This window comes from Dendrobates tinctorius, unplaced genomic scaffold (assembly GCF_039654945.1).
Source record: "Dendrobates tinctorius isolate UK_male_01 unplaced genomic scaffold, ASM3965494v1 ptg000304l, whole genome shotgun sequence".
Taxonomy (NCBI): Eukaryota; Metazoa; Chordata; class Amphibia; order Anura; family Dendrobatidae; genus Dendrobates; species Dendrobates tinctorius.
In genome coordinates this window covers 1,811,996-1,942,500 of record NW_027361971.1, presented here as the reverse complement: position 1 = coordinate 1,942,500, position 130,505 = coordinate 1,811,996, and the positions used below count along the sequence as shown (strand labels likewise).

Here is a 130,505-nt window from a genome sequence, read left to right as displayed (position 1 = left end):
AACAGTTGTTGTAGAGATGTGTCTGCTGCTAGAACTCTGTTGTGTGGCACTGACCTGGTCTCTAATCTGAGCTGCTGTTAACCTGCGATTTCTGAGGCTTGTGACTCGGATGAACTTATCCTCCGCAGCAGAGGTGACTCTTGGTCTTCCTTTCCTGGGGCGGTCCTCATGTGAGCCAGTTTCTTTGTAGCGCTTGATGGTTTTTGTCACTGTACTTGGGGACTCTTTCAAAGTTTACCCAATTTTTCAGACTGACTGACCTTCATTTCTTATAAAGTAATGATGGCCACTCGTTTTTCTTTGCTTAGCTGCTTTTTTCAAGCCATAATACAAATTCTAACAGTCTGTTCAGTAGGACTGTCAGCTGTGTATCCACCAGACTTCTGCACAACACAACTGATGGTCCCAACCCCATTTAGAAGGCAAGAACTCCCACTTATTAAACCTGACAGGGCACACCTGTGAAGTGAAAACCATTTCCGGTGACTACCTCTTGAAGCTCATCAAGAGAATGCCAAGAGTGTGCAAAGCAGTAATCAAAGCAAAAGGTGGCTACTTTGAAGAACCTAGAATATAAGACATATTTTCAGTTGTTTCACACTTTTTTGTTAATTCTATAATTCCACGTGTGTCAATTCATAGTTTTGATGCCTTCAGAGTGAATCTACAATTTTCATAGTCATGAAAATAAAGAAAACTCTTTGAATGAGAAGGTGTGTCCAAACTTTTGGTCTGTACTGTATGTGTGTCACTGACATATATATACAGTATATACATATATATATATATGTCAGTGACACACACATATATATATATATTTATATATATATATATATATATATATTTTAACAGTGCCTTGCGAAAGTATTCGGCCCCCTGAAACGTTTCAACCTTTTCCCACATTAATATGCTTCGAACATAAAGATAACAAATATAAATTTTAGGTGAAGAATCAACAACAAGTGGGACACAATTGTGAAGTTGATCGAAATTTATTGGTTACCGTATATACTCGAGTATAAGTCGACCCGAGTATAAGTCGACCCCCCTAATTTTGCCACAAAAAAACTGGGAAAACTTATTGACTCGTGTATAAGCCGAGGGTGCACAGTGAGTGGCATCAGTTATCTGCATAGTATGTGGCCCCAGTTATGATGCACAGTGAGTGGCCCCAGTTATGATGCACTGTGAGTGGCTCCAGTTATCTGCACAGTGAGTGGCCCCAGTTATCTGCACAGTATGTGGCCCCAGTTATCTGCACAGTGAGTGGCCCCAGTTATCTGCACAGTATGTGGCCCCAGTTATGATGCACAGTGAGTGGCCCCAGTTATCTGCACAGTGAGTGGCCCCAGTTATCTGCACAGTGAGTGGCCCCAGTTATGATGCACAGTGAGTGGCCCCAGTTATGATGCACAGTATGTGGCCCCAGTTATGATGCACAGTGAGTGGCCCCAGTTATGATGCACAGTGTGTGGCCCCACCATGTTTCTGCTGCCGCTGCCTCTCTTACAGAAAAACCCAAAAACCTGTATACTCCCCTCAGTCGCTGCCCCCTGCTCATCGGCGTTGCGCTCTGCAGTGACTGTGCAGGCAGAGAGCGATAGTGCTCTCTGACCTGAATGTCACTGCAGAGGATGCAAGACAGCAGAGCGCAGGGACAGGTGAATATGCCTCCCAACTCCCCCCTTCATACTCACCGGGTCCTGGCGCCTGTCTCTGCAGCTCCTCTGCTTGTTCCATGTTGTCGGCGCTGCACTCTTCCTGGTTCAGCGGTCACGAGGTACCCGCTCATTAAATATGCACATATTTAATGAGTGGGTTCCATTTGACAGCTGAAGCAGGAAGAGAGCAGCGCCGACAACATGGAACAAGCAGTGGAGCTGCAGGGAAGGGTGAGTATAATCTGACACCCCAACTCCCCCTCCCCCGCCGATCCCCCCCCGGTATATGACTCGTGTATAAGTCGAGAGGGGGACTTTCAGCCCAAAAAAATGGGCTGAAAATCTCGACTTATACACGAGTATATACGGTATTTTAAATTTTTGAGGAAATTCAAAAACTGAAAAGTGGGGCGTGCAATATTATTTGGCCCCTTTACTTTCAGTTCAGCAAACTCACTCCAGAAGTTCATTGTGGATCTCTGAATGATCCAATGTTGTCCTAAATGACTAATGATAATAAATATAATCCACCTGTGTGTAATCAAGTCTCCGTATAAATGCACCTGCTCTGTGATAGTCTCAGGGTTCTGTTTGAAGCACAGAGAGCATCATGAAGACCAAGGAACACAACAGGCAGGTCCGTGATACTGTTGTGGAGAAGTTTAAAGCCGGATTTGGATAAAAAATGATTACCAAAACTTTAAACATCCCAAGGAGCACTGTGCAAGCGATCATATTGAAATGGAAGGAGTATCATACCACTGCGAGTCTTACCGAGACCCGGCCATCCCTCTAAACTTTCATCTCAAACAAGGAGAAGACTGATTAGAGATGCAGCCAAGAGGCCCATGATCATTCTGGATGAAGATCTGATGATCTGAAGATCTGCAGAGATCTACAGCTGAGGTGGGACAGTCTGTCCACAGGACAACAATCAATCGTACAGTGCACAAATCTGGCCTTTATGGAAGAGTGGCAAGAAGAAAGCCATTTCTCAAAGATATCCATAAAAAGTGTCATTTAAAGTTTGCAACAAGCCTCCTGGGAGACCCACAAAACATGTGGAAGAAGGTTCTTTGGTCAGATGAAACCAAAATCGAACTTTTTGGCAACAATGCCAAATGATATGTTTGGCATAAAGGCAATACAGCTCATCACCCTGAACACACCATCCCCACTTTCAAACATGGTGGTATCAGCATCATGGTTTGGGCCTGCTTTTCTTCAGCAGGGACTGGGAAGATGGTTAAAATTGATGGGAAGATGGATGGAGCCAAATACAGGACCATTCTTGAAGAAAACCTGATGGAGTCTGCAAAAGACCGGAGACTGGGACGGAGATTTGTCTTCCAAAAAGAAAATGATCCCAAACATAAAGCTAAATCTACAATGGAATGGTTCACAAAAAAGCGTATCCAGGTGTTAGAATGGCCAAGTCAAAGTCCAGACCTGAATCCAATCGAGAATCTGTGGTAAGAGCTGAAAACTGCTGTTCACAAATGATCTCCATCAAACCTCACTGATCTCAAGCTGTTTGCCAAGGAAGAATGGGCAAGAATTTCAGTCTCTCGATGTACAAAACTGATAGAGACATACCCCAAGCGACTTGCAGCTGTAATCGCAGCAAAAGTTGGCGCAACAAAGTATTAAGTTAAAGGGGCCAAATAATATTGCACGCCCCACTTTTCAGTATTTTAATTTCCACAAAAATTTAAAATAACCAATAAATTTCATTGAACTTCACAGTTGTGTCCCACTTGATGTTGATTCTTCACCAAAAATTTACATTTGATATCTTTATATTTGAAGCATGATATGTGGGAATAGGTTGAAAAGTTCCAGGGGGCGAATACTTTCACAAGTTACTACATATTGTGGTGTAGTGACCACTGTGTCCACTAGGGGGCACTGTGTGGATATCCCAGGAGAGTGGATGAATGGCAGAATACTGAATGACCATTATGTATCTCAAGGTAGGTGGCCTTGAGATGGAGACTTATATGTGTGTTGATCAGCAGTGATACTGCTGAGGTGCTGGTTCAATGTGTCAGGGACTAGTTACCTACAAACCCACCCAGGGGGTGTGCTTAAGAACGCTAGTATAAAGTGTGTATGAGTGGTTCAAGGACCTGTGATGATGTCATAGCCATGTGACCCGGTGGGCGTGGCTATGGACCATATAAGGTGGCCAGGGTAGGTCACATGAGGTAAGTGCAGGGACGTGGTTGGTCCGTTTTGAAAGGCCCTGTCTGGGAGAGATGGGGCTGTCTTCCTGACAGCAAGGAATGCTGTGTTGAATGGATGCACGTGCCTGATGATTCCCTGGAGGGAATGGACGTCTGCAGCGTGATGAAGGAACTATGAGGAAACCCTGACATGGGTGAGATAAATGAGGCTGAAGAGCCTGTTTATGCATAACTTGTGTGACCACAGGGATTACAGAACTGAGCTCTGTCATGGACGCTATGCTGATGTTATGAAGTTTATGTTGCTGCTTTGAGTTTATGATGCTAAATAAACCGCATGGACTATGATTGTTTATGGAAAACCCATGCCGGATCTGGTTTTGTGGCTGCTAAGTGAGTATCCCCTACCCGAATAACAGCACTACCTTACAATTGGTGGAAAATGCTATGGGCAGTGTTGTAGCCTTGTTGCTAGGAGCAACGGAAGAGGACTGCAAAGTTTTGGTTGCTAAGGGCAACGGTTTCCAAAAGCACAAGGTGCAGTGCTGGCAGCGCTGAGCCAGGAGAGCTGGTCAGTGGAAAAGACTTACAGGACACCTCTGTGGTAGAGGAGTCCGAGAACCTGCGCGGCCAGCAGGTGACGGTCGTGAAAGCCGTGTGAAATGCTGACCGGGGTCAGTAAGAAAGAGACTGGTGATTGCTAGGGTGCCTCTGCGATTAAGAGGTACCCGAGGACCTGTGTGGCCGACACAGGTAACGGACAGGTGTTCGTGTTGTACTGACCTGGGTCAGTGGGAAAGACTGTACCTGGAGGGTTCAGTGAGCAAGGTCCTGGAGGGTCAGTGTTGGGAGGTTCTGGGAGAAGAATCGGATCCCTGGAGCACGTGATATGACCTTGGACCTGGTGAGGCGTGAGTGTTGGGCAGTCTCTGGCTGAGACGGATGTCCTGAAGAGCACCCGCCGAGCCCCTGGACCTGGTGAGGCCAGTGTGATGGGAGACCCTGGAAGGCGGGTCGGCTCCCTGAATAGCACCTGGTGCGCCCTGTGTGTTGGACGGTCTCAGGCGGAGATGGAACATCCTGAATAGCACACAGACAGGACACGTGAGTTGTGTGGTGTGTTTTTTTTTTCTTTTCTCAACTCAGCCTCCGGTGGCTCAGTGGGAGTCAAGAAGGTGACAAGCGGCTTCCTGTAACTTGGCCGAGTTTCGAAGGGGACAAGCGGCTTCCGGTAACTCGGCGGGGTTACGAAGGTGACACCAGCAGCTGTGTGTGAAAGGCAGCCGGTGGTGTCGAAGATCGGTGAATGCAGGAACCTGGTTGGTCTGTTTTGGAAGGCCCCATCTGGGAGAGATGGGGACTGTCTTCCTGACAGCAAGGAATGCTGTGTTGAATGGCTGCACGGGTCTGATGATTCCCTGGAGGGAATGGACCTCTGCAGCGCGATGAAAGAACTATGAGGAGACCCTGACGTGGGTGAGATAACTGAGGCTGAAGAGCCTGTTTATGCATAACCTGTGTGACCACAGGGATTACAGAGCTGAAATCTGTCATGGACGCTATGCTGATGTTCTGAAGTTTATGTTGCTGCTGTGGACTATGATTGTTTATGGAAAACCCATGCCGGATCTGGTTTTGTGGCTGCTAAGCGAGTATCCCCTACCCGAATAACAGCGCTACCTTACAATATATATATATATATATATATATATATATATACACCTATTCTATGTGTATACATGTATTCTACCTTTTATATTATATCATGTCAGTCTGATTTTACTGTATAGCCGCATATTAATTGCTGGTTTTTCAAAGGACACTGGTGTGTAAAAATCAGACAGCACTCGCATGGTGCGAGTGCTGTCCGATTTTTTTCTCGCACCCATTGACCTGCCTTGGCGAGTCTCATCCGAGATAAGCAGCAATACGCAACATGCTCCGATTTCAGCTGAGAAAAAACTCACAAATGAGATGTCACCTATTGAATAACATTGGTCCTAGTGCAATCCGTTTTTTTTTAATGGATTACACTCGTCCGTATTTCTCGCAAGTGAGTATGAGCCCTAAAGTTCAGTATTATTATAATAACTATTAATTAAATACTGTGCAAAATTTCTAGGCAGGTGAGGAAAAAAATGCTACAAAATTAGAATTGTTAATAGTTTATTCTGTATCAATTAACAAAATGCAAAGTGAATGCGCAAATGAGAAATCTTTATCAAATCTCTATTTTGGGTGTGCCCACGGTTTGCCTCAAACTCTTCTTGCACACAGCTTTGAAGGAACTCAGCAGGGAGGTTGCTCCAAATATCTTGGGAGAATGAACCACAAATGTTTTGTGGAGGTAGGCTTGCACAAATCTTTCAATCTCTTCATTTAATTCCAGACTGACTCAATAATATTAAGACCAGCATTATATGTGTGGGGTTATAAAATTACTTTCAGGACTCTTTAATGTTCTTTATGCTGAAGATAAGTCTTAACCTCTTCACCCCCAGGCGATTTTTCATTTTTCGTTTTTAACTCGTCTTCTTCTAAGAGCCATAACTTTTTAAGTTTTCCAGCCATATAGCCATAGAAGGGCTTGATTTTTTGAGGGACGAGTGGTATTTTTTTGTTGCACCAATCATTCTGCCATATATTGTAATGGAAAACAGGAAAAAAAATACTTTTTTGGAATTTTTGTTTACCATGTTTAATATACGCAAACAACAACAAGGATAATAGAATTACCCGGTATAGATGCGTGGTCTAAGTGAGTATTCATTGAATAAAAATATATATCCTATCAAAAAAGTGATGACATAGCAGTCAGGTGACCCTGTGCCTAACACTAGGAGGTGCCCTAGCTAGCCCTACTCCCCAGTATACTTCTGAAGGTGAAGATGCTGGTGCCTCCAACTGTGCATTATCTCCTGACTTAGCCCTCCGTCTGGTCTCTTCCCCAACCCAGGGAAGAGAGGCACTACTGTGCACCTTAGTACACCAACCCATCAAACAAGGCAACACAAACAAAGGTTAACAGAAAACTCCAGGCATACAAAATATTCACTCACATATAACAAAGGAATGCATCAGGGTATGGAGGTAGGGGAATAGACCAACATAGAGAAGGATAGGGAATTACCACATATACAATCCAAGCAGCAGTTATTGATAACTCCTTCTTATATGTACTCCTCTCCCACCGTGCAGAAAATGCTAACTCTGACAAGGATTTGTAACAGAGCCCAGATTATAAAGGGGAAAGGAATGGCTAACCGAGCTCAGCTGTGAGCACAAGGATTTCCAACAAGGCCGATTAACCTCTGTTCAGCCGGAAGGAATCAACACATTTAAAATGAAGGAGAAGTGCTTCTTTTCAGTGCCAGAGTAGGAGCAATCAGATGCTGCGATCTTCTGGCTCCACACTGTCACGGTAACCCTGAAACAATGACACTCACTACTGGCATATCAGTAAAACGTAACTTTATTCAGTCATAGGAGGGCAAATAGAGACAACAATTGAACCAGCAACAGTTGTTTTTCTTCATCTGTTCCACTTCATCTGGCTCTCATGTCATTACTAACACTCCCTCCCTTATTTTACAGAATACTTTGTCCACAATTTTAAACTTTATTAATACCAACATCAAAAACATAGCAAATAGGAGGCATTAAAAAAAATACAATAAAAACATGAGTTACTAGTAGTAATGGGCGAGTAGCATCGTTGTTCGGGTCTCCCCAAGCATGCTCTGGTGATCTCCAAGTATTTTGGCATGCTCGGAGATTTAGTTTTTGTAGTCTCAGCTGCATGATTTGCAACTTGTAGACAGGCTGAATACATGTGGGAATTCCTTAACAAACAGGCATTCCACACATGTATTCAAGCTGTCTAGCAGTCGTAAATCATGCAGCTGAGACGGCAAAAACGAAATCTCCAAGCATGCCAAAATACTCGGAGACCACCCGAGCATGCTCGAACAATGAGTATACTTGCTCATCACTAGTCACTAGTAAATACTGTTTTATAGAAAAGGGCTTTAATCATTGTGATCATTTATCCCTATCGGTCTCAAACCTTCTATTTTTTCAATAAATATATTTATTTTTATGTTTTTATCCTGGGTTTTGTCTGTTCAGTGGCCAGTGTGAACATGCGCTTATATGCTTCATGCACACCAACTTATATTCCAGTTCATCTCTTCAGTTATTTCTTTTCTAAGTAACATTTTATGTCCATCACCACCTTCTTTAGGTAGTTTCTGAAAATGTAAATCAATTGATGCTGGTATAGCATGAAAGAAAAGTTTTTCTGTATTTGTCAGCAACGAGGACACTATTAATCATGTCTAAATCGCTAACTCTTTTTGAGGAAATGCAGCCCTTAACTTGCAAATAACCCCCACAATAATTCACTTTTGACCCACAGACACTCATTAATGTACCATTCTCTGGCCATTTGCCTAACAAGTGGCCTTTTTCTATGTTGAAAGTATGGAATGTGAAGACAACATTTCCATGAAAGCAACTTTTGTCCATTTTTTTCCAAATAGTAAATGATTGTAGCTGGGTCCTATTTGTAGCTGCCAGTTCTGAGTTGATGGCACTGCTGGACATCTTCAGATTTTGAAAGAAATTAAACATCATGTGTCTTTCATCTGCTGACCTAAGATTCCTTGGCTGACCACTGCAACTTACAACCTTCAACACTGCCCAGTTCTTTTTGCATCTTAAAAATAGCTTGATCAGAATTTCTTGAAACTCCAGTCTGCTTTAAAATCTTTGTCTGGTAAAAACCATGCTGATGCGGTAAAACTACCTTATGTCTTATTGGTGTACTCAGTTTTTCCATGGTCCATGAGATATGACATGAATATGTCCAAAACAAGCTCACTTTTTAGCAGTTTGCTGTTTTTTACCCAGTATTAAGGGTCCTAAACAGCTGTTTCAGTTAACAACTGATTTAACCTACAAATATAACTGACGAACATTATCACCTGCTTAATATAATTGGTGACACAAACATCAGACTATAGTCCTATAAAATCCATGAATTTATGCAAGTGACAAGAGAATTGATGCTGCTTTGAAGGCAAAGAGTGGCCATACCGAATATTGATTTAGATCTCTCTTTTGTTCTTTCACTTTCCATTTTGTTAAATGAAAATAATAAACTATTAACCCTTCGCTTTTTTTAAAAGCATTCATTCTTTGCAGCGTCTTTCCACACCTGCCTAAATCATCAGTATTATACTGTATGTCACTTTTTATAAAAACACTGACTTAAAAGCTAATTGGAAAATAAATTGTGTTGTGAAGTCTACAATTAAGTCCTTGTTAGTGACAAAAAAGAGTAAGCTCATAACAGCAAGCAGACATGTTAAGAGGACCTTATTGCATGAGAATAACTCTGGCAGCACAGCTAAGGGCAGAAGACAAGGAGGAGTCCCAGGGAAGTTATAAGTGAAGGTTGTAATTGGCAGGAGACGGGGGAAAATTTCCACTTTCATCCCAAGTCTCAGCTTCCATAAACAACTCATAGGAACACAGGGAAAGGAGCTCATCAGAAAGGAAAGAGAGAGCGTGACAGAGGAAAAGGAAAAAAAGATTGCAGCCAAATAAAGGGGGAAGAATTTTCTTTTTACTAAGAAAAAAATAGTGTGAAATTAAGTTGAGGGTGTAGAGAGAAGAGATTTCTTGGTGACCTGAGAAAGTCACATCAGTTTGTTGGACTCACATGCTCTACTGTATGCTATTAAAAAAATACAGTATAAAGCAGTGTTCAGATGTAAACTTTGCAAGGTACCGGAAGAATCGACTTGCCACACAACCTTAAGGATACTGGACTAAAGTTACAGAAAGAGCTTATAAGGTAAATGCATTACTATGTATTACATTTTAATTGTGTATTATGTCAGACCCCAAACCATTAATTGTTCAAGAATTCAGGACTGAAAGCTTACTTATTCTTAAAATCACAAAATCAGAATTTGTTTCCTAATTGTAATAAACCATAAAAATTGCTTAGGATTTTAAATATTGCATATCATAATATGTTGTAAATCTATTATATTTAAACGTAAATGCTTGCTTTCATGTTCGTTCATCTACTCAAACTGCAATGTATATTTTACATTTGTCTCCCTTACTACGGTATATGCCCCTTCTTTTAACATCCATACGTATTTTGATTCCACTGATCCTGATCTGATAACTCAAATTATACTTGCTTTCAGTATATGGCTTCCAGTATAAACAATGTCAAGTCTTGTTACATTTTGAAAAATTGCTTTCTGTGTCAAGTAATGATTTTTACTTTTTCTCCCTAAGGTGACCACAATGAAGTTCATTGCCATTATTCTTTTGTTCTCCCTCTTTGAGGTCTCATGGTCACAATATTATGAATATGATTCGCATTGGTGGATTTCTTATTTGCACAGTCAACAGTACAGCTATGGTCCCTCTTATGATTATGATCCAGATCCCCCAAGGACATCTGGCAGTGACTGTCCTCAGGAGTGTGAGTGCCCCCCAAGTTTTCCCACTGCTTTATATTGTGATGGACGCAATCTGAAATATTTGCCCTATGTTCCATCTCGTGTTAAATATGCCTATTTTCAGAACAATCAGATTACTGCTATTCCAGATGGTGCTTTTGACAATGCCACTGGACTAGTGTGGCTGGCTCTGCATGGGAACCAGATTTTGAGTGATAAAGTTGGCAGAAAGATTTTCTCCAAACTTCGAGGTTTGGAAAGACTTTATATGCAAAACAACAATTTGACCCGCATTCCTAGTGGCCTTCCTCGCTCACTCCGTGAATTACACCTATCCTCAAATCAGATAAACCGAGTTCCCACTAATGCACTGGAAGGGTTGGAAAACCTAACTGCTCTATATCTTCATGAAAACCAGATTCAAGAAGTGGGAAACTCACTGAAAGGTCTGAAGTCTTTGGTGCACTTGGACCTTAGCAACAATCAGCTCCGTAAACTACCAGATTCCCTTCCAGATTCTCTGGTGCAGATGTATTTAGAATACAATCAAATGAGCTCTGTGCCAAATGATTATTTCAAAGCTTACCCAAAACTACAATATGTTAGGATATCACATAACCAACTTACCAGTGATGGGTTGCCCGGAACCACATTCAATATGAGCAGCCTCGTGGAACTAGACCTCTCTTATAACCAACTTCATCGTATACCACCAGTTAACACCAACTTGCAGCACCTGTACTTACAAGGGAACCAGATTGCAGGTAAGAATAATTGTCCATGTAGATGGATGCACTCTAACAATGCTTACTTGTTGGCTATTGCTTTGCTTGTTTGGTAACGCCAGGGTCCTTACAATTTTAGATCTTCAGCTAACTTGAAATGTTTTATATTCTATGACATGACCTATGATTCCAAAAATTTGTTCTTTATTCAAGTTCTCCATCAGATGATTGTTTAAAACTTAAAGAGGTTGTCCAACCCCGAAATCCATTTTTTTTCTAATCTGTGCTGTATTATAATACCTGTATAAAACACCCCTATACATTTTGTTTATTGCTTCTACCTTTTGTTCCTCTTGAATTTCACTTCATTCCATGCAGGTAGCCCCAATGCCAGCCTCAGTGTCAGGAATGCCCTCTGCTCACCCCCGTCACATGTCCCACACATCACATCCTCAGTGGTGACAGAACCGTCACATGTCCCTCACATCACATTCACACTGGTGACAGAAACGTCACATGTCCCCCACATCTAATCCACATTGGTGATCGAGCCATCACATGTCCCTCACATCACATTCACACTGGTGACAGAAACGTCACATGTCCCCCACATCACATCCACACTGGTGACAGAACCATCACGTGTCCCCAACATCACCTCTGACGTAGGAATACTGTGAAGTGAAAAGTCTATAGTCATGTGTGTGCAAGAATGTAAATGTATGTGTGTTTATCTACATACATATCTCCTAAAAACCTCCTAATACACCTCAGCTGCTGCAGAACTTCATAATTCTTTCTTCAGCTGTTGCAAAACCTCACAATTCTCACATTAGCTACTGTAAGGGTGTGTGCACATGCTGCGGATTCTGCTGCGGTTCCGCAGCGGATTTGGCCGCTGCGGGTTCGCAGCAGTTTTTGCTGCAGTGTATAGTACCGTTATTCCCTATGGGAATACAAAACCGCAGTGCAGACGGTGCGGATTTTTACGCGCGGTTTTCCTGCGGTTTTGAAACCGCAGAAAGAATTGACATCTCAATTCTTTCTGCGGATTCCGCTGCGGTTTGCCATCTCCTCCATTGTGGAGATGAAAAACCGCAGGGCAAAACTGCAGATCAATCCGCAGGTAAAACCGCAGGTCTTTTGACCTGCAGATTTAACTGCGGATTTTACAAAATCCACACGGCCAAATCCGCACCCCAATCCGCAGCGTGTGCACGTACCCTTAAGCTTCATAATGCACACCTCAGCTGCTGCAGGACCTCATAATACACCTCAGCCGCTGCAGAACCACCTGATAATACACTTCAGCTGCTGCAGAACCTCATAATACACCTCAGCTGCTACAGAACCTCAAAAAACACAAATCAGCTGTTGCAGAACATCATAATACATACCTTAGTTGCGGTAGAACAACATATTACCCTCCTCAGCTGCTGCAGAACCTCATAATACACACTTCAGCTACTGCAGAACCTAATAATTCACACTCAGCTACTGTAGAACCTCAAAATACACCTCAGCTTCTGCAGAACATCATAATATGCACCTCAGCTACTGCATAACCTAACAGTCCACACCTCAGCTACTGCAGAACCTCATGATACACATTCAGCTGCAACAGAACCTCATTAAACATCTTAGCTGTTTTTGTTGCTTGAAATTGATGGATTTGGTTTTATTTCCACATTAAGCCATTACATAGTGATCTGGAGATAGCAGTATATAATGTATGACTATGAGGCTTCCAAATTTCTTTTTCCACACAGTAAGGAACCTGATAGCTGATATCTCCTGCCCGAGATCCTGGGAAGAATGAATCAAACATTATAGCCTCTATAACTGCAGCAGTGTATGTTTTACTATGAGGCTGCCGTGTTTCCGATAAAACATACATTTAACATTTGTCCAGCGACTACCATGACTAGCTCGAGTCCGATCCCCTGTGTCTTCTCTCTGCTTTGATTTCCTAGAATGTCAGGTGCTCGCCTGTGTTTATAATTCTGAGAGAAGCAGAGGGAGTGTCAGTCTTCATATTGTCACAAGTATACAAATCGCATGCGAGCGATCACGTGATGGCTAGAGGTGAGAGACTTTGCCTTTTTTCGGGTCGAGTCGGGTTTCATGAAACCCGACTCACAAAAATCCGGTCGAACGAAATCGGCCGATTATTGTGAAAAGTCGAAGGCCGACTGAAACACGAAACCAAGTGCAAGTCAATGGGGAAGCAAAGTCGGCAGGAAGTGGAGGACAGGAAACACACCTACAGTGCCCTTTTGAATGCCAAAAACATCAATTCTGATTACTGAAGCTTTTCAACCTTAATTTACTTCATAATACTAGTTACACACTGAAAAATGGGGGTTATTTGGCTAAATTTGTGGGGGGGTAGGGCTGGCTCCAGGTTTTTATGTGCCCTGGGCCAAAGAGCGCCCCTTTAACACATACCACAACTCATGATGCTCCGATACCGCAGAGAAATAGTGGCATAGTACAATGAAAAATACTTCACTTTTTACATCTCATGACTGATATCCATTTTTAATAGCTCCAAAAACGGACAGTATATTACTCCATACAGTATTATGGCCACCGCATAGTGCACTATACAGAGTAATGAGGCCCATCTATTTCTCCATACAGAATCATTGGTCCCATATAATGTTTGAAACAGTATATGATGAGCTCCACATAATGCTACAGTATATGTTGGTCCCCATGGATGAAGCTCCACTGTGTTATGGGCCCAAATAATGCTCCATATATAATGGGCCCCATTTCTAATGCTCCAGTGTATAATGGGCCCTGTAAAAGCTGCTCCAGTGTCTGATGTCCACCTTTGGAATGCTCCAGTGTATGGTGGGCCCCATATGTCATTCTCCAGAGTATAGTGCTCCCCAAAAATTGCTGTCCCAACATTGAAAACAATTAAATAAGTCTCCTCGCTAAGGAATCCCTGTACTAGTCTGGACTCCTTGTCGTCCCCATCGTCTATCTCACTGCACTTGGCTGTTTAGGCAGAGGGCGTACAGACGTGATGTCAATGCGCTTTCTGATCAGACTATCACTGTCAGTAAACACGGAAGATATCATGGCGGTGGAGCAGGGAGAGGTAAGTATTTCAACTTTTCAAGTGCTGTGATCCTGAGCAAGCAGGGGGGGCCCACTCTTTGGCGACGGCAGTGGCACAGTAATAGTACGGTGGTGTGTGGCGGTGTGTCTGACAGCGGGTGGGGTTGGGCCCTCCAGGTGGGCCCTCCCTCCCACCAGCAGAGACACTTTTGCGTACTATGAGGGGCCCTGTGCCAGAGCCGTCGCCCATGAGTATGCTCCCCCCACCAGCTCAAGGAACCTGAACTTTCATCTGCACCTTCCTCTTTGTCACCGTGTAAGGTGGTATAGTATGCGGGAAGGGGAACCTGAGTTTCCTCTGGGTAAGATTCTGGCTGTGTAGAGTGTGAGGGGAATGCAGTGGTCTGGGTCAATGTACCAGCAGAATCATTTAGCAGTGGCTGGGCATCAGTGCACTTGTGGCGTCCCCAGGAGTACGGTCACCACAGTGGCATTACCTTCCTCCTAGGGAGTGTGATGTCATGCTTTGGAGCAACGAAGGATCTCTCTAGCAGTCAAACCAACACACAACACATTTCCCACTCCACGCCAGCAGGGAGACCTCTGAACATGACTGCTGAGGAGCTGCTCTCTGTGGTCGGGAGGAGGTAAGTTAGGCCATTCTGTGCAGGGAAGGGGAAGTGTGTGGACGTGAGAAGTGGAGCTGGAGGATGATCAGAGTTAAGGCTCACTCCTAGCTGGAGCACATGGTCCGGATTCCTGTCTCCGAGTTTGTAGGGACACTGACGTTCCTGCAGCAGAATCCGGAGGAAGTAGCAGCTGTAAATGCTCTGTACCCAACTGAGGCTCGGAGGCCCCAGCATCGACATGTGTGAGACAGAAGGAAAAGGCTACGGCTGCCAACCATGCGAGAAAGTTCCAAAAGAGAGTCAACAGGGGGAACTTCATTGAACTCAGCACTGCGAGTACCTCAGATAAGCGCTAGAACGGAGGCCACACTACCTATCTGCAGAGAGAAATCCAAATTGGCTTCCAGGCTTACCAACTCCTTCTCCATCTGTACTCTGGGTCCTGGACAGCACCTACCAAGCACAGGTAAAGGAACTGCACGACTGTGTCTATCATCTTTCTCCTGCCCCTGGCACACGGCTCAGCTACATCCTGCACTGCACACCATCTCCCAACTCTTTCATCTGCCCTGCGACTACGGCCCTACCTGTGCAGGTCTTCTACATCTTAGCTGCACCACAACATCTGTCCCACAGAAGCGACACTGCAGCGCTGGTCAATCTAATCAAAAATCAGAGGTGGCGTCACGTATCATTCACCTATAAACGTAATTCACCCCTTTCCATGGACGCCCAGGGCCACGGAACGGGTCACCACCACCGTGACACATCCCTGTGAGATTCCGGCCCAGTACCGATTAACCCCACTGCCCTGGCTGGCCACCCACACTCCATGTCAGATTCATCTTGGACTGGGGAATTCACGATTTGACTTGATAACCCAGGCATGGTATGATAGAAAGAGCTACATGGACTAATGTGAAGTGTGGCCTGCTGCCTCATTCAGTTTGGGTGGGGGTGCAGGACACAAGGAAAGGGGTTCTTCCTGACTAGGAGCCAGCACTTGACCACTCAGTGCTTGCATTTTTTGAAACTTCAGAAGAGGCGGGCATATTTGATGGAGTCTGTTTCGGCAATGTAAGCCAAAACCAGTTGCTCATGCTCCGCCTTTAAAAGAGGTTAACCTACTCCCAGAAAAGGTATCATTCCAGGCGTTCCGGAGCCAGACCATGACGCAGGCTCAACACCTCCTGCCTTAGCTGCTATTGTGCTTTTGCCACTACCAGCAGATGCACCACCACCATCATCACCAGCTGGACCCCCGTGCCCATGTCCGCGGCCTCTTCCACCAAACTTCAAAATTTTGCACAAAATAGACACAATATAACATCAGATATATGGCACTGTATCAGAAATGTACAGCTCTATTCAGTCAAAGGATAATTGTCAATCTCCATATATATTGCATCAGTCACACAGAGACGCTCACAGGCTCAGCATGGATTAGACAAGAATATAAAAAGTAGACAAAGTGTACAGTATCATCAGATAGCAGGTATATATAGCATAATTTAAACATTAACAATGTACGTCTATATATCAGGAGTAGTGTTGAGCCACCACGCTAGTGTTTTGATTCGTCACACAGGAGGCAAGTTCGTCGAATGTTCGTCGAACCCCATTGAAAACAATGGCAGGCAAACACAAACACATACAAACACATAGAAAACAATTACAAAACACCTTAAAAGGTGTCCCAAAGCAGAGAAAATGCTCAGAAGACAAAAATTACATATGGAAAAGGGCAACTACATTTAGAAAAGAGTTGGAGGAGTAAAAGGAGGAGGTGGAGGAGACACAGATATAGTCTTGTCATTCCCTTATGAAGTCAAGAAAGGCTGGAATAAAAATGTAAAATACCAACCAAAAAAAAAAAATTCTGAAATCGAACACGATCATATACCGTCGGACTTCCCACCAATAAATTATGCCAACTGGCAATTGGGCGGCGTTATTCCCACGAACCTCCAAACAGCGTCCATGAAGGCAAAGTGTTTGCTTTCCAGGGGCAGTATGATTGCAAAGCTGAACCTTAAAGGAATGTCCAAAAGGGCACCACCAGGATTGGAGCCTGCGGCTTAATTGAACTCCACCCGGGAAACCACAACCATGCCACTTCAAGAAAAGATGCACATATTGAAAGCTTTGTCAATTGTGTGTGTGGTGTGGTATGTCCGTTTGTAGTTGTGCTAGCAATTTGTCAGCTTTATTCCATTAACGAACGAGACTCCGGCATGCCCCCGCGGTACGCGTCAAGCTTACTTGAGGGATACGCGAGGCTCTGGCACTATCATGGTCTATCATGGCGTTACATGTCCGGGGCTGCATGCGCGCTACACTGAAAGGACCAGCTTTTGTCGCTTACAGGTGCAGATAACCAGCAGAACACCGTTAGTTATGGGGATCTGTGATTCCAATTATTCCCAGCGAACGATGATTTCCCAGTAAGTCCAGGTCAACCGCAATTCCTGAATTAGGCCTAACCGGCATTCCTGAAAAGATGCAAAAAATTACATGTCCAAACCACAGTTGCTGTAGCTTGCTTAACAGCTCGGCAGCCACTCTCAGGCCCAGTATGGATTCAACAAGATTCTAGAAAGTTGATAAAGGGTACAGTTTCACCGGGTAACACGTGTACATGTAGCATAGTTAACACATTAAAAACCTATGTCTATATATCAGGAGGCAGGCTCAGATGGTCTCAGGCCCAGTATGGATTAGACGTGATTGGACAAAGGTGAGAAAGGGTACCGTATCACTGGATAACAGGTATGTATAGCATAGTTTACACATTAAAAACGTAGGTCTATATAACAGGAGGCGGGCTCAGACGGTCTCAGGCCCAGTATGGATTAGACGTGATTGGACAAAGGTGAGAAAAGGTAATGTATCACCGGATTACAGGTATGTATAGCATAGTTTACACATTAAAAACCTATGTCTATAGATCAGGAGGCAGGCTCAGATGGTCTCAGGCCCAGTATGGATTTGACCAGCTTGTACAAAGTTGAGAAAGGGTACATTATCACTGGATAGCAGGTATATATAGCATAGTTTAAATATTTAAAATCTCCATGTTCTCAGTATGGATTAGACAACAATCTAAAAAGTAGAAAAAAGGAAATGTATTTGAAGGGAACACCAGTATACAATTTTGGTGGTATTTTTAAATCTTCATATATATTTCTGTCTCAGTAAGACAGTCCAGACTCTCCGCAATAGGAAATGAGATGCATACAATTACTGACATAAATTCTACTGATTGCAGAAATCTAGGAATTCCTATTCACGGGATAAACTTCCGTCACAATTCTCAGAGGCGATGCAGACCCTCAATTAATTAGTGTGTGGAGACAGCGAAAACCTTTCTTTGTGAAGAAAGTGTTGCTGTATCGCAGTACCGTTGATCCCATCGCCATTACTCATATCCACATAATTTTGATCACAGGGAAAGATGTAAACATGGTGCTCACTGCCTATCATGCTCTGTCACGTAACTTTGGAGTGCAAAAGACAGAAGCCACAGGCCGTAGGCGATTCATTTGGATTGGCATGAGAGGGCACATTTAAAAACATGCGCTGGAATGTCACACGTCTGTGGGTAGGAAAACTGTGAAAGCTGATGAGAAACCACCACTGCAACTCATTGTGAGTCGATGTCCATAAGAAATGGAAGCCATTGATCATCTGAAGCTAGATCCCGGCCAGCGGGATAGGGCATAGCTACGTCTTAACCATCATCTTCTATCAGTTCCCCAAATTTGTAGTGGCAGTCCCAGTGAAGGATTTGACAGCCCAGACTACACAGCAGAGGAGAAGGGAGTGGTGAACATTGCAAATGCTGGGGCCCTGCCCAAGCAAGAGGGGCCCACTCGTGGGCGTTGGTACTGGCACTGGGCCCCTCATAGTACGGCGGTGTGTCTGACGGCGGGTGTGCACCCCCACCATCAGAGACACTTGATTGCACTATGAGGGACCCTGTGCCAGTGCCCGCGTCCAAGAGTCGGCCCACCCACCTGTCCAGGGCAACGGCACTAGCACGGTTGCGTGCGCTAGGTGGTGACCCCGGCCATGGGGGGGAGGCAGCCCAGTTAGGGAGGTTTACAAAATGGCATATGTTGATGTGGGACATTCACCTGCTGCTAAAGGCAAATTTGGTCAAGTCCCAGGAAGAGGCGGACCAAAGAAAGCCATTTTTCTGTCAACCTATGTGTCATCAGGGTAAGGTGTGACAAAATCCTTGGAAATCCATGCATGGTTCATTTAATGAAGGTTAGATCATCCACATTTTGGGTCGACAGACGGGTCCTTTTTTCTGTCAGGATTGATCCAGCAGCACTGTAGACTAGAGTTGAGCGAAACGGGTCGAAAAATTTCAAAAGTCGCCGACTTTTGGCAAAGTCGGGTTTCATGAAACGAAACCCGACCCTAGGATGAGGTCGGCCACGAGGTCGGCGACTTACGCGCCAAAGTCGCATTTCAAAAGTTTGTTTTGCGCTCTTTTTCAGCCAATCAGGATCCACGGACACTGTGGGCAACGTGATGACATAGGCACGGGTCACCACCATCTTTCAGAAGGGCATGCAAGTGATTGGCTTGCTTTGGTGGGCGTCACAGGGGGTATAAAAGGGCGTGCACGCTGACCGCCATCTTACTTCTGACGATCTTAGCATAGGTGTCATGATCCAGTGTTGGATCTGGCGGTATTAAAAGCACAAAGTGAACCTTTTTTACTTTGGTTGAGTTCAAAGGTGTTTTGACTGTCCCCGGTGGTGGTTAGCGGTATCGCACCTTAGGTTTAGGTTAATGTTCACTTAATTAGGGATCAGGTGTGACTCCCTATAAAGGTGTGCTTAGGGGGTTCACTCACGTCTGGTGATATTTCTTTCTGAGTTGTTGGAGAGCCTGGTGGAAGGATGGAGCGGGATAGGAGTCCTGCGCAGTCAGCCATAGAGGATGAGTGCCAGCTAATGGTGTCTGCAGGAAGGACTGGCATGGCTTGGTGGAGTCGCAGTTTATGGTGTCGGCGGGAAGTGTGGGCATGGCTTAGAGGAGTGGCGACTAGGAAGAGAGTTGCACTCAGCATGTTCGACTTGGTTGCTGAGAACTGGACTCGAGCATGCTTGGATTCTTGGCAGAGGCTGGACTCATCTTGGGACTCTGTGTACTGGACTGCTGCAAGTGGTGATGGACTCTGCTCCCAGGCTGCACGATGGTGACGGATCCAGTTATGTGATGGATCAGGGTGGAGGAGAAGATGCACATAGGTGGTGGGCTCTGTTGCTAGGAGCGCACGCAACAGAGCAAAGATAAGTGGTGTTTCCCCTGTATTGTCTCTTTCCTCATGTGTGTTATTAGTGCAGTGGTGGGATTAGTTTCCGCACCGACCTATTCCCTAGTGAGGGTTTAGGTTCAGGGCGAGCTAGGGCGTTGAGGTACGCGTGCGGCGCCCGGTGCGAAACCGGCATAGGGAACGTTAGGAGTGCAGGGACACTGGCTCAGGGGAGCTCAGGAGGTCTCCAATTCCCTTTTCCCTATTGCAGGGCCCCCCATTGTTAAAGTTACCCAGGTTCCCCCCTTTATTATTTAAATGCGCCTTACTGGAGGCGGTGTTTCCAGATATTGTATGTATAACGTGTAATACCTAAATTCGCCAGGTGGAGGCGGCGTATCCACCTGCACGTTTTTATTATTTAAATGCGCCCCACTGGAGGCGGTGTATCCAGGGTCACGTGTGTTATGGGTTCGCCTTGCGGTAACATCTGCGTCCCGACACACGTGATCATGACAATAGGGAGAGGTTGCTGCTGATTCTGTAGGGAGAGCGTTAGGCAGGGAAGAAGAAAAAAAAAACTGCTTCTGCTGCTAGCGATTGTGCCTGTACAACACACCAGTCACTGTGTGTGCAGTGCAAGGGGAGGCTATATAGTGGTGTATCAGTGGTGTTGGTTGTTGGGCTGCCTTCTAAGGCTTCCTGACAGCTGCATTGCTGTTTACCCACTGCTCTGCAAACTGCTTTTTTAAAAGCAATCCCAATTTTTTTTTTTTTGTCCTGCTGAGGTACTGAGCTGCAAACTGCTTTTTTAAAAGCAATCCCAATTTTTTTTTTTTTTGTCCTGCTGAGGTACTGAGCGTGCATTTTTTCACACCATACAGCGGTGTACGCTCCTCACACAGTACCGTGTAACGGCTGTTATCACAGCCACAGTGAAGCTATCTGTGTCACTCTGTGAGAATAAGTCGAGGACATGTTCCGTTCTTACAGACCTGCACTCTAGGGAGATTCCTACTCTGCCCAATTCTACATACACCTTGTAGTTTGTGATACACTAGCCAATTTCTGCCTGTGACATAGCGCTGTGATATTCAGTGGGCCTCACACAATCCAAAAGTGTCCAGTGTCCACAAGTGTCTGCAGAAATTCAAAATCTCACTTATCCTCTAGTCACTTTGGTCACAGCTGTGCCATCGAGCCTGTGACATAGCGCTCAGATATTCAGTGGGCCTCACACAATCCAAAAGTGTCCAGTGTCCACAAGTGTCTGCAGAAATTCAAAATCTCCCTTATCCTCTAGTCACTTTGGTCACAGCTGTGCCATCGAGCCTGTGACATAGCGCTCAGATATTCAGTGGGCCTCACACAATCCAAAAGTGTCCAGTGTCCACAAGTGTCTGCAGAAATTCAAAATCTCACTTATCCTCTAGTCACTTTGGTCACAGCTGTGCTATCGAGCCTGTGACATAGCGCTCAGATATTCAGTGGGCCTCACACAATCCAAAAGTGTCCAGTGTCCACTAGTGTGAGCAGAAATTCAAAATCTCACTTATCCTCTAGTCACTTTGGTCACAGCTGTGCCATCGAGCCTGTGACATAGCGCTCAGATATTCAGTGGGCCTCACACAATCCAAAAGTGTCCAGTGTCCACAAGTGTCTGCAGAAATTCAAAATCTCCCTTATCCTCTAGTCACTTTGGTCACAGCTGTGCCATCGAGCCTGTGACATAGCGCTCAGATATTCAGTGGGCCTCACACAATCCAAAAGTGTCCAGTGTCCACTAGTGTGAGCAGAAATTCAAAATCTCACTTATCCTCTAGTCACTTTGGTCACAGCTCTGCCATCGAGCCTGTGACATAGCGCTCAGATATTCAGTGGGCCTCACACAATCCAAAAGTGTCCAGTGTCCACAAGTGTCTGCAGAAATTCAAAATCTCACTTATCCTCTAGTCACTTTGGTCACAGCTGTGCCATCGAGCCTGTGACATAGCGCTCAGATATTCAGTGGGCCTCACACAATCCAAAAGTGTCCAGTGTCCACAAGTGTCTGCAGAAATTCAAAATCTCCCTTATCCTCTAGTCACTTTGGTCACAGCTGTGCCATCGAGCCTGTGACATAGCGCTCAGATATTCAGTGGGCCTCACACAATCCAAAAGTGTCCAGTGACCACTAGTGTGAGCAGAAATTCAAAATCTCCCCTGTCCTATAGACACCTTGTACCTTGTTTTACATTACTATATAGTTTGTTGGATTTTGTCTACATTTCTACCAAAAAATGAGGAAGGCTGGTGGAAGAGGCCGTGGAATTGGGCGGGGGTTGGCAGCTGGTAATGATGGTGTTGGTGGTGGATCTGATGGTAGTGGCAAGAGCAAAATAGGACCGAATGCAGGAGGTGTTGAGCCTGCGTCATCGTGTGGCTCCATAAGGCTTCGAAGGCAAAACCCTCTGTTTCTCATCCCCAGAGGAGCGGGGTCTCAAAGAAAAAAAAAGCTTACAGCCCTCCTTAAATGCCCTGAACTCATCCTTGTTACCAGAAAATATATCTGGCACTTTAACCGGGGATTCAGGTGGGATTAAAATGACATCTCTATTCCCCACCTGCTGGAAGCCTGCGGAAAGTACCCCCTGAACTGAGTCCTCAACCCGCCGTTGGGACTGGGCCAGAGCTTGGTGTTCCAAACAAAGCTTCTGCAGTGACTGAGTCAAGCTTTTCACCTGCTCAGATAAAGCACACATTGGGTCCATGCTGCAGAAGTGAGGAGAGAAAAAAAAATTGTAGGCCAGTTATAATGTCAGAGACACCGCACTGAACTTGCTCACTGAGCCAGTGCACGTGTCCTGAGTAAAGCGAACAGTGCTCAAAGCTACCTGTGGAAGGGGCAGCAACCGAATAGATGCGTACTTCAGAGCTGCAGGACCTGAAGCACGTGACTGCTGGGGGCGTGGCCTAAACTCCACAGAGCTAGGAGCTGCAAGACAATTCCTAGCAGAGTAACTGCGAGACAAAGTTACCAAGGGGAATAGACAGTGAGAATAGTCAGGACGTAGCCAATGAGTCACACACAGAGATAGCTGTAGGGTACCAAAGGGGGCGAGCAGAGAGTAGTCAGGTCACATGCAATGAGTCATACACAGATAGTTGCAAGGTACAAGAGGGGCGAGCAGAGAGTAGTCAGGTCACATGCAATGAGTCATACACAGATAATAACGCAGTACAAAATCAACAGGCAAACTCACAACGGGAAACAGAATCGGGTCAGAACCATATAAACAAGCTATAGCAACAAACAGGCACACGGGGGTCAGCACACTAGGCCAATGGCAAAAGTATAACTGGCAGGGATTGAAGCTACCCAGGGGTTTATGAAGCTCTCCCAGAACCAAAAAGAGGCCACAATCATTAACCCCAAGTGTGCAGGTCAAAACCTGCGCAGAGCTCCAGACATTAACCCCCGGTGTGCAGCTCAAAAATCCCGCACTGGGATCATGACAGTACCCCCCTCTCAACGGGGGGCCTCCGGACCCCCAGGCTTCCCCGGGTACTTGGCATGGAACGCCTGAACCAGGCGATCTGCATGTACCGAGCGAGCAGGGACCCATGAGCACTCTTCTGGTCCATATCCCTTCCAGTGGACCAGGTACTGCAAAGAGCGGCGCACCCACTGAGAGTCCACAATATGTCCGACCTCATACTCCAATTGACCCTCCACCAGCACTGGAGGAACAACAGTCTCAGAGTTCTCTTTGACAGATCCTGCTGGTTTCAATAGAGACTTATGGAACACATTAGATATTTTTAAGGAGGCGGGGAGACGCAACCTATATGCCACTGGGTTGACTATCTCCATAATCTCGTACGGACCAATGAACTTTGGTCCCAACTTAACTGATGGTACCTTTAAGTTGATGTTACGCGTGGAGAGCCAAACCTTCTCTCCCATCTGAAACATGTCTCCCGAGGCTCTCTTTTTGTCCGCAAAATATTTGTATCTCCCCTGGGCTCGAGAGATATTACGCTGGACCTCAGCCCAGAGGTCTTTTAACCGTTGAACGGACCCCTCTGCTCCTGGACAACCGGAATCCACCCGAGAAAACTCCCCAAAATGCGGATTAAAGCCATAGTTAATCAGGAATGGCGACATGTTGGTGGACTGACTCACCTGGTTGTTAAAAGCGAATTCAGCCAACGGTAAAGCATCACACCAATCCTCCTGTCTGGCGGAGGTCAGACACGTGAGAATTTGTTCCAGGGATTGATTGGTGCGTTCTGTCTGACCATTACTCTCCGGGTGATATGCCGACGAGAAGGAGAGTGAGATGCCCAATTTCATACAGAACGCCCTCCAAAATTTGGCCACAAACTGCACACCTCTGTCAGACACAACATTCAGGGGTACCCCATGCAATCGGACCACATGCTGCACAAACAATCTTGACAACGTTTCTGCTGAAGGTAATGCTGCCAAGGGAATGAAATGGGCCTGTTTAGAAAACCTATCCACCACCACCCAGATCACGGTATTGCCCCTGGAAGGTGGAAGGCCGGTAATAAAATCCATGGAAAGATGAGTCCATGGCCTATCAGGAACCGGTAAAGGTATGAGTTCCCCAGCCGGTCGGTTATGCGAGCTTTTGGAACGGGCACATATGCCACAAGCAGAAACAAATTCCTTGACATCGGACCTTAATGAAGGCCACCGAAAACCCCTGGCTACTGCCTCTCTAGTGGCCGTGATACCTGGATGAGCACTCAGCCTAGAATCATGAAACTCCTGCAGAAGTCTAGGCCGCAATGAATCTGGAACAAACAGTTTATCGCTTGGCCTGGTTGCCGGAGCTAGGGCCTGAGCCCTTAGGATTTCTTGTTCCAACTCAGTTGAGACCCCCGCCACTACCACCCCTGGGGGAAGAATGGAGGACGGCGGCTCAGGGGGAGACACTGGATCAAAACTTCTGGACAGGGCATCCGCTTTAACATTTTTGGACCCCGGTCGAAAAGTAATTGAGAACTGAAATCGTGAAAAAAAAAGTGACCAACGGGCCTGTCTAGGAGTAAGCCTCTTAGCAGATTCAAGGTATGCCAAATTTTTGTGATCCGTGACAACCGTGATAGGGTGAGCCGCCCCTTCCAAAAAGTGCCTCCATTCCTCAAACGCCAGCTTGACCGCAAGAAGTTCTCTATTGCGTACATCATAGTTTTTCTCAGCTGAAGAGAACTTCTTGGAGAAGAAGGCACAGGGTTTGAGATTGGTAAGGGTGGCCGGACCCTGGGACAGCACAGCCCCCACCCCCACTTCAGAAGCATCCACCTCCACAATGAATGGTTTGGACGGGTCAGGTTGCACCAACACCGGGGCAGACATAAAACATTTCTTAATCGCTGAGAAGGATTCCTTAGCGAGTACAGACCAATTTTTTACATCAGCTCCCTTCTGGGTAAGATCCGTGAGTGGTTTCACCACTTGTGAGAAACCTTTAATGAATCTCCGGTAATAGTTCGCAAATCCTAAGAAGCGCTGGAGCCCCTTGAGATCTCGAGGCTGAACCCAGTCAGCGATCGCCAGCACCTTCTTAGGATCCATACGAAACCCCTCACAGGACACAATCAACCCCAAAAAAGACAGCTCCTGTACAAAAAACGAACATTTTTCCAATTTGGCGAACAATTGGTTCTCCCTGAGTCTCTGGAGAACTGTCTTTAGATGTTGCAAGTGAGATTGACTGTCCGGGGAATACACCAAAATATCATCCAAATAAATAATAACAAAACGGCCTATCAGATCAGAAAACACAACATTGATGAAATTTTGGAAAATAGCGGATGCATTAGTTAACCCAAATGGCATTACCAGGTTCTCAAAGAGTCCTTCTGATGTGAGGAATGCCGTTTTCCACTCGTCCCCTTCCCGAACCCTTATCAGATTGTAGGCCCCCCGCAGATCTAACTTGGAGAACCATTGGGCCCCAGCTAACTGGTTACATAAGTCTGGGATGAGGGGAAGCGGGTAAGAGTTCCTAACCGTTATCTTGTTCAGTTCCCGAAAGTCGAGGCACGGCCGCAAACCACCATCTTTTTTCTTCACAAAGAAGAACCCTGCTGCCACAGGTGACACAGAAGGCCTGATATGCCCTTTGCGGAGACTCTCAGCTATGTACTCCTTCATGGCTTGGCGCTCAGGCCCAGACAAATTGAACAATCGAGCGTTAGGTAACTTGGCTCCGGGTACTAAATCAATGGCACAATCATAGGGTCTATGTGGTGGCAGCGCCTCAGCCTCACTTTCGGAAAACACGTCTTCGAAATCTTTCAGGTACTCCGGAATACCTTCCAAATCGACAGACGACACAGACACGGATTTAACAGCGTTAACAAGATGTCCCCGGTTACCACATTTATTATTGCATCCCCATTGAGTGATTTCCCCTGTAACCCAATCAATGGTAGGATTATGGCGTTGAAGCCAAGGCATCCCCAGTACCAGACCTGCAGGCAAGTTATCTAGCACCAGACAACTTAGTTTCTCCACATGAGTGGAACCCACTTTTAGAGAAAAAAGTTCAGACCTGCAACAGATACCGTCTTGGTTAAGAGGAGATGAGTCAATTGCCACAAGTTTAACAGGATCATGAAGCCTGACTGTCCCTATCTTATTAAGAGTCATAACCTTGGTATCAATCAGGTTCACAGTCGAACCGCAGTCAATAAAAGCAGTAGTCTGAACAGGACCATAACCAAGTTCCAGTTCCACCTGCAGCACCATTTTTGCACATGAGGAAAATTGTACCTGAAGGTCTGGGTAGCCTCCTCGATTACTACCCAGACCTAGTCGTTTCCCGCCATCTTGGAGGATGACGGACAGGAGGGGCAGTCCTTCTTCCAATGTCCAGATTTCCCACAATAGAAGCACAACTGCTTTTCACAGCGGCGTCTTCTTTCCTTTCCCTCACAGGTGACAGCGCTCACCTCCATAGCCATAGGAAGAGACTGGGTCTCATCTCCACTGAAGAATAAGGGCGATTCCCGTTGCATAATGCCTCTAGCCCGCAGCCTGCGATCCATGCGAACCGCTTGGACCATGGCATCCTCCAGGGAGTCAGGCGGAGGATGGAGTGCCAAAGCATCCTTCAGACGTTCACACAGGCCTCTGTGGAACAGCCCCCGAAGGGCGGCATCACTCCAGGAAATCTCCGCTGCCCAACGTCTGAATTCAGTACAGAACCATTCAGCCGAGTGCTCCCCCTGACAGACACTCATTACTTTGTCCTCAGCCAACCGCACTCTATCAGGCTCATCATAAATAAGCCCTAAGGCTTCAAAAAATGCATCCACAGACATTCTCTCAGGGGCAGAAGAGGAAAGCGAGAACGCCCAGGCTTGTGGGGACCCCCTAAGCAGGGACATCACCACGCCCACCCTCTGTTTCTCATCCCCAGAGGAGCGGGGTCTCAAAGAAAAAAAAAAGCTTACAGCCCTCCTTAAATGCCCTGAACTCATCCTTGTTACCAGAAAATATATCTGGCACTTTAACCGGGGATTCAGGTGGGATTAAAATGACATCTCTATTCCCCACCTGCTGGAAGCCTGCGGAAAGTACCCCCTGAACTGAGTCCTCAACCCGCCGTTGGGACTGGGCCAGAGCTTGGTGTTCCAAACAAAGCTTCTGCAGTGACTGAGTCAAGCTTTTCACCTGCTCAGATAAAGCACACATTGGGTCCATGCTGCAGAAGTGAGGAGAGAAAAAAAAATTGTAGGCCAGTTATAATGTCAGAGACACCGCACTGAACTTGCTCACTGAGCCAGTGCACGTGTCCTGAGTAAAGCGAACAGTGCTCAAAGCTACCTGTGGAGCGGGCAGCAACCGAATAGATGCGTACTTCAGAGCTGCAGGACCTGAAGCACGTGACTGCTGGGGGCGTGGCCTAAACTCCACAGAGCTAGGAGCTGCAAGACAATTCCTAGCAGAGTAACTGCGAGACAAAGTTACCAAGGGGAATAGACAGTGAGAATAGTCAGGACGTAGCCACTGAGTCACACACAGAGATAGCTGCAAGGTACAAGAGGGGCGAGCAGAGAGTAGTCAGGTCACATGCAATGAGTCATACACAGATAATAACGCAGTACAAAATCAACAGGCAAACTCACAACGGGAAACAGAATCGGGTCAGAACCATATAAACTAGCTATAGCAACAAACAGACACACGGGGGTCAGTACACTCGGCCAAAGGCAAAAGTATAACTGGCAGGGATTGAAGCTACCCAGGGGTTTATGAAGCTCTCCCAGAACTAAAAGAGGCCACAATCATTAACCCCAAGTGTGCAGCTCAAAAATCCCACACTGGGATCATGACACTGACCCTGATGAGACTCAGGTGCCCCTTCCCGCACACTATACCACCATACACGGTGACACAGAGGAAGGTGCACATGACATTGAAGAGGAGGTGATGGATGACCCAGTTGTTGACCCAGATTGGCATCCATTGGGGGAAGAGGGTGCTGCTTCCAATAGCTCAGATGAGGAGCATCCACAGCAGACATCGACATCGCAACAGCTGTTATCTGGCAGGCCCGGAGCACTCCAAAGACAGGTTCCAAAAATCAAAAGAGTTGCTGGACAGCTTGTCCAGAGGGTCAAAACATCACAGCGTGCTAGGCCGCAAAATGTCTGCCAAAGTAGGAAGAGTGCAGTGTGGCACTTTTTTGAACAAAATCCTCATGATCAGGCCAAGGTTATCTGTAAGAAGTGCGCAAAGACCTTTAGCCGAGGGAAAAATCTGAAAAATTTGAATACCAGTTGCATGCTTAGACATTTAACCAGCATGCACTTGCAAGCGTGGACACAACACCAAACCTCAAGTGCCACATGTGCAACTGATCACAACGAAGGTAGTCAGCAACGCTACATTGTTTCCCCCACTGTAAGCCCACCGGTTAGCACAGCAGCAAATGTTGAGGTGTCGTTGCAAGGCCACAGCAGTCAGGGAATCCCACTGTTATATCAACGAAAGACTGATTCTAGGCCATCAGAAAGAACACCAACTCCATCACCATCATCAACCCTCTCTCAGTCCGCCCTGTCCACCGCTACTTCCACCATATGCAGCTCTCAAGTCCAGCTCACCCTCCCAGACACTATGAGTAGGTCAAGAAAGTACTCAGTCTCTCATCCGCGTACACTGGGTTTGAACGCCCACATTGCCAAACTAATCTCGTTTGAGATGATGCCCTTTCGGTTGGTGGAAAGCGCAGCTTTCCGCGAACTCATGGCCTATGCAGTACCACGCTATGACCTACCCAGTCGCCACTTCTCTCGCAAAGCCATCCCAGCCCTCCACCATCATGTGAAAGACCGCATTGTCCATGCACTCAAGCAGTCAGTGAGCGGAAAGGTGCACCTCACAACTGATGCATGGTCCAGCCGGCATGGCCAGGGCCGTTACGTGTCCATCACTGCGCACTGGGTTAATGTGGTGGATGCAGGGTCCACAGGGGACAGCGGTGGTGGGACAGTGCTGCCTAGCCCACGGTATAGGAAACAGTTGGCTGTAGGCGTTCGACCCTCCTCCTCCTCCTCCTCCAGAAGCGAAAGCTCATCCACAGAGCGCAGTCGTATGAGCACTCCATCTGCAGCTGCCACTGTTGCACACGAGGTGTCCCCCTATCGAGCAGCTAGTGGAAAGCGTCAGCAGGCTGTGTTGCAGATGATGTGTTTGGGCGACAGACACACTGCCGAGGTGCTGGCCGAGTACTTGAAGCGACAAACTGAGTCATGGCTGGGCAGTGTACATCTTGAGGCAGGCAAGGTAGTTAGTGATAACGGCCGTAATTTTGTGGCAGCCATAGCCCTTTCAAAACTCAGCCACATACCTTGCTTGGCTCACACCTTGAACCTGGTGGTGCAGTGCTTCCTCAAAAATTATCCGGAGTTAACAGCCCTGCTCCAGAAGGTGCGAAGACTGTGCGCGCACATCCGCCGGTCGCCTGTACACTCCGTTCGTATGCAGAAGCTGCAGCGATTGCTCCACCTTCCCAACCACCGCCTCATTATCGACATTGCAACAAGGTGGAACTCCACCCTGCACATGGTGGAGCGGCTGTGCGAGCAGAGGCAAGCCATAATGCATTTGTGGGAGGATACACGGCCAGGCACTTTGAGAGCAGACATGGAGTTGACAGGTGTGCAGTGGTCGAAGCTGAAAGACCTCTGTAAAGTCCTTCAGTGTTTTGAGGAATGCACACGGCTGGTAAGCGCAGACGACGCCATCCTAAGCATGAGCATCCCACTTATGTGTCTGCTCATGCAAACTTTGACGCACCATAAGGAGCAGGCTTCTGCAGCCAATGATGATGAGGAGGAGGGAATCCTTGATGACATTCAGCCATTGTCTGCTCAGGGACCTCTCCTGGACGAGGTGGAGGAAGAGGAGGAGGAGGATGATGGGGATGATTACTTAGGGGAGGAGGATGCATCTCGTGGGGCAAGTAAAAATGTTGGCGTGGCAAGGTCTTGTACAGGGTTGGTGCGTGACTGGAGGGATGTGGATTTGCCAGAAAGTGCTCCTCCAACCAGGACTCGCAGTGCATCATTGACACCGGGAACATTGGCCCACATGTCAGATTATGCCTTGCAGATCCTAAAAAGGGACCCACGCATTGCCAAAATGATGAACGATGACGACTACTGGTTGGCCAGCATCCTGGATCCACGCTATAAAGGCAAATTACAAAACATCATGCCACAGGAGAACCTTGACCTAATATTGGCTAATAAACAAGCAACTCTGGTAAATCGGTTGCTTGAGGCATTCCCAGCACACAGCAGCGGTGATGGTTCTCACACGAGCCGTACGGGCCGGTGTCAGCTTGGCAGAGGTGTTCGTGGTGCACACAGCAGAAGTGGCGTTGGAGACAGGGGTTTCATGACAATGTTGTGGACTGATTTTTCAAGTACCGCTCACACAACTGGTAATACTGCATCGATGGAAAGTGACAGGAGACAGCAGTTGTCAACTATGGTTACAAACTACTTTTCCTCCCATATCGATGTTCTCCCACACAGGTCATTCCCCTTTGACTATTGGGCCGCTAAACTGGACACCTGGCCTGAATTGGCACAATATGCCTTACAGGAGCTCGCTTGCCCAGCTGCAAGTGTGCTATCGGAAAGAGTCTTCAGTGCAGCTGGATCAATCCTGACAGAAAAAAGGACCCGTCTGTCAACCCAAAATGTGGATGATCTAACCTTCATTAAAATGAACCACGCATGGGTTTCCAAGGATTTTGTCCCACCTTCCCCTGATGACACATAGGGTGACAGAAAAATGGCTTGCTTTGGTCCACCTCTTCCTGGGACTTGACCTATTTCACCTTTTGCATCAGCTGAATGTCCAACATCAACATATGCCACTTTCTAAAACTCCCTAACTGTGCTGCCCCCCCATGGCCGGGGTCACCACATAGCGCACGACACTGTGCGAGTGCCGTTGCCCTGGACAGGTGGGTAGGCCGACTCTTGGGCGCGGGCACTGACACAGGGTCCCTCATAGTGCAATCAAGTGTCTCTGACGGTGGTGGTGCACACCCGCCGTCAGACACACCACCGTACTATGAGGGGCCCAGTGCCAGTACCGACGCCCACGAGTGGGCCCCCCTTGCTTGGGCAGGGCCCCAGCATTTGCAATCTTTACCTCTCCCTGCTCCTCCGCTGTGTAGTCTGGGCCGTCAAATCCATACTGTGCCTGACACCGTCTGAGCCTGCCTCCTGATGTATAGACATATATTTTGAATGTGTACGCTATCCATACATGTTATCTGGGGATACGGTACCCTTTCTAACCTTTGTGCAATCACGTACAATCCATACTGGGCCTAACACCGTCTGAGCCTGCCTCCTGATGTATAGACATATATTTTGAATGTGTACGCTATCCATACATGTTATCTGGGGATACGGTACCCTTTCTCACCTTTGTGCAATCAAGTGTAATCCATACTGGGCGTGAGAACGGCTGGCGAGCTGTTAAGCAAGCTACAGCACCTGTGGTTTGCACACGTAAGTTTTTCATTTTTTCAGGAATGATGGTTAGGCCTAGTTCCAGAACTGCGGTTGACCTGCACTTACTGGGAAATCATTGTTCGCGGGTAATAATTGTAATCAGTGATCCCCATCACTAACGTTGTTCAGCGGGTTATCTGCACCTGTAAGCGACAAACGCTGGCCTTTTCAGTGTAGCGCACATGCAGCCACGGACATGTAAGGGCATGACACACCAGTTATTGGCCAATCTCATGTGCCAGAGCCTCACGTGTCCCTCTAGTAAGCCGGACTCGGACCGCGGGGCATGACGGAGTCTCGTTCGTTAACGGAATTAAGCTTGCAATGTGTGCATCTGTTCTGTAGCTGGCATGGTTGAGGTTTCCCAGGTGGAGTCGAATTTAACCGTAGGCTCCACTCCTGGTGGTGCCCTTCTGGACATTCCTTTAAGGTTCAGCTTTGCAACCATACTGCCCACGTAAAACAAACACTTTGCCTTCATGTACGCTGTTTGGAGGGTCATGACTCGTGGGAATAACGCCGCCCAATCAGTTAACCTGCTAGAGAGATCGTTCGTTGCTCCCAAGCATGACATCACACTCCCTAGGAAGAAGGTAATGCCACTGTGGCGACCGTACTCCTGGGGGCGACACAAGTGCACTGATGCCCAGCCACTGCTCGATGAATCTGCTGGTACATTGACCCAGACCACTACATTCCCCTCGCATGCTACACGACCTGAATCTGACCCTGATGAAACTCAGGTTACCCTTCCCATATACAGTTCCATCTTACACGGTGACAAAGAGGAAGCTGCAGATGAAAGTGCAGGTTCGGCCCACCCACCATCAGACACACCACCGTACTATCAGGGGCCCTGTGCCAGTGCCGTCGCCAACGAGTGGGCCCCCCCTGCTTGCTCAGGATCACAGCACTTGCAAAGTTGAAATACTATGCAGTGAGATGGAAGATGGGGACGACGAGGAGTCCAGACAAGTACAGGGATTCCCTAGCGAGGAGACTTATTTGATTGTTTTCAATGTTGGGACAGCAATTTTTGGGGAGCACTATACTCTGGAGAATGATAGATGGGGCCCACCATACACTGGAACATTCCAAAGGTGGACATCAGACACTGGAGCAGCATTTACAGGGCCCATTATACACTAGAGCATTAGAAATGGGGCCCATTATGTTTGGAGCATTATTTGGGCCCATAAGACAGTGGAGCTTCATCCATGGGGACCAACATATACTGTAGCATTATGTGGAGCTCATCATATACTGTTTCAAACATCATATGGGACCAATGATTCTGTATGGAGAAATAGATGGGCCTCGTCATGAGATGTAAAAAGTGAAGTATTTTTCATTGTACTATACCGCTATTTCTCTGCCGTATCGGAGCATGATGAGTTGTGGTATGTGTTAAAGGGGCGCTCTTTCGACCAGGGCACATGAAAACCTGGAGCCAGCCCTCCCCCCCCCCCACAGTCTGTAGCCAAATAACCCCCATTTTTCAGTGCGTAACTTGTATTATGAAGTTAATTAAGGTTGACAAGCTTAAGTAAGAAGAATTGATGCTTTTGGCATTCAAATGGGCACTGTTGGTGTGTTTCCTGTCCTCCTCTCACTGCCGACTTTTATTCCCCATTGACTTACATTGGGTTTCGTGTTTCGGGACGACCCCGACTTTTCCCTATAATCGGACGATCTTGCTCGACCCGACTTTTGGAAAAGTCGCGTTTCACGAAACGAAGAGCGACCCTAAAAAACCAAAAGTCGCTCAACTCTACTGTAGACGCTTTCCGATAGCACACTTGCAGGTGGGCAAGCGAGCTCCTGTAAGGCATATTGTGCTAATTCAGGCCAGGTGTCCAGTTTAGCTGCCCAATAGTGAAATGGGAATGACCTGTGAGGGAGAACATCGATATGGGAGGAAAAGTAGTTTATAACCATAGTTGACAAGTGCTGTCTCCTGTCACTTTCAATTGATGAAGTATTACCAGTCGTGTGAGCGGGACTTGAAAAATCAGTCCACAACATGGTCATGAAACCCCTGTTTCCAGCGCCACTTCTGATGTGTGCACCACCAACACCTCTTCCAAGTTGGCCCCGGCCCCTACGGCTCGTGTGACAACCATCACCGCTGCTGTGTGCTAGGAATGCCTCAACCAACCGGTTTACCAGAGTTGCTTGTTAGCCAAAATTAGGTCAAGGTTCTCCTGTGGCATGATGTTTTGGAATTTGCCTTTATAGTGTGGATCCGGGATGCTAGCCAACCAGTAGTCATCATCGTTCATCATTTTGGCAATGCGGGGGTCCCTTTTTAGGATCTGCAAGGCATAATCTGACATGTGGGCCAATGTTCCCGGTGTCAATGATGCACTGCGAGTGCTGGGTGGAGGAGCACTTTCTGGCAAATCCATATTACTCCAGTCACGCACAAACCCAGTACCAGACCTTGCCACGCCAACATTTTCTCTTGCCCCACGAGAAGCATCCTCCTCCCCTAAATAATCATCCCCATCATCATCCTCCTCCTCCTCTTCTTCCTCCACCTCGTCCACGACAGTTCCCTGAACAGACAATGGCTGACTGTCATCAAGGCTTCCCTCCTCCTCTTCCTCATCATCCTCAGCTGCAGACTCCTGCTCCTTGTTGTGCGTCAAAGTTTGCATGAGCAGATGCATAAGTGGGATGCTCATGCTTATGATGGCGTCGTCTGCGCTTACCAGACGTGTGCATTCCTCAAAACATTGAAGGTCTTTTCAGAGGTCTTTAGGTCTTTCGGCTTCGACCATTGCACACTTGTCAACTCCATGTCTGCCCTCAAAGTGCCTGCCCGTGTATTCTCCCACAAATGCATTACGGCCTGCCTCTGTTCGCACAGCCGCTCAACCATATGCAGGGTGGAGTTCCACCTTGTTGCAACGTCCATAATTAGGTGGTGCTTGGGAAGGTGGAGCAATCGCTGCAGCTTCTTCATACGACTGGAGTGTACTGGCGACCGGCGGATGTGTGAGCACAGTCTTCGAACCTTATGGAGCAGGCCTGTTAACTCCGGATAATTAGTGAGGAAGCACTGCACCACCAGGTTCAAGGTGTCTGAGTTTTGAAAGGGCTATGGCTGCCTCAAATTTCCAGCCGTTATCACTAACTACCTTGCCTCACTCAAGATGTAGACTGCCCAGCAATGACTCAGTTTGTCGCTGAAAGTAGTTGGCCAGTACCTCCGCCGTGTGTCTGACGCCCAAGCACATCATCTGCAACACAGCCTGCTGACGCTTTCCACTAGCTGATCGATAGTGGGACACATCGTGTGCACCACTGTCAGCTGCGGATGCAGTGCTCTTGCGACTGCACTCTGTGGACGAGCTTTTGCTTCTGGAGGAGGAGGAGGAGGGTCGAACGCCTACAGCCAACTGTTTCCTGTACCGTGGGCTAGGCAGCACTGTGCCATCACAGCTGTCCCCTGTGGACCCTGCATCAACCACATTAACCCAGTGCGCAGTGATGGACACGTAACGGCTTTGGCCATGCCTACTGGACCATGCATCAGTTGTGAGGTGCACCTTTCCACTCACTGATTGCTTGAGTGCATGGACAATGCGGTCTTTCACATGAAGTTGGAGGGCTGGGATGGCTTTGCGAGAAAAGAAGTGGCAATTGGGTAGGTCATAGCGTGGTACTGCGTAGACCATGAGTTCGCGGAAAGCTGCGCTTTCAACCAACCGATAGGGCATCATCTCTAACTAGATTAGTTTGGCAATGTGGGCGTTCAAACCCAGTGTACGCGGATGAGGGGATCAGTACTTTCTTGTCCTACTCATAGTCTCTGGTAGGGTGAGCTGGACTTGAGAGCTGCATATGGTGGAACTAGCGGTGGACATGGCGGACTGAGAGAGGGTTGATGATGGTGATGGAGTTGGTGTTCTTTCTGATGGCCTAGATTCAGTCTTTCGTTGCAATAACAGTGTGATTCCCTGACTGATTTGCCCTTGCGACGACAACTCAACATTTGCTGCTGGTGGTGTGCTAACCGGTGGACTTACAGTGGGGGAAACAATGTAGCGTTGCTAACTACCTTCTTTGGGAGCAGTAGCACATGTGGTACGTGAGTTTTGGTAGTCCGTCCACGCTTGCAAGTGCATGGTGGTTAAATGTCTTAGCATGCAACTGGTATTCAAATTTCTCAGATTTTTCCCTCGGCTAAAGGTCTTTGCGCACTTCTTACAGATAACCTGTGCCTGATCATTAGGATTTTGTTAAAAAAGTGCCACACTGCACTCTTCCTACTATGGAAGACATTTTGAGGCCTTGCACGCTGTGCTATTTTGACCGTCTGGCCAAGCTGTCCTGCAACTCTTTTGGTTTTTGTAACCCGTTTTTGGACTGCTCCAGGCCTGCCAGATAGCAGCTGTTGCGATGTCGATGCCCGCTGTGGATGCTCCTCCTCCTCTTCTGAGCTATTGGCAGCGGCACCCTCTACCCCCAGTGGATGCCAATCTGGGTCCACAACTGGGTCATCCATCACCTCCTCTTCAATGTCATGTGCACCTTCCTCTGTGTCACCGTGTATGGTGGTATAGTATGCGTGAAGGGGCACCTGAGTTTCATCTGGGTCAGATTCTGGCTCAGTACACTGCGAGGACAATGTAGTGCTCTGAGTGAATGTACCAGCAGAATCATCTATCAGTGGCTGTGCATCAGTACACTCCATGTCAGATTCATCTTTGCCTGGGTAATTCACGATTTGACTTGATAACCCAGGCATGGTATGTGAAAACAGCTTCATGGAGTAATCTGTAGTGTGGCCTGTCGCATTCTTCAATTTTGGTTTGGGTGAATGACACAAGGAAAGGTGTGGTTCATGAACATGAGCCTCCAATGATGACTCAGTGCTTTTATTTTTTAAAACTTCAGAAGAGGAGGCGATAGAGATGGAGGCTGAGTCAGCAATGTAAGCCAAAACTTGTTCTTGAAGCTCCGGCTTTAAAAGCGGTTTACCTACTCCCAGAAAAGGGAGCCTTCGAGGCCTTGTGGAGCCAGATGATGACGCAGGCTCAACACCTCCTGCATTAGGTGCTATTTTGCTTTTTCCACTACCAGCAGATCCACCACCAACACCAACAACATCATTACCAGCTGCCAAGCCCCGCCCACTTCCACGGACTCTTCCACCACTCTTCCTCATTTTTGGGGAAAATGTACCCAAAAAACCACCAACTATATGGTACTGTAAAACAAGGTGTATATAGTAGTGGGGAGAAATGGAATCTCTGTAGACTTCTGGACACATTTGGATTCTGTCAGGCCCTGTTTATTTTACACCGCAATGTGACAGGCAGATTCTGGATGTTGTAAGAAAGGTGGATAGAGGACTGTGGAGAATTGGAATCTCTCTACACTTCAGGACACAGTTGGATTCTGTCAGGCCCTGTGTCTATAACACCGCAATGTGACCGGCAGAAATTGCCTAGTGTATGACAAACTACAAGGTTTATATAGAATTGGGCAGAATTGGAATCTCCCTAGAGTGTAGGTCTGTAAGAACGGACAAACTCCTCGACTTTTCCTTACAGAGTCACACACGTAGATAACTTCAATTTGGCCGTGATAACAGCCATTACATGGTACTGAGAGAGTAGCGTGCACGTACACCGCTGTACGGTGTATGTAAAATTGTCAAGCTCCGTGTTTTTGTATACAGACTGACACACGCTGTCTCTCTCTAGTTTTGAATGTAGTCAAACAGCAAATATACTAAACTGTTTGAAAAACGGACAAAACTATAAGGTGTAGGTCTGTAAGAATGGCCAAACTCCTCGACTTTCCTTACAGAGTCACACACGTAGATAGCTTCAATTTGGCTGTGATAACAGCCGTTACACGGTACTGTGTGAGGAGCGTACACCGCTGTACGGTGTGTGAAAAAATGAACGCTCACTACCTCACCAGGACAAAACAATACAATTTGGATTGCTTTTAAAAAAGCAGTTTGAACACTAGTGTGCACACAGCAATGCAGCTAGCCTTAAAAGGCAGGCTAATCACCACCAGCGCTGCTGAACAAAAGCAAAAATCTTCACCTTTCACTGCACAGTAACTACAGTGAAAAGCGCTAGCAGCAGAAGCAGTTTTTTTTTTTTTGCCTTCCTAACGCTCTCCCTACAGAATCAGCAGCTGCAGCAGCTCTCCCTATTCTGAGATCAGCATGAGTAACATGGCGGTCGGCGTCCCCGCCCTTTTATACCCCCTGTGACGCCACACAAAGCAAGCCAATCACTTGCATGCCCTTCTCCAAGATGGTGGTGACCGCTGCCTATGTCATCACATTGCCCACAGTGTCCGTTCTTCCTGATTGGCTGAAAAAGGGCGCAAAAGCATCTTTTGAAATGCAACTTTGGCGCGATTGTTGCCGACCTCGTGGCTGACCTCACGCTAAGGTCGGGTTTCGCTTCATGAAACCCGACTTTGGCGAAAGTCGGAAACTTTTGAATTTTTTCGACCTGTTTCGCTCAACTCTAGTGATGACCACTCGAACTTGAATGGGAGGTAAACTTCTGTCTTCAGCAGCAGCCACTAAACAATGTACGGAGGTGTGGTGTTCAGCTCTGTAGATTGCTCACATCCTGCCACATCCGGAGAAGCTCACCCGTGGGGGTGCATGTGTTGAACCCCCACCGATCTAATATTGAGTCCTTGACATCTCCTGGCAGAATTAAAATTAATTAATTTAAGCTTACATACTGCTTGATATTTTTGGTTGTATGAAGTGAATTACATATGAATTTGACTTAGGCTAGCCATTCTCATAAGATAACTGGTAGCCAACAACTGTCTCCTCCAGAAGTGTGAAAATTCAGATTGGCCAAACCTGCATAGTTTTGAAAGGGTTACTCCCATGTAAACAATCTATAATATAACGCTGTAAGCGTCACTCTGTTCGAAGCCTTTATAGACTGCGCAAGAGCAATGCGCCTGCGCAGTCTGGCTCCAGACAGAGTGACGCTTCCCCCCCCGATGCCCCAGGAGATCGTAGTGACGCTTCCCCCCCCGGTGCCCCAGGAGATCGCGGTATGCGTAAGCAGGGCCGGCTCCAGGTCTTTGAGGGCCCGGGGCAAAAGAGTCTCAGTGGGCCCCCCTTTAACACATACCATGATTCCTGCCGTGTGGCATCCGTGGTGCCGGCCAAAAACGGACTTGTTTCTTTGTGGATTGCACAAACACGCATGTGATCCACAAGCACACATGCTCTGTGGCAAAACACGTTCATGTGAAGGAGGCTATTGATTAGTAGTGTTACGTATGAAAGAAAGATGAGAAAGAAAGAACAGAGATGGAGAAAGAATGAACCGAGAGAGAGAACAGAAAGAGGGAAAGAAAGGAAGAACAGAAAGAAAAATTAGTGAGAGAAAGAAAGGGGAGAAAGAAAGAACAGAGCGAAAGAACGAACAGAGAAACAGAAAGAAAGAGGGGAAAGAAAGAACAGAGAAAGAAAGAGGGGACAGAAAAAAAGAACAGAGAAAGAGGGGGAAAAAAGGACAGAGGGAGAGAGAAAGAAAGGGGAAAGAAATAAAGAACAGAAAGAGGGAAAAAAATATTGAGGGAAAGAGAAAGAAAGAGGGGAAAGAAATAAAGAAAGAGCAGAGAGAAAGAAAGTGGACAGAAAATACAACAGAAAGAGAGAAAAAAGAGGAGAAAGAAAGAACAGAGTGGTAGAGAGAAAGAAAGAGAGAAAGAAAGAGGGGAAAGAAAGAACAGAGAAAGAAAGAGGGGAAAAAAGAGAGAGAGAAAGAAAGATGGGAAAGAAAGAACAGATAGAGAAAGAGAGGAAAGAAAGAACAGAGAGCGAGAAAGAACAAAGAGAGAAAGAAATATTCTATAAAGATACCATAGCAGCCCAGCTCCCCTTGTAGTGCCCACCTGAGCCTCCCGATGCAGGGCATATCATGATCCATTCACATGGCCGGCATCCCCAATTCCAAGGCGATCCTGCTTTTCGCATTGTCGGAGGAGGACACGGTGATGGATCTGAAGCATTCCCAGAAGTGCCTCCATGGTTCCGTCAAAATCTCCTCACGAAATTACCTAATTTCCGGTCAGCTTCCAGCACGTCACTTCCGGTAGAACGTCACGTGCGAGTTTTAAAGTGCTTCTTTGGGCTCCGCTATGCATTCCTGTGTCCCCGGGAAAAGTAAGCTCCCGGCTGGGGCAGTGTCGCTCTCAAAATCGAGACTGTCCCACTGGATCCAGGATGGTTGGGAGGTATGAATGCTCCCCACCATACACCTCGTACACGCACGGCTCTGCACACATCATACACACACGGCTCTGGTTTGTATGCCTTGTACACACACAGCTCCGCTCCATACACGCGCGGCTTCACTCCGTACACCCCGTACACCCAGCTCTGCTCCACACCGTAAACACACGGCTCAGTTCCGTACACTTTGTATACACAGAGCTCCGCTCTGTACACCTCGTACACACTGGGCTCCACTCCGTACACCTCGTACACACAGGGCTCCGTTCCGTACACCTCGTAGACACACAGGGCTCCGCTCCATACACCTCGTACACACAGGGCTCCGCTCCGTACACCTCGTACACACAGGGCTCCGCTCCGTACACCTCGTACACACAGGGCTCCGCTCCGTACACCTCTTACGCACGCGGCTCCGCTCCGTACACCTCGTACACACACGGCTCGAGGCTCCGCACCGTACATATGCGACTCCACTCCGTACACCTCGTACGCACACAACTCTGCTCCGTACACACACAGCTCTGCTACATCCATCCTGTAAACCCCTCCTGACCCCACACATAAACTTCCCTCATCCAGCACCATGACAACCAGCACCGCAGAGTCCTGCAGACATCGAACCTTCTGATCATGTGACCCCTGACTTCTCCCCTCCTGTCACCTCATCACAGGTCCTGTGCCAGAAGATAACAGCCCAGCAGCGATGACTCATTGCTGGCTGTGGTGGGGTGCATGGGAGGCGTGGCAGCGGGTATCCCAGACAGTGTGAGTGGGCCCCCCGTCTCGCCAGGGCCCCGGCACTTGCCCGGGTGCGCCGGGTGCTAACGCCAGCCCTGTGCATAAGCACTGAACGCATACCGCGATCTCTGTCACGACACATTACCGCTTTTGTGTGGCCGCAGGGTTTTGCATCGGGCTGTGATGACAGGAGAGGGAGGGTTCGGGCTCTGGAAGCAGCGCATGTGCAGTCAGCGCTTTCCGGCTCCATTTTGTAGAAGATACACTGTCTTCAGTGTGTCTGGACTGTGCAGGCACCGGAAAGAGAGGAATGCGCAGGCGCCGATTCCGGAGCAACAACACGCCTTCTCCTCAAAGCATGGCACAAAAGATTACCAAGCAGGTATTCGCCGTGAAGTGAGGAGACGGCGAGTTGTGGCACCGAAATCGGGCACCAATTACGGCCGCAATAACCCACACTCCGCATACCTTTTCAAGAAAATGGTGTATGTGTGTAGTTATAATAGGAGTGAGGGGACCATGCATACCAAGATAGGGGAGGTGAGAGGACCATGCATACCAGGATAGGGGAGGTGAGAGGACCATGTATACCAGGATAGGGGGGTGAGGGGGCCATGCAAACCAGGATTGGGGGATGAGGGGTACCATGCATACCAGGATGGGGGGGTGAGGGGACCATGCATACCAGGATTGGGGGATGAGGGGTACCATGCATACCCGGATAGGAGGTGAGGGGACCATGCATACCTGGACGGGGGGGTGAGAGGACCATGCATACCAGGATTGGGGGATGAGGGTACCTTGCATACCAGGTTTAGGGGTTGAGGGGTACCATGCATACCAGTATAGGGGATGAGGGGACCATACATACCAGGATAAGGATGAGGGAGTATCATGCATACCAGGATTGGGGGATGAGGGATACCATGCATACCAGGATAGGGGGGTGAGAGGACCATGCATACCAGGATAGGTGAGGTGAGAGGACCATGTATACCAGGATAGGGGGTGAGGGGGCCATGCATACCAGGATGGGGGGGTGAGGGGACCATGCATACCAGGATTGGGGGATGAGGGGTACCATGCATACCAGGATTCGGGGATGAGGGGTACCATGCATACCAGGATAGGCGGTGAGGGGACCATGCATACCAGGACAAGGGGGGGTGAGAGGACCATGCATACCAGGATAGGGGGTGAGGGAGTACCATGCATACCAGGATTGGGAGATGAGGGGTACCATGCATACCAGAATAGGGGGTGAGGGGACCATGCATACCAGGATTGGGGGATGAGGGGTACCATGCATACCAGGATTGGGGGATGAGAGGACCATGCATACCAGGATTGGGGGTGAGGGGACCATGCATACCAGGATAGGGGGTGAGGGGACCATGCATACCAGGATAGGGATGAGGGAGTACCATACATACCAGGATTGGAGGGTGAGGGGACCAAGCATACCAGGATGAAGAATGGGGTGCCATGCATACCAGGATTGGGGGGTGAGGGTACCATGCATACCAGGATAGGAATGAGGGGAGCAATGCGTACGAGGATAGGAGGATGGCAGCACATAGCAGGATGGGAGACACGTGGTACTGCTCATTAAGATCATGAATATGTACGTCACTCCACTCTCATAGGCGTGGTGCCCATATTCATGACCCTAATGAGCGGTACCACGTGACCGCGCTCTCACACACAAACAGGAAGAAGCAGCAGGGAACGGAGTCGGACCAAGCCACAGGTGAGCCAGGGGGAGAAAGTGCGGCAGGGGGGAGAAAGAGCGGCGGGGGGAAGAGTGGCAGGGGGGAAAAGAGCGGCGGGGGGCATGAGCGAATGGGCCGGGTGGAGAATGAGTGTCGGGGGGTGGCAATGGGTGCTTGGAGGGTGTAGAATGAGCGCCTGGGGGGGAATGAGCGCCGGGGGAATGAGCGGAGCCTGCACTGGGGAAACGGGTGCACTGGGGAGATGGCTGCACTGAGGAGATGGCTGCACTAGGGAGATGGCTGCACTAGGGAGATGGCTGAACTGAGGAGATGGCTGCACTGGGGAAACGGGTGCACTGGGAAAATGGGTGCACTGAGGAGATGGCTGCACTGGGGAAAAGGGTGCACTGAGGAGATGGCTGCACTGAGCAGATGGCTGCACTAGGGAGATGGGTGCAATGAGGAGATGGCTGCACTAGGGAGATGGGTGCAGTGAGGAGATGGCTGCACTAGGGAGATGGATGCACTGAGGAGATGGCTGCACTAGAGAGATGGGTGCACTGAGGAGATGGCTGCACTAGGGAGATGGGTGCACTGGGGAAACGGGTGCACTGAGCAGATGGATGCACTGAGGAGATGGCTGCACTGGGGAAATGGGTGCACTGAGGAGATGGATGCACTGAGATGGGTGCACTGAGGAGATGGGTGCACTGAGGAGATGGCTGCACTGGGGAAACGGGTGCACTGAGGAGATGGCTGCACTGGGGAAACGGGTGCACTGAGGAGATGGCAGCACTGGGGAAACGTGTGCACTGAGGAGATGGCTGCACTGGGGAGATGGCTGCACTGGGGAGATGGCTGCACTGGAGAGATGGCTGCACTGGGGAAACGGGTGCACTGGGGAAACGGGTGCACTGCGGAGACTGGTGCACTGGGGAGATGGCTTCACTGGTGAAATGGGTGCACTGGGGAAACGGGTGCACTGGGAAGATGGCTGCACTGGGAAGATGGCTGCACTGGGGAGATGGCTGCACTGGGGAGATGGCTGCACTGGGGAGATGGGTGCACTGTCGACATAAACTAAATCTTCGAGCACGCAAAAATACTCGGAGGACACCCGAGCATGCTCGGGAAAACCCAAGCAATGAGTATACTCGCTTATAGTGTTGAGCATTCCGATACCGCAAATATCGGGTATCGTCCGATATTCGCGGTATCGGAATGCCGATACTGAGTTCCGAGACTTTTTGCATATCGAATACCGGAATCGGAAGTTCCCATAATGCTATGAGCCAGTTTGATTTTATTCAGCCAATGAGGAATCCTCAGAAGTATGGGCACATCCTGTTAGGCATGTAGGCATGTTAACTAATGGCATGTCTGTGATTGGCTGCTGAAATGATGTCATGATGCACTATTAAAGCCGCCGCCGCTGCCATTTAGGGTTCACTCTGCTGTGAATTCAGTTAGGGACAGGCTGCTGTTCAAGACTCTGAGGGACAGTTAGAGATAGCAATTTGCGATATAATATTGTGCTTTACCCAGGCTACATTATCAATCACTGTAGCTTTCTTTTGCCTTTCAGCGCTGTTCACAGCTGTCTGCAAGGTCTGTGTGAGTGCAGCTCACGCTGTAGTGTGTCCTGCAGCCACCTCTGGTTGTAGGCCGCTCAGCGTGCGTCACTGCCTCATACATAATTTTGTTTTATTGCTGCTCATTTTTCATTAATTCTCCTATTAGTGTGCATCCATCCGTATCCATCTACATTGGTTGCAAACACTATAGGAGTAGACAGCGGAGCCTTTCTGCAGCCTTTCAGTGCTGGTTCCCAGTTCTCTGCACTGTTCACGGCTGTCTGTGAGGTCTCTGTGTGTGAGTGCAGCTCACGTCGTATTGTGTTCTGCAGCCTCCTCTGGTTGTAGTCCGCTCAGCATGCGTCACTGCCTCATACATAGTCCTTTTTTTGTTTTATTGCAGCTCATTTTTCCTGATTTTTTTCTCCTATTAGTGTGCTTCCATCCGTATCCATCTACATTGGTTGGTTGCAAACACTATATAGAAGTAGATAGAGGAGCCTTTTTGCTGGCTTGTGCCCTGCAGCCGCAGCCAGATTAGTATTAGCCTATTTTTTGGAGCCTCATCTATTGGATTGTAGGTTACCTTCCTGCATTGTAATAGCTCCAAAAAGTTTGTGATACTATCGCTTTCACATCTTTGGTCACATCCTTTTTGTTTTTTTGAAAAAAAAACACGTAAATAAAGTTCACCAAACACTCCACTTGACAGTTGTGTAGGCCACATTAGCTCATATTAAAGTGTTGTCCACACACTTTATAAAATTAGTGTTTCTTATACCTGTTAGCAGCTGTTCAGGAATAAGCACACTAAGCCCCCCCTTTGTACTTTTCTGCCTATCTTTTTCAGTCTACCAAGATGTAGAAGGCAGGGACTAAGGCACGTGGTCGTGGGCGTGGAGTTTCAGCAGGGAGAGGACGTGGGGATTCTGTGCCTGCTGCGGGCTCTAGTGACTCAGCATCCCCCAGTTTTACCAGGCAACTGTCCTTTATGCAAAGCTTTGTAGGACCTCGACGTACCCCACTGCTGCGGGATGAACAAATTGAAGCCGTTGTCGGATGGATGGCAGCTAACGCATCGACTTCAATTACTTCCACATCCTCTCAGGGCCAGAGCACTGAAGAGCAACCATCTGTCTCTTCACCACCTGCCAAATTGCCCAGGCAGTCAGAGAGCCCTGGACAGGAGTCATCTCTACTTCTGTTCTCTGAATCTCTTGGCTTGGAAACGGGGCCAGCCAAGCAGCATTCTAGAATGTGAAGAAGAGGGAGTATGCAGTGATGTGCAACTGCTTTGTCCCTCTGAATCTGAAGAGGCGGGTGGGCCAGTGCCTATGGTCAGCACACCTCAGTACGCATCAGATGATGAGACTCAGGTGCCACTTTCTGGTGCGTACGGTGCTGGCGAGACTACCCAGGAGAAGCAGGTGTTTGAAGAGGGGAGTGTAGATGATGAGGTCCTTGACCCATCATGGCGTGAGGAACAGGAAGGTGGTGGGAGCAGCTCTGAGGAAGAGATTCCTCGAACGGCAAAAACAGGAGGGAGAGGGAGGGGGCAGACTTGGTTGCCTGTAGCCTCCACTTCGGCATCCGTTAGGAGCATTCCTCTTCCAAAACCCAAAACGGGCGCTCCCAGGACTTGCAGTGCGTGGTCCTTTTTTGACACAGTTGCAGATGACATTTGCTTTGCCAAATGCAAGCTCAGTAATCAGAAAGTCAAAAGAGGGAAAAGAGTCAGCAATCTGAATACCACAAATATGTTGAAACATGTGCGGACCAAGCACGTGGTGGAGTTACAAAGACACACTGAAGACGTAGGCCAACCTACAGCACCACCTACCACCTCTTCAGCTCGTGTTGTAGCCTCTTCCTCTTGCTCACACACAGCTGGTTCGGCTTCCTCACAGGATCACCATGGAAGAACCTCTGGCACTGTTGTCCAGAGACCCAGTGACATTCGACACACAGCACCACGTTCCCTGTCATCCTCACAATCCCAGGCCACTCTACAGCCATCGGTAACACAGGCATGGGAGAAAAGGCAGCCATACTCAGCAAACCATCCCCGAGAACAGGCTCTGAACTTCATGGCATTGGCAGTCCCACAATACACTGTGCCCAGCCGCTTTTATTTCAGCAGGCAAGCCGTCCCTGGCTTGCAAAAGCATGTGGAGGGAAAAATTAAACATGCGCTACTAAACGCCGTCAGAAGCAAGGTCCACCTGACCACCGATGCGTGGACCAGTAACCATGGACAGGGACGATACCTTTCCCTCACTGCCCATTGGGTCAATGTTGTGGAGCCGGGTACAGATCTTGAGAGTGGCGCTGTACGTGTTCTGCCAACTCCAAGGATTGCAGGAATCCAGTCTGTACACATTGACTCCTCCTCATACTCCAGTTCCTCTGAATCAGCGCTGCAGGAGCCTGTTACGACCGATATGAGCACAGCCATGGCCAAACGTCAACAGGCCGTACTGAAATTAGTTTCTTTGGGGAATTGAATCCACACAGCGCAGGAGCTCTGGAATGCCATCAAGCAGGAAAGCGATGTGTGGTTTGTGCCAGCGAATCTCCAGCCAGGCTTGGTAGTGTGTGACAATGGCCGAAATCTGGTGGTAGCTCTGGGCCTAGGCAACCTCACTCACATCCCATGTCTGGCACATGTGCTCAACTTGGTCGTGCAGAGCTTTCTGAGGGACTATCCGGATCTTGATGCACTGCTGCACAAGGTCCGCATAGAGTGCGCTCACTTGCGGCGTTCCAGCATGGCAAGATCGCGCATTGCAGCTCTGCAGCGCCGATTACACCTTCCGGAACATCGCATCATATGTGACCTACCCACCAGGTGGAATTCAACATTACATACTGTATGTTGGAGCGGTTGTGTGAGCAGCAGGCAGCAGTAATGGAGTACCAGCTGCATCAGGCGCAAACAAGTTGCACTGTGCGCCGGTCACACTTTAGCACTACTGAGTGGGCCTCTATGAAGGACATCTGCAACGTTTTGCGTGCCTTCGATGATTCCATGCGGATGGCGAGTGCAGATGATGCACTAGTCAGCATGACTGTCTCCCTTATCTGCCTGCTTCAAAAAACACTGCAAGCACTAAGGGAGGAGGTTTTGGAAGAGGTGGAGGATGAGGAGTCACAAATGCCATCTGCTTCTGGACAGTCTGTGCAACGTGGTTCCTTACAAAGGCCTAGGCAGGGGACACTTTGTGAGGAGGATGAGGAGGAGTCAATGGAGGAGGAAGACATCTCTCCAGAGGAGGGAGGTACACAATGCTCTAGTAATCAGTATGTAGAGCGAGGGTGGGGTGATGCAGAGCAGGCAGAGATGACACCTCAAGCAGGGGACAGCATTTCTTGGGCAGTAGGGAGTCTGCAGAAAATGGTTGATTTCATGCTGCAGTGCCTGAGAAACGACCGCCGTATCGCCCACATTCTCAACAAGGCTGATTATTGGGTGTACACCCTCCTAGATCCTCGCTACCGGGACAACTTACAAAGCCTCATAACACCGTTGAACCGGGAGCATAAAATGCTGGAGTACCAAGACACACTGGTGCATTCCATCATGTTCTCCATTCCACCCGAGTGCAAGGCTGCTAGTGCTTTACAAAGTAGCTCTGTGCGTCGAAGCAGTGGAGGAAGCTCTGCACAAAGAGGGAGCAGAGGATGTGGGTCGCCCTCCCAGGGCTGTGGGGTACCCGGTACCGGGCCGGTGTCAAGGGAATGTGTCACAGCAGCGGTGACCCGGTCCGTGGCCCTGGGCGCCCAAGTAATGGTGGGTTTGTGATATAGTTTATGTGATAGTTCGTGACACCACCTGTGGTGTTTGGCAAGCCAGATGTTAAGCCAACACTGCGTGCAGATCCTCTGGGGCTGATGGTGCGTTGCAGCAAAGATGGTGTAGCTCCCCACAGGTGAAGCTGTAACCCCAGGGCAGTGTAATTGCAATAGATGAGGATAGGCGCAGGCAGTGTGAGGAATGCTGGTACCCAGATGTAGCAGTGCTGACTGGGATAGCGCACAAATGAATGGAAGACAACAGGGCTTGCAGTTCCAAAGCTTTACTCACAGTCCGTGGTACTCACTGGCGCCTGCCTCCGTGCCGTGTCCTCCGGGGCAAAGACTCAATCAACCTCCTGGGCAAGTCAGGATTCTCCTCTCCAACACTCCACCAACATGTACCTTTCCTGAACAACTCCTCTATTGCGCCTTAAGGTGTGAAGAGCTCCAGTATCGTGGTACTCTGGAGTTCCTCCTGTCAGATGTTCCTAACAACTCTACTCGTATGGCAGACAGCTGTAGCCTCTCTCGGGGACTCCCTTCTCCGGAGTCCTGGCTCTCTATTCATTTGCTGTTGTGCCCCAAGTCTTAAATGGGAGTAGTGCATTTACAGCCAACTACTCCACCGGTGTCTGCTGCAGAACAATAAGCTTCCATACAACCTCAGGGACCGGGCCCCGGTCTTGCGCTGAGAACCTATAGGCAGGGTTCCTCTTCTGACCCTCAACTCCTCTCTGTTCTCCTACTCCTTCGTTCCGCACTGTTCCTTGTTATGAATGAGTCACCGAAGGAGGAAAAAACAAAAATACAAGCTAAGTCCAGAAAAACGGGGAGATTGGTAGCTATCGGATTGCAGACCCCTGATCCTATTCACACAACTAACAGTAGCTGTGGGGGGGTTCCTACGGTGCCCCAGACCCCTCGTTCACAGCCGGAGAACTAAATAAGTCTAAAGAAAGAAAGGGGAAATCTAAACTGCCCCAGAGCAGACCCCAAAGCAATAGACAGCCCTCAACATGTATTGTCGGTGAAAAGCAGATGAAAACACAAACACAGACAGAAAGACAAGTTGAGCAAACGATGGGGCCCAACTAGCTAAATAGGAAAGGACAGAAAAGATGCTGGCTGCAATCCGCAAAAATTCTGCCAAAATAATGACCAACACGTCTGATAGAAAAAAGGCCCTGAAGTCACTAGACTTCAAAATCACTATATCAGCGCTCAGGTATATTCCGAAGACTGAGCAAAAGATCAACTTGAACAGAGACAAAAATGGAGCTCAGCCTGTACCAACAAGGGCAGGCAGAACACAAACACTAAGTAAACAGACACAATCTCATGGAAAAATAAGAGAGCAAAAACTTAGCTTTCAGAAGACAGGTACTGAACTGGTTTGCAAGAGCTCAGAGCAGAAAGGATCACCAGCACCCCTGTAGGGCGTCGGCTGCCTTATATCCACTCAGTGATTCCGGGTGTCCAATCAGGCTCCACCTGTTCAGATGACAGGTTCTTCCCAACCCAATCAATTTCACTACCTCTCCTCACCAGCAGAGGGAGTTCATCAGACATCAACGGTGAAGGGGAAAATGAACTCACAACAGTTCCTTCTCTCTCTTATGGAAGCTTAGGTTGCAGTTCTGCGTCTTTCTCCTTCTGTTCCTTTCCCGTGCCAGCTGGCTCAGATCACTGAGGCAGCTGCAGCACTCCTTCTCCTCAGACCCGTCCTCAGACTCTCCTGACTGACTGTCCTTCAGACTGATCTGACCTTGTGTCAGACTGACCTGTAATTCTAAACCTTCCCAACCTTTTATATGGATCTCAACTCCACCCACCTCCCAGCACATCCAGTGTTCCATGCAGGGAACCACCAAAGGTGCTCTGCTTCTCTCTAAGCACTGAGCCGCAATGTGGTTGTGCAGAACTACCCTGTTGTGTGGGGTGCAAGTGCTGGAGTGTGGAAAGGAGTTCCCACCTTACCCGGATGGTGGGGCACTACACCTTAGGAGAAGGTGCAGTACCTCTGTGGCGACTGAGCCTCAGGGGCACCACAGAAGCGCCTCAGCACAAGGCAAGACCAGTATGCCCATATGTGGCAAAGTTTTGTGTGCCCGCCACAAATGTCTACACCATCATAGACGGCTCCAGTCAGCAGGAGGCAACGTTTCCGTCAGATGGTGACAGACTACATGTCTTGCCCTGTCAGTGTACTCCCAGACGGCTCTTCCCCCTTCAAGTTTTGGGTCTCTAAGCTGGATACATGGCCAGAGCTTAGCCAGTATGCATTGGAGTTGCTGGCTTGCCCTGCTGCTAGTGTATTATCAGAACGCATCTTTAGTGCCGCAGGTGGTGTACTAACAGACCGTCGCACACGACTATCCTCCGATAACGTTGACCGGCTTACTTTTCTGAAAATGAACAAGGCCTGGATCTTGCCGGAATTTGCCAGTCCTCTTCCAGAATAAAAGATTGGTTGGCAACAGTATCCAAGTCTCCTGTTGTGTTCATGTTTCTACCACCTGAACTGTTATCCCTGGGCTCCAACACCGCCAGTTGTTGCTCAGAAGTGCCGTCTGCACAGAGAAAAGCACTAGCTCCTGTGTTAGTGGGGTTCAGTAACGCCAGCTGCTCCTCTGCTGTGTGTCCGGCAAAGTCTCCTGCTGCCTCCACATTCAAACTACATCAGATTTTACACTTGTTCCAAGTAGGCCTCAGCCTACTCCATGATTGACCCTGGGCTCCAACACTGCCAGTTTCTGCTCAGAAGTGCCATCTGCACAAAGAAAAGCACTTGCTCCAGTGTTAGTGGGGTTCAGTAACACCAGCTGCTCCCCTGCTGTGTGTCCGGCAATATCTCCTGCTCCCTCCACATTTAAACTACGTCAGATTTTACACTTGCTCCAAGTAGGCCTCAGCCTACTCCATGATTGACCCTGGGCTCCAACACTGCCAGTTGCTGCTCAGAAGTGCCGTCTGCACAGAGAAAAACACAAGCTCCAGTGTTAGTGGGGTTCAGTAACGCCAGCTGCTCCCCTGCTGTGTGTCCAGCAATATCTCCTGCTCCCTCCACATTCAAACTACATCAGATTTTACACTTGCTCCAAGTAAGCCTCAGCCTACTCCATGATTGACCCTGGGCTCCAACACTGCCAGTTCCTGCTCACAAGTGCCATCTGCACAGAGAAAAACACATGCTCCAGTGTTAGTGGGATTCAGTAACGCCAGCTGCTCCCCTGCTGTGTGTCCGGCAAAGTCTCCTGCTGCTTCCACATTCAAACTACATCAGATATAAAACTTGCTCCAATTAGACCTCAGCCTAAACCCTGATTGACCCTGGGCTCCAACATCGCCAGTTGCTGCTCAGAAGTGCCGTCTGCACAGAGAAAAACACATGCTCCAGTGTTAGTGGGATTCAGTAACGCCAGCTGCTCCCCTGCTGTGTGTCCGGCAAAGTCTCCTGCTGCCTCCACATTCAAACTACATCAGATATAAAACTTGCCCCAAGTAGGCCTCAACCTAAACCCTGATTGACCCTGAGCTCCAACATCGCCAGTTGCTGCTCAGAAGTGCCATCTGCACAGAGAAAAACACATGCTCCAATGTTAGTGGGGTTCAGTAACGCCAGCTGCTCCCCTACTGTGTGTCCGGCAATAACTCCTGCTCCCTCCACATTCAAACTACATCAGATTTTACACTTGCTCCAAGTAGGCCTCAGCCTACTCCATGATTGACCCTGGGCTCCAACACTGCCAGTTGCTGCTCAGAAGTGCCGTCTGCACAGAGAAAAACACATGCTCCAGTGTTAGTGGGGTTCAGTAACGCCAGATGCTCCCCTGCTGTGTGTCCGGCAATATCTCCTGCTCCCTCCACATTCAAACTATATCAGATTTTACACTTGCTCCAAGTAGGCCTCAGCCTACTCCATGATTGACCCTGGGCTCCAACACTGCCAGTTGCTGCTCAGAAGTGCCATCTGCACAGAGAAAAACACATGCTCCAGTGCTAGTGGGATTCAGTAACGCCAGCTCCTCCCCTGCTGTGTGTCCGGCAATATCTCCTGCTCCCTCCACATTCAAACTACATCAGATTTTACACTTGCTCCAAGTAGGCCTCAGCCTACTCCATGATTGACCCTGGGCTCCAACACTGCCAGTTGCTGCTCAGAAGTGCCGTCTGTACAGAGAAAAACACATGCTCCAGTGATATTGGGGTTCAGTAACGCAAGCTGCTCCCCTGCTGTGTGTCCGGCAAAGTCTCCTGCTGCCTCCACATCCAAACTACATCAGATATAAAACTTGCTCCAAGTAGGCCTCAGCCTACTCCATGATTGACCCTGGGCTCCAACACTGCCAGTTGCTGCTCAGAAGTGCCATCTGCACAGAGAAAAACACATGCTCCAATGTTAGTGGGGTTCAGTAACGCCAGCTGCTCCCCTGCTGTGTGTCCGGCAATAACTCCTGCTCCCTCCACATTCAAACTACAGTCATGGCCAAAAGTATTGACACCCCTGCAATTCTGTCAGATAATACTCAGTTTCTTCCAGAAAATGATTGCAAGCACAAATTCTTTGGTATTATTATCTTCATTTAATTTGTCTTAAATGAAAAAACACAAAAATAATTGTCTTAAAGCCAAATTGGATATAATTCCACACCAAACATAAAAAAGAGGGTGGACAAAAGTATTTGCACTGTGCGAAAAATCATGTGATGCTTCTCTAATTTGTGTAATTAACAGCACCTGTAACTTACCTGTGGCACCTAACAGGTGTTGGCAATAACTAAATCACACTTGCAGCCAGTTGACATGGATTAAAGTTGACTCAACCTCTGTCCTGTGTCCTTGTGTGTACCACATTGAGCATGGAGAAAAGAAAGAAGACCAAAGAACTGTCTGAGGACTTGAGAAACCAAATTGTGAGGAAGCATGAGCAATCTCAAGGCTACAAGTCCATCTCCAAAGACCTGAATGTTCCTGTGTCTACCGTGCGCAGTGTCATCAAGAAGTTTAAAGCCCATGGCACTGTGGCTAACCTCCCTAGATGTGGCCAGAAAAGAAAAATTGACAATAGATTTCAACGCAAGATTGTGCGGATGTTGGATAAAGAACCTCCACTAACATCCAAACAAGTTCAAGCTGCCCTGCAGTCCGAGGGTACAACAGTGTCAACCCGTACTATCCGTCGGCATCTGAATGAAAAGGGACTGTATGGTAGGAGACCCAGGAAGACTCCACTTCTTACCCCGAGACATAAAAAAGCCAGGCTGGAATTTGCCAAAACTTACCTGAAAAAGCCTAAAACATTTTGGAAGAATGTTCTTTGGTCAGATGAGACAAAAGTAGAGCTTTTAGGGCAAAAGCATCAACATAGAGTTTACAGGAGAAAAAAGAGGCATTCAAAGAAAAGTACACGGTCCATACAGTCAAACATGGCGGAGGTTCCTTGATGTTTTGGGGTTGCTTTGTTGCCTCTGGCACTGGACTGCTTGACCGTGTGCATGGCATTATGAAGTCAGAAGACTACCAACAAATTTTGCAGCATAATTTAGAGCCCAGTGTGAGAAAGCTGGGTCTACCTCAGAGGTCATGGGTCTTCCAGCAGGACAATAACCCAAAACACACTTCAAAAAGCACTAGAAAATGGTTTGAGAGAAAGCACTGGAGACTTCTAAGGTGGCCAGCAATGAGTCCAGACCTGAATCCCATAGAACACCTGTGGAGAGATCTAAAAATGGCAGTTTGGAGAAGGCACCCTTCAAATATCAGGGACCTGGAGTAGTTTGCCAAAAAAGAATGGTCTAAAATTCCAGCAGAGCATTGTAAGAAACTCATTGATGGTTACCGGAAGCGGTTGGTCGCAGTTATTTTGGCTAAAGGTTGTGCAACCAAGTATTAGGCTGAGGGTGCCAATACTTTTGTCCAGCCCATTTTTGGAGTTTTGTGTGAAATGATCAATGTTTTGCTTTTTGCTTCATTCTCTTTTGTGTTTTTTCATTTAAGACAGATTAAATGAATATAATAATACCAAAGAATTTGTGTTTGCAATCATTTTCAGGAAGAAACTGAATATTATCTGACAGAATTGCAGGGGTGTCAATACTTTTGGCCATGACTGTACATCAGATTTTACACTTGCTCCAAGTAGGCCTCAGCCTACTCCATGATTGACCCTGGGCTCCAACACTGCCAGTTGCTGCTCAGAAGTGCCGTCTGCACAGAGAAAAACACATACTCCAATGTTAGTGGGGTTCAGTAACGCCAGCTGCTCCCCTGCTGTGTCCGGCAATGTCTACTGCTGCCTCCACATTCACACTCCATCAGATATAAAACTTGCTCCAATTAGGCCTCAGCCTAAACCCTGACTGAACCTGGGCTCCAACATCGCCAGTTGCTGCTCAGAAGTGCCATCTGCACAGAGAAAAACACATGCTCCAGTGTTAGTGGGGTACAGTAACGCCAGCTGCTCCCCTGCTGTGTGTCCGGCAAAGTCTCCTGCTGCCTCCACATTCAAACTACATCAGATATAAAACTTGCTCCAATTAGGCCTCAGCCTAAACCCTGATTGACCTTGAGCCCCAACATCGCCAGTTGCTGCTCAGAAGTGCCATCTGCACAGAGAAAAACACATGCTCCAGTGTTAGTGGGGTTCAGTAATGCCAGCTGCTCCCCTGCTGTGTGTCCGGCAATGTCTACTGCTGCCTCCCCTTTCACACTACTACTGATTTCAAACTTGCTCCAATTAGGCCTCTGGCTCCACTCTGTCTCTAGTATTTACCCTGGCCTCCAACACCGCCAGTTGCTGCTCAGAAGTGCCGTCTGCACAATCAACACTTGTTCCTGTGCTACTGGGTTTCAGTAACATCAGCTGATCCCCTGATGTGTGTCCGGCAATGCCTCCTGCTCAGTCCACATTCCCACTACTGGTCCTCGGTAGTGCCATTGGCTCTTGTTCCTTCTGCTGCCCCTCCGGGTTCCAGCACCGTCAGCTGGTCCTCGCTACTTCCATTGGCTCTTGCAGCTTCTGCTACCCATCCGGGTTCCAGCACCGTCAGCTGGTTCTCGGCAATGTCTTTGGCACGGGTACTCCCTCCTGCCCAGCCTAGTTCCAGCACGCCTGCTGTTTCCGGGTAGTGTCAATGTCACTTTGCCACCAATACGTTGTCCTGTTGTGTTGCGGTCGGGTTAGCCGAGTCTATGGTGCCTGCAGTTTATGGGCTTCCTATGTGGGCTGCGGGATCTGGCATCAAAGGTTGGTTCCATAGTGCCAATAGGACAAGCACCCCCTGTAGGACTGTGGGTTTCGGTAACTGCGGCCGGTTCGCGGCTCTGCAACTTTGTTTTACATGGGTACCTTCTGCTACCCATCCGGGTTCCAGTACCGTCAGCTGGTTCTCGGCAGTGCCTTTGGCTTAGGTGCCTCCTTCTTGGTATCCGAGTTCCAGCAATGTCTGCTGGTATGAGAAAAAATTAGGCTGCCCTACAAGAGAGCAGCAGTGGTGGTGGTATCTGACTGCTGGATCCAGGTTTCAATAAGAGCCAGGTTAAAGGCGTTTGAAAGGAAAGAGTTTTGCATGTAGGGGAAATTGTTACACGCTGACCATGAGTTCCAGAGGACATAGTTAAAGAGTATATAAGGCATGCAAGAAATAATAAAGGGAATCTGTAAGCAGATCTTTGCTATGTAATCTGGAGACAGCAGGAGATTGAGGCTGAAGCACAGAATTCAGGGATATGTCACTTGTCAAAGTGCGTACTCTTGTTTACTAACTATGATGGATTTATCACTAAGAGTTAAAGCGATCCTGTTACCTGTTTTGGAGGAAAGATATAAGATGCGGCCACTGAATTTCAGGACTTATCAACAGTATTCTATAATGCCGTAGATAAGCCCCCAGTCCGACCTGAAAGATAAGAACAATAAGTTTTATTATACTCACCGGGGGGGTCTGGTCCGATGGGTGTCCGGCGCATTCCATCTTCTTGCGATGCCACCCTTCTGCTTGCTTCATCGCTCCCCAGCATCACACTCCTGCGCAGGTGCCCTGTTGCAAGCAGAGCAAAGTACTGCAGTGCTCAGGTGCCGGGAAAGGTCAGAGAGGCCAAGCGCCTGCGTACTGCAGTACTTTGCCCTGCCTTCAACAGGGCAGATAAGTACACCTGCACAGGAGTGATGAAGAAGCAGGAGGGGGCATCACAAGAAGATGAGAGGTGCAGGACACAGACCTACAACACCCATCGGACCAGACCGCACAAGACTGCCCCCCCCCCAGGTGAGTGTAATAAAGTGAATTTTTCTTCACTTGCAGGTCAGATCGGGGGCTTATCTACAGCATTATAGAATGCTGTAGATAAGCCCTGAAAGGCAGTGGCCCACATCTTATAGCGGCCAAAACAGGTGACAGGTTCACTTTAACAATGCTGGACTACATTAGTTCAGCAACGCCTCCTCCTATGATAAGCAGCTCACTGTCTATGGACTTTGTACATGCAAGGCCTAATGAGAGCAGAGTAAGGTTTCTCAGTTCTGCTCATTCTAAATTCTCTGATTGTGTCAGAGCTGCTGCACCCAATAAACTAAGTAATACATCGTTGGATTCAGATGATCTCAGATGAAGTAGTAAAAACTTGCTGAAAAATTCTCTTTAATGAGATTCACGGGGTTTCTAAGTGTAGCAGGAAAGGAGTTAAAGTTACTATTACAAGATGGTCCTGGATTTGGGACGATATTGTCTGCGAGAAGGAAAAGGATAAAAGAGAGAGTAAGCAGATGGTTAAATGATTTGTGTGAGCGTTTCTTGTGTTACATAGTGGGAGAAATGGATCTGTGTGGTTTAAGACTGTAGAAAAGCGTGAGAGCATGGAAGAGGGTAGGAGAGATGGCCTATGGATGGTGTGCACAGAGTGTGTGTGTTAGAGTGTTAGCGACTCCTGGAGTGGACCCTCTGGGTCGCGGCATCAACCCTCCCAGGGCGAGCTAGCCTAGTGAGGACCACCCCCTATACAGGGAGTGTCAGGAGCAAGCCCCAGGGGATACGATACCACGACTGCTGGCACCAGGCGGCCGGCTCACAGGAGATACGAGACTGTGTGACTGGAGGGTGCAGGATACTAGGGAACACAGGAGAGTACACGGGAGTGCGCTGAGTACAGGGTAGTGCTAGACGGATACACGTGGGCACATAAGGCGTGTAGCAAGTAACAGAACACAGGAATAGAGTGAATGCCAGGAGGCACGGCGGAGCAAGAAACAAGGGACAGGATACGAGAGGATGTGCCAGGAGGCACAACTGAGCATGAAGCAACAAGGGTTCAGAGCAAGTGCTAGGAGCACCACAGAATAGCAGACAGAGCAGAGGACCTGAGAACAGCGCACAGCCAGGCTGGGACACAGCTGACCCAGCCAGGAAGCACAACAATAATCAGGCACCTCCCCAAGGGGGAGGTCGTCTGATATAGCACATGACTACTACTGGTTCCGGGTCAGGACCTAGCCAGAAAGCACATGACCACTAGTGGTTACGGGTCAGGTCCTCCAATACCATAGAGAGGACCAAGCCCTATACAGCACTGACAGGAGCGCGCAAGCGCAAACGTGGCATGGAGGAGGAGACCCGGGGACGAGAGTTGCGCGTGCGCACCCGACGGGGACCCCTGAGGGACCGCCGTACCGGAGGGAGTGACGTCGGGGCCGAAGCCCCGCCTCCTGGTGAGCGCGGCATAACAGTGTGAAAGGGCGTTAGATATGAGTGACTGCAGCAGCTAGAACATAAATTGTTCAAATACATAGTGAAAATACATTTTGCAGTATAAATAAACTATGAACAAAAGTGTTTGAATGTCTTACTTATCTCCTCACCGGTACAACTGCCATGTTAAACTGCCCTTACACTTTAAAAAATATGTCACTTCGATAAAATCTGCACAAGTGCCCTGGTTAGGTCTAAATATATAATGAAGTTCGAGCTTACACCTAGCACTCATAAACAATCAATCAGCTACAATTGTGTAAAAAGTGTTTGCCACCTTCCTGATTTCCTATTCTTTTGCATGTTTGTCACACTTTAGGCTATGTGCACACGTTGCGGATTCTGCTGCATTTCCGCAGCGTTTTTGGCCCTGCGGAAACGCAGCAGTTCTGCAGACATGGTACAGTACCATGTTAGCCTATGGCATTTCAAATCCGCTGTGCTCACACTGCGGATTTTGCAGCAAAACCGCGTGGAAAAAACCGCAGCGTGAACACAGCAGATTTGAAATGCCATAGGCTAACATGGTTTACAAACCGCAGCATGTCAATTCTTTGTGTGAATTCCGCAGCGGTTTCACACCTTTAACATAGTAGAGGTGTGAAACCGCAGGCTAATCCGCAGGAAAGTCGCAGGTCACTTTACCTGCGGTTTTACCTGCGGATCCGCGCAGAAAAACCCACAGGTGAATCCGCAGCGTGTGCACATAGCCTTAATGTTTCAGCTCACCAAACAAATTTAAATATTAAACAAAAATTACACAAGTAAACACAAAATGCATTTTGTAAATGAAGGTCTTTATTATTAAGGGACAAAGAAATCCAAACCTACAGGGCCCGGTGTGAAAAAGTGATTGCCCCCACCTCTTAAAACGTAAATTAACTGTGGTTTATCAAATGCTTGTGACTCTGAGTTCAAATTCCTAAGGGACACCAAAGCCTGATTATTGCCACACCTGTTCTCAATCAAGAAAACACTTAAAAAGGAAGTGCCTGACAAAGTGAAGTAGACCAAAAGATCCTCAAAACCTAGACATCATGCAGCAATAAAAAGAAATTCTGGAACAAATGAGAAACAAAGTAATTGAGATTTATTACTCTGGAAAAGGTTATAATGCCATTTTTAAATCTTTGGGACTCCAGCGACCCACAGTGAGAGCCATTATCCACAAATGGCGAAAACATGAAACAGTGATGAACCTTCCCAGGATTAGCTGGCTGACCAAAATTACCCCAAGAGCACAGCAAAGACTCATCCAAGAGGTCACAAAAGACCTCACAACAACATCCAAAGAACTGCAGGCCTCACTTGCCTCAGTTAAGGTCAGTGTTCATGACTCCACCATAAGAAAGAGAATCAGCAAAAATGGCCTGATTGGCAGGGTTCCAAGATGAAATCCACTGCTGAGCAATAAAAATATAAAAGGCTCATCTCAATTTTGCCAGATAACATCTTGATGATCCCCAAGACTTTTAGGAGACTACTCTGTGAACTGATGAGACAAAAGTTGAAAATTTTGGCAGGTGTATGTCTCATTACATCTGACGAAGCATTTCAGAAACGGAACATCATGCCAACAGTAAAATATGGTGGTGGTAGTATAATGGTCTGGGGCTGTTCTGCTGCTTCAGAACCTAGAAGACTTGCTGTGGTAAATGGAACCATGAATTCTGCTGTCTACTGAAAAATCCTGAAGGAGAATGTCCAGCTGCCTGTCGTGACCTCAAGTTGAAGTGCACTTGGCTTATGTACTAGGAAAATGATCCAAAACACACCAGAAATTCCACCTCTGAATGGCTTAAAGGGGTTGTCCGGGCTTTTCACATAATCTCAGTGCATATCTGGGCTGCAGAATGCTGACAATAAGTAATTTACCTTCTGTGGCCAGTTTGCACGGTTTCCAAGATATGATCTCTTGCTTGTAAGAAAAACGTCCAGGGGGGGTGTTCTGGCATTGAAATTAGAACTGGTCGTTTCCTCCTACTCTACTAAAAACATGCCATCTGTAGCAATAACCCCACCCTCTATAACTACAGGCCCTCCCTGACCACATGAACAAGCCTATCACTCCTCACTAGTGTTGAGCGATACCATCCGATATTCAGAAATATCGGATTGGATTGGATTGGCCCGATACAAAAAAGTATCGGGTATCGCCGATTCCGATACCGGAAGTCCCATTCAAGTCAATGGAACAGAAATATCGGAATTAAAAAAAACCCCTTTCTTGCCTTGTACATCCTGTTCGGGAGGGGGGAAGAGTGTGGGCAGTGCGTGGGCGGACACTGTGCATGTCTGTGTGTGCGGGCGGGGTCTGTGCAGGCCTCTCGGGGGTCTCTGCCGACTGTCGGGGGGCCTGTGCCAGCTGCCGGTGGTTTGTATGGGCCTCTCGGGGGCCTGTGCCGGCTGCCGGTTGTCTGTACGGGCGTCTCGGGGGTCTGTGCCGACTGTCAGGGGCCTGGGCCGGCTGCCGGTTGTCTGTACGGGCCTCTCGGGGGGTCTGTACAGGTTGTATGAATGTAGTATATATGTAGTATGTATGTATTAGGTTTTTTGTTTGTTTTTTTTTACATTCAACACATTAGCCGGATGATGGGACTACTACTGTCCCATCATTGGCTAATGTGTCAATCACTGTCATTGTAGCAGGCATCGCCCGATGGGACTTGTAGTACCATCGGATGATGCCTGCTCACACACAAGACCCCCGGAAGGCCCACACAGACCACCGGCAGTCGGCACAGGCCCCCGGCAGCCGGAACAGGCCCCCGACAGGCCTGTACAGACCCCCGAGAGGCCCGTACAGACCACCGACTGGCCCGCACAGGCCCCGACAGTCGACACAGACCACCGACAGCCGGCACAGGCCCACGAGAGGCCCGTACAGACCACCGGCAGGCCCGCACAGGCCCCCGGCAGCCGGCACAGACCACCCACAGCCGGCACAGGCCCCCAAGAGGCCCGTACAGACCACCGGTAGCCGGAACAGGCCCCCAACAGGCCTGTACAGACCCCCGAGAGGCCCGTACAGACCACCGGCAGCCGGCACAGACCCCTGACAGTCAGCACAGACCACGCATCATTATGCGCACAGACCGCGCATCATGATGACATCATTTCAGCAGCCAATCACAGCCACAACAGTGGCTCATTGCATTATGGGGACTTCCGATTCCGGTATCCGATATTGAAAAAATATCGGTACTCGGTATCGGAATTCTGATACAGCGAATATCGGCCGATACCCGATATTTGCAGTATAGGAATGCTCAACAGTACTCCTCACACAGTAACAAATCCTCCCCCTCTAGCATCCTCCATGCACAGAGCAGGACGACCCAGCTGCTCCTCCCCCAGACACACACTGAACAGTGATCTATGGAAAGTGAAACTAGTGAGGAGGAAACAACCAGTTCTCATTTCAATGCCAGAACACCCCCCTGGACGTTTTTCATAGTAGCAAGAGATCATATCTTGGAAACGCTGCAAACTGGCCACAGAAGGTAAATTACTTATTGTCAGCATTCTGCAGCCCAGATATGCACTTAGATTATGTGAACAGCCCGTACAACCCCTTAAAGAAAAACAAAATTAAGACTTTGGAGTGGCTTCCAATTGAGAAGCTGTGGCATGACCTTGAAAAGGCAGTTCATAATCAGAAACTCTCCAATGTGACTGTATTACAACAATTCTGCAAGGATGAATAGGCCAAAATTCCTCCAGCGCATTGTAAAAGGCTCATTGCCAGTTATCGCAAATGCTTGATTGAAGCTGTTGCTGATAAGAGTGGCTCAATGAGTTATTAAATTAAGGGGGTAATCACTTTTTTTCACACTTGGCCCTGTAGGTTAGGATTTCTTTTTCCCTTAATAATAAAGACCATCATTTAAAAACTGTGTTTTGTGTTTACTTGTGTTACCTTTGTCAAATATTTAAATTTGTTTAGTGATCTGTAACATTTAAGTGTGACAAACATGCAAAAGAGTAGGAAATCAGGAAGGGGCAAACACTTTTTCACACAACTAAATAAATCTGCACTTCCTTCAAATTCAAAATATGTGATGGCAAGTAGGCTCCTTATATAATTGATGTTGAATCATAGCCTTGCACCGAAACATATACAGTGTCTTGAAAAAGTATTCATACCTATGCAGGGCAGCAGAGTTCCTCAGTTGTTAGCACTGCAGCACTGAGGTCTTGGGTTAAAATCCAACCAAGGACAACATCTGCAAGGAGTTTGTATGTTCTCCCCGTGTTTGTGTGGGTTTCTTACAGGTACTCTGGTTTCCTCCTACACTCCAAAGACATACTGATAGGGAATTTAGATTGTGAGCCCCAATGGGGACAGTGCCAATAATGTCGGTAAATTGTTGTGAAATAATTGGAGCAATATAAGTGAGTAAAATAAATTTAAAAAAACCCACAAGCGTAACAGTATTTTATTGGGATTTTATGTGATATACCAGCATAAAGTGGTAAGTACTTATGAAATGTAAAGGAAATGATACTTGGTGATCTAATCATTTTAAAAATATTGATCTGAAAATTGGGACGAGCATTTGTATTCAGTTCCCTGTAGTCTAAAACACATAACTAAAATTATGAGTGACCAATTGTCTCCAGAAATCACAATTGAGTTAAACTGTGTGTAATGTATTCTCAGTATAACTAAAGCTGTCCTGTGAAGGCCTCTGAGGTTCTTTGAGAACATTAGGGCTCAAACAGCAATATGCAAATAGTCCACAAATCTGGTTTTTATGAAAGAGTAGCAAGAAGAAAGCCATTTTTGAAAGCAAATCATAAAACATCTCATTTGCAGTTTCTAAAAAGCCTTGTAGTTTAAGTAGGTGATTTTGTCTGATGAAATCAAAGTAGAACTTTTGGGGCTAAATGCAAAACGCTATATGTGGTGGAAAACTAACATTGCACATCACTCTGAAAACCCCATCTCACAGTCAAACATGGTGGTGGCAGCATCATGCTGTGGGGATACATTTCATCAACAGGGACAGGGAACCAGGTCAAAGTTGGTGGGAAGATGAATGGAGGTAAATACAAAGCAATCCAGTAGGAAGACCTGTTAAGAAGCTGCAAAAGTCTTGAGATTGGCATATAGGTTCACCTTTCAGCAGGACAACAACCTTAAACATACTGACAGAGCTACGATGGGATGGATTCAATAACATGCATGTGTTGGAATGGCCCAGTCCTGACAAACAGGTGCTTCTCACAAAATTAGAATATCTTCAAAAAGTTAATTTATTTCAGTTCTTCAATACAAAAAGTGAAACTCATATTATATAGAGTCACTACAAACAGAGTGATCTGTTTCAAGTGTTTACTTCTGTTAATGTTGATGATTATGGCTTACACCCAATGAAAACCCTAAAGTCATTATCTCAGTAAATTAGAATAATAAAAAACACTTACTCAGGCTTCCTAAGCATTTAAAAAGGTCCTTAGTCTGTTTCAGTAGGCTTCCAATCATGGGGAAGACTGCTGACTTGCAAGATATCCAGAAGTCAGTCATTGACACGCTCCACAGGGAGGAGAGGAAAAGCGATAAAAGGTCATTGCTAAAGAAGCTGGATGTTCACATAGTGCTGTATCCAAGATTAAAAAATGTATAGTTTAGAACTTGCGCTATAAATGTACCCTTGGTATGAGTTCTGAAACTGCATAGATGAGTAGCAGCCTTTAGAGAAAAGTCCTATAAGGAAAGCTGGATGATCCTCTTTTCAGAACTTAATGTGAGTTCTGAGACTGAATGGATAAATGGTAGCCTTTAAAGGAAGGTCCTATAGAGAAAGCTGGATAGTCCTCTTCTCAGAGCTTAATGTGAGTTCTGAGACTGAATAGATTAGTAGTAGCCTTTAAAGGAAGGTCCTATAGGGAAAGCTGGATGGTCCTCTTTTCAGAGCTCCGTTCACAGTTAAATTCTCCATGTGGTGAAGTGCTGCAGGAGATACAAATAGGACGCTGTCCCGGCCGGTGACAGACACCTGTGAGATAAGATGTCAGCGCCCGCTTGTGTTCAGTCCCAGTGCCGCGTTCAGAATCCAAGATTATTAATGGAAAGTTGAGTGGAAGGAAAAAGTGTGGTAGAAAAAGGTGCACAAGCAACCAGGATAACTGAAACTTTGAAAGGATTGTTAAGAAAAGGCCCATTCAAATATTTGGGGGAGATTCACAAGGAGTGGACTGCTGCTGGAGTCATTGCTTCAAGAGCCACCACACACAGACACATCCAGGACATGGGCTACAAGTGTCACATTCCTTGTGTCAAGCCACTCATGACCAATAGACAATGCCAGAAGTGTCTTACCTGGGCCAGGGAGAAAAAGAACTGGACTGTTGCTCTGTGGTCCAAGGTGTAGTTTTCAGATGAAAGTAAATTTTGCATTTTGTTTGGAAATCAAGGTCCCAGAGTCTGGAGGAAGAGTGGAGAGACACACAATCCAAGTTGCTTGAGGTCTAATGTGAAGTTTACACAATCATTGATGGTTTTGGGAGCCATGCCATCTGCTGGTGTAGGTCCACTGTGTTTTATCAAGACCAAAGTCAGCGCAGCCATCTACCAGGAAATTTTAGAGCATGTCATGCTTCCCTCTGCAAGCAAGCTTTTTGGAAAGGGAAATTTAATTATCCAGCAGGACTTGGCACCTGTCTACACTGCCAAAAGTACCAATACCTGGTTTAAAAACAACAGTATCACTCTGCTTGATTGGCTAGCAAAATCGCCTGACCTTAACCCCATATAGTGGAAGATGAGAGACATTGGACCCAACAGTGCAGACGAGCTGAAGGCTGCTATCAAAGCAACCTGGACTTCCATAACCCCTCAGCAGTGACACAGGCTGATTGCCTCCATGCCACGCCGCATTGATGCAGTAATTGATGCAAAAGGAGCCCCGACCAAGTATTGAGTGCATTTACTGAACATACAGTTCAATAGCCGAACATTTTGGCTTTTAAAATCATTTTTCAAGCTGGTGTTATAAAGTATTCTAATTTACTGAGAAAATGACTTTTGGATTTTCATTGGCTGTAAGCCATAATCATCAACATTTACAGAAATAAACACTTAAAATAACATAGCATAGTAACATAGTCATTAAGGTTGAAGGGAGACTTTAAGACCATCTAGTTCAACCCATATCCTATTCTAACTTGCCCTAACATGTTGATCCAGAGGAAGGCAAAAAAAACCCATGTGGCAAACAGTAAGCTTCACATTGGGGAAAAAAATTCCTTCCCGACTCCACATAACGCAATCAGACTAGCTCCCTGGATCAACACAATATTAAGGAAACTAGTGTATATACACTGTAACATTATACTTTTCAAGAAAGGCATCCAGTCCCTTCTTAAATTTTAGTAGGGAATCACTCATTACAACATCATATGGCAGAGAGTTCCATAGTCTCACTGCTCTTACAGTAAAGAATCCGCGTCTGTGAGTATGCTTAAACCTTCTTTCCTCCAGACGTAGAGGATGCCCCCTTGTCCCCGTCACAGGTCTAAGAGTAAAAAGATCATTAGAAAGGTCTTGGTATTGTCCCTGCATATATTTATACATTGTAATAAGATCACCCCTAAGCCTTCGATTCTCCAAACTAAATAACCCCAAGTGTAATAACCTGTCTTGGTATTGCAGACCCCCTAGTTCCCTAATAACCTTGGTCGCTCTTCTCTGCACCCGCTCCAGTTCAGCTATGTCTTTCTTATACACCGGAGACCAGAACTGTACACAGTATTCTAAGTGTGGGCGCACTAGTGACTTATATACAGGTAAAATTATGTTCTCCTCATGAGCATCTATGCCTCTTTTAATGCATCCCATTATTTTATTTGCCTTTGCAGCAGCTGCCTGACACTGGTCGCTAAATGTGAGCTTGTCGTCCACCCATACACCCAGGTCTTTTTCAGTAACTGTTTTGCCCAGTGTTTTACATTAAGCACATAATTATACATCTTGTTCGTTCTACCCAAGTGCATGACCTTACATTTATCCCCATTAAAGCTCATTTGCCATTTATCAGCCCAAGCTTCTAGTTTACATAAATCCTCCTGTAATATAAAATTGTCCTCCTCTGTATTAATTACCCTGCAGAGTTTAGTGTCATCTGCAAATATTGAAATTCTACTCCCTATGCCCCCTACAAAGTCATTAATAAATATGTTAAAAAGAAGCAGGCCCAAAACTGACCCCTGTGGTACCCCACTGCTAACCGTGACCCAGTCCGAGTGTGCTCCATTAATAACCACCCTTTGTTTCCTATCCCTGAGCCAGCTCTTAACCCACCTACACATATTTTCCCCTATCCCCATTGTTCTCATTTTATGTATCAACCTTTTGTGTGGCACCGTATCAAAAGCTTTTGAAAAGTCCATGTACACCATGTCCACTGCATTCCCTTGGTCCAGTCCGGAACTTACCTCTTCATAAAAGCTTAGACTGACAGGAACGGTCTCTTGTAAACCCATGTTGATATTGGGTCATAAGGTTATTCTTCTCCAGATACTCCAGTATAGTATCTCTTAGAAAACCCTCCACGATTTTACCCACAGTTGAGGTTAAACTTACTGGCCTATAATTTCCAAGTTCAGTTTTTGTCCCCTTTTTGAATATTGGCACCACATTTGCTATACACCAGTCCTGTGGTACAGACCCTGTTATTATGGAAATAGATCACTCTGTTTGCAATGACTCTATATAAATCATCAACATTAACAGAAAGAAACACTTTAAATAGATCACTGTTTGTAATGACTCTATACAATATATGAGTTTCATTTTTGTATTGAAGAACTGAAACAAATTAATTTTTTGATGATATTCTAGTTTTGTGAGAAGCACCTGTATATCCCGTGGAGAATCTGTGGCAAGACCTGAAAATTCCTGTTCACGGACACTCACCATCTAATCTCATTGAGCTAGACCTAGTTTGCAATGAAGAACTGGAAAAACGTCAGCCTCTGAAAGTGCAAAGGTGGTAGAGACATACACCAAGAGACTTGCAGCAGTATTTGCAGTGAAAGGTGGACCTACAAAGTATTGCCGAAGGGAGATTGAATACAAATGCATGTCACAATTTTGATATTTTTTAAATATTTGGAAAACCATGTATTATTTCCTTTACACGTCACAAATACTTGCTACTTCTTGTTTTAAAATACATAAAAAACATTTTAGGATTGTGGGTGTAAGGATAAAAAATGAATACTTTTTTTAAGGCAAAGTATATGCCTTTATAGTTTGACACTATGTTCTCACATAAACTAGGGAGATCAGCTGTCAAACTGCCCAAAGAGATTATAGCTAAAGTCCCCTTAAAAATGTTATTATTTGGTTTCTAGTACAGTATGTGTGTGTGTTCCCTTGCTGTTTTATAGACACAATTACATAGGGAAGCGAGAGCATGCACTAAGTGAGTGTAATATACAAATCTGCTCAGGGTCGGACTGGGATGTCTGGGGCCCACAGGGGGAATTGACCCTACGGGCCCACCCTACAGCTATATGGAAATGATTGTTTGCCATTATCCCCTATGTAGTGGAGCATTGACTGTAAAACACAGGCAGCTCCTGCACTTCTAATGTGCGCCACCATAACTGGGACATACAATTATCTTATTTTGCATTAAAGGGTTCTTTGATGAAAACAAGTTATCACCGATCCACAGGTTAGGTAGGTGACAACTTATTGATCGGTGGAGTCCAACCATTGGTAACCGCAATGATCGGAAGAATGGGGAACTTTTATCCCCATTTTTTCCTATTTTAAAATAGAGCGGCAGGTGGGATATCTGACTGCATTTCCATTCATCATCTTTGGGGGTTTCCAGGAAAAGCCAAGTGCAGCCCCTTAGGGAATGAATGGATCAGTGATTGAGTCACACTTGCCGCTCCATACTAATGGGGATAAAAGTTGCATATTCTGCAGATTGGTGCAGGTCCTAGCAGTTGGACCCCCATAAATCTATGACTTATCACTTATCCTTTGGCCATGTTCACACATTCAGTATTTGGTCAGTAATTTACTGTACATCAATATGAATAAGGCAAAACCAAGAGTGGAGCAATCAGAGAAAAAGGGTAATAGAAACATGTCACCACTTCTGAATTTATCACCCACTACTACTATTAGCTTATAACTACTGAGACTAAATTTTGACCAAATACTGAATGCGTGAACATGGCCTTAGAATAGGTGATTACTTGTTTTCACCATAGAACATGATAGTGCATATTTGCTACTCTGTACAGAGGACAGGGAGGGGTTAAATGTCCAAATATTTAATCTCGATTGGAAATCAAGATTCTTCCTCTTATTGATATCAGAGAGAACAAGTGACCGCCATACACAACACAATCTCCTATACCAAGACCAATAATACCACATACAAGGAACAAATACCATCACACTATGACCAGACAACATATTACCACTAGAGTTGAGCGACTTTTGGTTTTTTAGGGTCGCGTTTCTTTTCGTGAAACCCGACTTTTCCAAAAGTCGGGTCGAGCAAGATCGTCCGATTATAGGGAAAAGTCGGGGTCGTCCCGAAACACGAAACCCAATGTAAGTCAATGGGGAATAAAAGTCGGCAGTGAGAGGATGACAGGAAACACACCTACAGTGCCCATTTGAATGCCAAAAGCAACAATTCTTCTTACTTAAGCTTGTCAACCTTAATTAACTTCATAATACAAGTTACGCAATGAAAAATGGGGGTTATTTGGCTAAAGTTGTGGGGGGGGAGGGCTGGCTGCAGGTTTTCATGTGCCCTGGGCGAAAGAGCGCCCCTTTAACACATACCACAACTCATCATGCTCCGATACGGCAGAGAAATAGCGGTATAGTACAATGAAAAATACCTCACTTTTTACATCTCATGACGAGGCCCATCTATTTCTCCATACAAAATCATTGGTCCCATATAATGTTTGAAACAGTATATGTTGGTCCCCATGGATGAAGCTCCACTGTCTTATGGGCCCAAATAATGCTCCAAACATAATGGGCCCCATTTCTAATGCTCTAGTGTATAATGGGCCCTGTAAATGCTGCTCCAGTGTCTGATGTCCACCTTTGGAATGTTCCAGTGTATGGTGGGCCCCATCTATCATTCTCCAGAGTATAGTGCTCCCCAAAAATTGCTGTCCCAACATTGAAAACAATCAAATAAGTCTCCTCGCTAGGGAATCCCTGTACTTGTCTGGACTCCTCGTCGTCCCCATCTTCCATCTCACTGCACAGTATTTCAACTTTGCAAGTGCTGTGATCCTGAGCAAGCAGGGGGGGCCCACTCATTGGCGACGGCACTGGCACAGGACCCCTGATAGTACGGTGGTGTGTCTGATGGCGGGTGGGCCGAACCTGCACTTTCATCTGCAGCTTCCTCTTTGTCACCGTGTAAGATGGAACTGTATATTGGAAGGGTAACCTGAGTTTCATCAGGGTCAGATTCAGGTCGTGTAGCGTGCGAGGGGAATGTAGTGGTCTGGGTCAATGTACCAGCAGATTCATCGAGCAGTGGCTGGGCATCAGTGCACTTGTGTCGCCCCCAGGAGTATGGTCGCCACAGTGGCATTACCTTCTTCCTAGGGAGTGTGATGTCATGCTTGGGAGCAACGAACGATCTCTCTAGCAGGTTAACTGATTGGGCGGCGTTATTCCCACGAGTCATGACCCTCCAAACAGCGTTCATGAAGGCAAAGTGTTTGTTTTACGTGGGCAGTATGGTTGCAAAGCTGAACCTTAAAGGAATGTCCAGAAGGGCACCACCAGGAGTGGAGCCTATGGTTAAATTCGACTCCACCTGGGAAACCTCAACCATGCCAGCTACAGAACAGATGCACACATTGCAAGCTTAATTCCATTAACGAACGAGACTCCGTCATGCCCCGCGGTCCTAGTCCGGCTTACTAGAGGGACACGTGAGGCTCTGGCACATGAGATTGGCCAATAACTGGTGTGTCATGCCCTTACATGTCCGTGGCTGCATGTGTGCTACACTGAAAAGGCCAGCGTTTGTCGCTTACAGGTGCAGATAAGCCGCTGAACAACGTTAGTGATGGGGATCACTGATTACAATTATTACCCGCGAACAATGATTTCCCAGTAAGTGCAGGTCAACCGCAGTTCCGGAATTAGGCCTAACCGTCATTCCTGAAAAAATGAAAAACTTACGTGTGCAAACCACAGGTGCTGTAGCTTGCTTAACAGCTCGCCAGCCGTTCTCACGCCCAGTATGGATTACACGTGATTGTACAAAGGTGAGAAAGGGTACTGTATCCCCAGATAACATGTATGGATAGCGTACACATTCAAAATATATGTCTATACATCAGGAGGCAGGCTCAGACGGTGTTAGGCCCAGTATGGATTGCACGTGATTGCACAAAGGTTAGAAAGGGTACCGTATCCCCGGATAACATGTATGGATAGCGTACACATTCAAAATATATGTCTATACATCAGGAGGCAGGCTCAGACGGTGTTAGGCCCAGTATGGATTGCACGTGATTGCACAAAGGTTAGAAAGGGTACCGTATCCCCAGATAACATGTATGGATAGCGTACACATTCAAAATATATGTCTATACATCAGGAGGCAGGCTCAGACGGTGTCAGGCACAGTATGGATATGACGGCCCAGACTACACAGCGGAGGAGCAGGGAGAGGTAAAGATTGCAAATGCTGGGGCCCTGCCCAAGCAAGGGGGGCCCACTCGTGGGCGTCGGTACTGGCACTGGGCCCCTCATAGTACGGCGGTGTGTCTGACGGCGGGTGTGCACCACCACCGTCAGAGACACTTGATTGCACTATGAAGGACCCTGTGCCAGTGCCCGCGCCCAAGAGTCGGCCTACCCACCTGTCCAGGGCAACGGCACTCGCACGGTGTCGTGCGCTAGGTGGTGACCCCGACCATGGGGGGGGGGAGGCAGCACAGTTAGGGAGTTTTAGAAAGTGGCATATGTTGATGTTGGACATTCAGCTGATGCAAAAGGTGAAATAGGTGAAGTCCCAGGAAGAGGTGGACCAAAGCAAGCCATTTTTCTGTCACCCTATGTGTCATCAGGGGAAGGTGGGACAAAATCCTTGGAAACCCATGCGTGGTTCATTTTAATGAAGGTTAGATCATCCACATTTTGGGTTGACAGACGGGTCCTTTTTTCTGTCAGGATTGATCCAGCTGCACTGAAGACTCTTTCCGATAGCACACTTGCAGCTGGGCAAGCGAGCTCCTGTAAGGCATATTGTGCCAATTCAGGCCAGGTGTCCAGTTTAGCGGCCCAATAGTCAAAGGGGAATGACCTGTGTGGGAGAACATCGATATGGGAGGAAAAGTAGTTTGTAACCATAGTTGACAACTGCTGTCTCCTGTCACTTTCCATCGATGCAGTATTACCAGTTGTGTGAGCGGTACTTGAAAAATCAGTCCACAACATTGTCATGAAACCCCTGTCTCCAACGCCACTTCTGCTGTGTGCACCACGAACACCTCTGCCAAGCTGCCCCCGGCCCGTACGGCTCGTGTGAGAACCATCACCGCTGCTGTGTGCTGGGAATGCCTCAAGCAACCGATTTACCAGAGTTGCTTGTTTATTAGCCAATATTAGGTCAAGGTTCTCCTGTGGCATGATGTTTTGTAATTTGCCTTTATAGCGTGGATCCAGGATGCTGGCCAACCAGTAGTCGTCATCGTTCATCATTTTGGCAATGCGTGGGTCCCTTTTTAGGATCTGCAAGGCATAATCTGACATGTGGGCCAATGTTCCCGGTGTCAATGATGCACTGCGAGTGCTGGTTGGAGGAGCACTTTCTGGCAAATCCACATCCCTCCAGTCACGCACAAACCCTGTACCAGACCTTGCCACGCCAACATTTTCACTTGCCCCACGAGATGCATCCTCCTCCCCTAAGTAATCATCCCCATCATCCTCCTCCTCCTCCTCTTCTTCCTCCACCTCGTCCAGGAGAGGTCCCTGAGCAGACAATGGCTGAATGTCATCAAGGATTCCCTCCTCCTCTTCCTCCTTATCAACATTGGCTGCAGACGCCTGCTCCTTAAGGTGCGTCAAAGTTTGCATGAGCAGACGCATAAGTGGGATGCTCATGCTTAGGATGGCGTCGTCTGCGCTTACCAGCCGTGTGCATTCCTCAAAACACTGAAGGACTTTACAGAGGTCTTTCAGCTTCGACCACTGCACACCTGTCAACTCCATGTCTGCTCTCAAAGTGCCTGGCCGTGTATCCTCCCACAAATGCATTATGGCCTGCCTCTGCTCGCACAGCCGCTCCACCATGTGCAGGGTGGAGTTCCACCTTGTTGCAATGTCGATAATGAGGCGGTGGTTGGGAAGGTGGAGTAATTGCTGCAGCTTCTGCATATGAACGGAGTGTACAGGCGACCGGCGGATGTGCGCGCACAGTCTTCGCACCTTCTGGAGCAGGGCTGTTAACTCCGGATAATTTTTGAGGAAGCACTGCACCACCAGGTTCAAGGTGTGAGCCAAGCAAGGTATATGGCTGAGTTTTGAAAGGCCTATGGCTGCCACAAAATTACGGCCGTTATCACTAACTACCTTGCCTGCCTCAAGATGTACACTGCCCAGCCATGACTCAGTTTGTCGCTTCAAGTACTCGGCCAGCACCTCGGCGGTGTGTCTGTTGCCCAAACACATCATCTGCAACACAGCCTGCTGACGCTTTCCACTAGCTGCTCGATAGGGGGACACATCGTGTGCAACAGTGGCAGCTGCAGATGGAGTGCTCGTACGACTGCGCTCTGTGGACGAGCTTTCGCTTCTGGAGGAGGAGGAGGAGGAGGGTCGAACGCCTACAGCCAACTGTTTCCTATACCGTGGGCTAGGCAGCACTGTCCCACCACCACTGTCCCCTGTGGACCCTGCATCCACCACATTAACCCAGTGCGCAGTGATGGACACGTAACGGCCCTGGCCATGCCGACTGGACCATGCATCAGTTGTGAGGTGCACCTTTCCGCTCACTGACTGCTTGAGTGCATGGACAATGCGGTCTTTCACATGATGGTGGAGGGCTGGGATGGCTTTGCGAGAGAAGAAGTGGCGACTGGGTAGGTCATAGCGTGGTACTGCATAGGCCATGAGTTCGCGGAAAGCTGTGCTTTCCACCAACCGAAAGGGCATCATCTCAAACGAGATTAGTTTGGCAATGTGGGCGTACAAACCCAGTGTACGCGGATGAGAGACTGAGTGCTTTCTTGACCTACTCATAGTGTCTGGGAGGGTGAGCTGGACTTGAGAGCTGCATATGGTGGAAGTAGCGGTGGACAGGGCGGACTGAGAGAGGGTTGATGATGGTGATGGAGTTGGTGTTCTTTCTGATGGCCTAGAATCAGTCTTTCGTTGATATAACAGTGGGATTCCCTGACTGCTGTGGCCTTGCAACGACACCTCAACATTTGCTGCTGTGCTAACCGGTGGGCTTACAGTGGGGGAAACAATGTAGCGTTGCTGACTACCTTCGTTGTGATAAGTTGCACATGTGGCACTTGAGGTTTGGTGTTGTGTCCACGCTTGCAAGTGCATGCTGGTTAAATGTCTAAGCATGCAACTGGTATTCAAATTTTTCAGATTTTTCCCTCGGCTAAAGGTCTTTGAGCACTTCTTACAGATAACCTTGGCCTGATCATGAGGATTTTGGTCAAAAAAGTGCCACACTGCACTCTTCCTACTTTGACAGACATTTTGTGGCCTAGCACGCTGTGATCTTTTGACCCTCTGGACAAGCTGTCCAGCAACTCTTTTGATGTTTGGAACCTGTCTTTGGAGTGCTCCGGGCCTGCCAGATAACAGCTGTTGCGATGTCGATGTCTGCTGTGGATGCTCCTCATCTGAGCTATTGGAAGAAGCACCCTCTTCCCCCAATGGATGCCAATCTGGGTCAACAACTGGGTCATCCATCACCTCCTCTTCAATGTCATGTGCACCTTCCTCTGTGTCACCGTGTATGGTGGTATAGTGTGCGGGAAGGGGCACCTGAGTCTCATCAGGGTCAGAATCTGGCTCTGTACACTGCGAGGACAATGTAGTGCTCTGAGTGAATGTACCAGCAGAATCATCCATCAGCGGCTGTGCATCAGTGCACTCCATGTCAGATTCATCTTGGCCTGGGTAATTCACAATTTGACTTGATAATCCAGGCATGGTATGTGAAAACAGCTCCATGGAGTAATCAGTAGTATGGCCTGCGTCATCCTTCAATCTTGGTTGGGGTGAAGGACACAAGGAAAGGTGTGGTTCATGAACATGAGCCTCCAATGACGACTCAGTGCTTTTACTTTTTACAACTGAAGAAGAGGAGGCGATAGAGCTGGAGGCTGAGTCAGCAATGTAAGACAAAACTTTTTCCTGATGCTCTAGCTTTAAAAGCGGTTTGCCAACTCCTAGAAAACTAAGCGTTCGAGGCCTTATGTAGCCAGACGATGACGCAGGCTCTACACCTCCTGCATTCGGTCCTATTTTGCTCTTGCCACTACCATCAGATCCACCACCAACACCATCATTACCAGCTGCCAACCCCCGCCCAATTCCACGGCCTCTTCCACCAGCCTTCCTCATTTTTGGTAGAAATGTAGACAAAATCCAACAAACTATATAGTAATGTAAAACAAGGTACAAGGTGTCTATAGGACAGGGGAGATTTTGAATTTCTGCAGACACTTGTGGACACTGGACACTTTTGGATTGTGTGAGGCCCACTGATATCTGAGCGCTATGTCACAGGCTCGATGGCACAGCTGTGACAAAAGTGACGAGAGGATAAGGGAGATTTTGAATTTCTGCAGACACTTGTGGACACTGGACACTTTTGGATTGTGTGAGGCCCACTGATATCTGAGCGCTATGTCACAGGCTCGATGGCACAGCTGTGACAAAAGTGACGAGAGGATAAGGGAGATTTTGAATTTCTGCAGACACTTGTGGACACTGGACACTTTTGGATTGTGTGAGGGCCACTGATATCTGAGCGCTATGTCACAGGCTCGATGGCACAGCTGTGACAAAAGTGACGAGAGGATAAGGGAGATTTTGAATTTCTGCACACACTTGTGGACACTGGACACTTTTGGATTGTGTGAGACCCAATGAATATCTGAGCGCTATGTGACAGGCTCGATGGCACAGCTGTGACCAAAGTGACTAGAGGATAAGGGAGATTTTGAATTTCTGCACACACTTGTGGACACTGGACACTTTTGGATTGTGTGAGGCCCAATGAATATCTGAGCGCTATGTGACAGGCTCGATGGCACAGCTGTGACCAAAGTGACTAGAGGATAAGGGAGATTTTGAATTTCTGCACACACTTGTGGACACTGGACACTTTTGGATTGTGTGAGGCCCAATGAATATCTGAGCGCTATGTGACAGGCTCGATGGCACAGCTGTGACCAAGGTGACTAGAGGATAAGGGAGATTTTGAATTTCTGCAGACACTTGTGGACACTGGACACTTTTGTATTGTGTGAGGGCCACTGATATCTGAGCGCTATGTCACAGGCTCGATGGCACAGCTGTGACAAAAGTGACGAGAGGATAAGCCAGATTTTGAATTTCTGCAGACACTTGTGGACACTGGACACTTTTGGATTGTGTGAGGCCCACTGATATCTGAGCGCTATGTCACAGGCTCGATGGCACAGCTGTGACAAAAGTGACTAGAGGATAAGGGAGATTGGATTGCTTTTAAAAAAGCAGTTTGCAGAGCAGTGGGTAAACAGCAATGCCAGCCTGTCAGGAAGCCTTAAAAGGCAGCCCAACAACCAACACCACTGATACACCACAATTTAGCCTCCCCTTGCACTGCACACAAAGTGACTGGTGTGTTGTGCAGGCCAAATCGCTAGCAGCAGAAGCAGTTTTTTTTTCTTCTCAGCAGGACAAAAAAAAAAAATTGGGATTGCTTTTAAAAAAGCAGTTTGCGGAGCAGTGGTTAAACAGCAATGCAGGAATGTCAGGAAGCCTTAGAAGGCAGCCCAACAACCAACACCACTGATACACCACTATATAGCCTCCCCTTGCACTGCACACACAGTGACTGGTGTGTTGTGCAGGCCAAATCGCTAGCAGCAGAAGCAGTTTTTTTGTCTTCTTCCCTGCCTAACGCTCTCCCTACAGAATCAGCAGCAACCTCTCCCTATACTGAGATCGGCAGAAGTAAGATGGCGGTCGGCATGCACGCCCTTTTATACCCCCTGTGACGCCCACCAAAGCAAGCCAATCACTTGCATGCCCTTCTGAAAGATGGTGGTGACCCCTGCCTATGTCATCACGTTGCCCACAGTGTCCGTGGATCCTGATTGGCTGAAAAAGAGCGCAAAACAAACTTTTGAAACGCGACTTTGGCGCGTAAGTCGCCGACCTCGTGGCCGACCTCATCCTAGGGTCAGGTTTCGTTTCATGAAACCCGACTTTGCTAAAAGTCGGCGACTTTTGAAATTTTTTGACTCGTTTCGCTCAACTCTAATTACCACCATATAGTGACCGAATAATACCACATACAAGGAACAAATACTGCCATACCATGACTAGACTATATATTACCCCCACATGGTGACCCAATAATACCACATACAATTGACAAATACAGTCACACCATGACCAGACATCATAGTAACTGAATAATACCACATATAGGGGATAACTATAGGTACACCATGACCAGACCACATATTGACTGAATAATATCACATACAAGAGAGAAATACCACCGCATCATGACCAGATCACATATTACCACCTCATAATAAATGAGTACTTCAATACTGATCATTAATAAAAAACACAATACTAATAACACTAATATTACCACTCTTGACATTATACACAGGAGTCCTGTATATGGTGTCAGTATACAGGTAATGCAGTAATCACCAGTGACATTATACACAAGAACTCTGTACATCGTATAGCGTATATAGTGTCAGTGTATAGGTAATGCAGTGATCACCAGTGACATTATACACAGGAGCTCTGCATATAGTGTCAGTGTACAGATAATACAGTGATCACCAGTGCTATTATACACATGAGCTATGTATATAGTGTACAGGTAATACAGTGACCACTGGTGACATTATTCACAGGAACTCTGTACATAGTATATAGTATATAGTGTCAGTGTACAGGTAATACAGTGATCACCAGTGACATTATACACAGGAGCTCTGTATTTAGTATAGAGTGTATACTGTCAGTGTATAGGTAATGCAGTGATCACCAGTGACATTATACACAGAAGCTCTGTATATAGTATACAGTGCATAGTGTAAGTGTACAAGTAACACACTGACTCACCAGTGACATATGTAGTTGAAGTCCTTCATCTTCATCCAGAGCAGATTGCCATCAATTCTTCCAGCGAGGACTCGCCTCTGAGGAAACTAACAGTTATCTATAGCTGATCGCTTCCAGAGCACATTTCCCACTTTTTCCCTGACTTCTACACTACTTGAGAAGAAGAAAAGACATAGTACCGCCCTACACAGTAACATGACCCTCTGTAATTCTCCCTTATGGAAGACAGTATCCTCAAAAGTAAATTAAATTACAGCAGTAATAATGTCCCTTGATAGGCCCCTACAGTAATTATGTCCCCACTTGCCACCATAATTTAATAATGTAAGTTCCTCATCCTGACTTCCATTCAGCAATTATGTCACCCCTTTATTTAATAACATAGTAACATAGTTTTGAAGGCTGAAGGAAGACCTTATGTCCATCTAGTTCAGCCTATTTTTAGTTCAGCTGTTCTGCATTGTTGATCCTGGGGAAGGCAAAAAACTCACAGAGTAGAAGCCAATTTTCTCCATAGGGAAAAAAATTCCTTCCTCTAAGCTGGGTCAACCATCTACCTATTGTATAATATTATGTTATTCGTAACCTTCTGTACTGTTACTCACAAGAAAAGCATCCATTCCTTTCTTAAATTCATTCAGTGAGTTGGCCATCACCACTTCCCCAGATCCTGGGCCCCTGTAATTTCCTCATCCTGGACCCAAATGTACACTTTAATATGGTTCCCATCCTGGGCCCCTTCCAGTAATAGTGTCCCCATCCTGGGCCCCTTTATTCAATGTCCTTATCCTAGGCCCCTATGTCAGCCCCTATGTCCACTACCTTGCCCAATTACAGAGGGGTGAGGGAAGATTATTCTCCCCTTACCGCAGTCCCCTGTGTCTTCTTGTGGCTTTATATTCGGTGCGGTCAATAAAATGGCCGCCAACTGCAACTGTGACAGGCTGTGCACTTACATCACATAGCAGTAGCATTGAAAGACTGCTGACTTATCAAAGGCTGCAGGAGTCAGCATGTGGCCTCTGATTGGCTGTCAGCCATTTAATGTAATTGCTATGTGACGTCGACACACGTCCTGTCAGAGAACGCCCTGTCACAGCTGCAGCTGATGTTCATCTTGATGTGTGTCGTCACCAGAAGAGCCGGCCCAGGTTTTTGTGGGCCTCGGGCAAAATGATCTCAGTGGGCCCCTTTAACACATACCTTGATGATTATTATTATTATTATTATTATTATTTATATAGCACCATTAATTCCATGATGCTGTACATGAGAAGGGGGGTTACATACAAAGTTATAGATATCGCTAACAGTAAACAAATTTACAATAACAGACTGATGCAGAGGGGAGAGGACCCTGTCCTTGTGGACTTACATTCTACGGGATAGTGGGGAAGAAATGCACAGATAATAAATATAGATATAGTAAAATGCCAAAGATTTCCCTTACTTTTTGCACTGCATGCGTGATATCTATTGTAAATTCAATTATAGCTCAGAAACCAGGGAATCCTTGCAGCGTACAGCACACAGAGTGACTGCAGATTTATCAATATGGACTGGAGAGTATAGTCCTCCATACAGTATCATGGGCACCACACAGTCCTCCATACAGTATTATGGGCACTACATAGTCCACCATACAGTATCATGGGCACCACACAGTCCTCCATACAGTATTATGGACACTACATAGTCCTCCATACCGTATTTATGAGTACTTCATAGAACTCCATACAGTATTATGAGTACCACACAGTACAGTATAATAGCCCCATATAGTACCTCATACAGTATTATGGGTACCACATAGTGCTCCATACAGTATAATGGGCCCCAAATAATGCTCCATACAGTATAATGGCCCCATATACTGCTCCATACAGTGTAATGAGCCCCATATAAAGTTCCATACAGAAAAATGTGCCCCATTTATTTCTCCATACAGTATAATGATCCCCATATAATGATCCTTACAGTACAATGGGCCTAATATATTGCTCCATACAGTATAATGGGTCCTATATAAATCTTCATACAATATATAATGGGCCCCCTATAATGTTCCATACAGTATATAATGGGCCCCATATAATGCTCCATACAATGGGCCCCATGTAATGCTCCATACAGTATATAATGGGCCCTGTATAATGGTCCATACAGTATATAATGGGCCCCATACAATGCTCCATACCGTAAAACAACCCCACACAGTGCTTCATGCAGAATAATGGCCGCACATAGTGCTCCAAAAAGTATACTGGTCCTCATAGATTGCTCCATACAGTATAATGGGGACCATGTAATGTTCCATACAGTATATCATGGGCCCAATACAATGCTCCTCCATTACTAAGCCATGAGCTTGATGTCACCTGACAATACAAAGGTGACATCAACCCCACAAATATGAACCCCACTTGCTACCACTACAGGGCAAGGGGGAAGAGCCAGGCAAAGCTCCAGAATTGGCGCATCTAATAGATGTGCCTTTTCTGGGTGGCTGCGGGCTACTATTTTTAGTCTGGCAGGGCCAATATCCATGGCTTCTTACCAGCCTGAGAATACCAGCTCCCAGCTTTCTGCTTAAGCAAGGCTGATTGTCAAAAATGGGGGGGACCTCATGCCAGTTTTTAAAATTATTTTATGTAAATAATTAAAAAATATGGCATGGGAACCCCTCTATTCTTGTGAACCAGCCTTGCTGAATCTGACAGCTGAGGGTTGCAGCTCCCAGCCATGAGTTTTGCCTGTCTGGTTATCAAAAATACAGGGGAACTCGCACAGGTTTTTTTAATTATTAATTTACTGCACAGGAGCAGCTGATGAAGGCCGGCGTCACACTACGGTAGAATACGGGTGAGTGCTATGCGAGAAAACGAGTGCTGTCTGATTTTTACGCACCAATGTCCTTTGAAAAGCCGGCAATTCATGTGCCGCATACAGTAAAATCACACTGATAGGTTTGAATAGAATAGATAGAATAGATACTGTATATACACATAGAATACATAAACATTTTTAGCAATGATCCCTTTACTAAAAGCCTGGGGTCAGAATCAGAGTGCTGAGGGATTTACCCTAACTTCCATACCAGAGATCCCTTTAAGAGAGGCCTGGAGTCAGAATCAGAGCGCAGAGTGCACTTGCCCTCGCTTCCATACCAGGGATCCCTTTAAGAGGGGCCTAGGGTCAGAACCAGAGCACTGAGTGGAATTGCCCTAACTTCCATACCAATGATCCCTTTAAGGGAGACTGGGGTCAGAACCAGAGCGCTGAGTGGATTTGCCTTAACTTCCATATCAGGGATCCCTTTAAGAAAGCCAAGGGTCAGAACCAGAACGCTGAGTGAAATTGCCCTAACTTCAATACTGGGGATCCCTTTAAGAGATGCCTGGGCTCAGAACTAAAGAGATGGATCGATTTGCCCTGACTTCCATACCAATGATCCCTTTAATAGAAGCCTGGGGTTCAGAATCACAGCGTTGAGGGATTTGCCCTAACTTCCATACCGGCGATCCCTTTAATTGAGGCCTGGGGTCAGTACCAAAGCACAGAGTGGATTTGCCCTCACTTCCGTACCGGAGATCCCTTTAAGAGGGGTCTTGGGTCAGAACCAGAGCACTGAGTGGAATTGTCCTAACTTCCATACCAATGATCCCTTTAAGAGAGTCTAGGGTCAGAACCACAGCGCTGAGTGGAACAGTCCTAACTTCCAGACCGGGGATCCCTTTAAGAGAGGCCTGGGGTCAGAATCAGAGTGCTGAGGGATTTGCCCTAACTTCCATACCAGAGATCCCATTAAGAGAGGCCTGGCGTCAGCACCAGAGCGCTGAATGGATTTGCCCTCACTTCCATACCGGAGATCCCTTTAAGAGGATGTTCCGTGGGACTATGGGATGGAGGATGTGTGATGGGTATATAGGCAGGGAGGAGGTGATTCATTTCTGTCATGTGCGCTCTGCTCCTTTCTGGGGGGCAGACAATGGCTGGGAGCTTATGTTCCCGGGGATGCTAGATTTCTCCCACCCTGCTGAGGTGTTGTGGAGTGGGAAAACTGTTGCTCATAGCAACCAATCACAGTTCAGCTTTCATCTTTTAAACAGCTCTGGTGAAATGAAAGATGCTTAATGATTGGGTGGGGGAGTGGGCGTGGCTGATACACACATGCATACACACATACATACACTCACTCATTTATATATAGAGATTTTTACAAAATCATACAATATAACCAAAGCAGATGGCGAAAATGCAAGTTCAGACAACAAAGACAATTGATGGGTGAGCTAGTTGAAAATATACATGAATATATATATATATATATATATATATATATATGTGTGTGTATATATATAATAAGATATCAATTACTATAAGGTTGGTTCATTAATGCAAAAACAGAAAGGGAGCACCGCGCTAAAGTTACTCACTGTATAAACCAGAAAAATAAATGAGTAGAAGTACCAAATCAAAATATAATTAAATTTCAGTCACTCTTTAGAGGACTAGCTGAAGAGCCTGGCACTGCCCGGGCATAGTAACTAACTGTGGTTAGTTATAGCAAATTTTAATTATCCTCCATCCCATAGTCCCGTGCCCATATACCCATCATACCTATCCTCCATCCCATATTCGAGTGCCCATATACCCATCATACATATCGTCCATTCCATAGTCCCATGCCCATATAACTATCATACATATTCTCCATCCCATAGTCCCATGCCCATATGCCCCTCATACATATTCGCTATCCAATAGTCGAATGCCTATATACCCATCACACATCCTTCATCTCATAGTCCCATGCCCATATACCCATCATACATATACTCCATCCCATAGTCCCGTGCCCATATACCCATCATACATATCCACCATCCCATAGGCCCGCGCCCATATACCCATCATACATATCCTCCATCCCATAGTCGAGTGCCCATATACCCATCACACATCCTCCATCCCATAGTCCCATGCCCATATACCCATCACACATCCTCCATCCCATAGTCCCATGCCCATATACCCATTATACATATTCGCCATCCCATAGTCGAGTGCCCATATACCCATCACACATCCTTCATCTCATAGTCGCATGCCCATATACCCATCATACATATCCTCCATCCCATAGTCCCGTGCCCATATACTCATCATACATATTCGCCATCCCATAGTCCCATGCCCATATACCCGTCATACATATCCTCCATCCCATAGTCCAGTGCCCATATACCCATCACACATCCTCCATCCCATAGTCAACCATTATGACATCATAATGAGCGGCGGGGCTTGCAACCTATGATGACATCAGCGTCGCCATGGCAACCATTATGACATCATAATGAGGGCGGGGCTTAATACACACACACTCTTTCCCCATTATGTAGATAGGGGCAAAATTGTTTGGTGAATTGGAATGCACGGGGTTAAAATTTCACCTCACAACATTGCCTAGGACGCTCTCGAGGTCCAGACGTGTGACTGTGCCAAATTTTGTGGCTGTAGCTGCGATGGTGCGGATGACAATCCCGGACATACATACATACATACATACATACATACACACACTTGAGCTTTATATAATAGATAAAAATGTAGCATACGAGTGAATGAGAAGAAATAACTCCCTATCTTGGAGTGATTCAATATTCCAGCAAAGAAAATGGTACTTGTGTCGACTCCTATAGTCATGCGAGATTAAATGACCAGAGGATTGCTCCACAGGAACAACTGCAACAAGAAGGATCCTGAACGCTGAGGCAGGGAGGTATGAACTAAGGAGTTCACCGGTACTTGCCTTAGACCACAGCGGTACGTATGATCTTAGAGGTGCAACCACGGTGGAGGGAGAAAGAGGACCGGTAGCATCCCCCCGGAGTGGGACCCACCTCCGCCGTCACTCAAGGATGGAAGCACATGGCGTGCGCCGGTCAGGAGATGCCGTTGACAGTGCCGGAGTGTAGGGGGTGTGGTCTGGGTGATGTCACCTAGAGCAGGGAGCTGAGTGCTTGGAGACAGAGGCTGAGAAGGGCCAATCGCCCACGCATTTCGAAGGTGTACGGACCTTCTTCGTCAGGGCTGCTGGCCTAGCCTCAGGCCCGTCCACTAAAGAGAGAAGCGAAATCCCTGCCCCCCTGCTAAAATGCCCTAAACTACATATAGGATCCTTTCAAAAGGAATTTTCTAGCAGTCCTGTTGCAATTGACCAGAAGGTATTTAACCCCTTCACCCCCAAGGGTGGTTTGCACGTTAATTCCAGGGCCAATTTTTACAATTCTGACCACTGTCCCTTTATAAGGTAATAACTCTGGAACGCTTCAACGGATCTAGGCGATTCTGAGAATGTTTTCTCGTGACATATTTTACTTCACTTTAGTGGTAAAATTTCTTCGCTATAACTTGCATTTATTTATGAAAAAAATGGAAATATGGTGAAAATTTTGAAAATTTTGCAATTTTCAAATATTGAATTTTTATGCCCTCAAACCAGAGAGTTATGTAACACAAAATAGTTAATAAATAACATTTCCCACATGTCTACTTTACATCAGCTCAATTTTGTAAACAACATTTTTTTTTGTTAGGAAGCTATAAGGGTTAAAAGTTGACTAGCGATTTCTCATTTTTACAACAAAATTTACAAAACCATTTTTTTAGGGACCACCTCACATTTGAAGTCACTTTGAGGGGTCTATATGGCAGAAAATACCCAAAAGTGACACCATTCTAAAAACTGCACCCCTCAAGCTACTCAAAACTACATTCAAGAAGATTATTAACCCTTCAGGCGCTTCTCAGGAGCAGAAGCAACATGGAAGGAAAAAATTAACATTTAACTTTTTAGTCACAAAAATGAGCTGTTAGCAACAATTTTTTATTTTCCCAAGGGTAACAGGAGAAATTGGACCCCTAAAGTTGATGTCCAATTTGTTCTGAGTATGCTGATACCCTATATGTGGGGGGGGACCACTGTTTGGGCACACGGCAGGGCTTAGAACGGAAGCAGCGCAGTTTGACTTTTCAACCTAAAATTGGCTGGAATTGAGATTGAACGCCATGTTGCGTTTGACGAGCCCCCGATGTGCCCAAACAGTGGAAACACCCCACAAGTGACCCCATTTTGGAAACTAGACCCCCTAAGGAACTTATCTAGATATGTGGTGAGAACTTTGAACCCCCAACTGTTTCACTAAAGTTTATACTGCCCAGGCGTGAAAATAAAAAATCCTATTTTGTGCCCACAAAAATGATCGTTTAGTCCCCAATTTTTAATTTTCCCAAGGGTAACAGGAGAAATTGGACCCCAAAAGTTGTTGTCCAATTTGTGCTGAGTAAGCTGGTCCCCATATGTGGGAAAAAACTGTTTAGGCACAGGTTGGGAATCGGAAGGGAGTGACGTTTTGGAATGTAGACTTATACGGAATGGTCTGGGGGTGTCATTTTCCATTTGCAGAGCCCCTGATGTGCCTAAACAGTAAAAAAAAAACACAAGTGACATTGTTTTGAAAACTAGACCCCCAAGGAACTTATCTAGATGTGCCCCAACTAATCTAATGCGTCCGGTAAAGTAATTTAGTAGTGCATTGAGGTGTGGTACAATTTGAAGCAATCCTTCACACACAGACCAGGTTTTTCGGGGCAGGTGTCGCATTGATAAATGGTGTCCTTGCGTATTCGGTTTTTGTAACACACTCAATACCTTTTTTGCGATTTACCTCTTTTTGCAGTTTGCAGGACGTCCACCGGGAAATGCTGACCTGGTACAATACGAGCACCTTCAGTTCCGGAAGTTCTGGGGCCTGCTCCTTCCAGAGTGCCAAACATCAGGGCCTTAACCACTACCTCCTGGAACTCAAGGTACGACGTATCGGTGTGGCGTGCACATTGTGACAGCAGGAATGCATTGAGCATTGCTAATTGGACGATGTGCACGGCCAGCTTTTTGTACCACACCTTGGCCTTTCTCAAAGCATTGTATGGTTGGAGGAGTTGATCGGAGCGATCAACGCCCCCCATGTTTTTAATGTACCCCAGCACGCATTCAGGTTGGCTGACCTGTGCAGAGGTACCCTGTACATTGCTGAGGGCGCTGCCATCACCGTGTATGGTGGTCAAGAGAAGGACATCCCTTTTGTCCTTGTACTTGACCACCAGCAGGTGGTCGCTACATTGGGCCCTGCTCTCACCTTTTCGGAGCATCTGCCCAAGTAGCGTCTTCGGGAGGCCTCTCTGATTTTTGCGGACAGTACCGCAAGCTGCGGTACCTCGCGAAGAGAGGGATTTGCAGAGTGGAACGCTGATATAAAAGTTATCAGTGTAGAGATGATAACCTTTATTCAGCAGTGGGTGCACCAAATCCCACACAATTTTCCCACTCACTCCCAGGACAGGACACTCAGGGGCTTCAATCCTGGTGTCCTTTCCTTCATACACTCTAAACCTGTGGGTGCACCCTGAGGTACTCTCACACAGTTTGATTCCGTACCTGGCTCTCTTACTGGGCAGGTATTGAAGGAATCCAAGCCTGCCCTTAAAATGGACCAAGGACTCATCCACGCAGATGTCCCTTTGGGGCACGTACATTTCAGCAAACTTTTTGTTGAAGTATTCGATGACCGGCTGAACTTTGAACAGACGGTCAAAGTTGGGGTCATCTCGTGCGGGACACTGTGCATTATCGCTAAAATGCAGGAACTTGTGGATGGCCTGAAAATGCAACCGGACCATGACCATTCGGAACACTGGAGTGTTGTATAAAATATCAACACTCCAATATTGCAGAATTTCAAGCTTTTTCAGGATACCTATGTAGAGGCCCAGGCCCAAAAACTGCGTCATTTGAACTGCGTCCACAGGAGACCAGTTAAAATAGGATGAACGCGGGTGTTGTTCCAAAAATTGCCGAGCGTACAAATTAGTTTGCTCCACCATGAGGTTAACAAAATCCTCAGAAAAAAAGACTTTGAAAAAGTCAATTTCTGTGAGGCCGGTGGGGGTCAAACTTGATTCCTGATTCTGCCACAAAATCAGGAATCAGTGGCTCGTAATTTTCGGGGGGGCGAGATCCACACAGGGTCTGCTGAATCAGCTGCGGGCATGGTGGGCTCTGCCTCATCTTCTTTCCTGTAGCGTCTGTATGGCGGTTCCGCAGGACCCGAGGAGGAAGATGAGGAGGGGGAAGAGGAAGAAGAAGAGGATGAAGAAGCCGAAAAATAAAGAAAAGTGGGATCCTCATCCTCGCTATCAGTGTCGAAGGCAAGGTAAGAATATGCCTCCTTTATTGAATAGCGCTGTTGGGAGGAACGTGATGGGCGGGACATTTTTTTGTGTAAATATGGTGCTTGGGTGTACTTTATTTATAACTGTGTATGTGTGGGGGGGCTAGTGATTGGTGCACACTATCCTGTAAGAAAAAGCTAAAAGGAAATGGGGAGCAAAATACCTGTGAAAAAAAGTCTAAAACAGCAGGCCATAGAAATGATAAGTGAACAGCCTCACTTATCAAAATTTAGTGGCTGCTGGATGTGTGCACAGGGGTGGCTCAAAGGGGGGGAGGTGACAAAGAAAAATGGAAAACAGCCGGCACGAGATTTGATAAGTGAATTGCGTCACTTATCAAAATTTGGCGGCTGCTAAATGTGCACACGGAAACGGCGCAAAGGGAGTAAAAAGAGGGGGCTGGGGGGGTGAGGTAGCGCTGTCATTCACATAGGGGATCACCGAACTTTGCAGTCCTCTTCCGTTGCTCCCAGCAACAAGGCTACAACATTGCCCTTTGCAATTCTCCACCAATTGTGAGGTAGCGCTGCCATTCACATAGGGGATCTCTCGCTTGCAGCCACAAAACCAGATCTGGCACGGGTTTCCCATAAACAAACATAGTTCATGCGGTTTATTTCAGTATCATAAACCGTCAAAGCAACAGGAAACAGCATATAGTCAGCATAGCGTCCATTACAGAGTTCAGCTCTGTTATCCTGTAGTCATACAAGTTATGCACTGTTCAATGCGCAGGCATTCTAGCCACCAAGTTATCTCACCCACGTCAGGGTTTCCTCATGCTGTTTCACCATGCTGCACACGTTCATTCCCTCCAGGGAACTAACAGGCACATTACTCACGGCCACTTCACAGGCTGTTAGCCATGAAGCCCCATCTCAGTGGGACCTTCCACACTGGACCAACCGGGTCCCAGCATTCACCACATGTGACCTACCCTGGCCACCATATATGGTCTGTAGCCACGCCCACCGGGTCACATGGCTTTGACCTCATCACAGGTCCTTGAACCATTCACACTCTTTTATCACAACTTCTCAAACACACCCCCTGGGTGGGTTTGTAGGTAACTAGGTCCACCCGTCTCCCTAGTTACCTGGAGACTTCTCCCTGACACATTGATACAGCCACTCAGCAGTATCACTGCTGCTCAACACACGCATCAGTCTCCACCTCAAGGCCACCCACCTTGAGATACATAACGGTCCTTCCGTATCCTACCACTCATCCTCTCTCTTGGGACATCCACACAGCGCCCCCGGTCATTACACCACATACCTCCCCCCTTTGTTCAAACCCGTGGGGTTGAACATGCAGCATCACCCCACGGTCTTGAGACCGGGTACTCACTTCACCTTGCCAGGTCAAGAGAACCATCTCCATCTGTCATATGGCTTCATCTTTACGTTAGGCCTCCCCCGCCCCCAAGCAGTCTGAATATTGGCTTTATTCTTTGGCCCTCCAGTTACAGTCTGTCTGCGTCATCAGACACTGATTAGTCATCCCATTCCTTTCTCTGTCTGTTCCATTCCCCAACCAGCTCCCTCGGTTGGTACGGTCATAAGTCTTAATTAAGCCTATTGTCTGGCCTGAGTCTGACTCATTCAGCGTTTCACAGGAACTACAGTTTCTCAACGTTATCCTGCCAGTTGAACTACCACCTGCTGACATTCTTCAGCCATCTGCCAAGTCACTTCTTGGAGGAACCATTCGGGTCCTTACATCTTGGGTTCAAGGCGGCCGCCACCTGGTGTTCCGTGCCTCTTTATTGATTCGCCGACGGTCCCGCCTCAACTGCTCAATCTCTTGCAGGTACCCCACTCGATACTCTACGAGTATCCGAAAGTCTCTCAGGCTTTCCACGGAGCCAACCACCATGATGGGAATCCTACCCTCTCCACTGGATACCTGGTCTTTATCATCAGGAGGGATCCTCACCCTCACCACACTGGAGATATTGACAAGGTCTTGCATTACCTTCCCGGATCTTCCAATGATTCTCCCAATCAGATCTTTGGGTAACCGGAACCACATCTTTCCGCAAACCCAGCCGATCCATAGCCTCCTTCGCTAACTATAGGCATCGAGCAGCCTTCATATTACTCTGCCTGACCAGCTGTTTGGCGTGGAGACATTGTAAATGCATCTCTTTCGGGACAGCTACCCGGTTTGCAGTATCTTCTCTGGCTGATATTATCACCAACTGCCGAGCCTCAGGTGCCCAGTGCACCTTACATGCCTTGACCGGCTCTTTGAAAGCCTCATGTACACCTTCCTAGGCACAGGCTTCTTGCATGTCTTCGGATACCTCGATCACAGATTTGAAGGTCGTGGTCTTGCTCTCTTCCTGGACAGAAGACTCTGGCTTTACCACGGACACTTCCCTCACTACAGTTGACTCAACCGGGTGACTGTCTTCTTCCATTCGTTGCTCACCAACTTCACAAGATTTTATCTCTTCACGACCCTTTGCCAAGATGGAAACTGGCAGTTCCGTCTTGTTATCACTCGCACTCACCCGCGGTAAGTCTTCGTCCAACTTCATCTCCTGCCAAAGACCTTTACTACTCCTCTGAGTTCTTCAATCTCTTCCCTAATGGAAGAGTTTTGCCACGTTGACAGGTGACCTCTGAGACTTCTTTCTTGAGCCCCTCCACCCTGTGCTCGGCCATTTGTCTCAGGACCCTTTCTCGTTCGAAATGTTCTTCCACTGTCTCTTTTATCAACTGTATCTCATGGTCTTGTTCTTTTTTGGCTATCACGTGTTGCACCACCACTTCAATGGGTACCACTGGGTCAGCCCTATCAGTCGAGTGGATCCTCCAGTCACCCTCTGACCGTGTGTCTAGTCTAGTCGTCTCATCTCCCAGCCCACCATCCGTCATCTCATGAGATGTCAGGGCCGTACGTTGGGCAGATGTACCTCTTCTTCTGGTCAGTTCTACCTCTGACCTGTCCATGTCAGGAGCCTTCACCGTCTCAATGTCTGCTGGCCCCACAGTCGAAACGTCTCCATTGTCCGACCTTACATCATCGAGCAAAACAAAGTCCCGGCCCCTCTCCAAGGCATAGACTAAGTCCTGTGGTATACCGCCACCTTGGCACTCAACGCTATGGGATGGGTCAAACATTACTCTGTCTACCACATAGTTCACCATGACCCCATGTTTACAGCGAACCTGGACCAGTTTCTCAGTGAGTCAGAAAGTGAGCGAAGTTCCTGTCAGAGTCACCTGACTCCTTGAGTCCAGCCGACCAGAGACTCTTTTCCAGCGCAACATCACAGTACACCTGCGGCCCATCGATACTATCTGGAAAGGATATCCTACATTCTGACCAAGTCATACACACACACTGCGGTTCCCCAGGCATAACCACTGAGGTACCAAGTGCTGACATTTCTTCAAACTCGGCCACTTTCTGGACCACCACCCCACTTTGGGTCGCCGCCCCCTCCTGGAACTCCACCCCTTTTTGGATTACCACCCCAATTTGGGTCACCACCCTCATCTGGGACTCCACCTCTTTTTGGGTTACCACTCCAATTTGGGACTCCACCCCCTTATGGGCTACCACCCTGATTTGGGTCACCGCCCCCTTCTGGGACTCCACCTCTTTGGGGTACCACCCCAATTTTGGACTCCACCCCTTTTGGGCTACCACCCCAATTTGGGTCACCGCTCCCTTCTGGGACTCCATCCCCTTTTGGGATGTCCCCATGTCCATTACACCGGTCTTCTCAGACCACAGTTCACACCACACAGTTTGTGTCTCTTACTATACCACACAAGTCCTTGCTGGCACCACCACAGCTCCTGCTGTCACCGATCACCGACACGACCGGCTGCTGTTCACACACAGCTGCTGGTGTCCTCTTCGCAAACCCGCCGAGTTACAGGAAGCCGCTTGTCCCTTTTGTAACCCTGCCGAGTTACCAGAAGCCACTTGTCCCCTTCGTAACCCTGCCGAGTTACAGCAATCCGCTTGTCACCTTCTTGACTCCCACTGAGCCACCGCAGGCTGAGTTGAGAAAAGAAAAAAAAACACCACACAAAACTCACGTGTCCTGTCTGTGTGCTATTCAGGATGTTCCATCTCCGCCTGAGACCGTCCAACACACAGGGCGCACCGGGTACTATTCAGGGAGCCGACCCGCCTTCCAGGGTCTCCCATCACACTGGACTCACCAGGTCCAGGGGCTCGGCGGGTGCTCTTCAGGACATCCGTCTCAGCCAGAGACTGCCCAACACTCACGCCTCACCAGGTCCAAGGTCATATCACGTGCTCCAGGGATCTGATTCTTCTCCCAGAACCTCCCAACACTGACCCTCCAGGACCTTGCTCACTGAACCCTCCAGGTACAGTCTTTCCCACTGACCCAGGTCAGTACAACACGAACACCTGTCCATTACCTGTGTCGGCCACACAGGTCCTCGGGTACCTCTTCTCTGCAGAGGCACCCTAGAAATCACCAGTCTCTTTCTCCTGGGGAAGCGGCCACACTGGGCTCACCGATCCAGACAATGCCTTACTCACAAGGCCGCCCCACGGTTCCAGAACCACAACCGCACAGTGGCTTCCCCAATTGCAGGCCGTCACAGGCTCTGCTTACACATGTGGCCAGTCAGCAGCACATCACACGGCTTCCACAACCGTCAGCCCTCCTGGCTCAGCATTGCTCTTAGCCACCGAACTTTGCAGTCCTCTTCCGTTGCTCCCAGCAACAAGGCTACAACATTGCCCTTTGCAATTCTCCACCAATTGTGAGGTAGCGCTGCCATTCACATAGGGGATCTCTCGCTTGCAGCCACAAAACCAGATCTGGCACGGGTTTCCCATAAACAAACATAGTCCATGCGGTTTATTTCAGCATCATAAACCGTCAAAGCAACAGGAAACAGCATATAGTCAGCATAGCGTCCATTACAGAGTTCAGCTCTGTTATCCTGTAGTCATACAAGTTATGCACTGTTCAATGCGCAGGCATTCTAGCCACCAAGTTATCTCACCCACGTCAGGGTTTCCTCATGCTGATTCACCATGCTGCACACGTTCATTCCCTCCAGGGAACTAACAGGCACACGTCGCCATTACTCACGGCCACTTCACAGGCTGTTAGCCAGGAAGCCCCATCTCAGTGGGACCTTCCACACTGGACCAACCGGGTCCCAGCATTCACAACATGTGACCTACCCTGGCCACCATATATGGTCTGTAGCCACGCCCACCGGGTCACATGGCTTTGACCTCATCACAGGTCCTTGAACCATTTACACTCTTTTATCACAACTTCTCAAACACACCCCCTGGGTGGGTTTGTAGGTAACTAGGTCCACCCGTCTCCCTAGTTACCTGGAGACTTCTCCCTGACACATTGATACAGTCACTCAGCAGTATCACTGCTGCTCAACACACGCATCTGTCTCCACCTCAAGGCCACCCACCTTGAGATACATAACGGTCCTTCCGTATTCTACCACTCATCCTCTCTCTTGGGACATCCACACAGCGCCCCCTAGCAGACACAGTGGTCATTACACCACAGGGGATTGGGGTGGGTGAATAGAGATCGGGCAGGGATCAACAGTTAGGGTTGTAGTTAAGTGGCACAAAAAGTGGTGAAAAAAATTAAAAACGGCAGGCACAAGCTCTGATAAGTGATGTGCGCCACTTATCAAAGTTTTGCGGCTGCGGGATGTGTGTACGGAGGTGGTGCAATGAGGGCTGAGTGAAAAAAAGCAAGCACGAGTGTTGATTGGTGAACTGCGTCACCAATCAAGGCTCGGCGGCTGCGAACGGAGGCGGCGCAAAAGGGGGGGATGAAGAGTGGTAAAAAGAGGGAGAAGGGGGGATTGGGGTGGATGAAGAGAGATTGGGCAGGGATCAACAGTTAGGATTGTAGCTAGGTGGTACAAAAAGGGGTGAAAAAAATAAAAAAGGCAGGCACAAGCTCTGATAAGTGATGCGCGTCACTTATCAATGTTTTGCGGCTGTGGGATATGTAGGAGAAAGTGGCTCAAAGGGGGCTGAGTGAAAAAAAGCGAGCACGAGTGGTGATCGGTGAACTGCGTCACCGATCAACGCTCGGCGGCTGCGTGCGAGGTGGCGCAAAAGAGGGGGGGTGGAGGGGGGATGGGGGGATGAAGATAGATTGGGGGGTGAAGATAGATTGGGAAGGGGATCAGGGATCAATTAACACTTAGCGTTGAAGTGTTCTTTTTTCTCTCTTCTTTCTTCTGCAGGGATTGTGATGCTACAAGCTGTGGCACCACAATACCCAGCACAGGAGCTCTTGCATCTGACCTCTCTGCAGGAATCCTCAGCTAAAAGTGAGGACCCCTGCAGAGATGTCAGACAGGTCAGAGGCAGGTCAGGGACAGGTCACTGAGCGGTCACATCGCTGCTGTGACCTGTCAATGGTGGGATCGAATGATTACATCGATCCCACCAATCCCTGCTCTGCCTGGTGACCATGGCACCTGCCTAGGATCGGAGCTCACAGCTCCGATTCCTAGGCAGGTCATGGCCAGGTCACCAGCAGGGCACAGAGCGGTCACAGCGTGACCGCAGCTGTGCCCTGTGGTTGGCGTGATCGCCGAACTAATCGATCGCGCCAACCACTTCCTGCAGGCCCTGCTGGGCCTGTCCTAGGCTCCGGCCTAGGATTGGTGCTATTACAGCACCGATCTGGGCCAGTACCGGCAGGGCACAGCGGCGCTATTCCGCCGCTGTGTGTTGCAATCGGCACGATCGACTAGATCAGCGATCACGCCAATCTGGGGCTTTTTTCCGGTGCCTGGTGTTGCCAGGCACCGGTCCTAGGATCGTGTGCATCAGTACTCAATCCTAGCCTAGGAACTCATTGTTTCAGCCATTCTGATTGGCTGAAACAATGAAAAGAGCTGTGAATGGCTGTTCTGAATTGAACAGCCAATCACAGCTCACAGAGGGGCGGGCCAGGGCGGAGACAGCCCTGGATGACGAGGCCATCTATCCTGAGGTAAGATGGCGTCAGCATTTTAATGCAATCACCGCGACTTAAGTCGCGATTTCGCATTAAAGGGCATGACGTACTATTCCGTTCATGGGACTTAGGTCCCAGGTCACATGGACGGAATAGTACGTCTAATGTAGGAAAGTGGTTAATAAGGTGCAGAAAATATGTTTTGTTTTTAAAAAATGCCAAACAATAGGCAATATTGTGGCACCCACGGTAGGTAATACTAGTGTTAGGGCTCCGAAGGTGCAAGCCCCTGGTTTTACACCATGTGGGATCAGTTCTTATTGTATCTGTACAGAGTTCAAGAAAAAGCAACAATACAAATTTTATAATTTTAATGGCTCCCAGGAATTTCAGATCAAGGACCGCATGTCCTGTATTTCAACAGGTGTGATTTATTTAATCACATGTCCTTGTAACAAGATTTATGTGGGCCGCACGAAACACAGGCTTACTGATCAGATTAAGGAACATTTTGATAATACCGAGAGGGGATTTACTAGACAACTCTTATCTGGGCATTTTAAGGATTATCATAAGAGATCAGTGAAAGGGGTACATTTTTATGGCATTCAGAGGGCACATAAAAACATGAGAGCAGCTGCCCTGACGAAAAAGGTCCGTGCACCTTCGAAACGCGTCGGTGATTGGCCCTTCTCAACCTCCGTCTCCAAGCACTCAGCTCCCTGCTTAAGGTGACGTCACACAGTCCACGCCCCCTTACACTCCGGCACTGTCAGCGGCGTCTCCTGGCCGGCACACGCCGTGTGCTTCCATCCTTCGGTGAGGGAGGAGGTGGGTCCCACTCAGGGGGGGACACTCCTTGGTCCCCATTCTTCCTCCGCCGTGGTTGTACCTCTAAGATCATACGTGCCGCTGTGGTCTAAGTCAAGTACCGGTGAACTCCTTATTTCACACTTCCCTGCCTCAGCGTTCAGGATCCTTCTTGTTGCAGTTGTTCCTGTGGAGCAATCCTCTGGTCATTTAATCTCACATGACAATAGGAGTCGACAAAAGTACCATTTTCTTTGCTGGAATAATGAATCACTCCAAGGTAGATAGTTATTTCTTCTCAATCACTTGTATGCTACATTTTTATCCTCTATAAAGAGTGACTGTAATTTAATTATATTTTGAGTTGGTATTTCTACTCATTTATTTTTCTGGCTTATGCAGTGAGTTACTTTATCGTGGTGACCCCTTTCTGTTTTTGCATCTTTTTAACTGCCAGCCAGTAGCACAGAGGCTGTCTAAGCACCTGCAGCTTTAGTTTATACTAAGAGGAGCGCCGGTGTATATATTCATATATATTCATTGGTTCATTAATGCCCATAAAGGATCAGTAATCCATAAAGAATTTCTGATGATATAATAATGCACTGCAGGTACCCAGGGCTGCCATCAAGGCGCAGCAAGCCCTCTCTGTTCTGCTCATCGGTCCCGTAGCGGAAGGATCCTGCTGCATGATCAGTTAAAATCTGTTGCCGTGCAGGAGATTCCACCTTCACGGCAACAGTTAATAGCCGCCAGCCAATCACAATCCGGCAGTTGACGTCAGCGAGCACATTGCCAACTTATGACTTCACGACAAATCGTAGGAGAGGACATCGCTGGAGCTCAGCCAGATAAGGAAAACCTTTTTTTTCTTTAAAGCTGCGGTATGGGGCATATTATACAGGTATTGGGGTGCATTATACTACTATGGGGGAAAGGGAAAGGGGATGCATTTTACTATGGGGTGCATTATACTATGAGGCTGCTGCATTCTACTGCTATGGGGCTGCTGCATTATACTGTGGGTGCAATATACTGCTATGGGGCTGCATTATAGTACTGTAGGGTTGCATTATAGTACTATAGGTTGCATTATAGTATTATTGGGTGCATTATTGTTCTATGTGGGTGAATTATACTGCTATGTGGGTGCATTATACTCTATATGGCTATGGAGTATATTATACTACTATGGGGGTGCAATATACTGCTATATATGACTATGGTGTACATTATACAATTATGGATGACTATGGGGCAATATGGAGAGACATGGGGGAAGTATGGAGAGACAGGAGGCAGAATGGGAGGACACGTGGGGTCCAGAATGTGGGATACTATTACTGTAAGGTCTAATTAAAGGATATTATTATTGAGGATTCTGTTTTCAGTGTAGAGGAGGAGAGGTCCTTTTACTGTGCAGGGCGACCCGGTCGCTTTTGTTTCATCTGGCGTAGTGTAGAGGTTGGGAAAAATTTGAGGAATGTGCTCTCGATAACTGTGTTATTTCCTGCAGAGACGAGTCCTGGCTGGAAGAAATGATGGCAGTGTGCATCGGATGAAGATGAAAAACAAAGATGAAAGACTTCAACTAGGGACATCACCGGTTAGTCAGTGTATTACCTCTACACCTATACACTGTATACTATATACAGTGCTCCTGTGTATAATGTCCCTGGTGATCACTGTATTACCTGTACACTAAAGGGCCCGTTACACTAAGCGATATCGCTAGCAATATCGCTGTAACGTCACTGGTTTTGTGACATAGCAGCGATATTGCTAGCGATATCGCTACATGTGATACTTACCTCCGACCAGCTCCCCCGCTGATTATCGCTGATCACACGAGAATGTCCTGGTAGTGTTGAGCGATACCGTCCGATACTTAAAAGTATCGTATCGGATGGTATCGGCCGATCTAAAAAAAATATCGGGTATCGCCGATTCCGATACCGGAAGTCCCATTCAAGTCTATGGGACTTCCGGTATCGGAATAAGAAAAACCCTATTTTTGCCTTGTACAGGCTCTCTGGGGTCTGTACGGACCTTTCGGGGGGCTGTGCCGGCCTGCCGGGGGGTCTGTGCAGGCTCCGGTGGTCTGTGCAGGCCTGCCGGTGGTCTGTGCAGGCTCCGGTGGTCTGTGCCGGCCTGCCGGTGGGCTCTGCAGGCTCCGGTGGTCTGTGCCGGCCTGCCGGGGGGCTGTGCCGGCCTGCCGGTGGGCTGTGCAGGCTCCGGTGGTCTGTGCCGGCCTGCCGGGGGGCTGTGCCGGCCTGCCTGTGGGCTGTGCAGGCTCCGGTGGTCTGTGCTGGCCTGCCGGGGGGCTGTGCCGGCCTGCCGGTGGGCTGTGTAGGCTCTGGGGGTCTGTGCAGGCATCGTCCGATGGGACTACAAATCCCATCGGACGATGCCTGCTACCATGACAGTGATTGACACATTAGCCAATGATGGGACAGTAGTAGTCCCATCATCCGGCTAATGTGTTGAATGTAAAAAAAAAAAAAAAAAAATTTACATGCTACATACATGCTAAATACATACTACATATATACAGTACATACATGTAACATACATACTACATGCAACATGCATACTACATACATGCTACATACTACATGCATACTACATACATAATACATATATACTACATGCATGCAACATACAGTACATACAACATATATACTACATGCATGCAACATGCATACTACATATATACTATATATACTACATGTAACATACATACTACATGCTACATACATGCTACATACATGCTACATACATGCTACATACATGCTACATACATACTACATACATGCTACATACTACATACATAATACATATATACTACATGCATGCAACATACATACACCATATATACTACATGCATACTACATATATACTATATATACTACATGTAACATACACACTACATAAATACTACATGCTACATACATGCAACATACATACTACATACATGCTACATACTACATACATAATACATATATACTACATGCATGCAACATACATACAACATATATACTACATGCATACTACATATATACTATATATACTACATGTAACATACATACTACATATACACTACATGCTACATACATGCTACATACTACATACATGCTACATACATACTACATACATAATACATATATACTACATGCATGCAACATACATACAACATATATACTACATGCATGCAACATGCATACTACATATATACTATATATACTACATGTAACATACATACTACATGCTACATACATGCTACATACTACATACATGCTACATACTACATACATAATACATATATACTACATGCATGCAACATACATACAACATATATACTACATGCATACTACATATATACTATATATACTACATGTAACATACATACTACATATATACTACATGCTACATACATACTACATACATGCTACATACCACATGCATGCAACGTGCATACTACATATATACTGCATATATACTACATGCATGCAACATACATACATACAATACATACATATAGACATACAGTACATATAACATAGAGTACATACTCACCGTCACTTGTCACTTTGATCCCCGAAGCCATTGTCCCCTTGAGGAATAAATATCAAAATAAAAAAACACCAATATACTTACCCCGATCCGCAGAAGTCCACGAGGGTCCCACGTCGATCTTGCGTGGAGAACAGCAGCATCAGCTGATGCTACCGTTCTCTACCAGCTCCAGGAATACAATGACGGAAGGTAGGTATCCTTCCGCACTGTACTCCTCCACCACTGTAAAAAAAAAGTCCCTAGTCTCACTTTATGCCACGCAGCAATGGCATAAAGTGAGACTAGGGACTTTTTTTTTTTTTTTTAAAGTGGTGGAGGAATACAGTGCAGAAGGATACCTACCTTCCGTCATTGTATTCCTGGAGCTGGTAGAGAATGGTAGCATCAGCTGATGCTGCTGTTCTCCACGCAAGATGGACGTGGGACCCTCGTGGACTTCTGCGGATCGGGGTAAGTATATTGGTGTTTTTTTATTTTGATATTTATTCCTCAAGGGGACAATGGCTTCGGGGATCAAAGTGACAAGTGATGGTGAGTATGTACTCTGTTATATGTACTGTATGTCTATATGTATGTATTGTATGTAGTATATATGTATGTTGCATGCATGTAGTATATATGCAGTATATATGTAGTATGCATGTTGCATGCATGTGGTATGTAGTATGTAGCATGTATGTATGTTGCATGTATGTAGCATGTAGTGTGTATGTTGCATGTAGTGTGTATGTTGCATGTATGTAGCATGTAGTATGTATGTTACATGTAGTATATATAGTATATATGTAGTATGCATGTTGCATGCATGTAGTATATATGTTGTATGCATGTTGCATGCATGTAGTATATATGTATTATGTATGTAGCATGTATGTAGCATGTATGTAGTATGTATGTAGCATGTATGTAGTATGTATGTAGCATGTATGTAGTATGTATGTTGCATGTATGTAGCATGTAGTATATATGTAGTATGTATGTTACATGTAGTATATATAGTATATATGTAGTATGCATGTAGTATATATAGTATATATGTAGTATGCATGTAGTATATATGTTGTATGTATGTTGCATGCATGTAGTATATATGTATTATGTATGTATTATGTAGCATGTATGTAGCATGTAGTATATATGTAGTATGTATGTTACATGTAGTATATATAGTATATATGTAGTATGCATGTTGCATGCATGTAGTATATATGTTGTATGTATGTTGCATGCATGTAGTATATATGTAGTATGTATGTAGCATGTATGTAGTATGTAGCATGTATGTAGCATGCATGTAGTATGTAGCATGTATGTAGTATGCATGTTGCATGTAGTATGTATGTTACATGTAGTATATATGTAGTATGTATGTAGTATGTATGTAGCATGTATGTAATATGTAGCATGTATGTAGCATGCATGTAGTATGTAGCATGTATGTAGTATGCATGTTGCATGTAGTATGTATGTTACATGTAGTATGTATGTAGTATGTATGTAGCATGTAAATTTTTTTATTTTTTTTTTACATTCAACACATTAGCCGGATGATGGGACTACTACTGTCCCATCATTGGCTAATGTGTCAATCACTGTCATGGTAGCAGGCATCGTCCGATGGGACTTGTAGTCCCATCGGACGATGCCTGCACAGACCCCCGGAGCCTGCACAGCCCACCGGCAGGCCGGCACAGCTCCCCAGCAGGCCGGCACAGACCACCGGAGCCTGCACAGACCACCGGCAGGCCGGCACAGCTCCCCGGCAGGCCGGCACAGACCCCCGGAGCCTGCACAGCCCACCGGCAGGCCGGCACAGCTCCCCTGGCAGGCCGGCACAGACCCCCAGAGCCTGCACAGCCCACTGGCAGGCCGGCACAGCTCCCCCGGCAGGCCGGCACAGACCCCCGGAGCCTGCACAGACCACCGGCAGGCCGGCACAGACCCCCGGACAGTCAGCACAGCCCCCCCGAAGGCCCGAACTGACGGAGCATCATGATGCGCACAGACAGCGCATCATGATGACGTCATTTCGGCAGCCAATCAGAGCCACAAAAGTGGCTCATTGCATTTTGGACTTCCGATTCCGGTATCCGATACGAAAAAAGTATCGGTACTCGGTATCGGAATTCCGATACGGCAAATATCGGCCGATACCCGATACTTGCGGTATCGGAAAGCTCAACACCAGTCCTGGGCCATTTCTCGTCGGCCACTTCCTGCTGGGCTTCCTGCTGTGGCGACGAGCGACGCGTGGACGCGGGCGGGAGGACGTCAGGATCGCCTCGTCTGACAGGTAAGTAGCAGCCCCCGACCGCTGCTATGTTGCTGGTGAGATCTGCCTGTTTGGCAGCTCACTAGTGACCATTTAGCAATGCACCAGCGATCCTGACCGGGTCATATCGTTGTCGGGATCGCTGGTGCATCGCTAAGTGTAACGATACCCTAACACTATATTCAGAGCTCCTATTTATAATGTCAAAGGCGATGACTGTATTACCTGTACACTGACAAAATATACAGAGCTCCTGTGTATAATGTCACTGGTGATCTTTGTATTACCTGTACACTGGCACTATATACAGATCTACTGTGTATAATGTCACCGGTGATCACTGTATTACCTGTACACGGACACTGTATATGAAATACTGATCTCCTGTGTATAATGGCACTTAATGATGATATTAGTATTGTGTTTTTTTATTTAGTATTGTAGTATTCGATCACTATGTTGAGGTAATATGTGATCTGTTCATGGTATGGTGGTTTTGTTCCTTGTATGTGTTATTATTTGGTCACTATGTGGTGGTAATATGTGGTCTGGACAATGTGTGGTGGTATTTGTTCCTTGTATGTGGTATTTTTCAATCACCACATGGTGGTAATATGCGGTCTGGTCATGATGTGGCAGTTTTTGTACCTTGTATGTGGTATTATTTGATCACTGTATGTTGGTAATATGTGGTCTGGTCATGGTGTGGCGGTATTTCTAACTTATTTATGATATTATTGATCATTTAAAAATTTTTAAAATAAATAAAAATATACCTAAATTGTATTGGACATTGTATCAAATGTTTAGTACGTTACAGTAGAGTAGAGTCTGGCCAAAAGAGTCTACCTTGTCATAGTGGCGGATGAAAAAAATCTTTTGGCCAACACAAAAGCTGCTCGTTATGTATGTGGTGATGGGAACTATAAATGTGTGATTGGTCAGGATGTGGTGCAGAAGTGGAGTTTTTCCAAGAGTGCTCGGTGGGACTGTGGACAGTTCAAGGGGTGGAGCCTGGGCGGACTCTCAAGGGGGCCCTGAAATGTTGCCACTATAGAACCCTGAAATTCTTAGTGACAGCCCTGCAGGTAACCCTGAATAAGTAAGGCTCAATAGCAGGAATTGCATAAAGTATACTCACAAGAAATCACAAGTATTTGGATACCATCAGCTCACGCACCAAAAAACCCGACATGTGTGTCACAACAGCTAAGTATAGCAAAGCATTGTTTTGGGAAACCGAAAGATATCCTCTGTTTTGTTCATATGCAACACCTTGATGTCCAAAAAGATTTAGGGATCAATCTTATCAGTAATTTTATACAAAAAACAGAAGTCAGGAACAAAAATGGAAGGGTTATAAATCTTTCCGTTGCCATTTTCTATGTTTATTTCCCATTTTTGGCCAAGAAACACTTAGACACAATACTAACTAAATATGGAGATGTGATTAAGTCCAGGAGCTGATATTCTTAAAGGGACTCCGTCAGTACAGAATGACTGCTGAAATGAAGTCCGTCCGCTCGTTGCTTCATGGTGGGGTCACTTATTTATATGCACCTTCCCGCCACTTGTTTCCAATCTATCTCCATTTCCCTCTTCCTTGATTGACAGCTCTATCCTCACATATATTTTTCCCGATCATTTTAAAAGATAAAATCCACTTTGGTGGTGGTATAGAAGTTTTTTGAAAAAAAAACAAAGTCTAGTAGGCACATGACCACAAGTATGCAAATTACATACACGTTGTCATGTGACCGCTAACTAACAAGGGAAATACCAGGGAATTGTGATAAGATGGGCACCACATGCTGTGATAATTTGACAGTCTGCAGTCACATGGAGTGATTGCTGACTATTGTCCCTAGTCTGGACAACCCATTTAATTAAGGTATATGGACAAAAGTATTGGCACACATCTCTTAATCATTAAATTTATATTTTTATTCCTGACATTTGGTGATAAATTTGGCTTTGTCTTTGCCATGTTTTAACTGAAAAACACACAAAAAATACTTTTTTTAGACAAAATTTACCCATGACAAAATATGCAAATCATTTGGCCCAGCAAATGTTGAAAAGTAACACATAAAGGTATAAAACAAGGTCAAACACAATTTTCATCCTTATAAGGGTGTTTCCACTTAGCGCATTGCATACGCTTTGGACGGAGCGGAAACCCCGCTCCGCCCAAAGCCCCGCCCCCTTCTGTATGCGCGGCGGTGATTCCGGATGTGCTCATTGAACACATCCGGAATCGCCGCATAGAGTAGGCTATTTACCTTGCGGAGACGGAGCGTCTCCGTAAGGTAAACAGACATGCTGCAGTCTAAAAAGACGCGCCGCATGTCTGGGTTTCGCGTTTTAGGGTGCATAGTGGAGACGGGATTTCATAAAATCCCCTCCACTATGATGTAACATCTGGACGCTGTGGATTAAACACTGCAGCTGTACAAAGCATTCAATCCGCAGCAAATCCAGATGTAATCCTGAACATGGAAACCTACCGTCACTGACAACCATTTGCTTCCGGTTTGCTAAAATCACCATAAAAATGGAATCACAACAACCAGACAGAAGAATTCACAGTTTTAAAAAATATACTAAACTTTTGGTCTCCACTGTACATCTAGAGGAGTTGGAATAAGCAACCACCACTGGACTCTAGAAGTTTGGAAATGTGTTCTGATGAGTGATGAATCAATCTTCTGTATCGAGCAATCTGATAAACAAGTCTTGATTTGATGAATCCCAGGAGAACATTACCTGCCTGCCTGCATTGTTGCAACTGTAAAGTTTGGTGGAGTACAGTTTTTTCTATAGGGGTTTTTTTCGGAGGTTGACCGAGGCATCTTATTTCCAGTGAAGGGGAATCTTAACCCCTTCACAATGGGGCCAATTTCTGTTTTTGCACTGCCTTACTTTCATCCCCTTCTTCCCAGACCTATAACATTTTAATTTTTTGTCCACATAGAAATATGAGGGCTTGTTTTTGTGAGATGAGTTAGAATGACAACATTTATTTAAAAAACGTAATGTACTGGAAAACGGGAAAAGAATTCAAAGTAGGGAGAAATTGTGAAAAAAATTCTGACATTGTTTTTCGGGAATTATTTTTACGGTGTACATTTTCTGATAAAAGCGACCTTGCAATATTATTCTGCTTATCAGTACGATTACAGTGGTACAAAACATGTCCAGTTTTTTTATTATTATTTAGTGGTGAAATAAACATAAGTTTGCAAAAAAAAAATGGGGGTTGTCGCCATTTTCCGAGTCACGTAACGTTTTTATTTTTCAGTCAATCTAGCTGTGTGAGGGCTTATTTTTTGAGGGAAGAGACAATGTTTTTTTGATACCTTTTAGGATAGATGTGACATTTTCCATTGCTTGTTACAGCATTTTTTGTGGAATTGCATTGGCCAAAAAACCCGCAATTTTGACGTTCTTGATATTTTTTGCTTACGGTATTTACTGATCGGCTTAATTATGTTTATATTTTGATATATTCTTTGAATGCGGCGATATCACATATGCCTATTTTTTTTCTTTTTCGATTAACTTTAATGTGACAGTAGGGGGATGAGTTGAACTTTTATTTGAGGTTTTTTTTCATAATTTTTAAAACTTTTTTTTAACTTTTCACTGTACTTGTTGGTCCCCCTAAGGGACTTGAATATGTAGTCGTCTGATTACTTGTGCAATACACAATGATGCCACAGCATCACTGCATACAGTGGTATGTAAAAGTTTGGGCACCCCTGGTCAAAATTACTGTTATTGTGAACAGTTAAGCAAATTGAAGATAAAAAGATCTCTAAAAGGCCTAAAGGCAAAGATGACACATTACTTTGTATTTTAGGCAAAATATATATTTATTTTCATTGTTTATATTTTAAAAATTACAAAAAGGGAATTGGACAAATGCAAAAGTTTGGGCACCAGTGGAGATTTATCTGCTCAGATAACTCTGACCAAGGTTTCAGACTTTAATTAGCCTGTTAGGGTTATGGATTGCTCGCTATCATCGTTAGGAAAGGCCAAGTGATGCAAATTTCCCAGCGTCATAAAAATCAAGCCTCCTCTAACCTTGTGTCAAAAAACAGCAGATATTCTGAAAATGAAAGTGGTGGAGGCCACAAAGCAGGAAAAGGCGATACCAAGATGGCAAAGCATTTTGAAGTTGCCCTTTTCTCAGTTTGAAATGTAATTATGAAATTACAGTTAACAGGAACAGTGGAAGTCAAGATCATGTCTGTAAGACCAACCAATATTTCAGTGAGAGCTGCTCGTAGGATTGCTAGAGAGGCAAATCAGAGCCCCTGCTTGACTGCACAAGACCTTCTGATAGATTTAGCAGACTCTGGAGTTTGTGGTACATTGTTATTCTGTTCAGAGACATCTGCAAAAATATGACCTTAATGAAAGAGTCATCAGCAGACAACCTCTCCAGCATCTGCGCTATAGAATTCAGAGTTAGAAGTATGCAAAAGAACATCTAAACAAGCCTGATGCATTTTGGAAACAAGTCTTGTGGACCGATGATCAAAGATATGTGAGGAGAAAAAGTGCACAGAATTTCAGGAAAAGAACATCTCACCAACCATGAAGCATGGGGGGTGCATCAATCATGCTTTGGGCTTGTGTTGCAGCCAATGGAAAAAGGAACATGTCACGGGTAGAGGGAACAATAGATTCAATTAAATTTCAACAAATTCTAGCTACAAACATAACACCATCTGTAAAAAAGCTGAAGTTGAAAAGAGGATGACTTCTACAAATGGATAATGATCCTAAACACACGTCAATGAAAAATGGACAAAAATCCCTCAAACAAGAATTGAAAGACTCTTGGCTGGCTACAAAAAGTGTTTACAAAATATGATACTTTTACAAGGGGGATGCTTCTAGATACTAATCAGGAAGGATGTCCAATCTTTTACATTGGCATGTTTTCCCTTTTATATTTTTTAAAATGTAAAAGATGAAAATATATCTATTTTTGCCTAAAACACAAAGGAAATGTGCAATCTTTAACTTTGAGCCTTTTACAGATCATTTAATCTTCAACTTGCTTAGGTCTGTTTCACACATCTATTTTTTCTGTCAGTTAAAATCCGCTAAAATGGCGGACAGCGGATCCGTTCCTGTACAGAGCACAACGTTTGCCACCGGACCGTTGTTTTAACGGATCCGGCAAAGGAAGAATTTTAAAGGAACCGCTGCCTGGGGGAGGGGGAGAGGGAGAGAGAGAGAGAGAGAGAGAGAGAGAGAAAGGGGGAGAGGAGAGAGAGAGGGGGGGAGGAGAGAGAGAGAATTTTTTTCAGACGCCACTCACCACCCAGGACGGGGAGGAAAGCACTAGAGGTGCACACGGCATCGCACGGCGGTCACAGCTACCTGGTGCGGTACGACAGTCCCCGTAGCAGGGAGGTACAGTCGGACGCTAATGTGCGTAGACTACTGGGAGCACAGTGGCTTGAGCATAGCCACCCATTAGCGCTGACTCTCACTCTGAATCCCTAACCAACATGTGTATCAAAGGGAGGGGAGTCTTAATGAGTCAGTCACCAGATACATGAATCCATTATCATAAACACAAATAAGCATGAGAGTCTATACTAACGCATGGCCGAGCGGCCATGCGACTCTTTTATAGTGGCGTCCTTCCGGGACCTTCCCTGTGGTGGACCAATCCGAGCAGGAGTGGTACCTGCGCATGTGACCTCCGACCTCCAATGAGAGGTAGTCCCACGGGCATGCTCAGTACGGAAAAGATAGGACTTAGTCCCAGAAGCATCTACTTGGTGCTGACTCAGGCATGGAGTTATAGCAGAGCCAGAAGGAGCAACCAGACGCTTAGCATCAGCCTGGGCAATACGCCTGGAGCGGCGACCCTGCTGAGCAGGAATCTCTGCGGCTGCAGAGGAATGGGAGACTGCAGAGAGCATGGCTCGAGATTCCCCCTGTGCAGTGGGGAAAACTCGACTCCTAACAATAATAACGTTAATTTTGACCAGGGATCTCAAAACTTTCACATGTGAATGTATAGTGAAAATCACCATCTCCTTTGAAGCCTGGCTACAGGCAGGGTTTCAAAGGAGCTCCGTAATGACAAGCACAGGGGTCTTTAGCAGACCCCCAGCTGTTGTAGCAACTCATTGGCGACCAGCAGTCTATTGAGTGTCTGCCTTCAGTAAGCATATGTAATGCAGGTAAATTGGATGCAGCGACACAGAGCAAGGGTTAACAGGGGTTTGATTTAATTAACACAGGGAGGCTTGTCCTCACAGGGAGCAAAAGGGGTTAAAACAGATTTTAGGTTAACGAACACAAAGAACAGGTTAACTTATAACCACAGTCTAGGCATTTAACTGTTTCACTTAGTATGAATCGGGGATTATTCACTTCTAAAAACATGAAAGTAGGCAGCCTGCTGATGCCGGTGTTGAGATCTTCAGGCCTCCCCGCCTAACAGATCGGTATGCACTCTTCTGGAGGCAACGGGCAGTCTTCAGTCTGACCCGTTGAGCCCCTAACCCATCACTCTGCTCAGTAACCAGTAGTCTTTCACCACAATCTCCCATCCGGCATGTTCTGCAATTGGGAGTTCTGCACGACACTCTCCCACTCGGTGTGCTCTGCAATCAGGAGTTCCGCGCAATGCTTTCCCGCTTGGTCCTGCCTACACTCGTCCCCTCTCAACAGCACGCGGACTAACTCTTCCCACATTGCGCTGCAGGTCCCTGCCCCCTCGCTTCTATGGCGGGAACTCTCTCTGTCTTCCAGCGCAAAAACTCCTGTCTCCCTCTCGCTTACCACACCCCCTCTCACCAAGATATAGGTCATCTCCATTCTTAATTTCCTTCCCCCTTGCAACAAGAGATGCAGTCCCAGCAGTTCCGGACCCAATGCTCTGTCAGCCCCCACAGCCCGGTCTTCTTCCTTACACATATATGCCCGAAAACGATGCACAATAGAGCACACATTGACTGTCAGAACTATTATAGTTAATAGCCCGAATCCCGTTTTGTGCGGGGTTTGGACGTAATCCCCAATGGGACAACTGAACATGGCGAAGAACAGTATGTAAAACAGCTCTAAGGAAGAACTTGACTGGACCACAAAGAACTCTGACTTTAACCACATAAAAAAAACTTTGGAATGAAATAAAACTGAGATTGGGAGCCCAGCATCCAACATCATTGCTAGAACTCACAATTAATCTTCTGAATGAATTGTCAAAAATTTCTTAAGTCTTACCAGAAAAGTAGAAGCTGTTTTAACTGCAAAGTGGAGAACCAACTCCATATTCATGCCATATTATATGCATTGCTATATATGTCATATATAAATATTAGTGTCACATTATCCACAGATTTAGAATGGAATGTCATAAAAGCTCCTGCAGGTGTAACGTGTAGCTGCCCAATACCTTTCTCCATATAGTGTACATGACCCAAGCAGTAAAGAGAGAAAGGCTGAGGTACAGCCTTGTCATGCAGAATGTATATAGTGCTCAACTGAAATATATTCCTTAGCTTATTTTCTCCTAAAATAGAATAGTAAAAATAATAGCATTATGTTATGCCAGATTGAAAAAGAAAATTTTTTCAAAAAAACAAAATAGAGTCATATTTGTGTGTGTGGTGAGTCTTGATAACCTAAGCATTACTTCATGTACATGCATGCTTTGTCTTTACACTTTTGTGTGTTGTAAAACTAATTGGCTGCAAACTTGCATTATATGTTGCAGAATCTAATCTCATGTGCTTTCAATGCCTTGAACGATATTAAGTATGATAATAATTTTGTCTCTCATTTCTAGAATTTACAGTAAAAAGTTTCTGCACACATGTGGATATCACCACCTTCTCTCGGCTGCAAATCTTACGCTTGGATGGTAACGAGATTGAAAGTAATAACATCCCACCGGATACTCCCTTATGCCTGCGAAATGCCGATATTATCAATATGTAACCAGCAAAGAGAACATGCGCCTTCTATTTTCTATTCACTTATTCCTCTCTGCTCACAAATAACTGGGAAGCGACACATGGCATTTACATGCGATTACAGAACACCATACTTCTCGCAAGACTAGTATTGCGTTATTTTTATTAAGATAACAGGGTAGTTATTAGTTTGATTAAACTATTCTGAAGATTCTATAATAAGTGCACAAGGCAAAGTAAGAACCATTACACACTGAACAGGATAGAAATATAGCAGCCTAAAAATGATCTAGTTACAATGTCTTAAAGGGTTGTCCGGTCTTCTGATGCAAGTTTGCAGTCATTCTATGTGACTGCAGACTTCTGAATCCTTACAGCACGTGCAACACATGCTGTCAGGATTCTCCGTTATTGCTGCCGAGAGCAGGCCGTCGTGTGACCACAAGTATGGGAATTGCATACATGTAGTCACTTGCAGACGAGATATGTGCAGCTTCACTCAATATGGGAGAATTGAGCAAGCCAGAGCACATTTAGCCGGAACATGGCAGGAAGTATGCATAGAACATACTAGCGGTCATGTGGCCGCCTGCTCTCTGCAGACTGGAGAATTCTGACAGCACGCAGTGTGGGCAGTGTAAAGATTCAGAAGTCTGCAGTCACATGGAGTGACTGCATTTTTTTCACCACTTGTAGAATGCTATGGTATATTACTAGTAGTTCTACCTTAGTCTTTCCCCTAAATAAGAGATATATCATGAAAGAGTCCTACTGTAACTTTTAGCTTTGAATGGTGGGAACACTTTTTTAAAGGGTTGGCCTCACCTTCATAAATGGGTATAATCCCCATGTAAAGAAGACATCACTTGCAAATCTTTGCTACAGAGTTTACAAATGCTTCTACCAGACGTGCCTGATTGCTGTATCTGATCCAGCTGCAGTGCTCTTATGCCCCTGTGAGGTGCAAAACTGCCACTGCTTGCAACATAGACACTGTTTGGGCTAGTGGCTCAGCCATGCTGCGCTCAATCATCAGGAGCAAGTCATTCCCCAACATGCAGGAAGCCAGGAGGATGAGGAGAAATGAGCAGATGGAGAGAGAAGGTGTAACAACCCCTTTAATAAGAACTAGTGGGCTACATACAATTATAACATAAGTTATAGACGGTGTTCATAAAGTGTTTACTAGACATTACTGAAAAATTAGTCTTTTCTTGCAAAGCAGATCTATGTAAGATTATGTTCGCACTGTTTTGAGGGCATTTTCCTCATATTTAGTTAAACACACCTTGCATGATAAAGAGTTCCAACATGAAACACATTGGCCTCGATTCATCAAAACCGGCGATGTGCACAATGTTCTTGATGAAAGAGCTTGCTGGAGTCAGAGAGGCCTCAATCATTAAGACACACCTATCTCTTAATGAATCAGGAACATCGGCCAAGTGGTGTGCGCCTCTGTGAGCCTCACCACAGGTCTTATTCCAGTCACATACTGGAGTAAGATTTCTGGTATAAAGAACACTACAGCTCATCATGAGTTCAATGAACTGTGGCGTCATGCGCCATCACAACCCCCTTTTGGCCCAGTCCATTTTGTTTGGGCTGGGAAAAACTGACAAATGTTGCTACATTTTTGCACAACTCTGCATTGCTCAAAAATCTTGCAACTTTTCAAAGTGATTTGAAAAGCATATCGCTTTCATGAATTGGCGTCATTGTGTGCGGTTTTGGAATAGGAGCCTTTTGTTGATGTAAGCAACTATATGGCATACATGAGGGCCGTATAAAAAGTAGATTTCCGCAGCCTATATGCCAAGAACCAACTGCCTGCATGGGGCAAACAGAAACTAAGAGCATACGTATGCTCCATGGCATATCAGATTTGCAATATGTTCAATAAAACGCTAACATTTTCTTATGTGGAAGGCAAGCATTTAACCTATTTTTCATCAACACTTAAAAGCATAAGACATACTGAATAGCTCTGAGATGTTTATTGCCTGCTTTTCTCAGTTTAACCGGCTTCATATATCTTTCTAAAGCTGATGTACATATAACAATTTGAATAAAAATATGTTTATTCATTCATGCATCAAGAATTTCTTTGTTTTATGCCGACACATGTTACACAATTAACTGAATAACACAATACCTGGAAGTATATAATGCTAAATTCACAATAAAAAAAATCAAAAGATATTGTATCTATAAATAAATATTTGAATGAAAAAAATATATAAACACTAAAAGTACACATATTTGGTATTGCCATGTCCGCAACGACCCGACCTATAAAACTGTCCCACTAGTTAACATCTGAACACCATAAAAATAAAGAAATAGAAAACAAGACAAAAAATCAATTTTACCTCATATGGAACAGCCTAAACCTCCCCTCCCCCCAAAAAAATCCTGAATTGCTGGGTTTTGTTCATTCTGCCACCCAAAAATCAGAATAGAAAACGATCAAAAAGTCATGTGCTCGAAAATGTTACCAATAAAATGTCAGCTCATCTCGCAAAAAACAAGCCCTCAGGCTGGTTTCACCCTTGCGTTTTTTTGCGCTGTATTTTAGCGCTAAAAAACGCATGCGTTTTTTTCCTATATTTTGCATGGGATGCGCTTATGTGCGCATACACATGCGTTTGTATGCGTTTTTACGAGCATGCGTTTTTTGTGGCGTGCGCTCAGGCGCACAAAATGCATCCTGTTGCATTTTTTGGGCGTCCAACTTGCCTCAAAAAAACGCATGCGCGTGCAATGGGGGTTTAGGGTTAGGGTTTGGGTTAGGCTTAGTATGGTTTGGTTAAGGGTTAGGGTTAGTTAGGGTTTGGGTAGGGTTTGGTTAAGGGTTAGGGTTAGTATGGTTTGGTTAAGGGTTAGGGTTAGGGTCAGGGTTAGGGTTAGGGTATGGTTTGGTTAAGGGTTAGGGTTAGGGTCAGGGTTAGGGTTAGTAAAGTCATGGTTTGGGTTAGTGTGAGGGGCCAACTAATGTTGGAAAAAAATGCAAACGCGGTAAAAACGCACTAAAAACACATACAAACGCATAAAAACGCTGCGTTTTTTTCATGCATGCTTATAAAAATGAAACGAATATAATACAACCAGTGGCGCTGCGTTTAGGGATATACAAGCTGCAAATTATCAGACAACACCACCTTTTTGTCTGACTGATAAAACAATTAAAATATTAAAAAATAATTGTGCTAATATAACCCACTAGAATACAATTTATCACTCAATAGCGATCCATAGTAAAATTAACCAAATAATCTCAAAAGACAGAAATATCTCCCAGAAGTTTATGTGGATAGCGCAAATAATAAAGAAATCTCCTAAAACTGTTATCAAGATAATAATGATAATAATAATGCCAGCAACTGTGGGTCTCTTAACACGAGGAGACAATTTAAATGACCGTCCAGGTCACTGTTCACAACACGTGCGTTATTAAAAGTTCAACTTGCACAAATGTTTCTCCTACCTTACCACTATAGGCTGGGATGATAACGCTTTCCACAATGCCAATGATGTATTTGTATAAAATTCAATAGCGATTTCAGCTAGCAGAGAGACGCTCTCCTCCTGTGCTCATACGTGCTGGAGTGATGGTACGTTCCCAAATGGTGACGATCACATAGATTTTTAGAAAGTAACGGATAAGAAATAAAAAGTGTCCACCTCTGATGTGAGTAGGTAATGGGCAATGCTCCGGCCGGTAGCAATAGCCCAAATCTCCAATAGTAATCGCTGATAAAGAGCGGGTCCAGCGGCGGGAGATATGAAAAAAGCCGGCAAGGTGCAGGACCTTGCGTGACGTCACTATCACGTGATGAACTATGTGATCGGCTGAAATGACTGACAGGACCAAAAACCAATCCTACGTGTTTCGGAGGCTTACTTACTGCTTCCTTCTTCAGGGATGATCCATGTCATAGAGGTGACACTTATATATCCAATCAAAAAAACAAAAAAAAACAAAAACAAAAAAAAAAAATTATTTATTGAAAGCGAATAGTTCAATTTCGCTATTTAAACCATTAGGTATAAGAGTATTCATTTTAAAAATCCATTCGCTTTCTTCTCTTGACATCTGCGCAATAAAATCGCCTTTTCTCCAGCTTTTTTTGACAGTCTTAATACCAGTTACCAAAATGTCCTTAATAGAGCCTCCATGATGCTTACAGAAATGATTCGTGCACGTAATGGGTGAATAGTTCTTCCTATATACAATTTACCACATGGACAAGTAATTCCATAGATAACCCCTTTTGTGTCACAATTAATAAAATCCATTATTTTGTTTTCCGTACCCTTATTACTAATGAACATTTGTTTCTTAGTGTTCAATTTTTTACAGGGTCCACATCTTTTACATGGAAAAAAACCTTTTACAGGATCTGATTCACCATTATTGTTACTTTTCAAAATTCTTGGGATCGGAGGTGCAATCATGTTTCCAAGATTATTCGCCTTTCGGAACACAAATCTGGGGTTCACAGGCAATAATTCCCCAATAATTTTATCATTTTTTAAAATGTTCCAATGTTTTTAACAATATTTCTAATAATTCTGACATTCGAATTATATTGTAAGATAATGGGAATTTCATTTTGAACAAAAAAATCGTCCTGCCTTTTCTCTTTTATAGGATTCAAATTATATTCTCTAGGTGTTTTTCTGATTATATCCGTGGTCCTTTCTAACAGTTTAATATCATACCCTTTCTGTTTGAACTTAATGTTCATAGACTCAGCTTCCTTCTCAAAATCTTGCTCTCTCGAACAATTTCTATGAGCTCTAATTAGCTGGCTCTTAGGGACATTGAGGAGCCATTTTGGAAGGTGACAACTTTCCAAAGAAATGAAATTATTCGAGTCCGTAGGTTTATGGTATATTTGTGTCTGGATAGTGTTATCTTCAATAAAAATCTTCAAATCTAAAAAAGTTACCTCCTTATGGCTGGTGGTGGCAGTAAAATTTAAAAAATAACAATTTTTATTTAACTCACTTAAAAATTCATTCAATAAAGTGTCACCACCAGACCATACGAAAAAAATATCGTCGATAAAACGACGCCAGAGCACCAGATTCGTCCGTAGCCCACCATCCACATAAATTGTCTCTAGTTCCCATTTACCCACATAAAGATTGGCATAGCTAGGGGCAAATCTAGTGCCCATAGCTGTGCCCCATTTCTGGGAGTAGTAGTTCGCCCCAAATTTAAAATAATTATGAGTTAAAATAAATTCAATACAATCCAAAATAAAATCCCTTTGTGGTTTGGGTATCTCACCATTCTTGGATAAGAAAAACTCCACTGATTCACATCCTTTTTTGTTTTGGATAACTGTGTATAATGAGGTTATGTCCAGAGTACCCATAATATAATGATCCTGCCATGCTACATTTTCCAAAAGTTTTAAAATATGAGTACTATCTTTTAAATAAGTAGGGAGAGTAGGAATCAATTTTTGTAGATGACAGTCTACATATTTAGATAAATTAGATGTCAACCCTCCTATAGCAGATATAATTGGTCTACCCGGTGGATTAGCCGGGTTCTTGTGTACCTTCGGTAAATAGTAAAAATAAGGCACTCTCGGATGTTGGATAAAGATAAAATCCCTCTCCTTTTTATTTAAAAAACTTTTTTCAAAACCATTTTTTATGAGTTCACCTATTTCTTGGATATACTGATCTGAAGGATCAGTTGCCTTTAATTGATATGTTCGTGTGTCTGCTTAAATTTGTAGGGCTTCATTTTGATAGTCTCTCGTATTTAAAATCACAATACCACCCACTTTATTGGCGGGCCTAATGGTAATGTTTTTATTGTTTTGTAATTGTCTGATAGCCTTATGTTCTTCCCTTGACAGATTATGTTTAAATCTACTACATCTTTTATCTGAGACCTTCCTAATTTCTTGTATGACATTATTTTGGAAGGCATCAAATGCTTCAGAATATTCCTGGATAGGATTAAAATTAGATTTATTCTTCAATCCCGTATGTATATATGGATCCACCAATGTTGGCTGATTTGTCTCATCAATACCTGATAATTTTTTCTTTATATAGTATTTTTTAATGGCCAATTTTCTCATGAACATTTTAATACCGACAAATGCCTGAAATTTATTGAATCCTACATTGGGGGCATATTTCAGACCTTTATTTAGTAAACAAATCTCATTATCTGCTAGTGTATGGGCACTAAGATTAAAAAATTTTTGTTGCGGTTGTTGGGAGGTAAGTAGGGTTATTTGCGATAATGATGATTTATTCTTTTTTTGGCAAATTTCCCGCCCCTACAGCCTCTTTTACATGTCTTTTTTGGGCCAACTGAAAAAACGGAAGGTGACTCTGTTTCGTCTTCAGTTGTGTTCTTTTTGGATCCTTAATGTTATTATGATTTTTCTTTTTCACTAGAGGTGATGGGTGAGTCGATTCATTAACTGGATCTTGGGCGGTAATATCAACATTAGCTAATGTTGTAAACCTATTCTGTGTACTCACTGAAGGTAACGGTGTAGAGTTAGCCGAAGGATCTTCTACATTATTTATGTTTTCTATATTTGAATCCATACTAACATTGTTCTCAATAAACTCACTAGCCATCAGATGCTCGGCATTTGAAGTTAAGTGGATGGAAAACCTATCACTTGAAGTTAGAAAGGAGCTATCAACTCCCTGTATTTCATCAAGAGTTACCAATGAGCAAGAAGATTTAGGGGGAGGAATTTTAATGCCTATATGTGTATTATCAGCAATAGTAGTAAGGTCTCTTCCAAATTTTCTGCGTTTTTTCTCTATAATTTCTTTTTCCTTGGATTTTATCCTCTTTCTAATATTATTAGACAAATAGATAATTTCTGGATATGATTCATAGGGTTTAATGTCTTCAAAGAGTTTTGAGATTTCCTGGCGGATTGTCATCAAACCAGTCTTTCTCTTCTCTTCTCTATTATAAATGATACAGTGCGTTTAGAAAAATCATTAAACATTGCATCCCATTCTGATTTTGTATCCGGGTCTCCTATATCGCCTGTCAGGGATTTATATACAACGAGACCTTTAGGTATGCAGTTAAGTAATCTCAAAACTCTTTGAAGACATTAAACCCTATGAATCATATCCAGAAATTATCTATTTGTCTAATAATATTAGAAAGAGGATAAAATCCAAGGAAAAAGAAATTATAGAGAAAAAACGCAGAAAATTTCCCTGAGCCCCCCACGGCAGCGCAATGTGCAGCGCTGCTGCGGGGGGCTCCTATCCTCCAGGCCCCTGAATCCAAGATGGTGACGGGGGCCTTCGGGGACCTGAGGAAGCTGGCTTCCTCAGTGCCTGCAAAGCGCAGGCAAGAGGAAGTCTGCTTCAATGCCTGTGACAGATTGCTGATCTGTCACAGTGATCTGTGATGTGACAGATCAGCGATCTGTCACAGGACAGTGATGTCCCACCTGGGACTATGTAATAAAGTAAAAAAAAATTAAAAAAAAATGTAAAAATAAATTTAAAAAAATCGCCAAATAAATTAGAAAAAAAAAAAAAAATATTCCCCCAATAAATCCATTTTTTGGAAATAATAAAAAAAAAAACAATAAAAGTACACATATTAGGTATTGCCGCGTCCGTAATGACCAGCCCTATAAAACTGTCCCATTAGTTAACCCTTTAAGCGAACCCCTTAAAAAATAAAAATAAAAAACGAAGCAAAAAATAATGATTTATTATCATACCGCCAAACAAAAAGTGTAATAACGCGCGATCAAAAAGACGCATATAAATATCCATGGTACCGCTGAAAACATCATCTTGTCCCGCAAAAAACGAGCCACAATACAGCATCATCAGCGAAAAAATAAAAAAGTTATAGCTCACAGAATAAAGCGATGCAAAAATAATTATTTTTTATATAAAATAGTTTTCATTGCATAAAACCGACAAAAACATAAAAAAATGACATAAATGAGGTATCGCTGTAACCGTACTGACCCGAAGAATAAAACCGCTTTATCAATTTTACCGCACGCGGAACGGTGTAAACGCACCCCCCCAAAAGAAATTCATGAAACGCTGGTTTTTGTTCATTCTGCGTCCCAAAAATAGGAATAAAAAGCGATCAAAAAATGTCACGTGCCCGAAAATGGTACCAATAAAAACGTCAACTTGTCCCGCAAAAAATAAGACCTCACATGACTCAGTGGGTCAAAATACGGAAAAATTATAGCTCTCAATATGTGGTGATGCAAAAACTATTTTACAATAAAAAGCGTCTTTTAGCGTCTGACAGCCGCCAAACATAAAAACCGCCATAAATAGTAAGTCAAACCCCCCGTTATCACCCCCTTAGTTAGGGAAAAATAATAAAACTAAAAAAAAAGTATTTATCTCCATTTTCCCGTTAGGGTAAGGCTGTGTGCACACGCTGCGGATTAGGTGCGGATTCACTCGCGCAGATTTTGTAAAATCCGCAGGTGAAACCGCAGGTCAAAAGACCTGCGGTTTTACCTGCGGATTGCTCTGCGGTTTTGTCCTGCGGTTTTTCATCTCCTCAATAGAGGAGATGGCAAACCGCAGGAGAATCCGCAGAAAGAATTGACATGTCAATTCTTTCTGCGGATTGAAAACCGCAGATAATCCGCACGGAAAATTCCGCACCGTCTGCACTGCGGTTTTTGATTCCCATAGGGAATCATGGTACTGTACACCGCAGCAAAAACTGCTGCTGGTCCGCAGCGGCCAAAACTGCTGCGGAACCGCAGCAAAATCGGCAGCGTGTGCACACAGCCTTAGGGTTAGGGCTAGGGTTAGGGCTAGGGTTAGGGTTAGGGCTAGGGTTTGGGTTAGGGCTAGGGTTAGGGCTAGGGTTAGGGCTAGGGTTAGGGCTCAGATTAGGGTTAGGGGTGTGTTGGGGTTAGGGTTGGAGTTATAATTGGGAGTTTCCACTGTTTGGGCACATCAGGGGCTCTCCAAATGCAACATGGCGTCTGATCTCAATTCCAGCCAATTCTGAGTTGAAAAAGTCAAATAGTGCTCCTTCCCTTCCAAGCTCTGCCATGCGCCCAAACAGTGTTTTACCCCCACATGTAGGGTATCAGCCTACTCAGGACAAATTGCAAAACAATTTTTGGGGTCCAATTTCTCCTGTTACCCTTAGGAAAATAAAAAATTGGGGGCAAAAACATCATTTTTGTGGAAAAAAATGATTTTTTTATTTTCACGTCCGAGTGTTATAAACTTCTGTGAAACACTTGGGGGTTCAAAGTGCTCACCACACATCTAGATAAGTTCCGTGGGGGGTCTAGTGTCCAAAATGGGGTCACATGTGGGGAGTTTCAATAGTTTAGGTACATCAGGGGCTCTCCAAACGCACATGACACCCGCAGACCATTCCATCAAAGTCTGCATTCCAAAATGTCACTGCTTCCCTTCCGAGCCCAGACGTGTGTCCATACAGTAGTTTTCTCCCACATATGGGGTGTCAGCGTACTCAGGCCAAATTGGAAAACAACTTTTGGGGTCCAATTTCTCCTGTTACCCTTGGGAAAATGAAAAAATTGGGGACTAATTGATCATGTTTCTGGAAAAAATACGATTTTTTTATTTTCATGCCCTGGCATTATAAACTTCAGTGAAGCCCTTGGGGGTTCAAAGTGCTCACCTCACATCTAGATAAGTTCCTTAGTGGGTCTAGTTTTCAAAATGGGGTCATTTGTGGGGGGTTTCCACTGTTTAGGTACATAAGGGGCTCTCCAAAGGCAACATGACACCCGCAGACCATTCCATCAAAGTCTGCATTCCAAAACGTCACTACTTCCCTTCCGAGCCCCGACGTGTGCCCATACAGTAGTTTTCTCCCACATATGGGGTATCAGCATACTCAGGACAAATTGGACAACAACTTTTAAGGTCCAATTTCTCCTGGTACCCTTGGGAAAATAAAAAAATGGTGACTAAAAGATCATGTTTGTGGAAAAAATACGAATTTTTTATTTTCACGCCCGGGCGTTATAAACTTCTGTGAAGCACTGGGGGGTTCAAAGTGCTCACCACACATCTAGATAAGTTCCTTGGGGGGTCTAGTTTCCAAAATGGTGTCATTTGTGGGGGGTTTCCACTGTTTTGGTACATCAGGGGTTTTCCAAACGCGACATGGTGTCCGATCTCAATTCCAGCCAAAAACGTCAAATGGCGCTGCTTCCCTTCCGAGCTCTGCCATTCGCCCAAATAGTGGTTTACCCCCACATGTGGGGTATCAGCGTACTCAGGACAAATTGCACAATAACTTTTAGGGTCCTGTTACCCTTGGAAAAATAAGAATTGAGGGTGAAAAGATCATTTTTGTGGAAAAAATATGATTTTTTAATTGTATGGCTTTATGTTATAAACTTCTGTGAAGCCCATGGGGGTTCAAAGTTCTCACCACACATCTAGATAAGTTCCTTGGGGGGTCTAGTTTCCAAAATGGTGTCATTTGTGGGGGGTTTCCACTGTTTTGGTACATCAGGGGTTTTCCAAACGTGACATGGAGTCCGATCTCAATTCCAGCCCAAAACGTCAAATGGCGCTCCTTCCCTTCCGAGCTCTGCCATGCGCCCAAATAGTGGTTTACCCCCACATGTGGGGTATCAGCGTACTCAGGACAAATTGCACAATAACTTTTAGGGTCCTGTTACCCTTGGGAAAATAAGAATTGAGGGTGAAAAGATCATTTTTGTGGAAAAAATATGATTTTTTAATTGTATGGCTTTATGTTATAAACTTCTGTGAAGCCCATGGGGGTTCAAAGTTCTCACCACACATCTAGATAAGTTCCTTAGGGGGTCTAGTTTCCAAAATGGGGTCACTTGTAGGGGGTTTCCACTGTTTAGGTACATCAGGGACTCTCCAAACGTGACATGGCGTCCAATCTGAATTCCAGCCAATTTTGCATTGAAAAAGTCAAACGGCGCTCCTTCCATTCTGAGCTCTGCCATGCGCCGAAACAGTCGTTCCCCCCCACATATCAGGTATCTGCGTACTCAGGACAAATTGCACAATAACTTTTGCAGTCAAATTTCTCCTGTTACCCTTGGTAAAATAAAAAAAATTGAACCTGAATTATTTTTTTTATGAAAAAAAGTTAGATGTTCATTTTTTTAAATATTCAAAAAAATTCCTGTGACGCACCTAAAGGGTTAATAAACTTCTTGAATGTGGTTTTGAGCACCTTAAGGGGTGCAGTTTTTAGAATGGTGTCACTTTTGGGTATTTTCTATCATATAGACCCCTCAAAGTGGCTTCAAATGTGATGTGGTCCTAAAAATAAAATGGTGTTGTAAAAATGAGAAATCGCTGGTCAACTTTTAACCCTTATAACTTTCTAACAAAAAAAATTTTGGTTCCAAAATTGTGCTGATGTAAAGTAAACATGTGGGAAATGTTACTTATCAAGTTTTTTATGTGCCGTATCTCTGTGATTTAAGAGCATAAAACTTCAAAGTTGGAAAATTGCGAAATTTTCAAAATTTTTGCCAAATTTCCATTTTTTTCACAAATAAACGCAAGTTATTTGAATGAAATTTTACCACTAACATGAAGTACAATATGTCACGAGAAAACAATGTCAGAATCACCGGGATCCATGGAAGCGTTCCAGAGTTATGACTTCATAAAGGTACAGTGGTCAGAATTGTAAAAATTGGCCCGGTCATGAACGTGCAAACCACCCTTGGGGGTGAAGGGGTTAAGGATCCAAAAAGAACACAACTGAAGACGAAACAGAGTCACCTTCCGTTTTTTCAGTTGGCCCAAAAAAGACATGTAAAAGAGGCTGTAGGGGCGGGAAATTTGCCAAAAAAAAGAATAAATCATCATTATCGCAAATAACCCTACTTACCTCCCAACAACCGCAACAAAAAAATTTTAATCTTAGTGCCCATACACTAGCAGATAATGAGATTTGTTTACTAAATAAAGGTCTGAAATATGCCCCCAATGTAGGATTCAATAAATTTCAGGCATTTGTCAGTATTAAAATGTTCATGAGAAAATTGGCCATTAAAAAATACTATATAAAGAAAAAATTATCAGGTATTGATGAGACAAATCAGCCAACATTGGTGGATCCATATATACATACGGGATTGAAGAATAAATCTAATTTTAATCCTATCCAGGAATATTCTGAAGCATTTGATGCCTTCCAAAATAATGTCATACAAGAAATTAGGAAGGTCTCAGATAAAAGATGTAGTAGATTTAAACATAATCTGTCAAGGGAAGAACATAAGGCTATCAGACAATTACAAAACAATAAAAACATTACCATTAGGCCCGCCGATAAAGGGGGTGGTATTGTGATTTTAAATATGAGAGACTATGAAAATGAAGCCCTACGAATTTTAGCAGACACACGAACATATCAATTAAAGGCAACTGATCCTTCAGATCAGTATATCCAAGAAATAGGTGAACTCATAAAAAATGGTTTTGAAAAAAGTTTTTTAAATAAAAAGAGAGGGATTTTATCTTTATCCAACATCCGAGAGTGCCTTATTTTTACTATTTACCGAAGGTACACAAGAACCCGGCTAATCCACCGGGTAGACCAATTATATCTGCTATAGGAGGGTTGACATCTAATTTATCTAAATATGTAGACTGTCATCTACAAAAATTGATCCCTACTCTCCCTACTTATTTAAAAGATAGTACTCATATTTTAAAACTTTTGGAAAATGTAACATGGCAGGATCATTATATTATGGGTACTCTGGACATAACCTCATTATACACAGTTATCCAAAACAAAAAAGGATGTGAATCAGTGGAGTTTTTCTTATCCAAGAATGGTGAGATACCCAAACCACAAAGGGATTTTATTTTGGATTGTATTGAATTTATTTTAACTCATAATTATTTTAAATTTGGGGCGAACTACTACTCCCAGAAATGGGGCACAGCTATGGGCACTAGATTTGCCCCTAGCTATGCCAATCTTTATGTGGGTAAATGGGAACTAGAGACAATTTATGTGGATGGTGGGCTACGGACGAATCTGGTGCTCTGGCGTCGTTTTATCGACGATATTTTTTTCATATGGTCTGGTGGTGACACTTTATTGAATGAATTTTTAAGTGAGTTAAATAAAAATTGTTATTTTTTAAATTTTACTGCCACCACCAGCCATAAGGAGGTAACTTTTTTAGATTTGAAGATTTTTATTGAAGATAACACTATCCAGACACAAATATACCATAAACCTACGGACTCGAATAATTTCATTTCTTTGGAAAGTTGTCACCTTCCAAAATGGCTCCTCAATGTCCCTAAGAGCCAGCTAATTAGAGCTCATAGAAATTGTTCGAGAGAGCAAGATTTTGAGAAGAAAGCTGAGTCTATGAACATTAAGTTCAAACAGAAAGGGTATGATATTAAACTGTTAGAAAGGACCACGGATATAATCAGAAAAACACCTAGAGAATATCATTTGAATCCTATAAAAGAGAAAAGGCAGGACGATTTTTTTGTTCAAAATGAAATTCCCATTATCTCACAATATAATTCGAATGTCAGAATTATTAGAAATATTGTTAAAAAACATTGGAACATTTTAAAAAATGATAAAATTATTGGGGAATTATTGCCTGCGAACCCCAGATTTGTGTTCCGAAAGGCGAATAATCTTGGAAACATGATTGCACCTCCGATCCCAAGAATTTTGAAAAGTAACAATAATGGTGAATCAGATCCTGTAAAAGGTTTTTTTCCATGTAAAAGATGTGGACCCTGTAAAAAATTGAACACTAAGAAACAAATGTTCATTAGTAATAAGGGTACTGAAAACAAAATAATGGATTTTATTAATTGTGACACAAAAGGGGTTATCTATGGAATTACTTGTCCATGTGGTAAATTGTATATAGGAAGAACTATTCGCCCATTACGTGCACGAATTGCTGAACATCTTCGTAACATTATTAATAAATTTACTGGACATCCCCTTTCTAATAATTTCTGTAAGCATCATGGAGGCTCTATTAAGGACATTTTGGTAACTGGTATTAAGACTGTCAAAAAAAGCTGGAGAAAAGGTGATTTTATTGCGCAGATGTCAAGAGAAGAAAGCGAATGGATTTTTAAATGAATACTATTATACCTAATGGTTTAAATAGCGAAATTGAACTATTCGCTTTCAATAAATAATTTTTTTTTTTTTGTTTGTTTTTGTTTTTTTTGTTTTTTCGATTGGATATATAAGTGTCACCTCTATGACATGGATCATCCCTGAAGAAGGAAGCAGTAAGCCTCCGAAACGCGTAGGATTGGTTTTTGGTCCTGTCAGTCATTTCAGCCGATCACGTAGTTCATCACGTGATAGTGACGTCACGCAAGGTCCTGCACCTTGCCGGCTTTTTTCATATCTCCCGCCGCTGGACCCGCTCTTTATCGGCGATTACTATTGGAGATTTGGGCTATTGCTACCGGCCGGAGCATTGCCCGTTACCTACTCACATCAGAGGTGGACACTTTTTATTTCTTATCCGTTACTTTCTAAAAATCTATGTGATCGTCACCATTTGGGAACGTACCATCACTCCAGCACGTAGGAGCACAGGAGGAGAGCGTCTCTACGCCAGCTGAAATCTCTATTGAATTTTATACAAATACAGCATTGGCATTGTGGAATGCGTTATCATCCCAGCCTATAGTGGTAAGGTAGGAGAAACATTTGTGCAAGTTGAACTTTTAATAACGCACGTGTTGTGAACAGTGACCTGGACGGTCATTTAAATTGTCTCCTCGTATTAAGAGACCCACGGTTGCTGGCATTATTATTATCATTATTATCTTGATAACAGTTTTAGGAGATTTCTTTATTATTTGCGCTATCCACATAAACTTCTGGGAGATATTCATGCTCATAAAAATGCTTGAAAAAAACACAGCATTTGTATGCGTTTGTATGCGTTTTTTCTATGCTGTTTTTGCGTGAAAAACGCGATGCAAAACTAAGCAAGTGTGAAAGTAGCCTCACCTGACTCTGTGGGCCAAAATATGGAAAAATTATAGCTCTCAAAATGAGGTGATGCAAAAACTATTTTTTGGTATAACAAGTGTTTTTCAATGTGTGACAGCAGCCAAACATAAAAACCTGCTTTAAATCTGGTATCACTATCATCGCACCAACCCGAAGAATAATTCGCCTAATCACTTATGCCGCATGAGTAATGGTATAAAAAATAAATAAAACCAATTCTTCACCTGCTGTTGATTTGTTCATTCTGTTTCCCAAACAGCGCAGAAAGGCTCGGCGCACATTTATCCTGCGCTCTGCACTGAGCTCTTACAAATCTTTGAAATAAATATTTCAGACAGAACCCCAGGTGGAAGGTCCCCTATAATGAATCATAGAATCATAGAATCGTAGAGTTGGAAGGGACCTCCTGGGCCATCTGGTCCAACCCCCTGCTCAAAGCAGGATTCGCTAAATCATCCCAGTCAGATGTCTGTCCAGCCTCTGTTTGAAGACTTCCATTGAAGGAGAACTCACCACTTCTCGTGGCAGCCTGTTCCACTCATTGATCACTCTAACTGTCAAAAAGTTTTTTCTAATATCTAATCTGTGTCTCTTCCCATTCAGTTTCATCCCATTGCTTCTAGTCTTTCCTTGTGCAAATGAGAATAAAGTTGATCCTTCTACAATGTGACAGCCCTTTAGATATTTGTAGACAGCTATTAAGTCTCCTCTCAGTCTTCTCTTTTGCAAACTAAACATTCCCAAATCCTGCAACCTTTCCTCATAAGACAGGGTTTGCAGACCGGTCACCATTCTGGTCGCTCTTTTCTGAACTTGCTCCAGTTTGTTGATGTCTTTTTTAAAATGTGGTGCCCAAAACTGGACACAATATTCCAGATGAGGTCTGACCAAAGAGGAGTAGAGGGAAATAATGACTTCACGTGATCTAGACTGTATGCTTCTGTTAATACATCCTAGAATTGCATTTGCCTTTTTTGCTGCTGCATCACACTGTTGACTCATATTCAGTCTGTGATCTATTAGTATACCCAAGTCTTTTTCACATGTGCTGTCACTTAGCCCTATTCCTCCCATTCTATATATGCTTTTTTCATTTTTATTGCCCAGATGTAGTACTTTGCATTTCTCCCTGTTAAAAACCATTCTGTTAGTTGCTGCCCACTTCTCCAGTTTATTTAAATCTTTTTGAATCCTCTCTCTCTCTTCTCTAGTATTAGCTATCCCTCCTAGCTTTGTGTCATCAGCAAATTTAATCAGTTTACCCTCAATTCCTTCATCTAAATCGTTGATAAAGATGTTGAACAATACAGGGCCCAGGACAGAGCCCTGTGGTACCCCACTTGAGACATTCTTCCAACTGGATGTGCAGCCATTTACGACCACTCTTTGGGTCCGATCACTAAGCCAGTTATGAATCCACCTAACAGTTGCCTTGTCCATTCCATACTTAGTCATTTTTTCAATAAGGATTGTATGCGAGACTTTGTCAAATGCTTTGCTGAAGTCAAGATATACTATATCTACAGCATTTCCTTGATCCACCCAATCAGTGATACTGTCATAGAAGGAAATTAAGTTAGTCTGACATGACTTATTAGTTAGAAACCCATGCTGACTCTGTTTAATCACTTCATTCTTATCCAGGTATTGACATACATGTTGTTTAATAATTTGTTCAAAGATCTTTCCTGGTATAGAAGTCAGACTCACCGGCCTATAGTTGCCTGGGTCCACCTTCTTCCCCTTTTTGAAGATAGGAACAACATTTGCTCTTCTCCAGTCTTCTGGCACTTCTCCTGTTCTCCAAGAATTTTCAAAGATTATGGAGAGGCACTGTGGATGCTGTCTGGCCTATGATCCGGCGATGTCTTTTTAGGATTGTATAAAAGTGCCGTCGGCCACAGTTTTGTGCACTTCTAAAAGAAGGACACCACTAAACAGAGCTCAGACGGAGTCCAGAGTATCTCTGCTGCCTCATTATAGTGAATGGATTCCATGGAGGTTTCATCTGAATCACTTTACTCAGAGATTTAAATGGAAACCCCAAAGTAAATGGTCAGTGTAGTGCGCTGAATAACTGTGATCCAAAACGTTATGTAAAATGTTCTCAATAAAAGCTTCAACTCAATCCACAAAAAAAAATGCAAGTCCCCACTCAGGTCTGTCATCTGTTAATGGATAGGGGTTTCCATGTCACTGGTAGCATAAACGCTCTGGAAAAGCAAAATGGCTCCTCACCAGCCAAAAGAAATTCAGCAAATTCTGCGTTCTCAACTCCAAATGCCTCCTCCCTTCTGAGCCTCACAGTGTACCTAAACCACATATTGTATTCACATTTGGCATGTCTGACGCAATGAGATCCCACCTAACTTAAGGGTGCATGCCTCCAGAAGCACGAGCTGGGCATAACATACTGGTGACTGCACTGTACTGGTCACTACAATTGCAGTTTGCAATTTTCACTCGGACACATTCAATGCTGCTTGTTTCTGGAAAAATATACATGGAGTCAAAATTGTCAATACACCTGTAGTTAAATTCCCCAAGGAGTAGAGTTTGCAAAATGGGGTTACTTGAGGGGGGATTCCGCTCTTCTAGCAATTAGGGGCTCTGTATATGGAGTCTGCAAACTTCGAGGAAAATCTGCACTCCAGGAGGCAAATAGCGCTCCGTCCCTCCCGAGTTTCTCTGTATGGCTAAGTAGTATTGTACAGCCACATATTATTGCCACGTTCAGTAGAAATTGTGGGACAAATTTTGGTGTCATATTTACCCACTTCTTCTGGGAAAATGTAAAATCTGAGGCTAAAACTACGTTTTGATGGTAAAAAATGTAGTTATTTTGTCCTCACTGCCCAATGGTATAAAATTCTGTGACACACCCATTGTGTCATTATGATCACGGCACCCCTAGTTGAATTCATTGAGAGGTGTACTTTGTAAAATGGGGTCACTTATGGGGAGCTCAGCTGTTCTGGCATCTCATGGGCTCTCCCAGTTGGTCATGGCACCTGCATACCATATCAGTAGAATCTGGCGCTCCTTACCTTCTGAGCTTTGCACTCTGCCTGAAAAATATTAAAAAATTATATGTAGGGTATTGGCACACTCAGAAAAAAATTGACCTGAGTTTGTTGTAAAAAATTCTTATAAGGGGGTTCTGTTGTTCTGGCACATTAGAGGCTCTGCCAATGTGATATGGCACCCTCAAACCATTCCAGCAAAATCTGAACTCCAATATGGCGCCTCTTCCCTTCTGAGCTTTGTACTGTGCCTTAAAACTAGTATTCCCCCACATATGGGGAATCAGTGCACTCAGGAGAAATTGCAATACAAATTGTATGGTGCAATTTCTCCTGTTACATTTATGAAAATGCAAAATTTGGGGCTAAAATATCATTTTTGTCAGGAAAATGTGATTTTGTTATTTTCACGGCTCAACATTATAAACTTCTGTGAAGAACCTGGGGGTTCAAGATGCTCACCACACATCTAAATACATTCCTTGAGGGCTCTAGTTTCCAAAATGGGGTCACTTGTGGGGAGTTTCCACTGTTTAGACACATCAGGGCTCTCCAAATGGGATATGATGTCCACTAATGATTCCAGGAAATTTTACATTCAAAAAGTCAAATGACGCTCCTTCCCTTCGGAGCCATGCCGTATGCACAAACAGTAGTTTTCTTCCTCATATTGGGTATCGGCGTACTCAGGAGAAATTGCAGAACAAATTGTATTGCGCAATTTCTCCTGTTACCCTTATGAAAATGCAATATTTTGTGCTAAAAACAAATTTGTGGGGAAAATGGTTGCCGTGAGTCATCTCCGGCCGCACTGACATCAGCGGCGACACAGCTGGGAGATGACCGGCGCTAGCCGATACCCAGGGTCCGGAGGAGAGGAGACTTCTCCGGACCGTGGGTACCATAAATCTGTAAAAAATAGAATTGAAATTAAAAAAAATGATATACTCACCTTCCGACGGCCCCCAGACTCTTTCTTTCCTCTCACCACGCGCACGGCATCTTCCGGTCCCAGTAATGCTTTGCGCGAAAGACCGCGGATGACGTCGCACTCTCACGAGAGTGACGTCATCTTTGGTCCTTCGCGCTAAGCATTACCGGGAACGGAAGATGCCGGGCACGTAAAGGGGAAAGAAAGAGTCCGGGGGCCGTCGGAGGGTGAGAATAACCTTTTTTTATCTTTCTTTTATTCTTTTTCACATTCTATCTTTTACTATTGATGCTGCATAGGCAACAGCAATAGTAAAAATCCACACTTGCGGACAAAAAAGAATATAACTCCTTCATAATCATTGTTTCCTGATAACATACCCCAAAAGGGGAAAAAAAAACAGCAGACAATAACAATGGAGGTTCTAATCCATACGCATATCCAAAGTGTTATTTCATATAAACCTGCACCTAAGTATCATTAATAATACACTAAGAATAGCAGTTTATTTAATCACCATCCAAAACAAACATTAATACTCCTATCCAGAAAAAATCATATCCTGGGAGATCAATGATATGATTTTTAGGGTCAGAGCTACATTTTTTTTTGTACATTTCCTAAAAGAACTCAGTCCAACCTCACAGAGAGGGAGACAGGGTTGGATACTGAGCCCATTATAGACCCGGACAGGGGATGTGAAGAGGTGGCTGGCCCATCTTCTGACCAGAGCTTTTGCAACCCCCAAGGTCTACCAGCATCAGGACCAGCATCAGGTTCTGAACCTGGTCCAGAACCAGCCAGCAGAACCACCAGCAGCCAGCAACTTAGAAGACCCTGGCAACAGCAGCAGCCCTACTGGCTAGAGTTGAGCGAAACGGGTCGAAAAAATTCAAAAGTCGCCGACTTTCGCCAAAGTCGGGTTTCATGAAACAAAACCCGACCTTAGCGTGAGGTTGGCCATGAGGTCGGCGACTTTAGCACCAAAGTCGCGTTTCAAAAGATGATTTAGCGCACTTTTTCAGCCAATCAGGAAGAACGGACACTGTGGGCAACGTGATGACACAGGCAGCAGTCACCACCATCTTGGAGAAGGGCATGCAAGTGATTGGCTTGCTTTGTGTGGCGTCACAGGGGGTATAAAAGGGCGGGGACGCCGACCGCCATGTTACTCATGCTGATCTCAGAATAGGGAGAGCTGCTGCAGCTGCTGATTCTGTAGGGAGAGCGTTAGGAAGGCAAAAAGAAAAAAAAAACTGCTTCTGCTGCTAGCGCTTTTCACTGTAGTTACTGCGCGATGAAGATTTTTGCTTTTGTGCAGCAGCGCTGGTGGTGATTAGCCTGCCTTTTAAGGCTAGCTGCATTGCTGTGTGCACACTGGTGTTCAAACTGCTTTTTTAAAAGCAATCCAAATTGTATTGTTTTGTCCTGGTGAGGTAGTGAGCGTTCATTTTTTCACACACCGTACAGCTGTGTACGCTCCTCACACAGTACCGTGTAACGGCTGTTATCACGGCCAAATTGAAGCTATCTACGTGTGTGACTCTGTAAGGAAAAGTCGAGGAGTTTGTCTGTTCTTACAGACCTGCACCTTATAGTTTTGTCCATTTTTCAAACAGTTTAGTATATTTGCTGTTTGACTACATTCAAAACTAGAGAGAGACAGCGTGTGTCAGTCCGTATACAAAAACACGGAGCTTGACAATTTTACATACACCATACAGCGGTGTACGTGCACGCTCCTCTCTCAGTACCATGTAACGGCTGTTATCACGGCCAAATTGAAGCTATGTGTGCGACTCTGTAAGGAAAAGTCGAGGAGTTTGTCCGTTCTTACAGACCTACACCTTATAGTTTTGTCCGTTTTTCAAACAGTTTAGTATATTTGCTGTTTGATTACATTCAAAACTAGAGAGAGACAGCGTGTGTCAGTCCGTATACAAAAACACGGAGCTTGACAATTTTATATACACCGTACAGCGGTGTACGTGCACGCTCCTCTCTCAGTACCGTGTAACGGCTGTTATCACGGCCAAATTGAAGCTATATGTGTGACTCTGTAAGGAAAAGTCGAGGAGTTTGTCCATTCTTACAGACCTACACTCTAGGGAGAGTCCAATTCTGCCCAATTCTATATACACCTTGTAGTTTGTCATACACTAGGCAATTTTTGCCGGTCACATTGCGGTGTTATAGACACAGGGCCTGACAGAATCCAACTGTGTCCTGAAGTGTAGAGAGATTCCAATTCTACACAGTCCTCTATCCACCTTTCTTACAACATCCAGAATCTGCCTGTCACATTGCGGTGTAAAATAAACAGGGCCTGACAGAATCCAACTGTGTCCTGAAGTCTACAGAGATTCCAATTCTCCACAGTTCTCTATCCACCTTTATTACACCATCCAGAATCTGCCTGTCACATTGCGGTGTAAAATAAACAGGGCCTGACAGAAACCAACTGTGTCCTGAAGTCTACAGAAATTCCAATTCTCCCCACTACTATATACACCTTGTACCTTGTTTTACAGTACCATATAGTTGGTGGTTTTTTGGGTACATTTTCCCCAAAAATGAGGAAGTGTGGTGGAAGAGTCCGTGGAAGTGGGCGGGGGTTGGCAGCTGGTAATGATAGTGTTGGTGGTGGATCTGCTGGTAGTGGCAAAAGCAAAATAGCACCTAATGCAGGAGGTGTTAAGCCTGTGTCATCATCTGGCTCCACAAGGCCTCGAAGGCTCCCTTTTCTGGGAGTAGGTAAACCGCTTTTAAAGCCGGAGCTTCAAGAACAAGTTTTGGCTTACATTGCTGACTCAGCTTCCAGCTCTATCACCTCCTCTTCTGAAGTTTTAAAAAATAAAAGCACTGAGTCATCATTGGAGGCTCATGTTCATGAACCACACCTTTCCTTGTGTCCTTCACCCCAACCAAAATTGAAGGATGCGGCAGGCCACACTACAGATTACTCCATGAAGCTGTTTTCACATACCATGCCTGGGTTATCAAGTCAAATCGTGAATTACCCAGGCAAAGATTAATCTGACATGGAGTGTACTGATGCACAGCCACTGATAGATGATTCTGCTGGTACATTCACTCAGAGCACTACATTGTCCTCGCAGTGTACTGAGCCAGAACCTGACCCAGATGAAACTCAGGTGCCCCTTCCCGCATACTATACCACCATACATGGTGACACAGAGAAAGGTGAACATGACAATGAAGAGGTGATGGATGACCCAGTTGTTGACCCAGATTGGCATCCATTGGGGGTAGAGGGTGCCGCTGCCAATAGCTCAGAAGAGGAGGAGGAGCATCCGCAGCGGGCATCGACATCGCAACAGCTATTATCTGGCAGGCCCGAAGCAGTCCAAAAACGAGTTACA

The 130,505-nt window shown here is 45.6% G+C and overlaps 1 protein-coding gene across 1 annotated transcript; it reads left to right on the top strand.

The window, feature by feature from the left end:
• The first annotated feature begins 9,329 nt into the window (after positions 1 to 9,329).
• Positions 9,330 to 110,229, top strand: FMOD (fibromodulin). The gene is made up of 3 exons (XM_073560753.1): positions 9,330 to 9,707; positions 10,166 to 11,096; positions 108,008 to 110,229. The coding sequence occupies exons 2-3, from the start codon at positions 10,175 to 10,177 to the stop codon at positions 108,157 to 108,159; spliced, it is 1,074 nt and encodes a 357-aa protein (XP_073416854.1). The 5' UTR covers positions 9,330 to 9,707; positions 10,166 to 10,174; the 3' UTR covers positions 108,160 to 110,229.
• The last annotated feature ends 20,276 nt before the right edge of the window (positions 110,230 to 130,505 follow it).

Coding starts and splice junctions, on each gene's coding strand:
- FMOD (XM_073560753.1), top strand. CDS start 10,175: ATGAAGTTCATTGCCATTATTCTTTTGTTCTCCCTCTTTGAGGTCTCA. Junction 11,097..108,007: donor ACAAGGGAACCAGATTGCAG/GTAAGAATAATT, acceptor TCTCATTTCTAG/AATTTACAGTAAAAAGTTTC.